Here is a 144,179-nt window from a genome sequence, read left to right as displayed (position 1 = left end):
AATAAAGGGATCAGCAAAGGTTAACAGGCAAATGGAAACAATAAGAAAGCAGTGAAATGTCAAGGCTTGATCTGCATTTTTAAAAGATGGCTCCAATTTCTGTGTGGAGAATGAATTGAGGGAGTGTTCCATAAACAAGCGAGAAACGGCCTCTATATACTGGCCCCTTGGTTATCTATTTCTTAACTGCAGGTTGTCTACTTGTATTTCTTCACCGTTAGCTCAAGAGCTCACAGACACCAAACTCAAATTTTTACATATGAATTGTTTGAAAAGAGCCCAAACAAGCAAATTTTTAGCTATTCAGAGCCTCCTTGCCTTGCATAGTCCACAAAACCACACCCAGCATCTCAAGTCCATTGCTAAGGCAAAGACTTGTGGTTACAAGACCTTTGGAGCACCCTGACCCAGAGACTCCCACTGTGCTGCCAAAGGACACCACCTGGACCACCAGAAATGCCCCCTCCCTGCCGACAGGCCCCTTGCCCTCACCCCTTCTGAGCAGCAACTCCCATGTTGTAGCCTCTGGACAGATTTTCACTGAGAGGGACTTCCTCAGCAGAGAACTGTCAAAGCATCACCCAATAAAACTTAGGTGTGCTACTGTGACCTCATTGTCATATCATTTTCCTTGATTAGGCCCCCACAGCCCCCAGTCCCCTATAGGAGGCAGTCTCCCAGATGACACATGACAAAGGCTAGACTAGAGAGGGTGGATATGGGATGTGGAGAAAGGTGGGTGGACTTGGAGCTCCAAAGCCAAGATCTAGGAAAGAATGGTAATGGCAACACCACTGATAATGGTAAGGAAGGAAAAGATGTCAGTAACCCTCAAAAAGCACAATGTCAGTAGGACCACAGATCACAGGTGAAAAATGGGGCTTCCATGGTAAATATGGACTTCTGCCCAGAGGGAGGGCTTGGCACATAGGAGAAATTCTGAACTCTTGAGTAAGCCAGTCTGTTTTCCCAACTTCTTTCATGTCAACTTCTGGTAAGAAATACATTTTGTGGGTGCTTCCCTGGATATCCAGTGGTTAAGAATCCACTTTCCATTGCAGGGGACATGGATTTGATCCCTGGTCAGGGAACTAAGATCCCACATTCCACCACCACAACAAAGACCCAGAAATGCCAAAAAAAATTTTTTTTTGGTTTAAAAGGGAAGGGATATGTTTACCTATGGCTGATTCATGTTGAGGTTTGAAAGAAAACAACAAAATTCTGTAAAGCAATTATCCTATAATTTAAAAAAGTAATTAAAAAAATACATTCTGTATCATGTTCCTATGTGATTGTCTGTCTGTGTGTCTGTGGCCACAGAAACACATATATAAAGATTCACTGAAACAATACTTACCTTCACTGTGCCAGGTACTTTTATTTTCTATTTACTCTTCTTTTTTTCAAATGCATGTCATGAGCCTTTAAATTGATTTCATGATCCATCAACAGAAAACAGACTTCAGTTTGAAAAGCACTGCATTTAGTGATGATTGTTTATTTTTCTCTTCCCTCACCTTCCTTGGATTTAGGATGAAGATTGGGGCGGGGGATGGGGGGGAGTAAAGTGCTTTCTCAGAAGTTTCCCCTCTTTTGTCCATGTTGCTGGTCAGCTCCAGTTTTTATCAAAAGCTGCACTTTGATTTGCTGGGGCCTCTGAATGCTGAATTAAAGGCATAGCTAGAACTTGCTGACTAGAATAGCCCTGGGCCAGAGGGAAAGAGAGGCCTGGATAGGTGTTTCCTCCTGGCAACCAGGAGTGTGCACAGCACCCTGGACACCTGCCCATAAGGGAAGCTGCCCTTGTAAAACTGAAAAACTGACTCCTCATTCCTGTGATTTCTTTCAGAATATACCTATACTTTCTAGGGAGTCTATTATAAGACTAATTGAAAAATTGCTAAGGAAGTTTGAGATACATTCATACATTCTTTGTATGTATGCAACAGCACATAAAAGGAAATTTATGTAAGAACTCTGTGAAAGTTCTTTAGTTAATAAAGATGAGAATCTCAATATTACATTAATTAATGGTACTGAGAACATAATAAACAAGAATCCATCCGATGTTCAAAAATTTCCCTTGATTTAGAAGGAAAACATTACATAGAAAAAGAATATCCTGTAAATAAACACAACATAACAAGTTGACCTGCCGCCTGACTCCTCTACAGCCTACAGTATTCACAAGAGTCATTTTTTTGAGCACAATGTATTTTATGAATAAAATTCTACACTTTTAAAATTGAGTTTTCTCTTTTTGAAGTACAGCTTCAAGCAACTACAAGTTTCCATCCTGCTAACCCCAGGCAGCAGTTGCTTTTAACTTCTATCTTTTATTTAAAAAACTTAATTGGAAGTTTTTGTAGCCAGAAGGAGCACTTCAAAGAAAGGGGAAAAAAATGCCAAAAATTAATACTTCATGTCAGAGGTTAGTAGAGAAAGAAACAAAGATTGCAGAAACGAGGGGTTAATGGTATATAAGAAAGCGGTGGAAGAAGAGAGGAAGGCAGGAGTGGATTGAAAAAAAGAAGGAAAAAGGGAAACTCAGAACACTGAAAACAAGATGAGGGATAACACTGTCTCTCCTCTGAGCAGGGTGACACAATAAGGCTTACAGCAGCATTTATAATTTCCTACACAGCTCACAGGCCCTGTGAGATTCCCAAAGTGCAGATTCCCAAACCTTCCCCCCGACACCACCACTCACTCAAGTCATTTACCCCCACCTACAGTTACACATCAAGGGACCACAGCTCTTCCTATGCCTTAAATTCTAAACATTCCTGTCACTGCAGATTCTAAGTCAATTCTGTCAAAATATTAAAACTACAAGCATTATTAACGCATATATATGGAATCTAGAAAAAATGGTACTGCTGAACCTATTTGCAAGGCAGAAGTAGAGACTCAGACAAAGAGAATAGACTTATAGGCACAGCCGGGGAAGGAGAGGGTGGGACAAATTGAGAGTAGCATTGAATTTTATGTGTGAAACACATCACTAGTGGGAAGTTGCTGTATAATACAGGGAGCTCAACCTGGTGCTCTGTGAGGTCAGTGAATCTCCTGTATCACTCACCAAGGAAGTTGATGAACAGGTCAAGGAGTTGAATATACAAGGCTACCCCTAAGACGGTCTTAGAGTTGCAATAAATACTAGCTCCTATTACTTCAATGAAGAAAATTTCCCATACTTGGACAGGTCCTCAAGATCAGAATAGCTATAACCAAAGACTGATCCCAGATAGGTTAAACTACTCTTCCATGTAAAAATCATAAGAGGCTGTTTTCCATGCTCTGTTTTATAAGACTTTGCCCAGCAGCCAATCTCAGAACTGTTCTCCCAACATGACCTTTTATCTCTGATAAAAGGGACTTTGGGGCAGAGGACTGGAGTTGGGGGGAGAAGGCCTGACAATGAACGTTAAGCTGGCTTGAGAGGCAAGGACACTAATCATACCTCTAGATATGAATCTCCCGCCTTCCTCAGAGCCTCTCAGAAGGCCCTGGCTTTGAGATAGGGCTGTACAATTCAATCTTCAGGGTGGCAAAAGATTGAATTTCAGTGCCCTAGACAGAACAATCCTTGCTACAGAAGCTGAGGCTAGGGGAACTCCCCAGCAGTCCAGTGGCTAGGACTCTGAACTTCCACTCCAAGAGGCACAGGTTCAGATACTGGTCAGGGAGCTAAGATCCTGCATGCTGCATGGCGAGGCCAAAAATAAATAAAGTTTTTTTAAAAAGAAGCTGAGGCTGACAACCAAAGGAAGCCCAGTTCACACACAGCACACAGACAGAAGGGCCAAAGTGGCCAGTGTGCCATTCCACAGCCCTCTGTACATGAAACTGCCCAGTTAACAGACCCAGTTGGACTGGGGACGGGCATGTGTCCCAGGGGCAGTTAACTTATAAGTGGACCAGGCCTCCTATGGTAGACCTGGAGGAAAAGGATAAGAAAAAGCTAGGCCAATCAGAGTCTGTTGCTGGGGGATGTGAATGGGGACATGAAAACAAAACATTTTCAGATGGGAGAAGATAAAAGATTATGACCAAGAGAGAGGCTGGAGAGGCCCTGATGGGCAGTGGGGCTAAAGAGTAAAAACACTTAATGCAGCAACTACACACACACACTGACATACTAGACAAAATGAAAGTGGGGAAATTTAAAACATATAATCAAATTTGACAGAAAATAAAGGGAAATTCCTACATTCCAGAAACAGAGGAAACCAGAATGAGGAGCATAAACTAAAGTTAAACAACCTTGAAGGCAAGAAACACTATGAGATTACACCATGCAGCAAAATAAAGTGCCATTTTAAAGTTGTACACACCTAATTATGTGGCTTACAAGACCTAAGACAAAAATTAAAGAATTACAAGGATCAACTGGTGAATCCACATTCATGTAGGAGATTTTTTTTTAATTTTATTTTATTTTTAAACTTTACATAATTGTATTAGTTTTGCCAAATATCAAAATGAATCCACCACAGGTATACATGTGTTCCCCATCCTGAACCCTCCTCCCTCCTCCCTCCCCATACCATCCCTCTGGGTCGTCCCAGTGCACTAGCCCCAAGCATCCAGTATCGTGCATCAAACCTGGACTGGCAACTCGTTTCTTACATGATATTTTACATGTTTCAATGTCATTCTCCCAAATCTTCCCACCCTCTCCCTCTCCCACAGAGTCCAAAAGACTGTTCTATACATCAGTGTCTCTTTTGCTGTCTCGTACACAGGGTTATTGTTACCATCTTTCTAAATTCCATATATATGCGTTAGTATACTGTATTGGTGTTTTTCTTTCTGGCTTACTTCACTCTGTATAATAGGCTCCAGTTTCATCCACCTCATTAGAACTGATTCAAATGTATTCTTTTTAATGGCTGAGTAATACTCCATTGTGTATATGTACCACTGCTTTCTTATCCATTCATCTGCTGATGGACATCTAGGTTGCTTCCATGTCCTGGCTATTATAAACAGTGCTGCGATGAACATTGGGGTACACGTGTCTCTTTCCCTTCTGGTTTCCTCAGTGTGTATGCCCAGCAGTGGGATTGCTGGATCATAAGGCAGTTCTATTTCCAGTTTTTTAAGGAATCTCCACACTGTTCTCCATAGTGGCTGTACTAGTTTGCATTCCCACCAACAGTGTAAGAGGGTTCCCTTTTCTCCACACCCTCTCCAGCATTTATTATTTGTAGACTTTTGGATCACAGCCATTCTGACTGGTGTGAAATGGTACCTCATAGTGGTTTTGATTTGCATTTCTCTGATAATGAGTGATGTTGAGCATCTTTTCATGTGTTTGTTAGCCATCTGTATGTCTTCTTTGGAGAAATGTCTATTTAGTTCTTTGGCCCATTTTTTGATTGGGTCATTTATTTTTCTGGAGTTGAGCTGTAGGAGTTGCTTGTATATTTCTGAGATTAGTTGTTTGTCAGTTGCTTCATTTGCTATTATTTTCTCCCATTCTGAAGGCTGTCTTTTCACCTTGCTAATAGTTTCCTTTGATGTGCAGAAGCTTTTAAGGTTAATTAGGCCCCATTTGTTTATTTTTGCTTTTATTTCCAATATTCTGGGAAGTGGGTCATAGAGGATCCTGCTGTGATGTATGTCAGAGAGTGTTTTGCCTATGTTCTCCTCTAGGAGTTTTATAGTTTCTGGTCTTACATTGAGATCTTTAATCCATTTTGAGTTTATTTTTGTGTATGGTGTTAGAAAGTGTTCTAGTTTCATTCTTTTACAAGTGGTTGACCAGATTTCCCAGCACCACTTGTTAAAGAGATTGTCTTTAATCCATTGTATATTCTTGCCTCCTTTGTCAAAGATAAAGTGTCCATATGTGCGTGGATTTATCTCTGGGCTTTCTATTTTGTTCCATTGATCTACATTTCTGTCTTTGTGCCATGTAGGAGATTTTAACATGCATCTCTCAGCAATTTATAATCAAGAGGACAAAAATTAATAAAGTTTAGGAAGAACATTTGAACAACAGCTTGAGCAAATGAACTAATAACTAAAGAATACTTATTCTTTTCATTCACATGCAATATTTATAAAAACTGACCATTCAAAGATATAAAGCAAATCATAATAAATATTAAACATTCCAAAGCATACCTGGCTTTATCTAATCAAATGTAATTAAGTTAGGAGTCAATAATAAAAAACAAAAAATTTTAAAACTGTAAATTTGCAAATGTAGAGATAGCAGAATAGTCAAGAGAAAAAAATCATAGACATTAGAATGTGCTTAGAATGAAAAAATAATCTTCTTACTTTAAATATAGCACGTCAAACCAATAGGATAATTCTACTTCCACTTAGGATGTAAAAATTAGATTTCCTTTCCATTAAGGTCACCAGAGAACACTGAGTAGACTTTACACTTCTCTTTAGGTACATCAGAGAGCTGAGTATGCAATGAAGCCTAATCAAGTAAAATCCAAAACAAATAAACATGGCTCCCTTCATCTTTGGTACAGCAGAGGGATGCAGAGGAGACTGCCACATATGGGTAAGAAATCCACTGATCTTTTAATGAATTTCCAGAAATTAAATAAAAGTTAGCATGATAGTTTAGAAACCCTAACAGCAAGCATGCACAGAGTCTGTATATCTGGCCAAATTTGCTTCTTGGGCATTTACTAAGTATATGTGAGACAGGACAGAAAAATTGCCAGACATACTCACTGAGGCACATGTGTGGGGCCTAATGGTCTGTGGAACAATTAAAGAATGTCTCAGTTCAGTTCAGTTCAGTTGCTCAGTCATGTCCAACTCTTTGCGACCCCATGAATCGCAGCACGCCAGGCCTCCCTGTCCATCACCATCTCCTAGAGTTCACTCAAACTCACATCCATCAACTCAGTGATGCCATCCAGCCATCTCATCCTCTGTTGTCCCCTTCTCCTCCTACCCCCAATCCCTCCCAGCATCAGAGTCTTTTCCAGTGAGTCAACTCTTCGCATGAGGTGGCCAAAGTACTGGAGTTTCAGCTTTAGCATCATTCCTTCCAAAGAACACCCAGGGCTGATCTTCTTTAGAATGGACTGGTTGGATCTCCTTACAGTCCAAGAATGTCTAGTATATATGTAACTGGAGTACCAGAGGTAGAGAGGAAAGGTCAAAATAAATATTTGAAGAAATAATGGTTGAAACTCCCAAATTTAGTAAAGGAGATAAATTCACATATTCAAAAAGTTCGAAAGTAGAGTAAATACAAAACAAAATAAAAAAATGCCCATACACATAATATGGTTAAACTGGTGAAACTACTAATAAAGAAAGAATCTTGAAAGCAGCTAGAGAAAAAGTGGAACAATAATTCAAATTACCACTCACTTCTCATCAGAAACTACAGAGCTCAGAAGACAGAGAGATAACACCTTTAAAGTGCTAAAAGAAAGAGGAAAAAACCCTGCCAACCCAGAATTTAATATCCAGAGAAAATGTCCTTAAAGAATAAAGCTGAAATAAAGATTCTTTAAGATAAAATGGGTTGACTCTAGAGCAAAATTTAAGCTATAACTATATAGCTTCTCAGAGAAGGCAATGGCACCCCATTCTAATACTCTTGCCTGGGAAATCCCATGGGAGGAGGAGCCTGGTAGGCTGCAGTCCATGGGGTCGCTGAGTCGGACACGACTGAGCGACTTCACTTTCACTTTTTCTCTTTCATGCATTGGAGAAGGAAATGGCAACCCACTCCAGTGTTCTTGCCTGGAGAATCCCAGGGGCAGGAGAGCCTGGTGGGCTGATGTCTATGGGGTCACACAGAGTTGGACATGACTGAAGTGACTTAGCAGTAGCAGCAGTATATAGCTTCTAGGAGAAATAGAATATTTGGGAAACTTGGTATAGGCAAAGGTTTCTTAAAAGGACACAGAAAACACTGAACATAAAATAACTGATAAACTGGATATCATTAAAATTAATAACTTCTGCTCTTCAAAAGTCATCATTAAAAGAAAGAAAAGGCAAGCCACAGATTAGAATAAAAAATTCACATACATAATACCTGACAAAGGACTCATATCCAAGAGATACACGAAACAACTACAAATCAATAATAAAAAGGCATGGACTTCCATGGTGGTCCAGTGGTTAAGAATATGCCTTGCAGTACAGGGGACACAGGTTCAACCGCTGGTCAGGAAAGATCTCACATGCCATGGAGCAACTAAACTCACACACCACAACTACTGAAGCCTGAGCTCTCTGGAGTCTATGTGCCACAGTGAAAGATCCTATATGACACAAGTAAGACCTGATGCAGCCAAATAAATAAATATTTTTAAAATAATAATAAAAAGGCAAAACCTAATTTAAAAAAAGATGGGCAAAAGAATTAAATAGTGTAGGGTCACAAGTTGGTCCCTGTACATGGAGGGCAAGGAGAAACAAGAAAAAGAGGTAGGCTGCTTCAGATTGGTAGGTGGCAGATTTAACAAGCAAGGGAACTTACATACAAGATTTGTCTTGAGCAGCCGCAAGATCAATAGAACTCCACACTCATTCATCATAAACTTAAAAGTTTATATGGAGGCCTTAACTGGGTTTTGTCATGTACTGACAAAATGGGTAAAACTCTAACAGCTGAGAAAAACAAAAAAGTGCACAAATAATATTAACAAAAAAGTAGAGATTCAAAAAATTCAAAGAGACTATTTTCTACAATTGAATACCAATATATCTGGAAATTACATGAAATAGATAACTTCACAGGGAAATATAATTTATCCAGAAAAAAAGTTTTTATAATAGTCCTATAACTATTGCAGAAATTTAATCAGTTATTAAAGTCAAGCCCATAAAGGAAAAAGAAAAAGAAAACATTGTCCAAAATAGTTTTGAAGGTAAATTCTACCAATCAAGGGATTAATTATTTCAACTTTATAAACCTCTTCAGTTAAAAAATTAAAAAAGAGGAACCACTACTTAACTCATTTTATGAAACTGTAATAATAAAAATGGATGCCAACACAAAAGAAGGCAATAAGAGAATGGAAAATTATATTCATAGGTCAACTTCATAAAAAACTAGCAAACCAAAGCCAGGAATACAGTTTTAAAAAAAGAAACCAACTAGTGGAATCAAAAACAATAATGGTACAGATGTACTTATTTGCAAAGCAGAAATAGAGTCACAGATGTAGAAAACAAATTTATGGTTACCAAGGAGGGAAGGCAGTTGGGGTGGGATGAACTGGGAGACTGGGATTGGCATTCCTTTGGGGTTTTTTTCCCCCTTCTTTTTTTTAAACTTTTTATTTTGTATTTCTGCTGCTGCTGCTGCTGCTGCTAAGTTGCCCCAGTCGTGTCCAACTCTGTGCGATCCCATAGACAGCAGCCCACCAGGCTCCCCCGTCCCTTGGACTCTCCAGGCAAGAATACTGGAGCAGGCTGCCATTTCCTTCTCCAATGTATGAAAGTGAAAAGTGAAAGTGAAGTCGCTCAGTTGTGTCCGACTCTTCGAGACCCCCATGGACTGCAGCCTACCAGGCTCTGCTGTCCATGGGATTTTCCAGGCAAGAGTACTGGAGTGGGGTGCCATTGCCTTTTAGGTAAAAATAACACACATTTTTCCTTTTCACCAAGAACTTTATTGAACAATGTATTCACCCTTTTGTTCCACTTCCTTCTGCCATTTTTCAGGCAACTTCATAATTTTTCCATTTTCCCAAAATTTTTTATCATTTTGAGCAAAGAACTGTTACAGGTGCTTTTTGCCATCCTCCAGGTAATGGAAATTTTTTCCATTAAGAGAATTTTGCAAAGACCAAAATATATGGAAATCCGAAGGAACAATTTCTGGTGAAAAAAAGCAGGTGAGTCAGAACTTCCCAGCCAAGCTATAACAATTGTTGCCTGCTCATCAAAGAAATATGCAGTCTTGTGATATCCTGATGGAAGATTGTGTTTTCTGTTGACTAACTCCAGACACTTTTTGTGGATTGCTGCTTTCAGTCGGTCTTATTGGGAGCAGTACTTGTTGGAATTAATTTGGTTTTCCAGAAGGCATAGAAGAAAAGTGAAAGTGTTCATTGCTCAGTCATGTCTGACTCTTTGCGACCCCACAGACTGTAGCCTACCAAGCTTCTTTGTCCAGGGGATTTTCCAGGCAAGAATACTGGAGTGGGCTGCCATTCTCTTCTCCAGGGGATCTTCCCAACCCAGGGATTGAACCCAGGTCTCCTGCATTGCAGGCAGATTCTTTACTATCTGAGCCACTGGGGAAGCATATACAGTAGGTCCTTATTAGTTATCTATTTCACCGTATAGCACAGGGAACTCTACTCAATTCTGTGTAATGATCTATATGGGAAAAGAACCTTAAAAAGTGTATATACATATATGTATAGTTGATTCACTTTGCTGTACACCTGAAACTAACACAACATTATAAATCAACTATACTCCAATAAAAATTCATTGAAAAAAAAAGAGAAAAAAAATGAAGTTAATAATTCCTGTGGGTTCTTTGTAGAAAACAGCATCTTCTGACACTTTTCCCTTTGTCTCACTTCTTAGTGGGTATATGTTGGGCTTCCCAGGTGGTGCTAGTGGTAAAGAAAATGCCTGCCAATGCAGGAGACATAAAAGATGTGGGTTAGATGCCTGGGTTGGGAGGATCACTAAAGAAGGGCATAGCAACACACTCCAGTATTCTTGCCTGGACAGTCCCATGGACAAGGGACCCTGGTGGGCTACACTGTCCATGGAGTCACAAAGAGTCAGACACAACTGAAGTGACTTAGCATGCACACAGTGGGTACATGCCAGTCCCAATCTCCCAGTTTATCCCCACCCACCCTCCCCCTTGGTAACATAAGTTTCTTTTCTACATCTGTGACTCTATTTCTGTTTTTTTAGATTTCACATACAAGCAATACCATTTGATATTTGTCTTTATCTGACTTACCTTACTCAGTATGATAATCTCTAGACCCATCCATGTCACTGCAAATGAATTCATTCTTTTTTATGGCTGAGTAATATGCCACTGTATCACATCTTCTTTATCATTCTTCTATTGATGGACATTTAGGTTGCTTCCATGTTCTGGCTATTGTAAATAGTGCTGCAATGAACACTTCAGTGCATGTATCTTTCAAATTATGGCTTTCTGTGGGTATATGCCCAGGAGTGGGATTGCTGGATCATATGGTAGCTCTACTTTTAGTTTTTTAAGGAACCTCCATACTGTTCTCTTTGGTGGCTGTACCAGTTGACATTCCCATCAATGGTATAGGAGGGCTCCCTTTTCTCCACATCCTCTCCAGCATTTATTGTTTATAGATTTTCTTTTTTGAGATGAAAACATTTATTTCAACTAAATAGTTTCATTAAAAAATTCTATAATGCCATTAAAAAAGAAATAAAATAGAAACATTTAACTACCTTTAAAGATCAAAAAAAAAAAAACCTCTAAAAATCAAATAAACACATATACATTTCAAATATTTCCACTGTTTTAACAAACCTCAAAATTATCCTTGTTGTCATTTCAGTCTCCTGAAATAAGAACCATGACTACCACATAATTACTGGACTAAACATTAACCATATTATTTCTAAATACAAACTATACCAAATATATTTGGTTAGTTTGCTGAGTATGTGGTTTTTAAGGGTTGATTCTATGAAATATCTGTTTCTCTCTGGTAAAGAGTCCAAAAACTAGCTATCAGAAGGGATATATATATATATATATATATATAAACATATGCAATCTGAGCATGGTTACGCCTTATTGAGAGGTCATGAAAGTACACTTAAAACCAGGACAGTAACTTTAGTAACTTGAACTCAATATGCCATAGCCACCACCATTAGGAAAAGCTAAGGACCTATCACTCAAATCAAGTACTGCAGGACCTAGGAAGTATTGTAGTTTGTTGATCTACTGATCTGAAAAATCTAGACAAAGTGCAATTAGTGGTCAGAAGTAAACTAACCTGGGCAGGCTCATGAAAGTGAACCTTCCTGATTCATCCTGAGAACATCCTGAGAAACACAATCAATGTAGGCAACGACTTCCTGTTTCTCACAAAGTCAGGGGAACCCATGCATCTGATTTAGCTAGGATTTCAAGGACAGCTAAACCAAAAGGCTTACAGCAGCAGAGGGTCAACTGTCATGAGAAATCCAGATAAAATCACCACTACATACTCAGGAATTTCAGTTAGCAGCATGGCCTTTTTAAAAATATCACCAAGCTGAGTCTAAAACTGCAACAGGTATATCACATCAGAGCCATGGACTCCAGAAGCTGATCAATGATCACTCACGTGTCCATCATTATCAAATCCCCATAGAATGGCAATTTTCTGAAAGCATTCCTTTTTCTTCCATCTCTTTTAGAAGATATAATGAAATAATGACCTTCATGTATTTTAACCATTATCTTTGGGGGTGGGGAGGAGGGGCTCTCCTACATAATGCCTCCTATTGTAATTTCAACTAAAGTGTATTTTTTGTTTTCCCTATTTTGCACTAGTTTAACCAGAGGTCTTTGGTGGGGAATAGTGGATCCTACTTATGTTAAAGAAAGTGGGAAGGCAAAATGGAGTCTTCAAGTAAACAGAATCCCTGATACAACTGGAAAGGAATATGTAGTTTGGGGACAGTTGTTTGTACATTTTTTTGATGATAGCCATTCTGACCGGTGTGAGATGATACCTCATTGTAGTTTTGATTTGTATTTCTCTAATAATCAGAAATATTGAGAATCTTTTCATGTGCCTCTTGGCTATCTTTATGTCTTCTTTGAAGAAACGTCTGTTTAGATGTGCCACCCGTTTTTTGATTAGGTTGTTTCTTGCTTTGATATTAAGCTGCATGAGCTGTTTGTATATTTTGGAGATTAATCCCTTGTTATTTGCTTCATTTGCAAATATTTTCTCCCATTCCTTGGGTTGTCTTTTTGTTTATTGTTTCCTTTGCTGTGCAAAAGCTTTTCTGTTTAATTAGGTCCAAATTAATAATTTGTTTATTTTTGTTTTCATTTTCATACTCTAGGAGGTAGATCAAAAAAGATACTGCTGCAATTTATGTCAGACAGTATTCTGCCTATGTTTTCCTCTAAGAGTTTTATGGTATCTGGCCTTACAATTAGGGAGAGATTATAAACTCTGAATAAAAATTGTAAAAAATGAAACCCAGGAAAAAGAGAAAACCCATGAAGGAGAAAAAAAATTATTATAATTAATGTCCTTAGAGAGAAAAAATATTTAACCCAGGAAACAAGACAAGGGACTCTAGAGAAAAGACACTGAAAAAAAAATAAGAAAAGTTTCTGGAAATCAACAATCCAAAGATTCAGTAGAAGAGATTTTTAAAAACATAAGCTAGAGAAAATTTTTCAGAAGAGAGAAGAGAGAGACAGACAAATAGGAAGACAGACACTGAGAATCAGCAAAAGGTTGAAAATCAATTCATGAGGTTTTGCATTCAAATAAGAAAAGTTCCAGACAACGAACTTAGAGAAAGCTGAAGAAGGAATTCATTAATCAGGAAACATAAATCTCTAAATTGAAAGGCCCCATCTGAGTACTCACCTCAATGAATAATTTAAAAACTCACACTGTCATATAATTTTAGACCTCCATGGATAAAGAGAAAATTATAATGAATTGCAGAGAGGCAAAAATAACATACAAAAGGATTAAGGATCAAAATGACTTCTTACCACAATACTGTAAAGTAGAAAAAGAAATGCCTTAAAAAAATTTTAATATGAAAATATTGACATGAAAGCAAAAAACTGTAACTATTTGAAGATCCTATGATTGTCTTACCTGAAAAAAACCCATACAAGTAACTGAAAAACTTACCAAAAGAACTAGTAAGATGTCTGGATACAACATCAACATAAAAAAATCAGTAGCTATTTTATACCTGCCAACTTCACAAACTCAATAGGTTTCAACCAAACTCATCTTTTAGATACAAAAAGAAGGCAGTATTCTAGATATTTCTATTTCTGTGAATTTTATCATTACTGTCTTAGTTAGACTTCCCTGGTAGCTCAGCAATAAAGAATCCACCTGCAATGCAGGAGACGTGGGTTTGATCTCTGGGTCAGGAAGATCCCTTGGAGGAGAAAACGGCAACCCAATCCAGTATTTTTGCCTGAAAAATCCCATGGTCAAGGGAGTGCAGCGAGCTACAGTCCATGGGGTTGCAAGAGTTGGACACAACTGAAGTGACTGAGCACACACACACATTTAGTTACTCAGTCCACACATCTTAAAGTTATCCTGTAATTTTCCTTCCACATTCAAACAGCCACCATATTTTATGAATTATTCCAATAATGCCTCTTTTTCTTTTTTAAATTTTGGCTGTACTGGGTCTTTGTTGTTGCATGTGGGCTTTTTCTAGTTGTGGTACACAGGCTCTATAGTTTCCCCACGGCGTGTGGGATCTTAGTTCCCTGACTAGGGATTGAACCCACATCCTCTGCATTGGCAGGTGGATTCTTAACCGCTGAACTATAAGGGAGAGTTTCCCAGGTGGCGTCAGTGGTACAGAATCCATCTGTCAATGCAAAAGACTCAAAAGACACATGTTCGATCCCTGGGTTGGGAAGATCCCCTGGAGTAAGAAATGGCAACCCACTCCAACATTCTTGCATTAAGAATTCCATGGACAGAGGAGCCTGGAGAGCTACAGTCCATGGAATCACAAAGAGTCGGACACAAGTGAGCAACTTTCACTTTCGCTTTTCACCAGCGAAGTATCCCAACAACACCTCTTGACTATATATATCCCTTCTGTTACCACCTAGTACAATGCTCACATATTGTCATTTACTTCAACAATACCAAATCCAACTCCCTTCTCCCTTGTCTTGCTCTGCAGTAGAGGCTAGGTATATACATATACTTGAATTCCCAACCTTGAAGCCAAAGTGACCACTTGACACAGGTCAGGCCAATATCCAGTACATAGAAATCCCTGGGATGACTGCTTGTTTTTCAACAGAAACTAAGGAAGCAAAGACAATGGATAACGTCTTTATAGAGGTGGGGGAAAAAATTGAAACATATTATTCATCTAGTAAAGAGATCCTTCAAAAACAGAACTGAAATAAAGGGAATTCCTCAGGCTAAAGGAAAATGTCTCAGATGGAAGCCAACACTGCAGGAAAGAATGAAAAGCACCAGACAGAATAAACATGGGATAAATATAAAGGCACATTTCTTATTTTAAAAACAATAAGGATAATGTTTTATATACTGTGTAATACAGGCAGAAGTAAAACATATGACAACAATAGCAAACGAAAAAAGGCCAGAAGGTATTACAAACTGAGGAAAGGTTCTTGTATTTTTTATAAAGTGATAAAAACACTAATTTAAAGAAACCGATAACTATAGTAAATAAGCATGCACACAGTAATTTCTAAAGTAACCATGAAAAGATTACTACAAGAATGTTTATCTCTAAAGACAACAGAGGAGCAAATAATTAAGAAATTGATTAATCCAAAGAAGACAAGAAAGGAGGAGTAAATCAGGTTTCTCAACTAGGGATTTGTGGGACCCTAGGTTTCTACAAGATATTACTTAGAAATTACAATTGAAGGGGAAAAGCAAACAGTGTTGGGTTGTTTTTAACGCTTCACACCATGCAATGCTGGGGCTTACAGGGATGAGCAGTGATGAAACAAGCCCATTAGCAACTTGGCTAGAGATCTTCAGCCCCTGCCTTCACCTTCCCACTCCATGGCAGTACACCATCATAAGACCATACTCATTTTACTAAGCCCAAGATCAGTTCTGATGTAAGAAAAAGGGAGAAGAGATGAGGTTCAGAGAAATAGAAGAGAGAGACAGATCATGTAGGGTCTTGTAGAGACTGGCTTTATTAAAAAAACAGGATATCACTGATGGGTTTTTAAATACAGGATTGATCTGACTTGGCTTCTAGTCAAGAAAGATGCTTCCCCACTGGCTCTAAGGAAAAGATTCCACCTGCAATGCAAGAGACACAGAAGACTCAGGTTCAATCCCTGGGTGGGGAAAAATCCATCGGAAAAAGAAATGGCAACTCACGCCAGTATTCTTGCCTGAAAAATCCCAGGGACAGAGGCGCACAAATCTTCCTCTTCTTTGAGAAAGAATACAACAGACTTTCCCAATGGCTCAGTGGTAAAGAAACGCCTGCCAATGCAAGAGACGTGGGTTTGATCCCTGATCCGAGAACTAAGATCCCACACACTGTGTGTGTTAGTCACTTAGTCGCGTCCAACTCTGTGACCCCATGGACTGTAGCCCTCCAGGCTCCTCTGTCCACGGGATTCTCTGGGCAAGAACACTGGAGTGGATTGCCATTTCCTTCTCCAGAGTATCTTCCTGACCCAGGGATCGAACCTGGATCTCTTGCACTGCAGGCAAATTCTTTACCATCTGAGCTATAGGAAAACCCACATGCTGAGGGGTCACTAACAAACTAAATAGAGGACCACAGTCCACACCAAGAGAAGCCTAGTCACAAATAGAGAAACCACCCCCTCCCCCCCCACACACACACACAGCAAAAAAGAACCCACAGGCCACAATGGAGACCCAGCACAGCTAAAAAATTTAAAATAAATTTAAAAAATTGTTTCAAAAGTGAGAATGAGAGAGAAGGTATATGAAGTTTCAGGAAAAGAGAGAAGTTGTCAGAGTCATCTAAAAGAAATCAAGTGCTTTCTTTCCTCAACTCTGTAGCCAGAGAAAGTGAGCTATTCTGAGGATCTGCTGCTCTCAGTACACTATCTAATGAAAAGGGTTCTTATGTGTTCTGTTAAACTTAACACAGACACGTAATCGTCACCTTAAGATAAAAGAAGGATGCACATCCTTTACATAAAGTAAGTTCAACATAGTTCTCACTCTCTCTGCTCTCAACTGCACAGTGTAGGAGGTACTTACAAATGATCCTTGTACACATCAAACCCATTACTTTAAGAAGCTAGTCTCTTTTAGGAAACTGAGCCTAATAACCTATGAATGAAAGCATGTTCCATGTTCCCTATAAAGTACATTAAACGCAGAACTATGATTTAATGCCAAGTACGTTTTAGGTATTATACCTTAAAATGCTTCATGTTCACTTTAAAAATTATGTAACAGCCTGCAGATTCAGGAGCAGTAATGCAGCTTTCACCATCACTCATGAAGGTTCATTTCCTCCACACCAGCCATAGCCCACCCGTGTATGAGGTATAAACAGCTTTCATAAATTGGATGTACTGAGTGGATTTTCTCCTCCCTGTTGGGGTTGGGGCTGTTGGGTTTAGGGAACCAAGGCATTCTAAAATCCAAGGAAGGGATGTGCCTGGTGGAACAGTAGAAAAGAATCTGCCTGCCTGTGCAGGAGACATGAATTTAATCCCTGGTCTGAGAAGATTCCACACGCTATGGACAACTAAGCCCACGTGCCACAACTACTGAGCCCACATGCTGCTACTACTGAAGTCCATGGGCCTAGAGCCTATGCCCCACAACAAGAGAAGTTACTGCAATGAGGAGCCTGCTCACTGTAACGAAGGGTAGCCCCTGCTTGCTGCAACTAGAGAAAGTCCGAGCAAAGCAATGAAGACCCAGCACAGCCAAAAATATACAAGTATATAAATAATCAAAGGCTTTGTTCCTAGTAATACTCCCTAAGGCCCACTTGACTTCACACTCCAGGATGTCAAGCTCTAGATGAGTGACGACACCATCTTGGTTATCTGTCTCATTAAGACCTTTTTTTGTATAGTTCTGTGTATTCTTGCCACCTTTTAAAAATCTCTTCTGCTTCTGTTAGGTCCTCGCCATTTCTGTCCGTTATTGTGCCCATCTTTGCATGAAATGGTCCCTTGATATCTCCAATTTTCTTGAAGAGATCTCTCGTCTTTCCTGTTCTGTTGTTTTCCTCTATTTGTTTGCATTGTTCATTTAAGAAGCCCTTCTTATCTCTCCCTGCTATTCTCTGGAACTCTGCATTCAGTTGGGTATATCTTTCCCTTTCTCTCTTACCCTTCACTTTTCTTCTTTCCTCAACTATTTGTAAAGCCTCCTCAGACAATCACTTTGCCTTCTTGCATTTCGTTTTCTTTGGGATGGTTTTGGTCACTGCCTTGTGTCCATATTCTTTAGGTACTCTGTCTACCAGATCTAATCCCTTTAATCTGTTCAATAGCTCCACTGTATAATCATAAAGGATTTGATTCAGGTCATACCTGAATGACTTAGTGGTTTTCCCTACTTTCTTCAATTTAAGCCTGAGTTTTGCAACAACAAACCCTCCTTCACCAAATATATATACACTAAGATTGTAAGTACATTCAGTAGACACTACACCAGACCAAAAGTCAAGAACCCAGAATTCTAAGGACCCTGACCCCCACTACACACACTCACACCCTAGAATCATGTTAAATATACTTGAAGGTGCTGTGGTTCAGCAACCAGAAGCAGCACCCTGAGCTTTCATCCCAGTTCTGCCATCAAGGAGCAGTGGGCTTGATAAATTACAGTGAGAATCCGGTCTGAACCAGGCTATGATATTAACTTCAGCTCAGTTTCTAATCAGCTCACTTAGGTCAGTCTCATGAACTTTTGAGGCCTAAGGATATTAATTTCCACTCTGCAGGGGTGCTAGGACACAACAGAGGCTCAGCGAATGTAATTATTATTATTCCTTCATCTGTCTAAGCCTGTTTCCTAATCTTTGCAAATGCAATGGGTAACTAGACCAGTTCCCCTTAGCCTGAAGGGCCACTGTGAGCATCCCATGGCATCACACAGAAGAAATATGAGCATCAAAGCAGAACAGGCTGAAGGAGAAATGAAATGGTAGGAGTAATATGATTATTTATTTGAAACAAAGAAAATGTTTCTATTTGGGAAAAGTATAGTCTCAAAAAAAAAAAAAAAAAAAGCCAGGACCAAAAATAAAGAAAAGAAGACTAACTGAAAAGTGGATATTTATGAGAGAAAGCCTAGAGAAGGTATGCCCTAGCACATGGTGAAAATGAAGGCATAAACTCATAAGTTAAGTTTATTTTTCTTAGAGTCTCCAAAGAATAATCTCTTAAGGTTGCTTATAGCCAAAAGTAGTGTTTCTCAAAGTATGGCCCCAAGGATCACCGTTTTTTTTTTTTTTTTTTTACCCTGAAGCTCTTTTTTGCTTTCTTTAATTTTACTTTTTAATATAAATTTATTTATGTTAATTGGAGGCTAATTACTTTACAATATTGTATTGGTTTTGCCATACATAACATGAATCCACCACGGGTGTACAGGTGTTTCCCATCCTGAACCCCCCTCCCACCTCTCTCCCCATACCATCCCTCTGGGTCATCCCAGTGCACCAGCCCCAAGCATCCAGTATCGTGCATCGAACCTGGACTGGCAATTCGTTTCTTATATGATATTATACATGTTTCAATGCCATTCTCCCAAAGCATCCCACCCTCGCCCTCTCCCACAGAGTCCAAAAGACTGTTCTATACATCTGTGTCTCTTTTGCTGTCTCGTACACAGGGTTATTGTTACCATCTTTCTAAATTCCATATATATGCGTTACTATACTGTATTGGTGTTTTTCTTTCTGGCTTACTTCATTCTGTATAATCGGCTCCAGTTTCATCCACCTCATTAGAACTGATTCAAATGTATTCTTTTTAATGGCTGAATAATACTCCATTGTGTATATGTACCATTGCTTTCTTATCCATTCATCTGCTGATGGACATCTAGGTTGCTTCCATGTCCTGGCTATTATAAACAGTGCTGCGATGAACATTGGGGTACACGTGTCTCTTTCCCTTCTGGTTTCCTCAGTGTGTATGCCCAGCAGTGAGATTGCTGGGTCATATGGCAGTTCTATTTCCAGTTTTTTAAGGAATCTCCACACTGTTCTCCATAGTGGCTGTACTAGTTTGCATTCCCACCAACAGTGTAAGAGGGTTCCCTTTTCTCTCCACCCTCTCCAGAATTTATTGCTTGTAGACTTTTGGATCACAGCCATTCTGACTGGCGTGAAATGGTACCTCATGATGGTTTTGATTTGCATTTCTCTGATAATGAGTGATGTTGAGCATCTTTTCATGTGTTTGTTAGCCATCTGTATGTCTTCTTTGGAGAAATGTCTATTTAGTTCTTTGGCCCATTTTTTGATTGGGTCATTTATTTTTCTGGAATTGAGCTGTAGGAGTTGCTTGTATATTTTTGAGATTAGTTGTTTGTCAGTTGCTTCATTTGCTATTATTTTCTCCCATTCTGAAGGCTGTCTTTTCACCTTGCTAATAGTTTCCTTTGTTGTGCAGAAGCTTTTAAGTTTAATTAGGTCCCATTTGTTTATTTTTGCTTTTATTTCCAATATTCTGGGAAGTGGGTCATAGAGGATCCTGCTGTGATTTATGTCGGAGAGTGTTTTGCCTATGTTCTCCTCTAGGAGTTTTATAGTTTCTGGTCTTACGTTTAGATCTTTAATCCACTTTGAGTTTATTTTTGTGTATGGTGTTAGAAAGTGTTCTAGTTTCATTCTTTTACAAGTGGTTGACCAGTTTTTCCAACACCACTTGTTAAAGAGATTGTCTTTTCTCCATTGTATATTCTTGTCTCCTTTGTCAAAGATAAGGTGTCCATAGGTGCGTGGGTTTATCTCTGGGCTTTCTATTTTGTTCCATTGATCTATATTTCTGTCTTTGTGCTAGGACCATACTGTCCTGATGACTGTGGCTTTGTAGTAGAGCCTGAAGTCAGGTAGGTTGATTCCTCCAGTTCCATTCTTCTTTCTCAAGAATGCTTTGGCTATTCATGGTTTTTTGTATTTCCATACAAATTGTGAAATTATTTGTTCTAGCTCTGTGAAGAATACTGTTGGTAGCTTGATAGGGATTGCATTGAATCTATAAATTGCTTTGGGTAGTATATTCATTTTCACTACATTGATTCTTCCAATCCATGAACATGGTATATTTCTCCATCTATTAGTGTTCTCTTTGATTTCTTTCACCAGTGTTTTATGGTTTTCTATACATAGGTCTTTAGTTTCTTTAGGTAGATATATTCCTAAGTATTTTATTCTTTTCATTGCTATGATGAATGGAATTGTTTCCTTAATTTCTCTATTTTCTCATTATTGGTGTATAGGAATGCAAAGGATTTCTTGTGTTGATTTTATATCCTGCAACTTTACTGTATTCATTGATTAGCTCTAGTAATTTTCTGGTGGAGTCTTTGGGGTTTTCTATGTAGAGGATCATGTCATCTGCAAACAGTGAGAGTTTTACTTCTTCTTTTCCAATTTGGATTCCTTTTATTTCTTTTTCTGCTCTGTTTGCTGTGGCCAAAACTTCCAGAACTATGTTGAATAGTAGTGGTGAAAGTGGGCATCCTTGTCTTATTCCTGACTTTAGGGGAAATGCTTTCAATTTTTCACCATTGAGGATGTTTGCTGTGGGTTTGTCATATATAGCTTTTATTATGTTGAGGTATGTTCCTTCTATTCCTGCTTTCTGGAGAGTTTTTATCATAAATGGATGTTGAATTTTGTCAAAGGCTTTCTCTGCATCTATTGAGATAATCATATGGCTTTTATTTTTCAATTTGTTAATGTGGTGTTTTACATTGATTGATTTGCGGATATTGAAGAATCCTTGCATCCCTGGGATAAAGCCCACTTAGTCATGGTGTATGATCTTTTTAATATGTTGTTGGATTCTGATTGCTAGAATTTTGTTAAGGATTTTTGCATCTATGTTCATCAGTGATATTGGCCTGTAGTTTTCTTTTTTTGTGGCATCTTTGTCAGGTTTTGGTATTAGGGTGATGGTGGCCTCATAGAATGAGTTTGGAAGTTTACCTTCCTCTGCAATTTTCTGGAGGAGTTTGAGTAGGATAGGTGTTAGCTCTTCTCTAAATTTTTGGTAGAATTCAGCTGTGAAGCCATCTGGACCCAGGCTTTTGTTTGCTGATATATATATTTTTAATTCAGTTATACACATATATATTTTAAAATATCTTTTCCACTATGTTTTATCACTATAAACACAGTTCCCTGTGCTGTACAGCAGGACCTTGTTGTTTATCCATCCTATATATAATAGTTTGCATTGGCACAATAAACTGTTGAAAATTCTGAAAGAGATGGGAATGCCAGACCACCTGACCTGCCTCTTGAGAAATGTGTATGCAGCTGAGGAAGCAACAGTTAGAACTGAACATAGAACAACAGACTGGTTCCAAATAGGAAAAGGAGTTCGTCAAGGCTGTATATTGTCACCCTGCTTATTTACCTTATATGCAGAGTACATCATGAAAAACGCTGAGCTGGAAGAAGCACAAGCTGGAATCAAGATTGCTGGGAGAAATATCAATAACCTCAGATATGCATATGACACCACCCTTATGGCAGAAAGTGAAGAGGAACTCAAAAGCCTCTTGATGAAGGTGAAAGAGGAGAGTGAAAAAGTTGGCTTAAAGCTCAACATTCAGAAAATGAAGATCATGGCATCTGGTCCCATCACTTCATGGGAAATAGATGAGGAAACAGTGGAAACAGTGTCAGACTTTATTTTGGGGGGCTCCAAAATCACTGCAGATGGTGATTTCAGCCATGAAATTAAAAGACGCTTACTCCTTGGAAGGAAAGTTATGCCCAACCTAGATAGCATATTCAAAAGCAGAGACATTACTTTGCCAACAAAGGTCCATCTAGTCAAGGCTATGGTTTTTCCAATGGTCATGTATGGATGTGAGAGTTGGACTGTGAAGAAGGCTGAGCGCCGAAGAATTGATGCTTTTGAACTGTGGTGTTAGAGAAGACTCTTGAGAGTCCCTTGGACTGCAAGGAGATCCAACCAGTCCATCCTAAAGGAGATCAGCCCTGGGATTTCTTTGGAAGGAATGATGCTAAAGCTGAAACTCCAGTACTTTGGCCACCTCATGCGAAGAGTTGACTCATTGGAAAAGACTCTGATGCTGGGAGGGATTGGGGGCAGGAGGAGAAGAGGACGACAGAGGATGAGATGGCTGAATGGCATCACTGACTTGATGGACGTGAGTCTGAGTGAACTCTGGGAGTTGGTGATGGACAGGGAGGCCTGGCGTGCTGCGATTCATGGGGTCGCAAAGAGTGGGACACGACTGAGCGACTGAACTGAACTGAACCCCAAACTACCCCACCATCCCTCTCCCTTGGTAACCACAAGTCTATTCTCTATGTCCGTGAGTCTGTTTCTGTTCATTCCTGTTTTATTTTAGGTTTCACATATAAGTGAGATCACATAGTATTGCTTCCTCTTTCTGTCTTACTTCACTCAGTATGATAATCTCTAGTTGCATCCATTTGCTGCCAATGGCATTATTTCATCCTTTTTATGGCTGAGTAGTGTTCTATTGCATATATTAATATGTACCACAGCTTCCTTATCCATCCATTTATTGATGTAATGTCCTGGTTTTGATCACTGTATAATGGCAAGGAAAACATTAACATTAGGGGAAGCTGAGGGAAAGCTATACAGAACCTCTTTGTACTGTTGTATTAATTTTCTACTGCTACATAACAAATAATCACACATTTAGCTGCTTAAAACAATACTCAGTTATTATTTCACAGTTCCATAGGTCAGAAGTCTGGCATTCATGGTTAGACTCTCTGCTGAGGGTCTCACCAGCTCAAAATCAAGGTATCCATAGAGACTGGTTTCTCATATGGGACACAGGATCCTCTTGCAAACTCACTCAGGCTGCTGACAGGATTCAATTCCTCCAAGTTACACGAAGAAGGTTGCACTTCCTAGGTGGTTGTCAGGTGGGGGCCATCCTTATCTCCTATAGGCTTCTTTCTAGTCCCTACCCTTGGCCCTCTGAATCTTATAGTTAGCAGAAGCGTGTTGAGTCCTCATGCTTTGAATCTCTCTGACCTCAGCCAGAAAAAATTTTCTTCTGTTAAAGGCTCATGTGATTAGATTGAACCCACCTGGATATTCCAGGCTAGTCTCCCTATTTTATTTGCAACCTTAACTACATCCGCAAAGTCTCCTTGCCATCCAACATAATATAGTCAGAGGCATCTGAGATTATGGCAGGGATATCTTTGGGGGACCATTTTCCTATCACAACTATATTTGCAACTTTTCTCAAAGACTAAAATTAGTTCAACATTTTAAATTTAAAAGAGTGATTCTCTCTTGGTGTTAATATTTTGGGGGATTTGGTTTTTTTTTTACTATTTTCTAGGTCCCCTGCATTGATTAATATTTTTGTAATCATAAAGTGCGATTTTTCTGTTGTCTTGTCTTAATATAGTGTTTTATATTCTCAAGATATACAAATATATTATATATATATTCTTCAATAATGCTGTGCAAGGGACTTCCCTAGAGTTCAAGTGGCCAAGACTCCATGCTCCCAATGCAGGGGACCTGTATTTGATCTCTGGTCAGGGAACTGGATCCCACATGCCGCTACTAAAGATTTCACTTGCCACAGTGAAGATCCCATGTGCCGCAACTAAGAAGACCTGACATGGTCAAATAAAATAAATACTAAATAATAATAATAATGCTGTGCAAAGTCAGCCTGCCTAAGAGAAGCATACTGATTTCTTCACCAACCAGATTGGTTCAAAACAGCAAACAGGAATGCTGGCCACCTGTAACCTCCCAAACCATCCCTTCTTTCTCATGCAAACACTGCTTGAAATTCACAGAATTCTAAAACTAACTTTTCCTGTCAAATCATTATGTTACAAGGTCTTACCCATCACAGGGATTCCCCTCCATATATTTTCTGAAAATAATTTGTCGTTTGAGAATTTGAAGGCAGTTGAATTGCTTTTAGTAATAAATCAAAATGTTTGAACAGGTTGTTTATAAACAGACCTAGAAATATCATTTTCACTGAGCATTGGATCAATTTAAATGCTGTTATTCACTGAATAATAACACCACCATGCTGTCTTTCTAAAATTCCAACACAGAATAATGAGACTAATTACTGGGTAAACTCAGCCCTGAGGAGGCCAAGGGGGCAGATATTCTTGGCAGCTGTCCAACTTGGAGTCTGGAGAAACAGCAGATGTTGTACAAAGGCTGATGATGATGCGAGGCTCAGCCAAGGGGATCAAAGGATGAGGGGCATCCTGGGAAGAGGATGAGGTGCTCATTTTTTCAAAAAAAGAAAGTGGACTGGTAGTCCAGTGGTTAGGAATCTGCCTGCCAATGCAGGGGACACAGGTTTCATCCCCAGTCCAGGAAGATCCCACATGCCACACAACAAAGCCTGTGCAATACAACTACTGTGCCTGTGCTCCAGAGCCCAGGAACCGCAACTACTGAGCCACAACTTCTGAAACCCACACACCCTAGAGCCAGCCTGTGCTCTGCAACAAGAGAAGCCACCACAATGAGAAGCCCATGCACTGCAACTAGAGAAAGACCATATGCAGTTATGAAGACCCAGCACAGCTAATATAAACTTAAATTTTTTTACAGTGGAGGAGGCATGGATTTAAAGTATTTACCAAATATAAATTTCAAACATTTTGATAATTCTTCAAGGTACTAACTTTTATACATTTGTTACCAAGTCCAAGCTCACTCTGCTCACCATGTAACAACCAATTAACCAAGAGACAAAATGTTGAGGCAAGGAATATGACTTTATTTAGAAAGCCAGCTGACAGAAAAGATGGCAGACTAATGTCTCAAAATAACCATCTTATCAGGGTTTGGATGTCCAGTTTATTTATAGAAGGGGAGAGGGGAGGTGAAGAAGTAAAGTAAAAAGGGCCATTAATCTTACAAATATCTTCTGGAATGATCAGATGAGATGTGTTAATTTCTTCCTTCCTGTAGGCATCCACAGGTGGACAGGGTCCTGAGCAAAGGTATTTTGGTTTAACATTCAGGCAGAGGCAGGGTCAGAGGCAGGCCATTACGTATAATTATAATAGCAAAAGCAAGGAAAAGCAAATGTTAAAAGTCAAAGAATCAGATCCAATGTAGAGTCAATATTGGCTCTTCAATGTAACACATTCAATAAATATTTACTGGGCATTGTTTCAGCACTGAAGATACAGTAGGAGAAAACTTGCAGCATAGTAGGTGAGATGGACATTAAACTAACAACCACTCAACTAATAACAAAATCATGACAAATGTTCCAAAGGAAAAGCTTAGAGTTCAACAAGAATGTTAGTCTGGAGGGCCAGAAAAAAGGATATTCTGAAGATGTGGGGTTTTCTTAATTAACTTTTTTATTTTGAGGTAATTATAGACTTACATGTAGTTACAAAAAATAATAGAGATTTCTTCCTTAAAGTTCAGTTTAGAAGGTTCTTTATATATTATAAATACTAGTTCTTTGTTGGATATATAGTTTGCAAATATTTTCTCCCCAGTCTGTAACTTGTTTTTTTATCCTATTCACATGGGCTTTAGAAGAGCAGATGTTTTTAATTCTGATGAGATCCAGTATATCAGTTTTTCCTGCTGTGGATCATGCTTTTGATATCAAGGCTAAGAACACTTTGTATAGTTCTAGATTATGAAGATTTTCCCCTTTGGTTTTTTTCATAAAAGATCTATAGTTCTTGTATCTTACATTTTGAGTTATAGGTCAAGATTAATTTTTTGTCTATGGCTGTCCAATTGTTCCAACACTGCTTGTTACAAAGCTATGCTTCCTCCATTGAACTGCCTTTGCACTTTGTCAATATTAAGCTGGGTATATCTGTGAGGTCTATTTCTGGGTTATCTATTCTGTTCCATCGACCTATGCATCATATCTTCTTTTGCACTGGGCCCCAGAAATTGTGCAGCTGACCTTGTTTAACTGAGCAATACCTCCAACTCACATTCCACACCACCCTCATCTGCCACTACTTCAGGGCACAGAGAAGTGGATAACACAGAAAAATATCCAGTCCTCACTCTGTGGCTCCTGAAGGAAAATAAATTTCCCAGGTATTATAGAAAGACTGCCAAGAAGTCACCCCACTGAAGCACCTCACTGAGCAGACAGGGAGGTTAACATACATGCAGAGCCACCCAAGCATGACCAGGTTCAAGGGAAAAAGCATGCACTATGCAAACACCTCCAAGAACTTAGCACACAAAACTAACCCTGAAGATAATTAACTCAAAAAACAGAGGAACACTTCCCTACAGTGACTTTTCATGATAACAAGTCAAAGAGAACATGAATTCAATAAAACTCAAGGACAAGATGGAAAATAACAAAATGGTATGAAAAGGAAGATTGCAGACTTAATGAAACTGAGGATCAAAACATTACAAAACAAATCAGCATGTTGGAAATGGCAAGAAACAGACTCTACCACAGCTGATGATTAAATTAAAGACAGATGAGGAAAAGGGGGTTACAGAAATGGCAGTGAACAAAGATTCAAAAGTCAAAAAAATTAAGCAACTGGAGGGAAATATTGCTATGGAGGTCAGGTGAAGATGATTCTGTATTACAATGATTGGTGTGCCTATAATGAAAAACCCAACAAGTAGAACAGAAATTTTAAAAGATGAAACACAAGATAATTTCCCTGAATTTTTGTTCAGTTGCTAAGTTGGGTCCGACTTTTTGTGACCCCGTGGACTGCAGCATGCCAGGCTTCCCTGTCCTTCACTATCTCCTGGAGTTTGCTCTTGTCCACTGAGTTGGTGATACCAACCAACCATCTCATCCTCTGTCTCACTCTTCTCCTCTGCCCTCAATCTTTCCCAGCATCAGGGTCTTTTCCAATGAGTCAGCTCTTTGCATCAGGTGGCCAAAGTATTGGCACTTCAGCTTCAGCATCAGACCTTCCAATGAATATTCAGGATGGATTTCCTTCAGGATTGACTGGTTTGATCTTGCTGTCCAAAGGACTCTCAAGAGTCTTCTCCAGCTCCACAATTTGAAAGCATCGATTCTTCAGTGCTCAGGCTCCTTTATGGTCCAACTATCAAATCCATACATGACTACTGGAAAAACCATAGTTTTGACTATATGAACCTTTGTCAGCAAAGTGATGTCTCTGCTATTTAACATGCTGTCTAGGCTTGTCATAGCTTTTCTTCCAAGGAGCAAGCATTTTTTAATTTCATGGCTCCAGTCACCATCTGCAGTGATTTTGGAGCCCAAGAAGAGAAAATCTGTCATTGTTTCCACTTTTCCCCCTTCTACTTGCCATGAAGTGATGGGACCAGATGCCATGATCTTAGTTTTTTGAATGTTGAGTTTTAAGCCATCTATTTCACTCTCCTTTCCCAGCCTCATCAAGAGGCTCTTTAGTTCCTCTTCACTTTCTGCCATTAGGGTGATATTATCTGTATATCTGAGGTTGTTGATATTTCTCCCAGCAATCTTGATTCCCTGAACTGGGGAGAGGGGGAAGTCTGGAAACTGAAAGGTCATATCACTGTCAATCTGAAAGTTGAGAATTATATTTTACTCAGAGGCTATTACTGAGGACTCTAGCCCAGGAATCAGCTTCTCAGACAGTGCCAAGAAACTGTCCTAAAGAGGTAAGAGAAGTATGTGTGTATAGGAGATTTTGCTAAAAAAAAGAAAAAAATCAAAAGAACCTCAAAAGATTACTGGTAAACACACAAAAAACAGACATCTCATGTTAATGATTTTAGTGCTTTTCTGCATTGGGGAAGATGTCTGGTTTCACCATCCTGAATTCCCCTCAGGACATACCATCAGGGTGGCTACAGCAGTTGACAGTAGGCAACACTCACTGTTTACTGGAATGGCAAGCAACAAATTTTGTCTACACTACATGACAAGAAATTGGATACAAAAAGCTCAATCTCCTATCAAAGCCACCAAACTTCCATCATAAGGATTTCTTCAGTACCAGGTAGCAGAATCTAGATGGCCTCAGCATTCAGATGAATGCTGAATGCCCCATGGCAGCATTCAAAGCCAGAAGATGGGGACTTCCCTGGTGGTCTAGTGGCTAAGGCTCCATGCTTCCAACACAGGGGTCCTAGGTTCGATTTCTGGTTCAGGATCTAGAGCCACAGCTAAGAGTCTATATGACACAACTAAAGATCCCACATGCTGCAACTAAGACCAGGTGCAGTCAAACAAATATATAAATATTTTGAAAATTAAAAAAAAAAAGATTGTGCCATTATAAAAAAGCTAGAAGACCACACGGAAATGTGTGCTGCAGCAAAGAATGTGTGACAGTTCTGTGTGTGTGCCATTATTACGTCCATTTAATGTTATTTCCAGGTGGTGGGATTTAGGATGGGTTTTTTTTTTTTAACGCATTATTTGAACTCTTTAGAATAAACAAATATCACTGTTATCAAACTAAAAGGGCTCTGGATCCCAGTTTTCATTGTGGTACTGTTAGGGGAAGCACACTGACTGAAACTGCCCACCCTGGCCAGGCACCATAGTAACCATTTGCATGAGCTGGTTTACAGCAGGAGGTCCTGGTAAGGAACACAGAACTAATAGGCCGCCACCAACCAGAAGATTTCAGGAAAGGTCAAAAGAAGACACCACATGTTCGATCACCTCCCAGAATCCTTCTCGCTGGCTTCCATCTTGGCTAAGCAATGCATGTGCCACCAGGAAGGACTCTGAGTAAGAATGATTGGCCAAAGAACCCAGAAACTAATCCCATCACCACAAAACCCAAGACTGCGAGCCACATGGGAGAGCAGTTCTCCTGGGTTCCCTTATCCTACTACTCTTCACCTGGGTACCCTTTCCAATAAAATACCCTTTCTTGCTTTGTCAGCATGTGTGTCCCCTTGGATAATTCATTTAAAAGTGTTAGACAGGAGCCCACTTTTGGGCCCTGGAAGGGCTCCCCCTTCTGGCAACAGTACAGGTGGTGGGGTAGAGCAAAGATTTCCCCACAGCACCAATTCTCAGGATACCAGCAAAATGGCCTACAAATCAACTCAATTCTGATGCTCTCTGCCTGGAGACAGCACCAGATCCACAAGTTAAGGGCTCAGTCGAGCAGCACTCTGTCTCCTTGCCTTACTTCAGATGCCAGTCACTAGCACAAGTTATCACCTGGTTTCTGACCAACCAGCTATAGACTAGAGTTCCAATGACCCCTGCCTTAGGTTGGATTAATGTCCTAGAGCAGCTCACAGAACTCAAAGAAATATTTTACTTACTAGATTACCAGTTTACTATAAAAAGATGTAACTCAGGAAGAGCCAGATGGAAGAGAAGCATCAGGCAAAATGGGGAGAAAGGAGCACAGAACTTATACTCGCTCCAGGAGTGCCTCTCTCTCCAAATCTCCACACGTCAGCCAACCTAGAAGCTCTCCGAACTCCATCCTCTTGGATTTTTACCAAAGTTTCATTACATAGGTATGATTGCTTAGATCAATCATCTTCAGCTACTGACTCATCCTCCAGCTTCTTTCCTCTTTTTCCAGCCATTCTCCTTTTCTCTCTTTTTTTTGGGGGGGGGGAGCGGCGGGGGGCGGGGGCTCTTTTCAGTTTATTGCATGAAAGAGTTACACTAGTTCAAGTTAAAAGCAGACCCCAAATGGTTACATTATACAAGCTGTGAGGTTTTTAAACTTGTGACAAGGGACAAAAAGGAAATTATACTCACTGCAAAAAAAAAAAAAAATCCTCATTTAAGCTTCAGTGAACCCAAAACATTTAAAACCCATGGACTTTCATCTGGTCATGCTAGCCAGTCTCTATGAAGAACTGGCATGTGTTCTTGTGCTGGTCACCCTGTAGCTGAATTACTCCTCCATATTCTGGCTGTTCAACTGCAGTACCAGTGCAGGCAAACTTCTTTCTTAAACACCTTTATTAGTTCCTCTTTATCATAATCATCAGCAATCCCTTGACAGTAGTGAGGGTCTTTCTGCCATTTCTCTGTTGAATTCTTATATAGATATAATCCTCAATGCTAGCAGGAAGGCAGAGCAGAGGGGGTTAGAGGGTGGGACTAAAAGTTCCAACCCTCTAATCACCAGATTGGTTCTCCTAGTAACCAACCTTCATTCTAGGGCTCTCCAAAAATCACTTAATTAATATAAGCAATACCTTTAAATTCTCACCACCTAGGACACTCCAAGGGTTTGGGGAGCTGTGAGCCAGGAACCACAGACACCATTTGATCATCTGAATGACAAAATATATATTTCTTATCAATCACAATATTGCACAAACTGATGGTGATTTTTCTTTAAAAAAAAAAAGATTTAAAGCAAATATGCAAAGATGTTAGCAGTGGTGTTGTTCTAAGTGGAAGGAATGGGAATGATTGCTTTCTTCTTTGCTGTGCATCTTTTAATTTCTAAAAATTAACAAGTAAACAAATAGGAGCAGAGACAAAAAAAACTTCCTGGTGAAAGAACTGCCATGAACCTAGTTAGAAGAAGAAGGAGATGGTATCATCCAGGAACTAAGAACAGGACAGTATGGAAAAGAAAGTCACATGTGGTGAGGCAGATGGGTGGGAAAACCACCAGCAGAGCTTGCAGGCCACACAGGAGACTTAGAAAGTCATACAAAAGCTTGCCCCTGATCAAAATTTAATCTATTCCAAAAACTTCACTTTCCACTCTCAGCCCACAACTAAAAATAATTTTTAAATACCGAAAATTGGACTTACCTGGTGGTACAGTGGATGGGAATCCACCTGCCAATGCAAGGGACATGGATTCGATGATTCCCCTGGTTGGGGAAGATTCCACATGCCTCAGGGTAACGAGGCTCACATCAAGAGAGCTCTAGGGCCCAGGAGCCACAACTACTGAGTCTACATGATGCAACTATTGAAGCCTGCGTGCCTAGAGCCTGTGCTCCATAACACAAGAAGCCACTATACTACTAAGAAGCCTGTGCACTTCAATGAAGAGCAGACCCTGCTCACTGCAACTGCAGAAAGCTCACTTGCAGCAACAAGGGCCAAGCACAACCAAAAAGTAAATAAATAAATTTTTTGAAGTTTTTTTAAAAATGAATAAATGCTGAAAAATTAACAGCGTTCAGAGTTGTCTGCACACCACCATGGCCAAAACAGTGAACTTCACAGACAACATTGTCCTTCAGTCAGCTACAGTACCTTTCCATCCTATTAATAAAAAAAACTCTCCTTGTGTTCTAGGATAGTTTTAGTAAAAAGGTCATACAGTTCAGTTCAGTTCAGTTGCTCAGTCGTGTCCCACTCTTTGTGACCCCATGAATCACAGCATGCCAGGCCTCCCTCCCAACTCCCGGAGTTCACTGAGACTCACGTCCATCGAGTCAGTGATGCCATTCAGCCATCTCATCCTCTGTCGTCCCCTCTCCTCCTGCCCCCAATCCCTCCCAGCATCAGAGTCTTTTCTAGTGAGTCAACTCTTCGCATGAGGTGGTCAAAGTACTGGAGTTTCAGCTTTAGCATCATTCCTTCCAAAGAAATCCCAGGGCTGATCTCCTTCAGAATGGACTGGTTGGATATCCTTGCAGTCCAAGGGACTCTCAAGAGTCTTCTCCAACACCACAGTTCAAAAGCATCAATTCTTCGGTGTTCAGCTTTCTTCACAGTCCAACTCTCACATCCATACATGACCACAGGAAAAACCATAGCCTTGACTAGACGGACCTTTGTTGGCAAAGTAATGTCTCTGCTTTTGAATATGCTATCTAGGTTGGTCATCACTTTCCTTCCAAGGAGTAAGCATCTTTTAATTTCATGGCTGCAGTCACCATCTGCACCTGACCTGCCTCTTGAGAAATTTGTATGCAGCTGAGGAAGCAACAGTTAGAGCTGGACATGGAACAACAAACTGGTTCCAAATAGGAAAAGGAGTACATCAAGGCTGTATATTGTCACCCTGCTTATTTAACTTATATGCAGAGTACATCATGAGAAATGCTGTGCTGGAAGAAGCACAAGCTGGAATCAAGATTGCCGGGAGAAATATCAATAACCTCAGATATGCAGATGACACCACCCTTATGGCAGAAAGTGAAGAGGAACTCAAAAGCCTCTTGATGAAGGTGAAAGAGGAGAGTGAAACAGTTCACTTAAAACTCAACATTCAGAAAATGAAGATCATGGCATCTGTCCCATCACTTCATGGGAAATAGATGGGAAACAGTGGAAACAGTGTCAGACTTTATTTTTGGGGGCTCCAAAATCACTGCAGGTGGTGACTGCAGCCATGAGAAAAGGTCATACAAAAGGTATTAAATATGTCTCATAATTAAAATAGTACTAAATCAACTCCAACAAGCTGCAAATGAAAAATCAGCTTGGTCCTTATATATAAAACTCTGTTTAGTATTTCAAAGTTTCTCCAGCAACTTCATCATCTCAAATGTCAGCAAAGATAATAGTCCTTTGGACTGCAAGGAGATCAAACCAGTCAATCCTAAAGGAAATCAACCCTGAATATTCACTGAAAGGACTGATGCTGAAGCTGAAGCTCCAATACTTTGGCCACCTGATACAAAGAGCTGAGTCATAAGAAAAGACCCTGATGCTGGGAAAGATTGAAGGCAGGAGAGAGGACAAGATGGTTGGATGGGATCACCAACTCAAGGGACATGAGTTTGAACAAGCTCTGGGAGATGGTGAAGGACAGGGTAGCCTGGCCTGCTGCAGTCCATGGGGTCACAAAGAGTCAAACACAACTGAGCAACTGAACAACAACAATCAAACATATAAAACTAGATGGCAGCACTTGCCTGCCTTTTTAGGACACAAATGGCAGTCACATTGCTGTCATCTTTTAACATCAAAAATAATTAGGAATCAAGACAGAAATTCTATGAATTGTTACAGTTTAATTATGTTTATAAATTCCAAACAGCCTAAACATCTGTACATATTTTTCTTACTACTTAGTTTGCCTAAAACAAGTTGAGATCATGACCTCTTAACAGCTATACTTGTTTAGTATATGAGAGAAGAAAAAGATCCACAATGTAAAAAGGATTTTTATTAAAACCAGTATGGTTCCCACAAGGATCCAGGGCAGGATGCAGACAGTAAATAAAGAGTTGGTGGCTACTCTGTTCCTACTGTGGCAGTCCCCCTAGCCTTGACCTCTGTTTTCCTGCAGCCAGGCAGGCAGCCACCTTCTCAGGAGCACATACCCTGCACTCTCCTGAGAACACCAGTGGTCTAGAAGCCCAGGTCTCTGTTTCAAAGTTCCACCAAAGGATTGGTCAACAACCATCATTTCTGCATGAAATTCACACAGTCAACAGAGAAATGAAATAACATCGTACTTCTATAGCTCTTTTTAGTTAACACACATTTCCTTTCAGGGAATTCCCTAACAATCCAGTGGTTAATGGGGCTTCCTCAGTGGCCCAGCAGTAAAGAATCCACCTACAATGCAGGAGATGTGGGTTCAGGCCTTGGGTTGAGAAGATCCTCTGGAGGACAGCATGGCAACCCACTCCAATATTCTTGCCTGGAGAATCCCATGGTCAGAGGAGCCAGGCAGGCTACAGTCCGTGGGGTGGCAAAGAGTCGGACATGACTGAAATGACTTAGCACTCATGCTTGCCAGTAGTTAGGACTGAGCTCTCACTGCTGAGGACCTGGGTTTGATCCCTGGTTGAAGAACTAAGATCCAACAAGAAGCAGAACAAAAAAAAAAAAAGAATCCTTTCATATGCATCAGCTTATTTAATTTTCACAATATTGTAAGGCAATTATCAATATCTTCATGCTACATATGAGGCACTAAAGTTCATAGATACTGAGCATATTACCTGAAGTCACGCTGGCAGAGCTGAATAGAGTCCAAGTCTTCTTGGCTCTAAATTCAGGTGGCTCTTCCCTTCACAACATTTGACAAAAGCTGTTGATCACCCTATCCCTAAAGTAGACCCATAGCCACTCCCTATTCCACCCCACCCAGTTACTATTCAATCACCCTAGTTTTTGCTTCTATAACCAAGAAGGACCCTGTGAGGTCTTCCTGGGACAGACTCCTCCCCTATATCCTCTGCTATAGCATCTTTCTGAAGTACCTAGATCATAGTATCTGACGCACACTGACTGGGTTGTTTTACAGATACTAAGACCATCATCAATTGGAAGAAATTAACTACTTGATGATTATGAACCTCCAGACATACTGGCACCTAAGGATTGATAATGTTAACCCCTGTGACCCCATTTTGTTTCCTCACCATCAACCAATCAGAGAACTGTACACGAGCTGATCCTACACCCTGGGACCACTCCCCATTTACCTGGCCTTTACAAATGCTTTGCTAAAACCCTTTGGGCAGCTTGGGGTTTAAAGCACAAGCCACCCATTCTCCTTGTATGAGAGCCTTTACAGTAAATGCTGCACTTTCCTTCATCACAACCCAGTGTCATTTAATTGGCTTCACTGTGCACAGGCAAGCAGACCCCAGTTTGATTCAGTAACATTTCCAAAAGTTTTTTATATATTGTTTGTCTCTTTCTTCCTCCCTCATTTTGAACACATCCTCTAGAACATGTGTTCCAACAAAGTGGGGACTTTGTCTGTCTTCTTCACTGCTGAACCACCACCACCTACAGCAGTGTCTGAACATAGCAGGTGGCAATAAAAATGAAATAAATAAATGAATAATGAAGTATTTCTGGGGCAAAAGACTTATCCAACAATCTTAAAATATGCAGCATGCCTAGGACTTACAGTCATGTGGGGTGTTATAAAGTAATACACTTTTGAGACTCCTGGCTGGATTAAGAATCCACCCAATGTGACTGTCTTCCAATAAGACTGGTCTTCCAGAATACATGGCATCCTCTATTCTATGCATCATCACACCACGTCTGGCTCCAGGAATATTTAGTTCTCATTTCTTATGAAAATCTAGTTTTGTAGGATATCCTTCATGTTTTATGGCATATAGATTTACTTATCTTTATTTCTACTATTAACACATACACATAATCTTTTTTTGGGTCTATTACTTGCATATCATTAGCTTGATATAATTACACAGAAAAAGTAAATTGATTTTTTAAAAATAGTAACTAGATAGCAGGGATATGGTTTAAGGAATTCACAAATTGGTTGGAGTAAAAAAGAAAAAATGAAGAGGTAAGCAAAGAGGAAAAAGATATAAATAACATTAATATAAAATATCATGATAGAGTGGCATAAGATTAGTTGCCATATTAAATATGAACAAATTACTTGCTATGGAAATTCACAGGAAGGATACCTGAAGCTGAACTTCAAAGAAAAAACTTCAAGAAAGACAGGGAATGAGTTTTAATTAGCCCTTGAAGAACAAGTAGGATTTATAAAAGTATAAAGACTGAAAACATCATGAAAGCTCAAGGAAGCTTGTTTTGCTAAAGAAGAGAATATGGTTTAGAAGGTAATCAGGAAAAAAGCTCACAAAAGAATGAGACGAATTCAAGTAAATACCATTAATGCCAGGATGAGAAGTCTGAAATGTATAGGCAATGAGAGCCACTTAACGGTTTAATGCAGGGCTTTCCCATGATCAATGTGGTATTTTAGGAAAATTACTCTGACATGGAATGAGACAGAAGGATGAGAGGAAGCTGTCACTAATCTACTTGGCCTCTCTGTAGGGAGCTTTCCTTTTTATTCACTCAAGCTTTGAGAACAGTTATCCCAAAAAAAAAAAACAAAACAGTTTCTGGATGAACATTTCCAGGATGTTCACTGCTGCAAATACCTTATTTAATTGGAAGAGATCACAAACAACCACATCACAGTCTGACACCTTCAAGCTCTGCTGCTGTTGCTGTATAGTTGCAAAGTCATGTCCGACTCTTTGTGACCCCATGGATTGTAGCCCGCCAGGCTCCTCTGTTCATGGAATTTTCTAGGCAAGAATACTGCAGTGGGTTGCCATTTCCAACTCCAACCTTCAAGCTCTACTTCATGATAAAGCTAAAGAAGACAAGTCACAGGGCCCTCCCTGGTGGCCCAGTGGCTAAGTCTCTGTGCTCCCACGGCAGGGGGCCCGGGTTGGATCCTGGTTGGGGAACCAAGATCTGGGGCAACTAAGCCTGAACACAGCACCTACTGAGCCTACGTGCTGCAACTACTGAAGCCCATGCCCCCTAGAGGCTGTGCTCCACAACAAGAGAAGCCACCACAATGAGAAGGCCATGCCCCACAACAAAGAGTGGCCCCCATTCACCACAACTAGAGAAAGCCTGTGATCAGCAATGAGGACCCAGTGCAGCCATATAGAAATAAATTTTTTTTAATATATTAAAAAAAAAAGGAATGTGAAGTGACTTAGCCAAGGTAACACAGAATGTAAGTAGTGGGTGCAAGAGTCACCTAGCCTCTTCATTGTACTACACAGCCTACCTTACCTTCACATGGCATTCAGGCCCTGAACAGTATAGCTCCAAACTGCCTCTCCAATCTAGCAAAATGTTTACATCTTTTGTCTTGTATATATACAGTCAGCCTTCTATGTCCATGGGTTCCAAATCCACAGATTCAATCAATTACAGACTGAAAACATTCAAGAACAAATAAAAAATTCCAGAATGTTCCAAGAAGCAAAACGTGAACCTGCTGCATGTTAGCACTAGTTACACAGTATTTACATTGTATTTACAACTATTTACATAATATTTGGGCCTTCCCTGGTGGCTCAGGGGTAAAGAACCCACCTGCCAAGCAGGAGACACAGGTTCAATCCCTGGGTCAGGAAGATCCCCTGGAGAAGGGAATGGCAACTCACTCCAGTATTCTTACCTGGAGAATCCCATGGCCAGAGGAGTCTAGCGGGCTACAGTCCATTGGGTCACAAAGACTCAGACACGACTTAGTGACTAAACACCACACCACATAGTATATATACTATACTAGGTATTTTAAGTAATCTAGAGATGATTTAAAGTACACAGGAGGATGAATATAGGTTATATGCAAATATTACATCATTTTATATAAGGGACTTCAGTAGCATAGATTTGAGTATCAGTAGGGGGTCCTGGACGGAGAAGGCAATGGCACTCCACTCCAGTACTCTTGCCTGGAAAATCCCATGGATGGAGGAGCCTGGTAGGCTGCAGTCCATGGGGTCGCTAAGAGTCGGATATGACTGAGTGACTTCACTTTCACTTTTCACTTTCATGCATTGGAGAAGGAAATGGCAACCCACTCCAGTGTTCTTGCCTGGAGAATCCCAGGGACGGGGGAGCCAGAGTTGGACACGACTGAAGTGACTTAGCAGCAGCAGGGGGTCCTGGAACCAATCCCCCATGAATACTGGGGGATGATTATAAACCAAAGTGGTTTCATTAACTCAATAATTTCAATAATAAAACAATCATAGAAAATCTGTTGATTTCTATGTTATCAGTAGTTGCTTAACCTGAATATACATATATTCTATGACTGAAAAGTAAAAGGAAAACCCCGTTTAAAATGAAGCTGGGGGACATCTCTGGTGGTCCAGTGGTTACGACTCTACACTGCCAATACAGGGAGAGCGGGTTTAATCCCTGGTGGGGAAACTAGGATCCTGTATGCCATGCAGAACAGCCAAAAGATAAATAAATAAATAAAAAGAAAGCAGAAGTCATGAAGGGGGAAGATCTCCCGCACTGTCCCTCATTACTGTTTGCAGATCCCAAACAGGAAGAGATGTAACTTGGATCTCCAACAGGAAGATTATTAATCTCCTTACTCCAAAAAAGAAAGAGTTCTCCTTGTCCAGCAACAGCCTCAGGCTGAAAAACTATTCAGCCAAAAGAAACCATCATCACCCTGAACACTCTCTTTCCTCCAATGGACTTTCTTTCAAAACAGCCACCTCCAACTTCCTTATTCTCTAGAAAGTAACTTTCCTCTCCTTTTGCCAGACTTGCCTATGGTTTTGCCACAGCTTGTGCATCCTGGATTGCAATTCCTCTACTATTCCCAAATATCAATAAGCCCATTTTGCTCGTAAAACACTGGCTGTTTTATTCTAAAGATCAACACAGCCTAGAAATTCTACTCCTAGTAAATGCCAACAGGAACATGTACAAAATTTCATCAAAAGACAAGTTCAATAGTCACAGCAGCACAACTTACAGAAGCCAAAAACCAAAAAAAAAAAAAAGGTGATAACCCAAATGTCTATGTATAACAGAAAATAAAATATATATACACAGAAAATAAAAAATTGCAATGAGAATAAAACAAACTACAACAACACACACACATGTGAATCTTACTAACACAATGCTGAGTGAAGAAGCTGGGCACAAAAAAGTACAGACTCTATGATTCCATTTACATGAAGCTCAAACACTACATAATAGAAATTAGGGAGAGGGGTTTACCTGGTGGTCCAGTGGTTAAGAATCTGCCTTGCAATGCAGGGGACACCAGTTCAATCTCTAGGACGGGAGGATACCACATATCACAGAGCAACTAAACCCGTGCACCACACTACTAAGCCTGCACTCTAGAGCCCTCTAGCCACAACTACCGGGCCCATTCACCACATCTACTGAAGCCTGTGTGCCTAGAGCCCACACTCCACAACAAGAGAAGCCTCTGCAACAAGAGAAGACACGGCAACAAGAAGCCCATGCACTGCAACTAGAGAAAACCCTTCAAACAACAACAAAGACCCAGCTGCTGCTGCTGCTGCTGCTAAGTCGCTTCAGTTGTGTCCGACTCTGTTCGACCCCATAAACGGCAGCCCACCAGGCTCCCCTGTCCCTGGGATTCTCCAGGCAAGAACACTGGAGTGGGTTGCCATTTCCTTCTCTAATGCGTGAAAGTGAAAAGTGAAAGTGAAGTCACTCAGTCGTGTCCGACTCTTAGCAACCCCATGGACTGCAGCCTACCAAGCTCCTCTGTCCATGAGATTTTCTAGGCAAGAGTACTGGGGTGGCTTGCCATTGTCTTCTCTGAAAGACCCAGCACAGCCCAACAAACAAATTTTTTAAAAGAAGTATTTTTTTTAAAAGGAAGTTAGGGGAACTTCCCTGGTTGTTCAGTGGCCAAGACTCTGAGCTCCCAATGCAGGTGGCCCAGGTTTGATCTGTGGTCAGGGAACTAGAGATCCTGATGTATGCTGCATGTATGCTGCAACTAAGAGTTTGCATGCCACAACTGAAGATCCCATATGCCACAACCGAGATGGAAGACCTCGAATGCTGCAACTAAGACCTAGTGAAGCCAGATAAATAAGTAATTTAAAAAAAAAGACATTAGGATAAGGGTTCTCAGCCCCCAGGTTGGGGGGAGCAGATATGACTGGAAAGAGTTGGTGCCTTAACACAAATCAAAGCAGTGGCACTAAACTGTTAGTCACTGTATTCTTCACAGCCATGCCCTCAAGTTGAGAAAGGGAGAAAAAGCCCGCTTCAATAAACAATGTTCTTGATGAACAGTAAATATTATTAACTTTATTAAATCTTGCTTTTCAACATACATCGTTTTACTACTTTAATATAATGTGTAATATGTGATGAAATGGGAAGTATGCATGAGGCACTTCTGTCCCATACTTAAGTTCAATGGTTGTCATGAGGAAAAGCACTTGTGTGAAAATTTGAGTTGTAAACTGATACAGCCATTCTTTTGATAGAATGTCATTTTTACTTAAAACAATGATTGACAAGCTGAGGCTATTCAGTCTTGAGTATCTGGCACACATTTCCTCTAAAATGAACTATTGTAAGTGAGCCTATTACTTCAAGGAAAACAACTTAGTATTTGCTGGCAATTAAAAAAATTCAAGCTTTCAACAAAAATTATTTTGGAAAACTTATACCTGACACAAAGAGCTTGACAATTTCACACTACTCAAGACTCTTCTTGGGGGCTTCCCTGATGGTCCCGTGGTTAAGAATCCACCTTCCAATCCAGGGGACACGGGTTCCATCTCTGGTAGGTGAACTAAGATCCCACATGCCATGGGGCAAACAAGCTGGCGCAAGCAACTACTGAGCCCACATGAGGCAACAAAGACCAGACATAGCCAAACAAATATTAAAAAAAAAAAAAAAAGACTCTTCACTGATAGGTTAGTGGTAGAAGTAATCATCATGAGGCTTTTTTGTTTTGTTTTTGTATAATGAAATATGCCAACATTTGGAAAATTTGCAGAATTCAATGAGCAGAGATCTGGAATAGGTAAACCCTTAAAAACAGGAAAAATGATGGTGCAGGAATGGAGAGTGACTGCTAATGTGTATGCAGTTTTATTTTGAGGTATTGGAAATATTAAATTGTAGTGATGGTTTTACAACTCTGTAAATATACTAAAAAATCACGGCACTTTATACTTTTAATGGGTGAATTGCATGGTACATGAAATACATCTCCAAGAGCTGTAAATCAAAAATTATACCACTGTAATAAAATCACAATATCTGAAGTTTATTTAAAAGAAAAAACCAGACTGTCACCCCACAGGCCATGGTTTGCTGATCCCTGTTTAACCATTATCTTTGAATTTCTCATTCTAGAACAACTTTTGGTGATCAGTATTTCAAAATCTACTTTTAATTTACTGTTTTTCCTTATTCTTCCACTATGCCCTTCTGTTATCTGTACATCAAAACAATTTTCTTTAAAGTTAGAGTTGCCTATATTAGTAAAATGAGCCTCCTTCCAACCAATACCTCACAACCAAAACACACACACACACACACCAATAACAATAAAAGATATCAGATGTGGCCATAGTTATCTAAGATCTGACTGGGGGTGAAAGACCAGTTTCCAAGTTCACTCATGTGGCTGTTGATACAAAGCCTCAATTTCTCAACTCAAGGATATCTTAATCAGTCACTTGCATTTCATCATGACTCCTTAGCTGACTTCCTCCAAAGCAAGCAAGCAAGAGCAAGGAAGACACTCTGTGCCTCTTATGACCTCGTTTCTGAAATGTATATTACCTCCACTTTATTCTATTTGTGAGAAGTAAGTAGCCAAGTCTTGCCCACATTCAAAAAGAGAGGAATTAGGCTCCATCTCTTGAAGAGAGGAGTATGAAATAATTTGTGGACATATCTTAAAACCACCATAGACTCCTTGTGTGTGAGTCACACAGTCATGTTCGACTCTGCAACCCCGTGGACATGACCTGGTGCCGCTCTTTGCAACCCCTGTAGCCCACTAGGCTCCTCTGTCCAAGGAATTCTCCAGGCAAGAATACTGACGTGGTTTGCCATTTCCTCCTCCAGAGGATCTGCCCAACCCCAGGATCCAACCCACTCCCTTATGTCTCCTGCATTGGCAGGCAGATTCTTTACCACTGGGCCACCTGAACTTTTTTTGCTAACTTGATGGTATGTAAAATAACAACTTCCTAAACCATGTGTTTTTAATTCAAGTATGAATGGAACACATCAGGTTACCCTGGATAACTTTTGTTTCATGAAGCAAATTAGCATCCAGAATTCAGGCATTTTATTCTTTCTCTTTTTTAAAGCAATTTAAGTAAACGTCTAACACAGTCTGACAGGGAATTAACCTGGAGGCAATACTGAGTAGTCAGGAACAGCATAATCTCTGAGGCCAGTCTGTGGAGATTTCGATCTTGCAGTCAAGATCTGTCACACTAACTGTGTGAAATCTGTGGGCGGCAACTTTGCTTCTCTGTACCTCAGTTTCCTCATGCACTGTCATACTATATCAGCATGGGAAGGAACAACTATATTTAAGCCTAAAACTCCCCACCTAGGAAGAAACAAACCACCCAAATGCTTCGTCTCTTTTTCAAAAGCGCTCTTGAAGCCGGCGCGAGGACGAGGAGAGCGTCTCCTGGATAGCTGGTCCCACTTGCCGCCGGACTCGGGCTCGGTCCTAAGTGAGTTCACCGAACTGGGGAATATCATCCCACTTAACACCGGCAACATCCTGCCTTCCCTTCAGCAACTCAGCTGGTGCGAATAACCCCGCGCTCCCGCAATCGCCCCGCCGCTCTCACCTGAGGGGGTACGGTAGCTCATAGACCCGCAGCCACGCCTCCGACCACCGCCCAGGTCGAGAGGCGGGGCGAGGGTCCAAGCCACGCCCACCCAGCCTCGGGGCCGGACCTCACTGGGCCCCCACCACCACCTATCTCACTGCGCCTGCGCCCCAAGGCGCGGGGCAGGCTGGGAGGTGTCAGGGGCTTATTGCATGGTGCGTAGGTTGGTTACCTGTTCCGCTGCTCAGGTGTTCGCCGCGGCCACTGGGTATCGCTTTTGCCACGGGTACTATTCCAGCCGTCTTTACCTCCCAGGCTTACCAGCCCCTAACCCAGAAAGTTCCTGCCGCGACCCACCCAGTGATCCCAGCAACCAGCCAGGGTCTAACGCTACTGACACCTCCTCCCCACCTGTGTACCTGGCACTACGCTAATTCCATGCATTATGTCATTTAAATACCCTCTGCAACTGACACTGAAACAAGTTAAAGAACTTGCTTAAAGTCAGAGATCCAAGATGTACTAGAACTTCAAATAGATTGCAGACTGCCTACTACCCTTCCACTTTTAGTGGTGGAACAACAGAATGTATGGCCAAGGGTCATATGCATTACACAAGTTTTCACTGTCTCTCAAGCGTCGCAAGGGCGGTATTATCTCTACAGCTGAGGATTCTTAAGTGACTGGCCCAGGAACACCAGCCCAATTTTGGTCACATAATTTGGGTCACACGTGGCCTCTGTGTTTCTCTATAGTTTTTTCAAACGACTTTATTGAGGTGATATACTTAAAATCTGCACATAGTTGAAGTGTACAATTTTATTTTTACATGTGTATGTATACACCCCTGAGACCATAATCAAAGTCAAGAGAGTAAGCATACACATCATCCCGCAAAATTTCCTTCTGCTCATTTGTAATCTCTATTGCCAGTCACAACCTACTATACTTACTCCTCAGAGAACTGCTTTTGGTCACTGTAGATCAGTTTACATTTTATAGAATTGACCATAAATGGAATTATATGCTACGAGCTTTGGGAGAGGTTGGGGATGAGTCATGCTTAATTATTTTGAGGTTAGTCAATGTTGTTGAGTATATCAACAGTTCATTCCTTTTTACTTCTGAGTAGTAGTGCATTATGGGCTTCCCTGGTGGCTCAGATAGTAAAGAATCTGCCTGCAATGCAGGAGGCCAGATTTGACCCCTGGGTTGGAAAGATCTTCTGGAGAAGGGAATAGCTAGCCATTCCAGTATTATTGCTTGGAGAATTCCATGGACAGAGGAGCCTGGCAGGCTGAACAGTCCATGAGGTCACAAAGAGTCGGACATGACTAAGCAACTTTCACCTTTTTTCACTTATGCTATATTAATTTTAATATACAGTGAAAGATATGAGTTGAAGTTAATTTTTTCAAATACAGAAATCCAGTTGTTTCAATTATTTGTTGAAAGATTATACTTTCTCCATTGAATTGTCTTTGCCACTTGATTAAGAAGCAACTGATCAAATCAATGTGGGTTTAGTTATGGAATCTATTCCATTCATTGATCTACTTTTCTGTCTTGAAGTTGATTACCATGTGTGTTCTTAGTGACTCAGTCGTGTTAGACTCTTTGCTACTCCATGGACTGTAGATGGCCAGGCTCCTCTGTCCATGGGGATTCTCCAGGCAAGAATACTGGAGTGGGTTGCCATGCTCTCCTCCAGGGGATCATCCCAACTCAGGGATCAAACCCAGGTTTCCCTTGTTACAAGTGGATTCTTTGCCCTCTGAGCCACCAGGGAAACTCAAGAATACCGGAGTGGGTAGCCTATCCCTTCTCCAGGGGAACTTCACAATCCAGGAATCGAACCGGGGTCTCCTGCATTGCAGGCGGATTCTTCACCAGCTGAGCTACCAGGGAAGCCTTTGGTTACCATAACTTTATAATAAACCTTGAAATAAGGTCATTTACATCTTCCAACTTTGTTTTTTGGTCTCAAAGTTGTCTTGGCTATTCTATATCCTTTGCATTTCTAAAGGAATGTTAGAATCAATTTATCAATTTCAACAACAAAAAAAGAGCCTGGTGGGGTTTTGATTAGTCTTTCAGTAAAGACTTTTAGTCTTTCTACAGATTAATCTGTAGATTAATCTATGGCACATTGATGCCTTAAAAATAATGAGTCTTCTAGTCTATAAATATGGTATATATCTCCATTTAAGTATTTAAGTATTCTATAATACGTAAGTATTCTATAATTTCTCTCACAATTGTTTTGTAGTTTTCAGTGTACACACCTTGCAAGTCTTTTGTCAGATTTATGCCTATTTCATACTTTGTATGCTAGTATAAACAGTATTGTTTCTACATTTTTAAAAGAATTTTTCATTTATTTATTTTTGGCTGCACCAGGTCTTCATTGGTTGCACTGGATCTTCACTGGTGTATGAGGGCTTTCTCTAGTTGTGTAAAGCATAGGCTATGCTTCATTACAGGGCACTAGCTTCTCATTGCAGTGGCTTCTCTTGCCATGGAGCATGGGCTCTAGGGCTCATGGGCTTTAGTGGTTGCTGCATGTGGAATCAGTAATTGCAGCTCCTGGGCTCTAGAGTGTGGGCTCAATTGCCCCGCGGTACGTTGGATCTTCCCAGACCAGGGATTAAACCTGTGTCCTGTGCATTGACAGGAATTCTTAACCACTGGACCACTAGGGAAGCCCTGTTTCTACATTTTTAATAATTTATTGCTAATAAATAGAAATATAACTGATTTATATATATATATATCTTATATCCTGAAAACTTGCTAAACTCAATAGTTTGAGTAGCTTTTTATAAATTCTATAGAATTTTCTATAGATACAATCATAGTATCAGTTATCAGTAAATAAAGATAAATTTCTTCTTTTTTTAAATCTGGATGACTTTGCTTTTTCTTACCTATTGCACTAGCTACAACCTCCAGTATAGTTCAGTGAGAAATGGATTGTCTTTTCAATAAGTGAAGCTGAGTCAATTGGATATTCATCTAAGAAAACATGAAACTTGACCCCTACCTCACATAACACACAAAAATTAATTTGAGAAGTATTATAGAGCTAAGTGTGAAAGGTAAGACAATAATACTATTAAAGAAAACATAAGAGACTATGTTAAGGGCTAAGAGCAGGCAAAAATTTATTAAATGGGACACAAAAAAAGATTAATAAATTAATTCCATTTAATGTATGAATTAAGTTTAATTTACATATTAATTACTAAAACTTCTGTTCATCAAAAGATGTCATGAAGGGGACTTCTCTGGTGGTCCAGTGGCTAAGACTCTGTACTCCCAACGCAGGGGCCTGGACTCGATCCCTGGTCAGGGAACTGGATCCCACATGCTGTAACTAACAGTTTGCATGTCTCAATTAAAGATCCCACATAATGCAACTAAAGATCCTATATGCCACAATTAAAACCTGCCTCAGATAAATTAAACTTTCTTTTTAAAAAAAGGTACACAATGTTTATTAAAAAAAAAAAAATTGCCATGAAGAAAGTGGAAAAGTTAGTGACAGGCCAGGAAAAGATATTTGCAAAACATGTATCTGACAGAGGACTCCTGTAAATTGATTTAAAAAAAAAAAAAAAATCTGAATCAACTTTAAGAGAGCAGAGAGACAGAAGACTTGCACTGATATTCACAAAAGAAGATATCCAAATGGCCAATAAGCAGATGAAAAAGCATTCAACATCAATAGTCATGCAAGAACATGCAAATTAAAGCCACAATTGGGATACCACTACAAACCAACATACTCACCTCCACCATGCTGCACCCACTTTGGAGAACTAGCAGTATCTACAAAAGCTAAACATACAGGTTCATCCTGTGACCCAGCAGTTCCATCTCTGGGTATAGCCAACATAAATGAATGCTTCTGTCCACCAAAAGACATGTACAAGAATGTTCATAGCAGTTTTATTTATAATGACCAAAATCTGGAAACCACTCAAATGTCCATCACCAGTAGGATGGATAACTGGCTATATTGTATTATATTCATGTGGTGGAATGCTACTGTATGGAATGGAATACTACAATGGTGAAAAAGAAGAAATCCCTGCTATGTGCAAGCATGGGAATGAATATCACAAATATGTGCTGCGTGCTGAATCGTTTTGGTTGGGTCCAACTCTGTGCGACCCTATGGACCATAGCCTAGCAGGCTCCTCTGTCCATGAGATTCTCCAGGCAAGAATACTGGAATGGTTGCCATGCCGTTCTCCAGGGGATCTTCCCAACTCAGGGATCGAACCCTCGTCTCTTATATCTCCTACGTTGGCAAGCCGGCCCATTACCACTAGCGCCACGTGGAAAGCTTCACAAATACAACATTGACCAAAATATGCTGAGTACAAAAGATTATACCCATGTGAAGCTCATAAACAGGCAAAACTAACCCACCAAAAAGTTACTTTTGTTGGAGGAAGTGATAGTGACTGGAAGAGAGTACAGACAAACCTACTGGGGTACCAGAAATGCTCTATATCTTGGTCTGAGTAGTGTCTAAGCTGCTACATATACACATGTAAAACTCACTATTCTCTACATGTAAAATGTATGCATTTTATGTATGCAAGTTATATCAACATAAAGGAAAACTAAAGTGTCTGTTTCTGAACATAATTATTCAATTCTTCTGATATGTATGCCTATTTCTGGGCCCAAACTGCTCTTTTGATCACTATAACTTTCTAGTAAGTTTGATATCTACAAAATAAGTTTAATTCTTTTCTTTTTTTAATATAAATTTATTTATTTTAATTGGAGGTTAATTACTTTACAATATTGTATTGGTTTTGCCATACATCAACATGAATCCACCACGGGTATACACATGTTCCCCATCCTGAACCCCCCTCCCACCTCCCTCCCCATACCATCCCTCTGGGTCATCCCAGTGCAAATGTATGTTTTCAAGTGAATTTTAGGATCAATTTTTCTAATTCTTTAGAAATTTTCTATTGTGATTTTAATTGGGATTGTATTATATAGTTAATTTGTAAAACAATTACATTTCTACAATACTGTGTGTGTGTGCATTCATTCATGTCCAACTCTTTGAGACCCTGTGGACTGTGACCCACCAGGCTCCTCTGTCCATGGGCAAGAATACTGGAGTGTGTTGCCATGCCATCCACCAGGGCATCTTCCTGACCCAGGGATCGAACCCATGTCTCTTACATCTCTTGCACTGGCAGGTGGATTCTTTACCACTAGTGCCACCTGGGAAGCCCTTCTACAACATTGACTCCATTCAATTAACATGGTTCATTATTGAAAAGTCATGGAATTTTCAACCAACTTTTAAGGCATTGTTATGTAGGACTTGAACATTTTTTTGGTATATTATGTATATGATGTAATTACATAATTATGATTTCTATTGTATTATAAAGAAATATTTATCTCATTATATTCTCTAATCACTGTTGCTATATTAAAAAGCTCTTTACTTTTTCAAAAATATCTGGCCACCTTATTGAACTCCTTCATTCATTTTAGTAGTTTTTCATTTGATTATTTTTATTTCTAGGTCATGTGTAAAATGTTAAAACTTTTTCTCCTTTATATGAGCATCTAACTTTTGGTTAATTTTCTAACAATATTTTCCTGGAAGTAGATGAAGATGGTAAGTGCCCACTAGGTAACATTGTTTATAATAACAATGTCGCCCATGGTTTGCAACTTTTACCTGGACTGGGAGTCACCATTAGTTACTTAGTTCAGTTGCTCAGTCTGTCGGACTCTTTGCGACCCCATGGACTGCAGCACACCAGGCTTCCCTGTCTATAACCAACTCATAACTCAAACTCAGGTCTATGGAGTCAGTGATGCCATCCAACCATCTCATCCTCTGTTGTCCCCTTCTCCTCCTGCATTCAATCTTTCCCAGCATCAGGGTCTTTTCCAATGAGTCAGTTCTTCGCATCAGGTGGTCAAGATATTGGAGTTTCAGCTTCAGCATCAGTGCTTCCAATGAAATCCCAGGACTGATCTCCCTTCGGTTGGATCTCCTTGCAGTCCAAGGGACTCTCAAGAGTCTTCTCCAACACCACAGTTCAAAAGCATCAATTCTTCAGTGCTCAGCTTTATTTATAGTCCAATTCTCACATTCATACATGACTACTTGAAAAAAAAGCTTTGACTAAACAGACCTTGGTTGGCAAAGTAATGTCTGCTTTTTAATATGGTGTCTAGGAAACAGTGTCAGACTTTATTTTGGGGGGGGCTCCAAAATCACTGCAGATGGTGACTGCAGCCATGAAATTAAAAGACGCTTACTCCTTGGAAGGAAAGTTATGACCAACCTAGATAGCATATTAAAAAGCAGGGACATTACTTTGCCAACAAAGGTCTGTCTAGTCAAGGCTATGGTTTTTCCAGTGGTCATGTATGGATGTGGGAGTTGGACTGTGAAGAAAGCTGAGCGCCGAAGAATTGATGCTTTTGAACTGTGGTGTTGGAGAAGACTCTTGAGAGTCCCTTGGACTGCAAGGAGATCCAATCAGTCCATCCTAAAGGAGATCAGTCCTGGGTGTTCTTTGGAAGGAATGATGCTGAAGCTGAAACTCCAATACTGTGGCCACCTCATGTGAAGAGATGACTCATTGGAAAAGACCCTGATGCTGGGAGGGATTGGGGGCAGGAGAAGGGGACGACAGAGGATGAGATGGCTGGATGGCATCACTGACTTGATGGGCATGAGTTTGAGTAAACTCTGGGAGTTGGTGATGGACAAGGAAGCCTGGTGTCCTGTGATTCATGGGATCGCAAAGAGTCGGACACGATGGAGCAACTGAACTGAACTGAACTGAACTAGGTTGGTCATAACTTTTCTTCCAAGGAGCAAGCATCTTTTCATTTCATGGCTGCAGTCACCATCTGCAGTGATTTTGGAGCCCAGAAAAATAAAGTCTGTCACTGTTTCTGTTGTTTCCCCATCTATTTACCACGAAGTGATGGGATCAGATACCATGATCTTAGTTTTCTGAACGTTGAGTTTTAACCCAACTTTTTCACTCTCTTCTTTCACTTTCATCAAGAGGCTCTTTAGTTCTTTGCTTTCTGCCATAAGGGTGTTGTCATCTGCATATTGAGGTTATTGATACTTCTCCCAGCAATCTTGATTCCAGCTTGTGCTTCTTCCAGCCCAGTATTTCTCATGATGTATTCTGCATAGAAGTTAAATAAGCAGGGTGACAATATACAGCCTTAATGTACTCCTTTCCCAATTTGGAACCAGTCTGTTGTTTCATATCCAGTTCTAACTGTTGCTTCTTGACCTGCATACAGATTTCTCAGGAGGCAGGTCAGGTGCACTGGGATTCCCATCTCTTTCAGAATTTTCCACAGTTTGTTGTGATCCACACAGTCAAAGGCTTTGGTGTAGTCATTAAAGCAGAAGTGTATGTTTTTCTAAAACTCTCTTGCTTTTTCTATGATCCAGCAGATGTTGGCAATTTGATCTGTGGTTCCTCTGCCTTTTCTAAAACCAGCTTGAACATCTGGAAGTTCACGGTTCACATACTGTTGAAGCCTGGCTTGGAGAATTTTGAGTATTACTTTACTAGCGTGTGAGATGAGTGCAATTGTGCAGTAGTTTGAGCATTCTTTGGCCTTGCCTTTCTTTGGGATTGGAATGAAAACGGACCTTTTCCAGTCCTGTGGCCACTGCTGAGTTTTCCAAATTTGCTGGCATATTGAGTGCAGCCCTTTCACAGCATCATCTTTTAGGATTTGGAATAGCTCAACTGGAATTCCAGCACCTCCCCTAGCCTTGTTCGTAGTGATGCTTCCTAAGGCCCACTTGACTTCACATTCCAGGATGTCTGGCTCTAGGTGTGTGATCACACCACTGTGGTTATCTGGGTCATGAAGACCTTTTTTGTACTTCTATGTATTCTTGCCACCTCTTCTTAATATCTTTTGCTTCTGTTAGGTCCATACCATTTCTGTCCTTTATCGAGCTCATCTTTGCATGACATGTTCCATTGGTATCTCTAATTTTCTTGAAGAGCTCTCTAGTCTTTCCCATTCTATTATTTTCCTCCATTTCTTTGCATTGATCGCTGAGGACGGCTTTCTTATCTCTCCTTGCTATTCTTTGGAACTCTGCATTCAAATGGATATACCTTTCCTTTTCTCCTTTGCTTTTAGCTTCTCTTCTTTTCACAGCTATTTGTAAGCCCTCGTCAGACAACCATTGTGCCTTTTTGCATTTCTTTTTCTTGGGATGGTCTTGATCCCTGCCTCCTGTACAATGTCATGAACCTCCATCCATAGTTCTTCAGGCACTCTGTCAGATTTAATCCTTTGAATCTATTTGTCACTTCCACTGTATAATTGTTAGGGATTTGATTTAGGTCATACCTGAATGGTCTAGTGGTTTTCCCTACTTTCTTCAGTTTAAGTGTGAGTTTGGCAATAAGGAGTTCATGATCTGAGCATGACTGAGCAACTGAACTGAACTGAACTGATCTGAGCCATAGTCAGCACCCAGTCTTGTTTTGCTGACCATATAGAGCTTCTCCATCTTTGGAGTCACCGTAGTTCATTTTTAACCTGCAAGTCCCTTGAAGGGACGCTTGGCCATCTGCTGAGTGAATTGCTGCAAATATTCCCACTGGTAGGAATATCTGACACTGCTTGGTTGCCTGTGTGGTTCCTGTCCTATGTCCTGAATGTTGTTGCTGTTGTTTAGTTGCTCAGTTGTGTCTGACTCTTTTGTGACCCCATGGAGTGTAGCCCACCAGGCTTTTCTGTCCATGAAATTTCCCCAGCAAGAATACTGGGGTGGTTTGCCATTTCCTTCTCCAAGGGATCTTCCCGACCCAGGGATCAAATTGGTGTCTCCTGCATTACATAGGCCTGTCCTATATCATGTGTGGCCTGCAACAGTCTTGTGAGTCTGAAGATATTTAGTCAAATCTAAGAAGGAGCCTCACGGGCATTGCAGAGTGGCAGCAGCAGTAGGCTAGACTTTTAGACCCTCCATTCAATTTTACCAATGGACTGTGAGATAAGGGAATGAGGAAGAAACTGCTGACAAGGTACTAAATGTGCGAGAGAAGCCATCTACCCATTCTCTGATGTTGAAAACTCTGCTGTATATAAGAGGGGATAAATCATCCCCTTGTGGGAAGCAGATTTGGGTTGAAGTAAAACCAACTTCACACTGAGAGAAGAAATTTCTCACTGTTCACTGTGGGACCCACTGCAGCTGGGCCACAGAAACTTATTAACAAACTTTGGTTGGTTAGATGTTGGACAGGGGTGACAAAGACAAAAGAATGAATCATGAGACACCATGCCTGTGATGGGACTGCCACCTGATAAAGCAGGCATGACTGCCAGGTAGACTGATTCCATGCAAACTTGAATCTACAGAGAGATGTTTGTGAGTGCCCAAGAGAGCAGAAGGCAAAAGCAGACAGCAGGCTGTGTGATGACCATCAGGTCCAAGCAGAGCTACAGCAGTATAATAGCATATGGGGTCACCAATAAAAGATTAAAGAAAATGGTAAGGGATAGCCGTATAATTCTGATAAAAGCTGTGGATTGAGAATGCTTGAGGCCACTTAAGGCTACACAAGAGCCTGACCAATGTCCTCTGCTGCCATCTAGTGAAGACTTGGTGGGAATGCAAACACTTTCTAAAGTGAGAAGAGGTTGTTAAAGCAATACTTCGTTATTTTAAAGGCCTGCACTGTACACTTTCAGACTGGATAAAACCTTTGATATACAAATGGTATATAGGGAGAACAGATTATTTTTCTTAAAAAGTTAAATAAATTTCACTGTAGTATGTTCTGTCTGCTAAAAACTAATCATGTAATATTGTTAGCTGTAAAATACCTAGAAATCCCAAAATAAGGTATTGTAGGCACTATAAATACAGATGATCAGATCATTCTAGATTCATAGGATATGGCGGGAACATCCTTACTGTAATACAAATCCTGGTGATGGCAAAATATTCAAACTTGTCCTTTATGTTAAAAGTGATAATCACAGTCTTGGGAAAGAAGAATGGAACTGGAGGAATCAACCTGCCTGACTTCAGGCTCTACTACAAAATTGTAGTCATCAAGATAGTATGGTACTGGCACAAAGACAGAAATATAGAACAATGGAACAAAATAGAAAGCCCAGAGATAAATCCATGCACCTATCGACACCTTATCTTTGACAAATGAGGCAAGAATATACAATGGAGAAAAGACAATCTCTTTAACAAGTGGTGCTGGGAAAACTGGTCAACCACTTGTAAAAGAATGAAACTAGAACACTTTCTAACACCGTACACAAAAATAAACTCAAAATGGATTACAGGTCCAAAGGTAAAACCAGAAATTATAAAACTCCTAGAGGAAAACATGGGCAAAATACTCTCTGACATAAATCACAGCAGGATCCTCTATGACTCACCTCCCAGAGTAATGGAAATAAAAGCAAAAATAAACCAGTGGGACCTAATTAAACTTAAAAGCTTTTTCACAACGAAGGAAACTATAAGCAAGGTGAAAAGACAGCCTACAGAATAGGAGAAAATAATAGCAAACGAAGCAACTGACAAACAACTAATCTCAAAAATATACAAGCAACTCATGCAGCTCAATACCAGAAAAATAAATGACCCAATCAAAAAATGGGCCAAAGAACCAAACAGACATTTCTCCAAAGAAGACATACAGATGGCTAACAAACACATGAAAAGATGCTCAACATCACTCATTATCAGAGAAATGCAAATCAACACCACCACGAGGTACCATTTCACACCAGTCAGAATGGCTGCTATCCAAAAGTCTACAGACAATAAGTGCTGGAGAGGGTGGAGAGAAAAGGGAACCCTCTTACACTCTTGGTGGGAATGCAAACTAGTGCAGCCACTGTGGAGAGCAGTGTGGAGATTCCTTAAAAAAAACTGGAAACAGAACAGCCATACAACCCAGCAATCCCACTGCTGGGCATACACACCAAGGAAACCAGAATTGAAAGAGACACATGTACCCCAATGTTCACTGAAGCACTGTTTACAATAGCTAAGACATGGAAGCAATCTAGATGTCCATCGGCAGAGGAATGGATAAGAAAGCTGTGGTACATATACACAATGGAGTATTACTCAGCTATTAAAAAGAGTGCATTTGGATCAATTCTAATGAGGTAGATGAAACTGGAGCCTATCATACAAAGTGAAGTAAGTCAGAATGAAAAACACCAATAGAGTATGTTAACACATAAATATGGAATTTAGAAAGATGGTAGCAATGATCCTATATGTGAGACAGCAAAAGAGACACAGATGTAAAGAACAGACTTTTGGACTCTGTGGGAGTTGGTGAGGTTGGGATGATTTGAGAAAATAGCATTGAAACATGTATATTAGCATATGTGAAATAGATCACCGGTCCAGGTTTGATGCATGAGACAAGGTGTTCAGGGCCAACGCACTGAGATGACCCTGAGGGATGGGTTGAGGAGGGAGGTGGGAGGGGGGTTCAGGATGGTGGACACATGTACACCCGTGGCTGATTTGTGTCGATGTGGTGGCTAAAGCCACTACAATATTGTAAAGTAATTAGCTTCCAATTAAAACAAATAAATTAATTTTTTTTAAAGTTCTAATCAAAGCCATGACAAAGATTTAAAAAAAAAAAAAAAAAAAAACACTTCTGCATGATAACCTAACCTTAGGTTTATTTCCCTGAACGTATGTCAAGTGTGTTGCTAGGCTATATGTTGTTACTGTTGTTCAGTTGCTGAGTTGTGTCTGACTCTGCAACCCCATGGACTTCAGTCTAGCCCATCAGGTTCCTCTGCCCACAAGGTTTTCCAGGCAAGGATATGGAGTGGATCCCCATTTCCTTCTCAAGGGGATCTTCCCGACCCAGGGATCAAACTTGTGTCTCCTGCATTGCAGGTGGATTCTTTACTACTGAGTCACCAGGAAAGAAAGGCTACATTGCTTACAGTAAAAATGATCATTGGTAGAGACTTCCCTAGTGGTCCAGTGGTTAAGAATCCACCTGCCAATGCAGGGGACACGGGTTCAATCCCTGATCTGGGAGAATTCCACATGCTGCAGAGCAACTAAGCCCAAAAGCCTCAAATACTGAGCCCAAATTCTGAAGCCGTCTTGCCTAGAACCCGTGCTCTGCAACAAGTGAAGCCACCTCAACAAGAAGTCCATGTACCACAACAGAGTGGCCCCCAGTCGCCACAACTAGAGAAAGGCTGCACGCAGCAACGAAGCCCCAGTGCAGTCAAAAATAAAAATTAAATAGTTTTTTTAAAAGCTAATCTTAAAATGATCATTGGTGGGACTTCCCCTGATGGTCCAATGGTAAGACTCCACACTTCCAATGTAAGGGGTGTGGGTTCAATCCCTGGTTGGGCAACTAAGATCCCACATGCTGCACAGTATAGCCCCCCAAAATTTTAATTTTTAAAAAATGTTTCATCATTGGTAAACTGGACTGACAGATCTGCAACTACCTAACGGGGAAGCCATTTTGGGGGCTTTGTGAGTGCTGGACTCTTATACCTAGGCATATCCCTTGCAGAAACCCTGGAAACTGTGCCTGTGGAGTTATGAGATTGTCTCTTGTGAGGCAGAGAGTGAAGTGAGGTAAAGTCACTCAGTCGTGTCTGACCCTTTGCGACCCCATGGACTGTAGCCTGCCAGGCTCCTCTGTCTGTGGAATTTTCCAGGCAAAGATACTGGAGTGGGTTTCCATGAGGCATGAGACATTTAAACCAAAGCAGCTCTCATTGAGGTCCAATGTGCATCTAGCATCTTTGTACCTACCCAGAGAACTGTGGCAAAGAATGTCTGAAGCTCCCCCAACCTATCTCCCTCTAAACAGACTGAGTGTGGCTTGCAGTCATCTTGTGAGTCTAAATAAGCCTGAAAGTGAAACTGTTAGTTGCTCAGTGGTGTCTGACTCTGCAACCCTATGGACTGTAGCCCACCAGGCTCCTCTGTCCAAGGAATTCTCCAGATAAGAAGAGTAGAGTGGGTAACCCTTCTCCAGGGGATCTTTCTGAGCCAAGGATTGAACTCCTAAATAAGCCTAAGAGGCCCAGTGGGCCTTGCATAGGTACTTAAGTCAGCTGCCCAAAATGTCTTTTTTTTTCCCTTTTGTTTTCTGTAACTATATTCATTTCCTTTTTATTTGTTATTTGTTATAATTTGTTGAATTACAGTCAGCATAATGCTGAGGGGAGGGAGAGGAGTACAGTGGTGACAAGGGGAGAAGGGATGCCATGTCCCTATGGCTTACTGTTTCCCTTTTTATTATGAAAAGCATATTTTCTATATTTGAACATATAGAAAAGTTGCAAAAAGAATATAAAGAACTCCTAGAAAGATTCACAGAAAATTGATTAATTGTTAGCATTTGGCCACCCTGCTTTATGTTTTTTCTCTCTCTACATATATATATATATATATATATATATATATATATATACACATACTTATTATCATTATTTTTATTTGAGAGTAAGTTACAGCCATCATACCCCTTTATTCTTAAATATTTTATTGTGTACTTCCTAAAAGCAAAACATCTATGTAGATTTCCCCAGTTGTCCAGTGGTTAAGACTTCACCTTCCAATGTAGGGGGTGCTGTTCTGATCCCTGACCTGGGAACTAAGATCCCACTCAAAACATAAAATAGAAACAATATTGTAACAAATTCAATAATGACTTTTAAAATGGTCCACATTAAAAAAAAATCTATGTACATAATTGCTGTACAATTTTCAAACTGGGAATTAATATCAACACAATGCTATTACCTAATTAACAGACCCATGAAAATTTCCATAGATCCCAGTGGCTCAGGACTCCAGAATTCCATGCCCAAAGAGCCTCAAGCCTATTTCTTCTTCTTCTTCTTTTAATATTTATTTACTTATTTGGCACATAAGATCTTTAGCTGTGACATGTTCCCTGACGAGGGATCAAACCTGGGTCCTCTGCACTGGGAGCACAAAGTCTTAGCCAGTGGACCACCAGGGGAGTCCCACCTCAAGCCTGTTTCTAAATAGGCCTCCACAGGCCTCTCTTCCTAAGTCCACCATCCTGAAGCATGACACATTGTCACTTACAGGATGTTTTTCCTTAGGCTTGAGTATGACTTGGCTGTTTGGAGGAATATGGACAGATTCGACCACACAGATGGGGCCTTCACACTGTTGGAAAGAGCTGAGAGTGGGAAGAGAAGAGGGACTGGGCCATGGTTGGGGGTGGTTCTCCCCCTTCACCATGTTCTTCTGACATGGAACTCCAAGGAGTCAGAGAAGTCTATATTTGACCTGGTCTTCCCAGTCAGTTTGAAGGTACAGTTTATCTGTTGCTGTTTTCAGTTTCTAGGTCGTGTCTGACTCTGCAGTCAGACATGGACTGCGGCACGCCAGGCTTCCCTGTCCTTCCCCATCTCCCAGAGTTTGCTCAGATTCATATCCACTGAGTTGGTGATGTTATCCAGTTTATCTAGAAAAATAAAGTAACATTTTGTTTAACCTCTTATTGCTTGAATTGTAACTATTAAACATTTCGACATATGATACATGACCCATTTGTAATTTGACCTTGCTCCACCATGGAATACCCTGTGTAAAAGAACAAACACTTCTCAGAACGGTCTTAGGGTGAACTGGTCCCCACAAGTGTTCACCTGAGAAGGTAATCTGCAAGCTGACTCCTGTCTCCACATTGCCCCTGGGAGAATCAGGAATGTCAGTGGCAATGTCGCCCAGCCTCCCTTGCCTGCAACCACTCAGTTTGGTGACAAGCCCCAGGCTTAGTGCTCAGCATTTTCAACAACAGTGCAGAATCCAAACTGGCCAATTCCTCGTTCTTTCCACTCTCTACCTCTGGAATATCTTTTCTTTCTAGTTTATCTAATTTCTTTGAACAGCTTGATATTTGACAAAAAAAAAAAAAAATCCCCTATGATGGACTTAAGACCTCTAGACGTTTCTTTCTTTCTTTTTTTTTTTTTTTGACCACACCACGCAGCATATGGGATCTTAGTTCCCCCACCAGAGATCAAACCTTCACCTCATGCAGTGAAAGTTCAGAGTCTTAACCAGTGGACTGCCAGGGAAGACTCTTTGGAAGTTAGTCTTCCTCTTATTTATTTAACACACTACTACCACCACCATAGCTACTGTTACTGAAAGGTACGGATGGGGGATCTGGATGCTCGCCCCTCAAAAGTCAAAAAGCAGGCCGGGTTGGTGGAAAGGAAAGTTTGTTTTATTTCAGATGCTGGCAACTGGGGGTGGGGGGTGGGGGGTGGACATCTGTCCAAAGGCCTATTCCCCCCACTGACAAGCAGGGGATAAGAGCTTTTATAGACAGAGTGGGGATTGGGGTCACATGCAGAAACAGCACAGTCATCTCTGACAGTCATCTTCAATTGGTCATCAGTGGTCTGACTAGCATCATGTTGCTTGTTTTAGGTACAGTTAATCTTCAGTTCGGGTGTGCATTTGTTCCCATTTCTTTTCAGTCAGTTCTCAGAACTGTGGCAGCTCAAGTCCAGGTACAGTCTGGTTATCATGTAGTTAACTCCTCCACCTGGTGTTTTGGTACCTACAAGACAGCTCACAGGATACGGCTCAGAATATTATCTATAGCCCTTGAAATAGAACTGAACGGCCTTGACTGTTCTTAGTGACTACGTTATTATTATTTAGTCTCCTTAGACTGTTTTGCTTTGTTTCAGCATTTTTCACTTCTCTGATTAAATTTATCCTTCGATTGACGTTTTCCACAGGCAAAGGGAAGGCAGAGAACATGATGGGGGGCAAGGACCATACAGTCCTGCTCTGTTTCAATACCGCATCCACACTGCCACAACTGCCCCTGGTCAGCGCATGGTCCTAAGGCTCATTTTCTCTTCCCAGAACACTCTAAATCCAAAAGATATTGCAGGGGGTGCATCTTACCAACACTAACGTACACTTATGTCCAAGACACTTTGGAATTCCAACTAAGTAAATAACACCAATATGGTGCCCAGATCTTAGAAGTGAGGTGTATCTGGAAAAATGAGCAATTTTAAAAAATATTACCCAGTGAAGTACCTCTAACTTTTAATGTTGTTTAGAGGTAAGTCTGTATATGTCACTTTCGATAATGTAATACTTTCGGTAAGACAGCCAAAAACATCCAAATTTAATTACTGCCACATGATTTACACAATTACTAATAATATGAGTGAGTGATAGTTGCTCAGTCATGCCTGACTCTTTGCAACCCCATGGACTGTAGCCTGCCAGGCTCCTCTGTCCATGGAATTCTCCAGGCAAGATTACTGGAGTGGGTTGCCATTTCCTTCTCAAATTTATAGGAACATATAATTTATTGTTATGTAATTTACTATTTTTTTTCATTATTTTGCTCAGTTTTTTACTTTTGTTCTAAAATTACTTTCTATAAATGTCATATAAACTCTAGGGAGTTCCCTGGCAGTCCAATAGTTAGGACTTGGTGCTTTCACTGATGTGGGCCCAGGTTCAGTCCCTGGTTGGGGAACTAAGACCCCACAGACTGCTGCGGTATGGCCAATGTGTGTGTGTGTGTGTGTGTGTGTGTGTCAATGTGTTATATATATTCATGCATGCTCAGTTGCTCAGTCATGTCCGACTCTTTGTGACTCCATAGGCTCTAGCCTGCCAGGCTCCTTCTGTCCATGGAATTTTCCCAGAAAGAGTATTGGGGTGAGTTGCCATTTCCTCCTCCAGGGAATCTTCCCTACCCAGGGATCGAACCCCCATCTCCTGCAGCTCCTGCATTGTCAAGTGGATTCTTCACACTGAGCCATCTGGGAAGCCAGGTTATATCTACATAAATGCTAAAAGTTGTTCCATTGTAATTTGTTTCTTTTTATGATGCTTTGAATCTCCAGAAAAAGGAAATTTTTATGTAAGTGTTTTGCAACAATGCATTGATTAGTTACTCCATCATTTTTATTTGCCAATAGTTATTCCTGTTACTTACCACAATTTACTTATTTATATCTTCAATAACCCTGGTCAACTATCAGAACACAAAATCAGTTAAGATACACAATAGAGCAAAAACAGGAATTTTTCCCACAAGGAAGTAAAGCAGAACCAGTTCCTAAGTAGGCCACTTTCTCTTCTAGCTGGGTGCTGTAATAGAAAGAACTGAGGTTTGGACTGAAAATACATGAGTACAAGTCTTGACTCCACCATCGTCCACCTGAGGTCAAAACCTTCTCTGGCCCTTGGTTTTCCCAGTGTAAAGAGAGGAGTGTGTTAATACTGATTCCCTGCTCTACCACACATGAAGTCATATGAAGATCGACTGATAAAATGTTTTGTTAACAGTATATTAATGTGCTATTTGTGATCATCCCACTGAATGTAAAGTCTGTTCATTGGATCATGATCCCTCATGCCGCAGTGGTGTGGCAGCCTGCAGGAAAGGTCCTCTTTACTGAAATTGTACATTGAGAATAATTACCTCCTTAAATTTTGCACCCTACCTTGATGCCTACCTTGTCTCTCACCAGCCCTGGCCCTGATTCCTTGGGGGGAGACCCAAAGCCTGCAGCTGTAGGAATAAGCCAGTGTAATTGTTTCCTGGTCTAGTGTGCTCTGGTACTGAAGTTCCATCCTAGAGGGACTGACCCTCTACATTTCCCTGCATTCCTCTGCATTGGGCTCACAGTGTGGGCCTCGAAGTCATTGAATTTTAACTTCATGTCCCATCTTGTCTTAAGCCTTTGCTCTCTGCAAACTTTACATCTGCACATACATTTCAGGGGGGAAACAAGTGTAAGAGTACCTATGAACCTCTGCTGTAGATTCTCTTTGGAACTTTGAACCTGTGGGTTCATGTATCCCACCAAATTTGGGGGATTCTGGACCACTGGTCTTTGATATATTTTTCCTTCATTTTTGGAACTCCAACTACACATATATTAGACAACTTGATATTATTTCACAAGTCACTGAGATTCTGTTCATCTTTTTCAACCATTTTCTCCCTATACTTCATTTGAATAATTTCCACAAACCTGTCTTCAATTTGACTCTCCTGTGTTCTGCAGCTCCATTCTGCGTTAGGTCTATACCATGGATACATTTGATAATCCTTAATCCTGGGCTTACTTGCAAGACATGGCCATGCCCTTTTGGATTTCAACAGAAAGCTTTATTTATTTTGGATTTTAATAGAAAGTTATACTTATTTATGGTTTTTCCAGTAGTCGTGTAAAGATATGAGAGTTGGACCATAAAGAAGGCAGAGCGCCAAAGAATAGATGCTTTCGAACTGTGGTGCTGGAGAAGACTCTTGAGAGACCCTTGGACAGCAAGGACGTCAAACCAGTCAATCCTAAAGGAAATCAACTCTGGTGTTCATTGGAAGGACTGAGGCTGAAGCTGAATCTCCGACACTTTGGCCACCTGATATGAAGACCTGACTCATTGGAACAGACCCTGATGCTGGGGAAGATTGAAAGCCGGAGAAGAGGGCAACAGAGGATGAGATGGTTGGATGGCATCACTGACTCAATGGACATGAGTTTGAGCAAACTCCAGGAGATAGTGAAGGACAGGGAAGCCTGTCATGTTGCAGTCCATGGGGTCACAGAGTCGGACATGACTGAATGAATGAACAACAACAAGAAAACTTTCCAAGTTCCACAAGCCTATCTTAGTTGCAAGAACCGAACTTCAAAATTAGTACAGAAATTTCTGCCTAAAATTCTGTTAATAGCTAAAACTTTCAGCTGGGTTCCCTGAAGTCTCACCCTCTTTGTATTCCTGTTAGAAGTCAACCAGAGCTTTGAGGGGAATTTATATGCAGATTTTGTAGTTACTCTCCATGACTCACTCCCTTCTGAGATGTCCTCCATCAGTTTTCAATTTTAGGGCAGTTTTGACAATCCTAAAATCTCAGTCTTCAGCTAGTAAGACCACCACTTTAAAAAATAATTTTTTAGCTGATTTATACTGTTGTGTTAGTTTCAGGTGTGAAAGTGATTCAGTTATTCTGTTCTAGATTCTTGTTTAGACTCTTTTCCATTATAGATACTATAAGATATTGAGTTCCCTTGGTATCTCTAATTTTCTTGAAGAAATCTCTAGTCTTTCCCATTCTGTTATTTTCCTCTATTTCTTCGCATTGATCGCTGAGGAAGGCTTTCTTATCTCTCCTTGCTATTCTTTGGAACTCAGCATTCAGATGCTTATATCTTTCCTTTGTTCCTTTGCTTTTCGCTTCTCTTCTTTTCACAGCTATTTGTAAGGCCTCCCCAGACAGCCATTTTGCTTTTTTGTATTTCTTTTCCATGGGGATGGTCTTGATCCCTGTCTCCTGCACATGGTTTGCTAAAGGACAGAAATGGTATGGACCTAACAGAAGCAGAAGATATTAAGAAGAGGTGGCAAGAATACACAGAAGAACTGTACAAAAAAGATCTTCGTGACGAAAATAATCACAATGGTGTGATCACTCACCTAGAGCCAGACATCCTGGAATGTGAAGTCAAGTGGGCCTTAGAAAGCATCACTATGAACAAAGCTAGTGGAGGTGATGGAATTCCAGTTGAACTATTTCAAATCCTGAAAGATGATGCTGTGAAAGTGCTACACTCAATATGCCAGCAAATTTGGAAAACTCAGCAGTGGCCACAGGACTGGAAAAGGTCCGTTTTCATTCCAATCCCAAAGAAAGGCAATGCCAAAGAATGCTCAAACTACTGCACAATTGCACTCATCTCACACGCTAGTAAAGTAATGCTCAAAATTCTCCAAGCCAGGCTTCAGCAATATGTGAACCGTGAACTTCCAGATGTTCAAGCTGTTTTTAGAAAAGGCAGAGGAACCAGAGATCAAATTGTCAACATCCGCTGGATCATGGAAAAAGCAAGAGAGTTCCAGAAAAAAACATCTATTTCTGCTTTATTGACTATGCCAAAGCTTTGACTGTGTGGATCACAACAAACTGTGGAAAATTCTGAAAGAGATGGGAATACCAGACCACCTGACTTGCCTCTTGAGAAACCTACATGCAGGTCAGGAAGCAACAGTTAGAACTGGACATGGAACAACAGACTGATTCCAAATAGGAAAAGGAGTACGTCAAGGCTGCCTATTGTCACCCTGCTTATTTAACTTATATGCAGAGTACATCATGAGAAACGCTGGACTGGAAGAAGCACAAGATTGCTGGGAGAAATATCAATAACCTCAGATATGCAGATGACACCACCCTTATGGCAGAAAGTGAAGAGGAACTAAAAAGCCTCTTGATGAAAGTGAAGGAGGAGAGTGAAAAAGTTGGCTTAAAGTTCAATATTCAGAAAACGAAGATCATGGCATCTGGTCCCACCACTTCATGGGAAATAGATGGGGAAACAGTGGAAACAGTGTCAGACTTTATTTTTCTGGGCTCCAAAATCACTGCAGATGGTGATTGCAGCCATGAAATTAAAAGACACTTACTCCCTGGAAGGAAAGTTATGACCAACCTAGATAGCATAGACATTCAAAAGCAGAGACATTACTTTGCCAACAAAGGTCTGTCTAGTCACGGCTATGGTTTTTCCAGTGGTCATGTATGGATGTGAGAGTTGGACTGTGAAGAAAGCTGAGTGCCGAAGAATTGATGTTTTTGAACTGTGGTGTTGGAGAAGACTCTTGAGAGTCCCTAGGACTGCAAGGAGATCCAACCAGTCCATCCTAAAGGAGATCAGTCCTGGGTGTTCATTGGAAGGACTGATGCTAAAGCTGAAACTCCAGTACTTTGGCCACCTCATGCGAAGAGTTGACTCACTGGAAAAGACCCTGATGCTAGGAGGGATTGGGGACAGGAGGAGATGGGGACGACAGAGGATCAGATGGCTGGATGGCATCACCGACTTGATGGACATGAGTTTGAGTGAACTCCGGGAGTTGGTGATGGACAGGGAGGCCTGGCGTGCTGCGATTCATGGGGTAGCAAAGAGTCAGACACAACTGAGCGACTGAATTGAACTGAACTGAAGATATTGAGTAAATTTTTTTTTGTTTTTTTTTTTTATTCTTTTTCATTATAGGTCATTACAAGATATTGAGTATAGTTCCCTGTCACTTTCTAATTGAGCTCTATTCTACCATGTGTCTTGTGTTGTTGAAAAATAGAAGTGCCCTTAATGGAAAAGCCTGATAAATTGGAAGCAACCAAGTTTCTTTCCCTTCTTACAAGACTCATATTCCCTTTAATTCCTGACATCTTTAGATTGCTCACCAGTGCCTTCAAGCAATAGCATTCAAAAGAGCTTTTTGGTCTAGGGTTAATAACTGTTACCAAGAGATAAGTCTGTTCAATACAAGATACTATCATTTCCAAACTAAAACCTCACTGTCCATAGCATTTTAAAGGAGTTATTCTTCCTTAGACAATTGTAGTAAAATCATATACAGTGAAGATAAATCTTTCTAGTTTTTACTGTGTAAAATATACATAACTGAGAAATTTACCATTTTCACCATTTTTAAGTGGTATTAAATATACTCATATTGTTGTATAGCCATCACCATCATCCACCTCCAGCACTTTTTCATCATCCCAAACTGAAATTTCATATCCTTGAAACAAAATTCCCCACTACCCTGTCTGCCTAGGGCTTCCCCAGTGGCTCAGCAGCAAAGAACCTGTCTGAAATACAGGTGACGCAGGTTAATCCCTGAGTTGGGAAGATTCCCCTGGAGAAGGAAATGGCACCCCATGCCAGTATTCTTGCCTGAGAAATCCCATGGACAGAGGAGCCTGGTGGGCTACAGTCCATGAGGTCACAAAAGAGTATAACATGATTTAGCAGCTAAACAACAACCCCAAAAACCACCCCTGCCTGCCCCCAGCTCCTAGTAACCACCATTCTACTTTCTGTCTCCATGAATTTGACTGTTTTGGTACTGTTGCCTGGAAAATCCCATGGGTGGAGAAGCCTGGTAGGCTGCAGTCTATGGGGTTGCTAAGAGTCAGACACGACTGAGGGACTTCACTTTCACTTTTCACTTTCATGCATTGGAGAAGGAAATGGCAACCCACTCCAGTGTTCTTGCCTGGAAAATCCCAGGGACGGAGAAACCTGGTGGGCTGCAGTCCATGGGGTCACACAGAGTTGGACACGACTGAAGAGACTTAGCAGCAGCAGCACAGTACTTCATGTAAATGGTATCATACAGTATTTGTCCTTTTGTTAGAACACTTCCTTTTCAAAATGAGTGAACTCCTGGTTAAAGATAGCTGGGATCTTTTGTTTGTTTTTACCATTGACTGATTGACTGACTTGACCACACCAAATCTTAGTTACAGCACAGGGCATCTTTGATTTTCATTGTGGCAGGTGGGATCTTTAGTTACAGCATGTGGGATCTAGTTGCTTGACCAAGGATTGAATCCCGGCCCCCTGTGTTAGGGGTTTGGAGTCACAGCCACTGGACCACCAGGGAAGTCCCTAAAGATGATTGTTTAACCCACACTTTTATCCCCATGCCCTCCCCATACCCCACTAAATTAATAGTAAAGAGGTAAAAGGTGCAACAAGAGATGGGAAATGACCATTCACAGTGAGCCGGGAATCCACCAAGAGATAAGAACTTTCAACAGATTGCGGTCAGGAAGCCTCCTAGTGATGATCAGGGGGCCTTTTGGCAATAGTTACAAAAGGGCTCAGTCAGCTTCAGAGGTGACCAGGTTTCTGGGCCTTTCTGTGGCCTTGGTTCAAGGTCTCGCACCTGTGGCCTTGGGGAAGGACTCAACAGAACCTACTGTATAGCCCAAGGAACTCTGCTCAATGTTATGTGGGAGCCTGGATGGGAGAGGAGTTTGGGGGAGAATGGATACTTGTGTGTGTGTGGCTGAGTCCCTTCACTGCCCACCTGAAACTATCACAACATTGCTATGTGGAATCTAAAACAATAAAATAAAAAACTGGTGAATAAAACCAAAAAGAAGCAGACTCACAGATAAAGAGAACAAACTAGTGGTTACCAGTGGGGGAGGGGGAGGGGCAACATAAGGGTGAGGGCGAAGGTGGCAGAGACCACTGGCTGTAAGACAGGCTCAAGGATGTATCGTGCAACATGGGGCACATAGCCAGTATTCTGTAATAACTGTAAGTGGAAAACTAACCTTTAAAACTTTTTTTCATTGTTTAAAAATTTTTAACTAAATAAAAGAGTGGCTTCCCACCTGATCACCATCAGTGAAGTTCTTCTATCAGTGAGTCCACTACAAACACAAAGGCCCAATCACAAGGATGATTCATGATCTCATTCTTACATATGCTCCAGTGGCCACCAGACTTCAGTGAAAGCCTCCAACATGAAAGACTCACTCTAAAATAAGCATACAAAATCACGGCCAAGAAGCAATGTTAGTCCCTCAGTTGTGTCTGACTCTTTGGGACCCTGTGGACTGTAGCCCACCAGCCTTCTCTGTCCATGGAATTCTCTAGGCAAGAATGCTGGAATGGGTAGCTATTTCCTTCTCCAGGGGATCTTCCTGACCCAGGGATTGAACCCAGGCCTCCTATATTGCAGGCAGATTCTTTACCATTTAAGCCAGCAGGAAGCCCATGGGAAGTCCCCAAGAAGCAAGGGGAACTGTTAATACAGCAAAGAATATACAGTCAAAAATAGGCACCACCAGGACATATCAGGCCTACCTTACAATGCATATAGCCTTGGACTTATGTCCTTCATGAAGGAAATACAAGCAATTCGGGAAAATAATTTTCAAATATCTCTAAGTATTTATTCTGTGAGATAAATCTTCATTTATTATAGCTGGAAATTAATGGTGAATGTCTACAATGGATGAATGAGGAACAGATGCTATAAGCATATTATTTAGAGATGCAGATAACCACCAGGATAAGCAGCTAAAAAGAATTAGAAGTGGTGGCCTCCATAGGTCCATGGCTGGGGAGAGGTAGGCTAGGAATAATTGCTGTGCTTCATAAGTCCTTCTGCATGATATGATGGTTTAACCTTATGCATGTACTAGTGGCATTTTGATTTTTTTGAATTTTTTTCAAAGAAAATGACTGAAAGATTTTTTCTCATGTAGTATTGTTTCGTTCTAGAATTTTCCAATTAAGCTTTTGGCTAAACACATACATATGATAATGATAATTATTCAGGAAACTGGGAGATTTGTAAAAACATTGTGCGCCATTAGAGTAATCAAGCTCGGCTCTAACACATCTTGGCTTTTCAGGATAATTAGACCACACTGGAGGCCCAGATGGGGTGAATGAGAAAGCCATGGGTGTCTGCCATAGAGAACCACTCAACTGGCAATTGAAATTTGCATGTTAACTTAGTACACAACAAGAAATGAATAAAAATGCTTGGATTTGGGGCAAAATATTTTATGTTAAAAACCAAACTTAGAACATAGGTGCAGTAATGGATGTCCCACACAACTCATTTAAGCCTTCATGTATGAAAACAATCTTCAAACTACAAGTAGTTCCTTCTATATCTTCTGGGTTTTTTTTTTAAAGGTCACCTCCCACTGTGAGTATCTTTGTTGTAAATTCACAAAATATGAAAAAAAAAAAATGAGAAACTATGGGCTGTAGCCCGCCAGGCTCTTCTGTCCATGGAATTCTCCGGGCAAGAATACTGGAGTAGCCATTCCCTTCTCCAGGGTATCTTCCCAACCCAGGGATTGATCCCAGGTCTCCTGCACTGCAGGCAAATTCTCTACTGTCTGAGCCACCAAGGAAGCCCTGCTGAGGGGCAGGGGGGAGTAAAAAAAAAAACAACTATTAATTCATCTGACAGATATTTTGCATGTCAGCTCTATGCAAGGCCCTGAGTTGGTGCTAGAATGCAATGGTGGAAAAGCACATATAGCCCCTGTGGATGGCATCACCGACACAATAGACATGGATTTGGGTGGACTCTGGGAGTTGGTGGTGGATAGGGAGGCCTGGCATGCTGCGGTTCATGAGGTTGCAAAGAGTCGGACACGACTGAGTGACTGAACTGAACTGAACTAGGCACAACTTACAGACTAGGGCAGACTGTGCATATGGAAACAAGCAATTTCACCACCATGTGATTAGCACAAAGGCCTTAGTACAGTTTGGATAGGATCACCTGAGAGGAGCAACTGTTTCAGATGCTGCTTTCAGGACATCAGTGAGGGAGCTCCTGAACTGACATGGTACCTAGGCTGAGAGCTGCAGTGGGAAGGCTCAGGGAGAGAATCTGATAGAAGTTTAACCTTGCCTGTGTAATAGAGGACAAAGTCTGAGAAGTGGAGAGAACGGGGACAGTAAGATGGGAGAGCTAAGCAGGAGCCAACTTCTACAGGGTTTTGTAAACAACATACCCTGGCTTACTCTAAGAATAAGTAAGATTGAGGGGAAAGGCTTGCAGGTCAGTTCTGGCATCATCAGATTTGCATTTTAGAAACATTTTCCTCAGATAAACTCATTATAGATTAATTTTCATTATTTTGGAAAGATAAGACTTTCCAATCAGACCCACTTCTTACCCATTTCTATTGCTTGTTGTTAAGATCAAGGGACAAACATTTGAATAATGCTAAGAACATGTAATTAACTATAGAGTACTAAATTTTTTAAGACTTTATTGGAGTATTGCTGCTTTACAATGTTGTGTTAGTTTCTACTGCACAGCATAGTAAACAAGCTATCAGATCAGATCAGTCGCTCAGTCGTGTCCGACTCTTTGCGACCCCATGAATCACAGCACGCCAGGCCTCCCTGTCCATCACCAACTCCCGGAGTTCACTCAGACTCACGTCCATCGAGTCAGTGATGCCATCCAGCCATCTCATCCTCTGTCGTCCCCTTCTCCTCCTACCCCCAATCCCTCCCAGCATCAGGGTCTTTTCCAATGAGTCAACCCTTCCCATGAGGTGGCCAAAGTACTGGAGTTTCAGCTTTAGCATCATTCCTTCCAAAGAAATCCCAGGGCTGATCTCCTTCAGAAAGGACTGGTTGGATCTCCTTGCAGACCAAGGGACTCTCAAGAGTCTTCTCCAACACCACAATTCAAAAGCATCAATTCTTCAGCGCTCAGCCTTCTTCACAGTCCAACTCTCACATCCATACATGACCACAGGAAAAACCATAGCCTTGACTAGACAGACCTTTGTTGGCAAAGTAATGTCTCTGCTTTTGAATATGCTATCTAGGTTGGTCATAACTTTCCTTCCAAGGAGTAAGCGTCTTTTAATTTCATGGCTGCAGCCACCATCTATGGTGATTTTGGAGCCCAGAAAAATAAAGTCTGACACTGTTTCCACTGTTTCCCCATCTATTTCCCATGAAGTGGTGGGACCGGATGCCATGATCTTCGTTTTCTGAATGTTGAACTTTAAGCCAACTTTTTCACTCTCCATTTTCACTTTCATCAAGAGGCTTTTTAGTTCCTCTTCACTTTCTGCCATAAGGGTGGTGTCATCTGCATATCTGAGGTTATTGATATTTCTCCCAGCAATCTTGTGCTTCTTCCAGTCCAGCGTTTCTCATGATGTACTCTGCATATAAGTTAAATAAACAGGGTGACAATATGCAGCCTTGACGTACTCCTTTTCCTATTTGGAACCAGTCTGTTGTTCCATGTCCAGTTCTAACTGTTGCTTCCTGACCTACATACAGATTTCTCAAGAGGCAGATCAGGTGGTCTGGTATTCCCATCTCTTTCAGAATTTTCCACAGTTTGTTGTGAGCCACACAGTCAAAGGCTTTGGCATAGTCAATAAAGCAGAAATGGATGTTTTTTTCTGGAACTCTCTTGCTTTTTCCATGATCCAGCGGATGTTGGCAATTTGATCTCTGGTTCCTCTGCCTTTTCTAAAACCGGCTTGAACATCAGGAAATTCACGGTTCACATATTGCTGAAGCCTGGCTTGGAGAATTTTGAGCATTACTTTACTAGCGTGTGAGATGAGTGCAATTGTGCAGTAGTTTGAGCATTCTTTGGCATTGCCTTTCTTTGGGATTGGAATGAAAACGGACCTTTTCCAGTCCTGTGGCCACTGCTGAGTTTTCCAAATTTGCTGGCTTATTGAGTGTAGCACTTTCACAGCATCATCTTTCAGGATTTGGAATAGCTCAAATGGAATTCCATCACCTCCACTAGCTTTGTTCGTAGTGATGCTTTCTAAGGCCCACTTGACTTCACATTCCAGGATGTCTGGCTGTAGGTCAGTGATCACACCATTGTGATTATTTTCGTCACGAAGATCTTTTTTGTACAGTTCTTCTGTGTATTCTTGCCACCTCTTCTTAATATCTTCTGCTTCTGTTAGGTCCATACCATTTCTGTCCTTTATCGAGCCCATCTTTGCATGAAATGTTCCTTTGGTATCTCTGATTTTCTTGAAGAGATCCCTAGTCTTTCCCATTCTGTTGTTTTCCTCTATTTCTTTGCATTGATCGCTGAAGAAGGCTTTCTTATCTCTTCTTGCTATTCTTTGGAACTCTGCATTCAGATGTTTATATCTTTCCTTTTCTCCTTTGCTTTTCACTTCTCTTCTTTTCACAGCTATTTGTAAGGCCTCCCCAGACAGCCATTTTGTTTTTTTTGCATTTCTTTTCCACGGGGATGGTCTTGATCCCTGTCTCCTGTACAATGTCACGAACCGCATTCCATAGCTCATCAGGCACTCTATCTATCAGATCTAGGCCCTTAAATCTATTTCTCACTTCCACTGTATAATCATAAGGGATTTGATTTAGGTCATACCTGAATGGTCTAGTGGTTTTCCCTACTTTCTTCAATTTCAGTCTGAATTTGGCAATAAGGAGTTCATGGTCTGAGCCACAGTCAGCTCCTGGTCTTGTTTTTGCTGACTGTATAGAGCTTCTCCATCTTTGGCTGCAAAGAATATAATCAATCTGATTTTGGTGTTGACCATCAGGTGATGTCCATGTATAGAGTCTTCTCTGTCGTCCCCTTCTCCTCTTGCCCTCAATCCCTCCCAGCATCAGAGTCTTTTCCAATGAGTCAACTCTTCCCATGAGGTGGCCAAAGTACTGGAGTTTCAGCTTTAGCATCATTCCTTCCAAAGAAATCCCAGGGCTGATCTCCTTCAGAAAGGACTGGTTGGATCTCCTTGCAGACCAAGGGACTCTCAAGAGTCTTCTCCAACACCACAGTTCAAAAGCATCGATTCTTTGGCGCTCAGCCTTCTTCACAGTCCAACTCTCACATCCATACATGACCACAGGAAAAACCATAGCCTTGACTAGACGGACCTTTGTTGGCAAAGTAATGTCTCTGCTTTTGAATATGCTATCTAGGTTGGTCATAACTTTCCTTCCAAGGAATAAGCATCTTTTAATTTCATGGCTGCAGTCACCATCTGCAGTGATTTTAGAGCCCAGAAAAATAAAGTCTGACACTGTTTCCACTGTTTCCCCATCTATTTGCCATGAAGTGATGGGACCGGATGCCATGATCTTCGTTTTCTGAATGTTGAGCTTTAAACCAACTTTTTCACTCTCCACTTTTACTTTCATCAAGAGGCTTTTTAGTTCCTCTTCACTTTCTGCCATAAGGGTGGTGTCATCTGCATATCTGAGGTTATTGATATTTCTCCCGGCAATCTTGATTCCACCTTGTATTTCTTCCAGTCCAGCGTTTCTCATGATGTACTCTGCATATAAGTTAAATAAACAGGGTGACAATATACAGCCTTGACGAACTCCTTTTCCTATTTGGAACCAGTCTGTTGTTCCATGTCCAGTTCTAATTGTTGCTTCCTGACCTGCATACAAATTTCTCAAGAGGCAGATCAGGTGGTCTGGTATTCCCATCTCTTTCAGAATTTTCCACAGTTTATTGTGATCCACACAGTCAAAGGCTTTGGCATAGTCAATAAAGCAGAAATGGATGTTTTTTTCTGGAACTCTCTTGCTTTTTCCATGATCCAGCGGATGTTGGCAATTTGATCTCTGGTTCCTCTGCCTTTTCTAAAACCGGCTTGAACATCAGGAAATTCACGGTTCACATATTGCTGAAGCCTGGCTTGGAGAATTTTGAGCATTACTTTACTAGCGTGTGAGATGAGTGCAATTGTGCAGTAGTTTGAGCATTCTTTGGCATTGCCTTTCTTTGGGATTGGAATGAAAACGGACCTTTTCCAGTCCTGTGGCCACTGCTGAGTTTTCCAAATTTGCTGGCATATTGAGTGTAGCACTTTCACAGCATCATCTTTCAGGATTTGGAATAGCTCAACTGGAATTCCATCACCTCCACTAGCTTTGTTCGTAGTGATGCTTTCTAAGACCCACTTGACTTCAAATTCCAGGATGTCTGGCTGTAGGTCAGTGATCACACCATCGTGATTATCTGGGACATGAAGATCTTTTTTGTACAGTTCTTCCGTGTATTCTTGCCATCTCTTCTTAATATCTTCTGCTTCTGTTAGGTCCATACCATTTCTGTCCTTTATCGAGCTCATCTTTGCATGAAATGTTCCTTTGGTATCTCTGAATTTCTTGAAGAGATCCCTAGTCTTTCCCATTCTGTTGTTTTCCTCTATTTCTTTGCATTGATCGCTGAAGAAGGCTTTCTTATCTCTTCTTGCTATTCTTTGGAACTCTGCATTCAGATGTTTATATCTTTCCTTTTCTCCTAGTATCAGGTAAATCACCTGAAAGTATTTCATAGTGATTGTTTTCATAGACATTTCAAAAGGGTTGCTTCATCAGGAGAGAGTAACAATCCAAACTGCATTCACTAAATAACAAAGCTGATAGATATAACAGAAAAATAGATAAATATATACCCATAGAGGTTTTTAACATACCTTTCTCAGTAATTGATAGAACAAGCAGACCAAAAAAATCAAAATATTTGAAGAACATTCTCAACCAATTTACAATTTATAAAATACTACACTCAGTAACTGCAGAATACGCATTCTTTTTAAGTGCCTATAGAACATTCATTAAGAAGTTGAGCTGTGAAACAAGTATCAATAAATTCAAAGGACTGCATGCAGAACACAATCTCTGACCATGATGGAAATAAATGAAAAATTATTAACAAAAGACAACTAGAATATTCTCCAATGTCTGGAAATTATCCCACACACTTGGAAATAATTTATGGGCCAAAGAAGAAATGATAAAGGGAAATTAGAAAACATTTCTAACTGAACTAATAAAAACAATACATATCAATCATGAGGGATACAGCCAAGGTAGTTGTTAGAAGGAAACTTACAGGTTTAAATGCTTATGCTAGAAAAGAAGAATTCTTTAACACCCATAATTTAAGCTTCTACCCTAAGAAGCTGAGAAAATAACAGCAAATTAAAACCAAAATAACTAGAAGAAAAGATATAATGAAGATAACAGAAGTCAATAAAATGGAAAACAATAGATAAAGTTAACAAAACCCAATCTAGTTCTTTGTAAAAGATTAACAAAACTGATAAACCCCTAGCAAGACTGATAGAGGGAAAAAAGAAAGAGGACTCAAATTATAGGGGAAACATCACTACAGAGCCTACAAACGTTAAAAGTTTGTTAACAGGATATAATAAGTTAATGCCAATACATTCCACAACTTAGATCACATTTCTTTTTAAAAAAACAGAGAAATTGATAGAAGAAATACAAAATCTCAGAAGTTCTAATGTATGAATATAAAGTGTTACAGAAGAGAAACTTATTAAATGGGGATCAAATTCACTAACACTTGCTAAAGTAAGATGTGATCATAGAAAAAGACTTTAGGGAATTGTTGCAGCATGCTTGTGCTCAGGCATTTCAATCGCATGTGACTCTTTGAGACCCCATATTCTGTCCATGGAATTAGTCAGGCAAGAATACTGGAGTAGGTTGCCATGCCCTCCTCCAGGGAATCTTCCCCACCCAGGGATTGAGCCTATGTCTCCTGAGTCTCCTGCAATGCAGGTGGATTCTTTACTGCTGAACCACCAGGGCAGCCCAGGGAACTGTTGACTTTACCTAATTTTTACTTGCTTCAAGAAAGGATTTGTGGAGATTGGGAATGACATATTTACAGATCTATGTATAAAATAGATAACTAATGAGAACCAAATGTACAAGCTGGGTTTAGAAAAAGCAGAGGAACCAGAGATCAAATTGCTGACATCCGTTGGATCACAGAGAAAGCAAGGGAATTCCAGAAAAACATCTACTTCTCTTCACTGATTATGCCAAAGCCTTTGACTGTGTGGATCACAACAAACTGTGGAGAATTCTTAAACAGATGGGAATACCAGACCACCTGACCTGCCTCCTGAGAAATCTGAACACAGGTCAAGAAGCAACAGTTAGAACCTTACGTGGAACAACTGACTAGCTCAAAATTTTGAAAGGAGTACAACAAGGCTGTATATTGTCATCCTGCTGGTTTGACTTATATGCAGAGTATATCACACGAAATGCCAGGCTGAATAAACCCCAAGCTGGAATCAAGATTGCCAGGAGAAGTATCAACAGTCTCAGATATGTAGATGATACCACTTTAAAGGCAGAAAGTGAAGAGGAACTAAAAAAGAGCTTCTTGATGAGGATGAATGAGGAAAGAAAAAATGCTGGCTTAAAACTCAACATCCAAAAAACTAAGACCAGGGTACCTGGTGCCATCATTTCATGGCAAATAGAAAGGGAAAAGTAGAAGCAGTGACAGATTTTATTTTCTTGGGCTCCAAAATCACTGTGGGGTGGCGACTGTGGCCATGAAATTAAAAGACGCTTGCTCCTTGGAAGGAAAGCTATGACAAACCTAGACAGTGTATTAAAAAGCAGAGGCATCATTTTGCCGACAAAGATTCATATAGTCAAAGCTACGGTTTCTCCAGTAGTCATGTATGTATGTAAGAGTTGGACCATAAAGAAGGCTGAGCACCAAAGATGTGATGATGCTTTTGAACTGTGGTGCTGGAAATGACTCTGGACAGTTGCTTTGATGGCAAGATCAAACCAGTCAATCCTAAAGGAAATCAACCCTGATTATTCATTGGAAGGACTGATACTGAAACTGAAGCTCAAATACTTTGGCCACCTGATGCAAAGAGCTGACTCATTAGAAAAGACCCTGATGCTGGGAAACATTGAAGGCAAAAGGAGGTGAGGGCAGCAGAGGATGAGATGGTTAGATAGCATCACCAACTCCGTGGACATGAATTTGAGCAAACTTCAGGAGATAGTGAAGAACAGGGAAGCCTGGCATGCTACAGTCCATGGGGTTGCAAAGAGTTGGACCTGACTTGGTGACTGAACAACAACGTATGAGAACCTACAGTATAGCACAGGGAACTCTACTCAATGCTTTGCTGTTGCTGCTGCTGCTGCTAAGTCGCTTCAGTCGTGTCAGACTCTGTGCGACCCCATAGATGGCAGCCCACCAGGCTCCCCTGTCCCTGGGATTCTCCAGGCAAGAACACTGGAGTGGGTTGCCATTTCCTACTCCAATGCATGAAAATGAAAAGTGAAAGTGAAGTCGCTCAGTCGTGTCCCCCTCTTCGTGACCCCATGGACTGCAGCCTACCAGGCTCCCCTGTCCATGGAATTTTCCAGGCAAGAGTACTGGAGTGGGTTGCCATTGCCTTCTCCCAACTCAGTGCTCTGTGATGGCTTAAATAGGAAGAAAATCCAAAAAAGAGGGGATATACATATACATATAGCTGATTCACTTTGCTGTACAGCAGAAACTAACATAACATTGTAAAACAACTGTAATCCAACAAAAATTTTAAAAGGAAAGAAAGAAAGGATTTGCAAGGCTGCTGCAAGGAGTGTGTTTAGTGGACAGCTTTCAATCCAAGTCCATGCTCATAAGTCCCTGCTTTTCCTGGGTAACCAAGGCCAGTGACAGGGTACAGCAGGCCTAAGGCCTAACAGTTTCTGCCTGATATGGGGCTATTCTAAAAAGTAATCTTTGCTCCAGGCCCCCTGTTAAGTTGACTTGAGACTTGGTCAGATCTGCAAATTCTGCTTGCTCCATCCTGCTTCCACTCCCTTTCACCTTTCACAGGCATTACCTCCAATAAACCTCTTTCGCTCCTGTCTCAATATCTATTTCTGAGAAGGACGAACTGACACATATTCTGAGTTTAGAATTCCTAAGATGCGGCTCCTCCAAAGTATGTAAAATGACTGACCCAGGCATTTGTCTTTCTTTTTGCATCATTCAGGAAATGCATTTGACTGCTAGTTAAGAGAGACTTAAAATAACTCTGACACAAGTAAGATAGTTGACAGGCCAAGTTGGTAAGGTGGCTCCACAGTGTCATGAAAGTCCCAGCCTTCTAGGCATTCCTCCCAGTCAAGTGAATGAAACAATCTTGGACCGGCTAGACCAGGCAAGTGGCCACTCAATGATCCTAGATGATGCTACATGAAACAGAATTACTTAGTCATGCCTCTTCCAAAAAATTGTGAAACAGAACAAAAGGTAATTGTTTGAAATTACTGAATTTTAGAATGGTTTGTTATATAGCAATAGATAGCCAGAGCACATCTCCTAACTGCTGCTGCTGCTGCTGCTGCTGTCGCTTCAGTCATGTCCGACTCTCTGCAACCCCAGACACGGCAGCCCACCAGGCTCTGCCATCTTTGGGATTCTCCAGGCAAGAACACTGGAGTGGGTTGCCGTTTCCTTCTCCAATGCATGAAAGTGAAAAGTGAAAGTGAAGTCGCTCAGTTGTGTCCAACTCTTTGCAACCCCATGGACTGCAGCCTACCAGGCTCCTCTGTCCATGGGATTTTCCAGGCAAGAGTACTGGAGTGGGGTGCTATTGCTTTCTCCGAATTGCATAACTAATAGAGGGGAAAAAAGTACCATAAAATCTTATATGTAATACCTTGATACAGTAGCATTTGGAAATTATTACTCTCTTGCTTTAACATGCTGCCTGGTTTTTTTCTTTTAAAGAAGTCTTCATACTCATGTAAGTTTGTATCTAGCTTTTTATCTTAAATATTCTCTTATGTGTAACCGATTCACTTTACTGTATACCTGAAACTAGCAGGTTAGTTTTGCAAATCAACTATATGGAATTTTTTATGTGTATATATATATATATATATATTCTCTTATACACCTGTGCCCATTTGCCATGTAACTTTAAAGAGTCATAAAATGAGGAGACATACTTTTTATTATGATACAATTCACATACCATAAAATTCACTTTTTCAAGTGTATAAGTTAGAATTTTCATAATGTAGTGTAACTACCACCACTAATAATTCCAGACATTTTCATCACCCCAAAGAAAAACTATTAGCAGTCACTCCCCTTTCCTAGACCCCAGCCATAACCCCTAGCCCCTGGCAACCACTAATTCATTAATCTATTTTATGTCTCTATGGGTTTTCCTACTCTGAACATTTCATATTAATGGAATCATATGATATGTGTCTGTTGTGTCTGATTTCTTTCACTTAGCATAACAGTTTTAAGGTTCACCCATGTTGTAGCATGTACCAGTACTTCATTCCTTTCTATGGCTCTAATATCCTATTGAATGGGTATATGTATTTTGTCTACCAATTTATTAGTTAATAGACATTTAGGTTGTTTCCACTCTATTGTAAATAACACTGCTATAAACATCCACATATAAGTTTTTTGTGGGATACGTATTTTCAGTTATCATGGTTATAGACCCAGGATTGGAACAGTGGCATCATATGGTAACTATGTTCAACTTTTCAAGGAACTGTCAAACTTTGCTGAACAGGATGCACTACTTAACATTCCCACCAGCACTGTATGAGGGGTCCAATTTTTCCACAACCTTACTAACATTTGTTCTTGTCCACCTTTATAATTACTAGCCATCCTAGAAGGTATGAATTGGCATCTCACTGTGGCTTTGATTTGCATTTCCCTAAAGATCAATGATGTTAAACATCTTTTTCTGTCCCTTTTTTTGGCCATTTGTATATCTTCTTTGGAGAAATGTCTATACAAATCCTTTACACATTTTTTAACATTTACTTTTTATTGACATATAGTTGATTTACAATGTTGTGCTAATTTCAGCTGTATAACGAAGTGATACATACATATATATACATTCTTTTTTAATATTGTGTTCCATGATAGTTTACAAATTTTAATCCGGAAATTTGTTTTTCAATTGAATGTGTTATAATTTCTTTTAGTTGTAAGAGTTGTTTACATATTCTTTATATATCCTGAATCTCTTATCAGATCTATGATTTGCAAATAGTCTCTCCCATTCTGTGAACTGTCTCTTCACTTTCTTGATGTCCTTTGAAGCACAAAAATTAATTTTTATGAAATCTAATATACCTATTTTTCTTTGATTGTTTGAGCTTTTTGTGGCATAGCCAAGAAATCACTGCCTAATCCAGGTCAAGAAGATTTACCCCAATGTTTTCTTCTATGACAGTCGTCTTCAACCTTTTTGGCACCATGGGTCAGTTTCTGGAAGACAACTTTTCATAGACTAGGGTTGGGGAAGAGATGGTTTGGGGATGGTTCAAGTGCATTACATTTATTGTGCTCTTATTTCCAATCTAATGATGCCACTGATCTGACAGGATGTACCCGTCCACAACCCAGAGGTTGGGGACCCCTTTTCTAAGAATTTTATAGTTTTAGCTCTTACGTTAAGGTCTTTGATTTATTCTAATTTTTATCTATACTGTGAAAGTGATTTTGAATCTTGTCAAATGGAGATGGAATAAAGAGCCTTTCATATCAAACAGGAGACAAAGGAATGGTTAGAGGTGGGAGAGTGACATGTATGTTCTGAGAAGCAATGAATTCAGCATGGCCAGAGCCTAAGGCATGCAGAGAATATGTTGGGAGTTGCAACGAATAACCGTGGGCACACCAAAAGCCAGTGAGGTGCAGGAACCTTGTTTCTCCCATATTCTCCATTACCCAATCCCCAGCGTCACGAAGCAAACACAAATATAAGTTAAAAAAAAAACAGTGTGCCAGCTAGAAACGTAACTTTGGACAAGCCTCCCATGTTTTTCATCTCTTCTTCCAACCTGACTGCCTCTCTAATGTAGAAATTCTAGACTTTCTATTGTTGGAAACATTCAATGGAGAGGTTTTTTTTTTTTGTTTGTTTGTTTGTTTTTTCTGTAGGCCAGCAGACATAATTGATGGCTCTTAAGCAGGGGAGCAACATGGGACTTGGGTTTTCAGAAACAATGGTAGTGAAAGGTGCCACTTTCTCAGTCTTTTTCTAGTACCTAAGTTAGAGATTCACATGCATAATACACTATGGGCTATCACACTGATCAGCTGTACTTATGCATAGTTCCTGGTGCCCTAGGGTGCAGGAAGCCATGAACTGCAAACATAAAATAGAATCAGCAAGATTGGTGATTGACTGGGTACAGCCAGATAAGGATTCTGATTTCAAGACTGGACACCTGAGTGAGTCCTGGGGCCAGTGATAAGGACAGAGAGCATGGATAAAGGGCAGGTTTATTTGGGGGAATGGAGTAGATGTATATATTTTTGAACATGTTGAGTTGGAAGTGCCTGAGGGACACCCAAGCAACTGTATCTAGTAAGTAGGTACTAGTGTGACCCTGATGGCACCCCACTCCAGTACTCTTGCTTGGAAAATCCCATGGATGGAGGAGCCTGGTAGGCTGCAGTCCATGGGGTTGCGAAGAGTCAGACACGACTGAGCGACTTCACTGTCACTTTTCACTCTCATGCACTGGAGAAGGAAATGGCAACCCACTCCAGTGTTCTTGCCTGGAGAATCCCAGGGATGGGGGAGCCTGGTGGGCTGCTGTCTGTGGGGTCGCACGGAGTCGGACATGACTGAGGTGACTTAGCAGCAGCAGTGTGACCCTGGAAGTCAAGAGATCTGGAATGAAGATGTAAATTTGGGAATTAGTTAATATATGAAAAAGGATGAGATCACTCAGGAAGCACGGAAGATAATCTAGGTCCCAGGCCTGGAAGCGCGAGGAAGTAAGAGTTCAGCTCCTTGGCAGGAATCTTGTACTGAAACAGGTATTTCAGTCTTCCTTTGAAGCTACTGTGAACCAGACCCAACACAGCTGTTAGTCTTCTGTACTGCTTCCCTCTCTGTTTCTTGCCAGGCTTCTCATCATTTGTTCACTCAGCTCACCAGACATCCTACCTACGCTCTGCCTTCAGCTTCATCCAACTTACTGAAAAGCTGCTCTGTTCCAGGCTCTGTTCTAGGTTCTGATCATATAGTAGTAACCAGAGTAACATCCCTATCTCAAAATGTTTAGATTCTAGAGAAGGGGCTAGAGAGACCCAATTAAACATACTAGAGAGAGATGGGACTTCCCTGGTGGCTCAGCAGTAAAGAACCCACCTGCAGTGCAGGAGACATGGGTTCAATCCCTGGGTCAGAAAGATCCTCTGAAGAAGAAAATGGCAACTGACTCCATTATTCTTGCCTGGGAAATTTCATGGACAGAGGAGCCTGGTGAGCTATAGTTCACAGGGACACAAAAGATCGGACACACTGAGCGACTAAACAATTAGAGAAAGATAAACTCTATGAATAAAAAGAAAGCAGAGCAAGGGTATGTAGAGTGATTCAGGTGGTATCATTATAAACAGGACAATAAAGAGTCATCTGCAGAAGCAACATTTGAGTAGAGATCTGAATGAAGTAGGCAAGTTTGAGGTGAAAAGGGGATGGCTAGAACAGAATGGTGAAGCAAGGAAACAAGGGACTAAATCATATATGTCTCTATAGGGCAAAGTAAGGAGTCTAGCTAGCTCTCATTCTGTGTGATATGAGTTCACTGGGGAGAGGAGTATTGAGTAGAGGCGGGATACAATCTAACTTCGATCTTAGCAAGATCCCTTTGGCTGCTGTGTTGAGAAAGCAGAGGTAGAAGGGTCTTCTAGGAGGATGTTTCAATAATTCTGGGTGGTTTGTTGTAGGGCAGGGGTGGAGATGGTGAGAAATGATCAGATTCAGGATACAGTCTATACTTGAAAAGGACAGAATTTTGTAGTCAGAACAGATAAAGGCCTGAGTGAGAAGTCCCACTATTATAAGGATGAACTGTTGAGTGCCAAGATTAGGTTTAGAGCGGAAATCTTCAGACACACAAACTTGCCAATTAGGAATTCAACTAAAGATGCTGAAAAGGCTGTGGATGTCCCCTGACACATAAGTAAACAAACGATTTGGCAGCTATTAAGCCATCAGCCACTGCAGTCAGCCCCAACTGTGAACCCTGAGGGGATTCAGGATGGAGAAAAGGTTTACTAACGTTAGATAGTTAAGGAAAAGATTTCAATGAGCCCAGACTCTAACTTCTTCCCATACACAGAAAAGTGTTGAATTCATTAACTTGAGATGTATGGTTTTTCTTTAAGAGTAATGTTTTGATGTTAAACTACCTGCGTTTGTTGTTTTTGCTATTTTTCAAAAACTCCTATATATCCTGGCTTCTCCCTTACTTCTTCCGAGCAGTCCCTCAGAGCTGAGAGGCTATCTCCAGATTTAAGTCCTCACCAAACCTCCCCGGAAGAAAGCACAATTCTCACGCTTAGGTTGAGCTTTTTTTTTTTTTTTAAAGCTAACAATGCTATGGCTTAAATGAATCCAGAGTTCACAGAACTGAACAAAACTGCAGACAGTAGGGTTTGGTCTGTGTGCAATGGCACTGAAAGCAATGAGAACCATTTGAAAGCTCTGGACAGAATCCCACGTCTAGAAGCAGCGAAGGGGAGTAGAAGGGAGACTCGCCGGGTGACAGATGCTGTAATGATGGCTCCTTGAGGGGCGCAGTTGCTTCCAGAGGAAAATGACCAGGTCTCAGAGGTGCTCACCAAGAGCTTCGAGGCACGTTGGAACTTTCTAGCTAGAAGGATCCGCTTTTGCAATGAAACCGGACTCAGGACAGGTTACAAAGGGTCTGGAAATGGTGTGGGCCACAGCGGAGATCAAGAGGACCGCGAGCGGCGCCACGCCAGCCCACAGTGTCCTTACATTCCGAGGCCCTGGCCTCTCCCTGGATCTCCTCTCAGGCCTCGGGGAACGACAGCGACAGACCAGGCCAAGCGGCACTGCTAGGATTGCCGAGGGAGCGAAGGAGCCCTGAGCCACCGGCCGCCAGGCGAATCTCGCGAGACCTCGGCCTCCCCGTCCAGCATGCCCCGCGCCGCCGCCGCTGCAGCCGCCGCCGCCGCCGCGCCGCGGCTTGAGGGCGGGAGGCTGGGGGAGGGTAGCGGAGCCGGCGCTGCCGCCATGTTGGGTCTGAGGCGGCTGCTGTAGGCGCCGACGGAGCAAGTGGGCGAGCAGAACGGCCACAGCGGCGTGGGATCTGCCTCTCTGCGAGCGGCCGGGAGCGGCGGCGGCGGCGGCGCCATGAGCGGGGGCACCCCTTACATCGGCAGCAAGATCAGCCTTATCTCCAAGGCGGAGATCCGCTACGAGGGCATCCTCTACACTATCGACACCGAGAACTCTACCGTAGCTCTCGCCAAAGGTATGCCGGGGCGGGCCTCGGGGTGGGAAGCCGGGCCGAGCGTTCGGGGCTGCGCCGAGCTCTCGGCTCGCGACCTCCTCGCTCCCTCCCCGCTCCACCGTCCTCCTTGGGGTGCCGCTCCCCTCCCTCCGTCCGGGCCCCGGCGTCGCGGGCCGGGCCGGGCCGAGCCGCGGCCTCCCCGGGGCTCTCAGGGTTCCGCCTTCGATCCGGTGACTAAGGACCCCGGCCGGGCCGGGCGGGGCAGCCCTGAAGTCCGAGAACGGGCCGAAGAACACGGAGATACGCGTCTTCCAACTCCGAAATTCGGTGGTTCTGTCTTAACCACCAAACAAAGCCTGAGTATTCAAAGAATTTTTCCGCCCAGCCTGAGTTTAAAGCGCTGATTTGCTGATTTTCCAGCACCCATTTTCTCGCGTTTTTAATTTCAATTCGTTGCATATTCCTCAGGTGAACTTTAAGTAATGTGCCCAAAGTTTGGGTTTCTCCTGCGACGCAGACGGCCTCGAAATGCCATTGGTACCTGGAGCAGATCACATCCCACTTGTCTCCTGTGTGGTATTTACCTGTTAAACCGGAATCCTTCACCAAACCTGTTGTGCAACTATCTCTTTCAAATGTTTGCTGCTCTCCTTTCGGCCTTGTTTTTGGAAATCCGGTGGGAATAAGGGTGCCAGCTTTTTCCGGGTCCCTTGTTCCCAGGGCAGATCTAAGTGGTCAGTGGGCGCTGACCGACCCCGGTGGAGGCACTCTGGGTCCGAGAGTTCTGGGGTCGGGGAGGAAGGTGTCCACCCCAAAGTACGTACCATCGCCCAGTCTTGTGGGTTTTGTTTCCGTTCACAAGTCTGGGTTTTTGTTCCGCCAGGAAACCAGGAAGAAAATAAACTTTAGCTCCTGATCTTAAACCTCACAAGTTTTGGGAACATATAGGAGAGGGAAGCAAGATAACTAAGGTCATTTTCGCAGCACATCTGGGAGAGTTATAGAAAGAATAGCATGGTAAGGAGAGAAGTCCGGCGATAGGAAGAAAATTTTCTAAATCTATTTTTAAGAAAAAGATTAGTCTTTGACCGATAGGAGAGTCATTTCGCGGTATCACGCAAGTATTTAAAGATACTTTTTGGATTACCTGGTACATCCTTTTTAAAACTCTCTTGTTGGGACACATTTTCTATCTAGGTAGGGAGTCTTTAAATTATTTTCTCTTAATTTTCTTTTCTTTTCTTTCCTCTCCCACCCGTCCCTCCACCCACCCGCATGCATATTTAGCTGTATAATTTTTATGGTTTTGTGGAATTGTGAAAAGGGCCCTCTAAAGTTTTTGATGAGAGCCACATATAAGCTGAAAATAGTATTTCTCATTAAAGTGATTTAATAGTTTTTTTTTTTTTTTTTAAAGCATTGTTTGGCCCAATCTGACTTTTAAGATTTCTTGCCAGGTTAGTGACTTATCAGTGAGTTGACTGTGGTACCTTTACTTCTTACAAAGAAAATAACCTAAGCATTTTTAAGATTTCTAATGTATTCGTCTTTTTAAAAACAAAAACCTATAAATACATTCTTTTGTGCAAGAACCTAAAAACATCTATATAGCAATGAAAAGGTTTTTTTAATCATTGATTTAATTTATGTCTGTTCTCATGGCTTTGATATGTAATCCCACGTACGTAATATATTCTTTTTTTCTAAAGAAATTTGAGTTGTTGATATAACAGAGGCTTGGGAATTGTGTTTGCAAAAATTGGAGTTACCAAATGTGGATATTATTCTACTTGGCAGTTTCTAATCTAAAACTGCTTTGTAACTGTGCAGTCAACAACCAGGCACTTATTTCAGATTTCAGAATTAGAAGTGGGATGTTTGGTGTTAAGATTTTAGAATTTATGTGATTTGCTGAGTAATCTGATATCTGAAATTCCACCTTTTTCAAAATTTGGATGAAGAGTGGCAGTCTACCCAACGAAACCAAAAGTATATTCATGGATTTTAGACTACAGTGTGTCTAGAATACAGTATGTATTTGGATTTAGAGATCCTTGCTAACTCTTTTTAAACTATGAATTGAGTTATCTCTAACATTCTTAGAATTCTATTTAGGACGTTAATCCTTTTCCCCTTTAGAGAGAGGTGTTTTTTTTTTCCCCTCAGTGTGAAATATAACCACACATGTTGTAAAGATATGTGGATAAAAATGAAATATTTTTAAACAAAGGTTCTTGTAACTACCACCCAGGGAAAGACTGGCTTTGCCAACGTCCCACAAGCCTCCCACTCCTGCATCTTCCCATCAACAACTGCTGCCTTCTTAAGCTAGATATAAATGTTATTCTGACATTGATCGTTTTATCACTTAAGTTACATCTCTGAATGATAAGAGTTTTGTCCCTGTTTGAACTTTATATAAATGGAATCATGTTGCATATATTTATTTTGACTTTTGTTGTGACAAAGGATTCCGTCATGCATGTAACTTGTTTATTTCTCCAGTTGCTTTGGATATTCTGAAGCTATTCAACTTGTTTACGGTTTTGGGCAATTATGAACAGTAACTTTGTGTTTGAGTTTACTGATACATGTTTATGTAAATTTCTTTATGCTCTGTACTTTGAATTGCTCTGTACTTTGAATTGCAGGATCCTGGGGAGTATGTCTTTATTAGATCATGAAAAACTGCTTTCCAAAGTAGTTGTTTACTAATTTTTATTTCAGTTATTAGTAAAGTATATGAGAGTTATAGTTGTTCCACATCTCTCACCAACAGTAATACTTGTAACTGCCACTTTCATCAGGTGTTTTAGTTCTGTCCAGTCTGGTGGGTATGTATTTGTATGTGGTTTTAACCTTCATGATTACTAGTGAGGTAAACACCTTTTCATATCTTGGTCATTTGGATTTCATCTTCCATGAAGTGCCTTAGAAATTTTTTGCCCATTTTCCTGTTGAAATGCGTGCTGCTGTTGTTGTTTTTCTTGAGTTCAGTATCAGAATATGAATCCTTTGCTGGATATATCTGTTGCAAGTATCTTTTCTCATTTAATGGTTTCTTTTGATGTATAGAAGTTCTTCCTTCTATTGTAAATATGTTACCACTCTTTTCCATTGTGACTAATGTTTCTTGTCCTTTTTTTTTTTTTTCTTTCAAAGGAGCTTTTCCCTACCCAAGGATCATGGACTTACTTTGATTATCTTATCAAAACTTTTCTGTTTTGCCTTTTCACATTTAGGCCTATGATGCCCCTGTAATTGATTTTGTGTATGTTGTGAGGTATTTAAATCTTTACATTTAGTAAGGAAGTCACTTGGCTTATATGGTCCAGATTATAATTTGGTTTCTTTACTTGGATATTACTTACAATTTAAATCCATCTGCAATTATAAAATACTCTTGATATTTTGGGCTAGCTCTGTTTGATGTAGTATATAATTAGGATGACCATATGGCCTGTTTTGCCCTGGTGGAAAGTCCTTGTTTGTGCCTGTTATTTTGGCGAAATTGTTAAAACATCCTTTTTCTCTCTTGAAAATCTTGCAGTTTGGATAATAAATTGTATGGTCCCACTGTATGTAGTCAAAAGCCCAATGCCAGAGATACTGTCAAATAGGTGTTATCTTTTATTTTCTGCTAGAGATTTCACAGACTAGCTTTAGTTCTATAAAAGTGAAATTGAGGTAAGTTTGATGAACTTTGATACATTGAAATCTTCTAAATCAATGTCAGGAAGTTTTAAGGGCAAGTAAGGAAGAATTTAATGTCAGTATAAGTATGTTAATAGATAATCTGGATTGTTGTTTGTTTCTTGAGGTCTTTATCATGGGTCTGAGTTTTTTTTCTTCTAGTACTGATCATGACCTACATGTAATCATCTTTGTTTATTTGCATGTATTTATTGTCTAAGCCCCTGGGATGAACAGATATTTATTAAATGAATGAATAAATGAAAATTATTTAGCATTTTAGTTTATTAATCTTATAGAAGTCTCTTGGGGATATCTCTAAGTGTTTGCAGTTGTATCACTTTAAAATTAAAATATATAAAGTATGTTCCCTCCACCAACAGTAAGAAATTTTGGAGAATGGGAATATAAGAGAATAAAATTTTTTTTTTTTGGCTGTGCTGGGTCTTTCTGTGCACAGGCTTTCTCTAGTTGCTGTGAACAGTACTGCATGGGCTTCTCATTGCAGTAGCTTCTCTTGTTTCAGACAACAGGCTCTAGGTGCATGGGCTTCAGTAGGTGCAGCTCACAGGCTCCAGAGCACAGGCTCAGTAGTTGTGGCATATGGGCTTGGTTGCTCTGTGACATGTAGAATCTTCCCAAACCAGGCAGATTCTTATCCACTGTACCACCAGAGAAGTCCAGGATAAAATCTTAAGACATGCATGATATAAATGACATTGTTGGGCATACAGAGTTTTTCACCTTATGGCTCAAGCTTAATTATAATTTTCATTTAAAATTTAAAGAATAATCAATTCAGAATGTTTGAGGGAGCTGCAAAGTGATGATGTGCATCAGTAGTTTGTAGGATACTTCCAATTGTATATGTACTTGTATTTGTGAATATGACACCCAAACACATAATAGATCCTGGATACCAAGAGATTCCCCACAGAATGGAAACTTTGTAAAGGCAAGGGTTCTGTCTCATTCATTGCTCTGTCCTCAGCAGCTGGAATAGTGCCAGGCACAGAGCAGACCCTTGGTAATATTTGAATAAATGAAAGGAAACATAGCTTTTGAAGGTTTCTCATTGTGGGAATCTCAAAGTTGGAGGAAACTTACATATCCTATAAGCATTATATATGTGGATTTTAAAAGTATTTAAGTAAAATAGACTCATTTCAGTTCAGTCACTCATTCGTGACTCTGCGACCCCATGGACTGCAGTATGCCAGTTACCTGTCCATCACCAGCTCCTGGTGCTTGCTCAGACTAATGTCCATTAAGTTGGTGATGCCATCCAACTGTCTCATCCTCTGTCGTCCCCTTCTCCTGCCTTCAATCTTTCCCAGAGTAAGGGTCTTTTCTAGTGAGTCAGTTCTTTGCATCAGGTGGCCAAAATAGACTAAATAGACAAAAGTGAGTAAAATTCTTATCTAACATGCATTTAGTTAACTGTACCTGGTTAATAAACCCTTAAAATGAAAATCATGTTGCCATTGAATTAGGAAAAGAGACTTTGTGAGGAAGAATGATTATATAAGCCAGCTGCTTTTAAAACAAACAGTTTGTTCTTAAAGAATCAAGTGATTGGTGGAGGAATATAAAAGTGGGTAAGTTGGTGGGTAAGTGGGTAATGGATTATATTGCCCATTGGCGTAGCTTACTCACCTCTTGATTGTTAATTATCCACATAGTCATAAACTCCAGAGAGAGTGGGAGAGCTTGTGTTGGATGAAATGCCTGTGAAGTGCTTTATTGATTTCTTGCCTTCTGTCTGATTTGGGGATCTGAATCTAGCAATTCACAAAATCACTACTTAGGAACAGCAAAGGTCTAGTGAAACTTAATGCTGCAGTTTCTTTTGGTTGCCCTATTTAGTGAGATTGCCAGAACTTGGAGCCTTGGAAACAGTTTGTTGTTGTTGCATAGTCCTCAGAAGTTCTTGGTAATTCTGAGAGTCTCAGGTCAGGTGCCAGAAACTAACTGTACATTTTCCAGTAGAGTAAGAAAAGCCATGGCTTTCTTTTTCTTTCTTTCTTTCTTTTTTTTATATTTATTTCTTTTGTTTGGTTGCACCAGGATCTTCAGTCTTCTTTGCAGTCTGTGGGGTCTTTAGTTGTGGCATGTGGGATCTAGTTCCCTAACCAGGAGTCAAACCCAGGCCCCCTGTCTTGGGCGCTCAGGGAAACCAGTGGACCATCAGGAATGTCCCAAGACATGACTATCTGAATTGGAAGTAAAGAAAACAATATAAAGCCTGAGGAAAATAGTAGTAGAAGAAGAGAAATAGTAAGAGTAAAGGGATCTTACCTGTGTGACACATAGCAAGAGTTTTGTATTTAACTCAGTGCCAAAGTAGTAATAGCAGTAACTGTAGATGGTTTAGCTTGAATTTATTACTCCATGATAGAAGGTGCTCTCTATAGGAGCAATTTACCTTTTATTTTCTCTGTGATACTTTAAAGTAGTACTTCAGTTAGCTATTTTAAAAACTGGATATCAATGAAGTAAAATTGATCAAGTGTGAGGTAGTCTGTGAAGTATTTTACTCACAAAGATTTATTCTAGTGTTGTGGAGTGTTTGTTTTTGGAAGCAAATGTGACCTAAAAGGCCAGTTGGAAAACTTAGTAGTGTCCTTGGACAAGTAATTTAATCTCAGCTTTAACTTCATATTTTAAGTAAGGATAGTAACGTGCATCTTTCAGAGTCATTCTCAGAATTAAATGAGATAATACCAGAAGTATTATAATAACTAGTTTGTTACAGTGCTTACTAGAGTAGCTTTCTCATTGTTATTTCCAACCACTATCTCCATCTTTGTCTAGGTAACCCATTTCCCGGAGAAGGCAATGGCAACCCACTCCAGTACTCTTGCCTGGAAAATCCCATGGACGGAGGAGCCTGGTGGGCTGCAGTCCATGGGGTCGCTAGGAGTTGGACACGCCTGAGCGACTTCACTTTCACTTTTCACTTTCATGCATTGGAGAAGGAAATGGCAACCCACTCCTGTGTTCTTGCCTGGGGAATCCCAGGGACGGGGGAGCCTCGTGGGCTGCCGTCTGGGGTCGCACAGAGTTGGACACGACTGAAGCGACTTAGCAGCAGCAGCAGTAGCAGCAGCAACCTATCTCCATCAGTCATTCAGATCTACTGTAGCCTACAGTCTGTTGATCTTACTACCTTTCATTGACCCACACTCTCCTTATAACTTTACCCCCTGTTTTAATTCCATGAGGAGTTGTTACAGTCAGAACAGAGCTTATACTGTCAACCCTCTTCCCCCTCCCACTTTCTGTACAAACCTCACAGCCCTAATTATATCAGCACAGACATGCTGGCCCGTTTCACTGTACATTTATGTTCACTAAGCCCAGAAGTCATGGTTACTTCCCATATATTGTATGTCTTTAGTCCATTCATTCAGGTTTTGTACATGACCATTCCATTCCTTGTTTTCCTCAGACTTCTATCATCTCTTCCCCCATCTTCACTTTCAGCCTGTGAACCTTGCTTCTTCTTTATTTGAGAAGAGAATAGCAAACAAGAGAATTTTGCTCAACTCATCCCACATGTGCCCAGTAACCTGCATCTGTCCCAAACCTCTCCTTTTCTTTGTTTAGATAAACTGTTCTCTCCTAAGGTCACCCATGCATTTGTGCAGTAGGTTTCATCCCCTCTTCATGATTCAAGGACATTGCTCCAACAGCCTCTCCTGCATATTTAGTTTCTCCTTCTCTACCAGACCTTTCCTGTCTACTCACAGATACGCTGTTATTTCACCCATCTTAAAAACAGCAGCAGCAACAACAACAAAAACACTGCTATTCTTAACGCAGTTACTCTTTTCTATCTACTGCCCCCTCTCTCTCTTTCCCTTTACACCAAAACTCCTTGAAGAAGTTGTCTATATCGAGGTTGCCAGAGATTTCCATGTTGCCAAATTCAGTGGCTGGTCCTTATCCTCAGTCTACTTGACTGATCAGCAATATACTGCTCAGTCAATCTCGTCTGCTTGCCAAATTCAGTGGCTGGTCCTTATCCTCAGTCTACTTGACTGATCAGCAATATACTGCTCAGTCAATCTCGTCTGCTTCTAACGGTTTTTCACTTGATGTGATCCTAGTTTTCTCTTAGACCTCACTGTCTCCTTTGTGATTCTTCAACTCCTAACCCTCCCATTGTTGGAGGGTGCCAGGGCTTAGTTCACATCTTCACTCTCTTATTCTCTTTCTCTTTTTTCTTTTGTGTTGTTTACAGATTATTTCCTTGTTTTATCATGTGCACTCTTCTCTTGATTTCATTCTGAATTTCATGACTTCAGATGCTGTCTGTAGATTATTGTCTCCATCCTGCACCCCTCCTGCAGACTCCTAATTTGTGTATCCATCGGCTTCCTTAATATTTCCACCTGGAAGGATGTCTGCTAGGCACCTCCCATTCAATATGTCCCAAACCTGTTTCTTCATCTAGTCCTTTCCTTCTAATTGAACGACAATTTATTGTTTTAGTTGGTTAAGATAAAAAGATCTTTGAGTTATCCTTAAATTTCTCTCACGTACTGTGATTCTGATCTTGTCAACTAATTCCAAGATACATGCAGAATTTTACTTCTTACCACCTCTGCTACTTTACTACTTTGCATTATCTCTGTCCAGTCTATTCAGAGACATTCAGGGGTTCCTGTTTCTTGTTTACCATGTTGACTTCTTAGTTGGTTCTTTTCCCCTCAGTTTTGCATAAGTGCATCTTTGTCATTAAAAAAAAAGGTGGGATGTGTGGGTGGCAAATTTTCTTAGTGAATCTATGTTGTTCTTGATTGCTTGATGACTGGCTATATTATTATGAATTCAGATTGTTTTTTCATATGGACATTTTAAATTATTGGATTATTGTATTCTAACATTCTGGTGTTGCTGATACCAATTTGATTCTCACTTTTCTCTCTGGAAGTTCTTGGAGTTTCGAAATGTTGCCACACTGGAGTGTGTTTTTCCTGAGTGGTTTCACTGGGCCTTGTAAATCTGAAGACTCAAGTTTCTTTAACCTAGTAAATATGCTGTCTTTGTCCAACTCTCAGATTAGTTTCTCTTTCACTCCTGTGTTTTTTGTTTTATTTTTTAACTCCTATTGGATAAAGTTATTTTTAATTAATTAATTTGCTTTTAAAAATATTTTTATATCTCTGTTGGTTATATCTTTGGGAGAGTAAAATACAAAACCAACCATAAGGAAGAATACCCAACAAAGCAGCTTAGAGGGTTGAGGCTAAATTTAGACTGCAAATTGGACATGCTTTTCCTTTTTCTTCCTGTTTATAAGTCTTAACTCAAACTACATGAGAAGGCATTTTTTTAAAACACACAAACCCATAAAAGAGAAAGTAGAATTGGAAAGGGGACAACAGCAACAAAATTTTGAAGGGTGAAAAAAAAGTTTTTGTCTTTTGAGTTTAAATGTCTTAGCAGAATTTAGCTGTAGACTAAGGAGGCAGTGGGTAAAGCCAAGAAGTGAACGCAAACTCCTAAAAGTCTCAGGAATTGGCATCATCATATGCAGTGAAAACAAGGACTATAGTAATTGGGTGAAGATAGAGGTCAGAACTGGAAGATTAACTTGAAATTTGTTTCAACAGTGGTCAGATTTCCAAAGCCTCTTTTGCATTTCCCACATCTGGATGAATAGCTACTTTTCTTCGATCCTGGTACTCTGGTGAGGTTAAACTAGAGATTCTGGAGAAACCTCAGCACATTTAGGAGCAGAGGTACCTACCACACCAAAGACATCATGGAGCACAGGGAGCATAAGGGAAGCTTGCACATGCCTGGGGCTTATTACATCCATTCAGGAGAATTGCTGAGTACCTTTTACGACTACATGTTAAACACTGTGCTATATGCTAGGAAACCAAAGAGCCAGAGACAGGGTTCTTGAGGACCCAGCAGCTAAGGTAGGGCCTGACAGATAGTCACAGTTAGCCACAGGAAGAGGATGTCTAGGAAAAAGTCTCCAGTCCTAGGTCATGGGGAGTTTTGCAGTCTGTTGGGAAAGTGAACCAAAGTCACAAAGGAAAGAGAACCAACAGCTCTGGAAGGTCCCAGTGAAAATGTGTCAAATAACAGACTCCAGCCCCTCCCTCCCCTTTTATTTTTCTTCCCCTGCTACATTTATCTTAGTTTATTCAGTTTGTCATTTGAATAGCACAATAACAAGTCTGAGTTTTCTTGGTGGGTTGTAAAGTGAAAGTGAAAGTCGCTCAGGCGTGTCCAACTCTCTGTGACCCCATGGACTCTGCAGTCCATGGAATTCTCCAGGCCAGAATACTGGAGTGAGTAGCTGTTCCCTCCTCCAGGGAATCTTCCCAACCCAGGGATCAAACCCATGTCTCCTACATAGCAGGTGGATTCTTTACCAACTGAGCTATCAGGTGGATTGTAAGGATCCCTGGAAAGTTTTTAGCCAATGAAGTGATTTGTCAGAGTCCAGCTGTAGGATGTTTATGCTGACAGCATTGTGCAAAAATTGTGAGTGAGGGACAATTTGAGCTGACAGTATTGAATGACAGTACCTATAATGATTCCTATCCACCAAAATTAGGAAAGGAACAAGAGGGAATCACATTTATCCTTCTAGATGCTACTTGAGCATCCTCACCCCTTCAAAGCCTTCCCCAGTTACCCTAGTCAGAAACTATATTGCATCTTCTGTGTTTGCAGTTTATCTTCTGTTTTCTTTTTGTGCTTAGCAAACTTTTCTTATTTTTCACTGTAGACTATTTTTCAACATCTTTCCCTCCTTATGTCCTTTGTGCTTAACAAATTAACTGTTGATAATATGAAGGATTATTATTTCTGAAGTCTCCTTCGTCAGAAAATGTGTGGTTGAACTTGACGTTTTATAGGAAAGGACACTATGATAAATGAAGATGGTATGTATTGACATTTTATTCTCTCAGATTAGTATTAATAAGTAATAATAAGTATTAACAATAAGTATTTACTTTTGCTGTCCTATGCTTTACAGAACTGTTTCAGGATCTCTCCTGTTGCCATTTCAAAAAAGTCCTATTTTTGTGTTTTGCATTACCGCTGCTGCTGTTTTGTATCACCATCTAAATTATCAAAGTGCCTTTTGGTTTTATAATTCTTTCTTCTTGGCACTCTTTCTAAATTCTTAGGCTAGTCATTATTTTCTGGTACTCAATCTGAAATGCTAATGGTTGAACAAAAAAAGGTATGTCTTGAGTAAATCTGCACATATTAATAATCCACTGGGAGGAAGCAAGTGAAGTTGCAGGGTCTCAAATCTATAATCATGGAAGGTGACATTGGACTGAAAGAAATGTAGAAGTCTTTCTTCCCCCAAAACTATGAGGAAGAGGGGAGAAAATGAGTGAAGATATGAAATGTATTAATGAAAAGGACAAGATTATTTGGAGTCATTTTAGTCAAAGAGGAGTTTACTTTCACTTTTAGAATTAAGTGATAAAGGAGTTGGTTTTAAGAATATGTTTGAAAAGGTAAGAGGAAAGTTATCTGGGCCATGAAGTCTGTTATCTTAGAGTCACCAGTGACTGGCATGTGACCCATGCCAGGAGATTGAGAATACTGCAGAGAGGTCAGTAGTAAAGTCACTGTTGGGGAGGACAGGTCTGAAGTACGTACAAGAAAGGATTACAGAGGCTGGAGACAGATGGTTTTATTTAGCGCAGTATTAGACCCTAACAGAAAGTAGTGTGGATACGGGTGAAGAATGGACCAAAGCAGAGAGTACAAGGTGTGCCAAAAGTGGAGGTTTGCAGTTACAAGCTGTGACGTGATTTCAAAGAGCAGCCCTGTGAAATCTTATATTTTAAATCCCCCCCCCCAAAAATAAATAAATAAATAAATAAATCTCCCCACCCAAGTTAAAAAAAAAAAAACCCGGAGCCCACTTACCACTATCCTGCTCTCAGGGTCTGTGGGTACTGTGTTGTAGAAGAGATAGTTTGATAAATGAAGATCTTTTAATATTTAATTAAACCTTGTGTTAAACCCTTATATAACAGCTTATTCCAAATATGTAGTGTCTCAAATAGTTTCAGCAAGAGTTTGTATAGCATACTGGATATGCACTAAGAACTGTACTTAAAGATAAATGTAAGGAAAATAGAAATACCAAGTGGAGCTTTTTGTTTGTTTGTTTTTAAATTTATTTATTTTACCTTAGCTGTTGTGATGGGTCTTTGTTGTTACACATGGACTTTCTCTAGTTGCGATGAGCAGAGGCTATTCTCTTGTGGAGCATGGACTCTGAGCATATGGGCTTAGTTGCTCCATGGCATGTGGCATCTTCCCGGATCAGGGATTGAACTGGTGTCCCTTGCAATGTAAGGCAGATTCATAACCACCGGACCACCAGGGAAGCCCCCAAATGTAGCTTTTCAGCACTTCCCCCCAACCCCATTTGATACTTATATGCTGGGGTTTTTTTTTTAATCCATGTGCTATGCTTTCTGTTTTCCCATCCTGTTGATGTCCAGCTGTTATTTCTTTTTGCTGTAAATAGTCATTTTCCCATTTTATTCTAAGTAGGTTTATTGTGTGGTTTAATTCAGTTCCTTTGGTATTAAACAGTGCTTAGTAATTTTGGAAATAGCTTACTTAATAGCTTTTTCCACTCTGAAATTTATTCAAGAAATATTCAGATGTCAGCACTATTTAAGGCACTGTGTTAGCTACTTGTGTTAATTGCAAGGATACAAATCTTTGTCCTGAAGATCTTTCAATTTTAAAAGAGGTCACTATATACAGTGGTAGAATGCTGTATGATTTTTAAAGGAAGAATATGTTACCAACACCTGGGAATTACTGGTGGAGTTGTGTGATGGCTAGTGTTAGGTCACTTTGCCTGGGCCACTGTGAGCTTAGTTGTGCAGGCATTCTGACTTTTTGCGACCCCATGGACTGTAGCCCGCCAGGCTCCTCTGTCCATGAGGATTCTCCAGGCAAGAATACTAGAGTGGGTTGCCATGCCCTCCTCCAGGGAATCTTCCCAACCCAGGGATCGAACCCAGGTCTCCTGCATTGTGGATGGATTCTTTACCCTCTGACCCATAAGGGAAGCCCACTCGTAGCCAGGCCACAGTGCCCAGATATTTAGTCATATATTCTGGATGTTTCTGAAGGTTTTTTTTTTTTTTTAACCAGATTAATATTTAAATTATTGTACTTTAAGTAAAGCATCTTTGCTCCCCCATGATGTGGGATGTGGGTGGGCCTCATCCAGTCAGGTTGAAGGTCCTAATAGAACAAAGACTGAGCTCCTCTGAGCCAGGAGGAAAGAATTCTACCAGCAAACCACCTTTGGACTCAAACTGCAACTCTTCTCCAGGTCTCCAGCCTGCTGGCCTAATCTGCACATTTTGGATTTTCATGGGAGCCAATTTCTTAAATCTCTCTGTGTCTATATATGTGCATTCTGTTGGTTCTGTTTCTCTGCAGAACTATGATGAATATAAGTAGTATCTAAGCTGAAATTTAGGATAGGTCACGTGTGGAGAGGCACTTTGGTGGAGGACAGAAAACTTGGTCTGTATATGGAGAATGATGAGCTTGGTTTGAACTCACATTCAGATAAGTGATTGGGACCAGGTCTTGTAATTGATACTTGAGAGGAGTTTTACTTTTAAGACTACTTCATAAATGTTATTATGGATTTCCACTTGAACTTAGTTTCCCAACTTACTTTTGGACATTTCTTGAATAATCAGCCTTTTATTTATTGCTCTCACATTTTAGTATTCAGGAGACTTGTTTTTCTTATTTATCAATCAGTATCAGAGCCTAATTTATAATTTTTAGTTTGTGTCCAAAACTTAAGGCTTTTGGGAAATATTAGTGTTATTTTGATGGTGCCAACTACATTTAACTATGGGTATATTTATCATATTTAAACTTAACAAAGCTTTGGTATTTTATAATGGAGATACTGTATTGGGAATTTGGTCACTACAGCTCTTTCCTCTTGTTGTGTACTTTGACTATATGTGTGGGTATTAAGGGTCTTCCCCTGGTGGCCAAGAGGTAAAGAACCTGCCTACTAATGCAGGAGAAGTGAGTTCTAACTTTGCGTCGGGAAGATCCCCTGGAAAAGGAAAATGGCATCCCATTCTAGAATTCTTGCCTAGGAAATCCCGTGGACAGAGGAGCCTGGCCGGCTGCAGTCCATGGGGACACAGTTCAGCGACTGAGTATGCACATACGTGGGTAATTAATACACTGTGAACCAAGTTTAACATTAGTGTATGTTTGAGTTTGCCATGATCTAAAGATAGAGTGGCTCAGATGGTAAAGAGTCTGCCTACAACACGGGAGACCTGGGTTCGATCCCTGGGTCAGGAAGATCCCCTGGAGAAGGAAATGGCTACCTATTCCTGGAAAACCCACGGATGGAGGAGCCTGGTAGGCTACAGTCCGTGGGGTCGCAAAGACACGACTGAGCAAATTCACTTCAGCTTCAGAGATAGAGATATTTTAGATAAATGATTTTGCCAGAACTTTGACCTTATTTCTTTTTTTATTAAAAAATAGTATCATGGGATGCATTTCTATTAATAAATCTTTGCTATTTGTAGCCAGAAGTAGGGAATTGATTATATTCTTTTAAGACTAATGCAGGAAAAAATACTTTCCCTACTTCCCACTCATTTGAAAGGTAGCCTAAAATGTGGACTTTTCTATTTTGGGAAATAAGAAAAACTAGAATACTTACTAAAGCAATGTAACAATGTGAAGTTAAGAGTATAGAGGACAACTACTCCTAGTTTCAGCATTCTATTCCAACTATTTACTGTCATTTTGTGTTTTCTCTTACTGCTATATTTGTAGGGGGGTGTGTGTGTGTGTTTCGTTTTTGTTTTTTGCCTCACCTCAAGGCATGTGGGACCTTAGTTCCTGGGAGACCTGGAATGGAACCTATACCCCTGCAGTGGAAGTGCAGGACTGCCAGGGAAGTCACTATGTGTGTTATTGAAGTAAAATTCAAATAACATAAAATTAACCATCATAAAATGTATGATTTAATCCAGTCACAGTGTTGTGTAGCCATCAGTTCAGTTTAGTCACTCAGTTGTCCAACTCTTTGAGACCCAATGGACTGCAGCACACCAGGCCTCCCTGTCCATTGCCAACTCCCAGGGTTTGCTCAAATTCATGTCTATTGAGTTAGTGATGCAATCCAACCATCTCATCCTCTGTCGTCCCCTTCTCTTCCTGCCTTCAATCTTTCCCAGCATCAGGGTCTTTTCCAGAAGACAAGTCAGCTCTTCTCATCAGGTGGCCAAAGTATTGGAGCTTCAACATCAGTTCTTCCAAAGAATATTCAGGGCCGATTTCCTTTAGGATTGAATAGTTTGATCTCCTTGCTGTCCAGGGGACTCTCAGGAGTCTTCTCCAACCCCATAGTTCAAAAGCATCAATTCTTCGGTGTTCAGCTTTCTTTGTGGTCCAACTCTCACATCCATACATGACTACTGGAGAAATAATACCTTTGACTAGATGGACCTTTGTTGGCAAAGTAATGTCTCTGCTTTTTAGTATGCTGACTAGGTTGGTCATAGCTTTTCTTCCCAGGAGCAAGCATCTTTTAATTGCATGGCTGCAGTCACCATCTGCGGTGATTTTGGAGCCCGAGAAAATAAAGTCTGTCACTGTTTCCCCATCTATTTGCCATGAAGTGATGGGACCGGATTCCATGATCTTCATTTTTTGAATGTTGAGTTTTAAGCTAGCTTTTTCACTTTCCTCTTTTACTTTCATTAAGAGGCTCTTTAGTTCCTCTTCACTTTCTGCTGTAAGGGTGGTGTAATCTGTGTATCTGAGGTTATTGATATTTTTCCCTACAGTCTTGATTCCAGCTTGTGCTTCATCCAGTCCAGCGTTTCTCATGATGTACTCTGCATATAAGTTAAATAAACAAGGTAACAGTATACAACCTTAACATACTCCTTTCCTAATTTGGAACTGGTCCATTGTTTCATGTCCAGTTCTAACTGTTGCTTCTTGACCTGCATACGGATTTCTCAGGAGGCAGGTCAGGTGGTCTGGTATTCCCATCTCTTTCAGAATTTTCCACAGTTTGTTGTGATCCACACAGTCAAAGGCTTTGGCATAGTCAATAAAGCAGAAGTAGATATTTTTCTGGAATTCTCTTGCTTTTTCTATGATCAACGGATGTTGGCCTTTTTCTCTGCCTTTTCTAAATCCATCTTGGACATCTGAAAGTTCATGGTTCACATACTGTTGAAGACTTGCTTGGAGAATTTTGAGCATTACTTTGCTAACGTGGGAGATGAGTGCAATTATACTGTAGTTTGAGCACTCTTTGACATTGCCTTTCTTTGGGATTGGAATGAAAACTGACCTTTTCCAGTCCTGTGGCCACTGCTGAGTTTTCCAAATTTGCTGGCATATTGAGTGCAGCACTTTCACAACATCATCTTTTAGGATTTGAAATAGCTCAGTTGGAATTCCATCACTCCCACTAGTTTTGTTCATAGGAATGCTTCCTAAGACCCACTTAATTTCACATTCCAGGATGTCTGGCTCTAGGTGAGTGATCACTCCATCTTGGTTATCTGGGTCATGAAGATCTTTTTTTGTATAGTTCTTCTGTGTTCTGCCCACAGTTTGAAGGACACTTACTTTAATTTCTCATTTCCCTTTCCCCAGCCCCTGGTGGCCACTAATGTGCTTTCAATTTCAGTGGATTTTCTGACTCCAGATAAATGGAATCGTAATATGAGATCTTTGGTGATGGACTTCTTTTACTTAGTGTGTTTTTAAGATTCATCATATTGTATTGTATTTCAGAATTTAATTCCTTTTTATGGCTAAATAGTCTTCCATTATACCAGATACATTGGGGGCTTCCCTGGTTGCTCAGATAGTATAGAATGTGCCTGCAATGCAGGAGAGCTGGGTTCAACCCCTGGATCAGGTAGGTCCCCTGGAGAAGGAAATGGCACCCACTCCAGTATTCTTGCCTGGAGAACTCCATAGACAGAGGAGCCTGGTGGTCTACAGTCCATGGGGTCACAAAGTGTTGGACACGACTGAGTGACTAACACACTTTGTGTATTCTTGCCACTTCTTCTTAATATCTCTGTTCCTGTTAGATCCATACCATTTCTGTCCTTTATTGTGCCCATCTTTGCATTAAATGTTGCCTTGTTATCTCTTATTTTCTTGAAGAGATCTCTAGTGTTTTCCTCTATTTCTTTGCACTGATTGCTGAGGAAGCCTTTCTTATCTCTCCTTGCTGTTCTTTTGAAATCTGTATTCAGATGGTTATATCTTTCCTTTTCTCCTTTGCCTTTCGCTTCTCTTTTCTAAGCTATTTGTAAGGCCTCTTCAGACAACCATTTTGCTTTTTTGCATTTCTTCTTTGTGGGGATGGTTTTGGTCACCGCCTCCTGTTGCTGCTGCTACTGCTAAGTCGCTTCAGTCGTGTCCAACTCTGTGCGACCCCATAGACTGCAGCCCACCAGGCTTCCCCGTCCCTGGGATTCTCCAGGCAAGAACACTGGAGTGGGTTGCCATTTCCTTCTCCAATGCATGAAAGTGAAAAGTGAAAGTGAAGTCGCTCAGTCGTGTCTGACTTGTAGCGACCCCATGGACTGCAGCCTACCAGGCTCCTCCATCGATGGATTTTCCAGGCAAGAGTACTGGAGTGGGTTGCCATTGCCTTCTCCCACTGTGTGACAAACCTCCATCCATAATTCCTGGGTGATGCTCTGATATCACTCAGGAAATTCCAAGAGATTTAGGAGCTCTGTGTCAGAAACCAGGGTCAAAGACCAAACATTAGAACATAAGATGCCCTTAGTACATTTATCTTTTAAGAAAAAACAGAAATTTTGGAGCTCTGGTCAGAAGCTAGAGATGAGAACCTATTTATATGGGCTTCCTTGGTGGCTCAGATGGTAAAGCGCCTGTCTGCAATGTGGGAGACCCGGGTTTGATCCCTGGGTTGGGAAGATCCCCTGGAGAAAGAAATGGCAGCCCACTCCAGTAGTCTTGCCTGGAAAACCCCATGGACAGAGGAGCCTGGTAGGCTACAGTCCATGGAGTCACTAAGAGTGGGACACGACTGAGTGACTTCACTTTCACTTTCACTCTGGTGGCTTAGATGGTTAAAAATCTGCCTGCAGTGCAGAAGACCCAGCTTCAGTCCCTGGCTTGGGAAGGTCCCCTGGAGAAGAGAATGGCTACCCACTCCACTATTCTTGCCTGGAGAATTCCATGGATAGAGGTTTGATCTCCTTGCAGTCCAAGGGACTTTCAGGAGTCTACTCCATGATAGCCAGCATCATCATGTTCAGTGGTGAAAGAGAAAACATTCCCCTAGGAACAGAAACAGGACAAGGTTGTCCACTTCCACCACTGTTACACAGCAATGTATTAGAAGGCCTAGCCAGCACAGTTAGTCAGAGGGACTATACTGTCATGAAGTATAGTCCCTTTGATGTACTGTTTGATTCAGTCTGCCAGTATTTTGTTGAGGATTTTTGTGTCTGTATTCTTAAGAGATTTTCATGTAGTTTTCTTACGGAAACTTTGTCTAACCTTGGTATCAAGATAATGCTGGCCTCATAGAATGTGTCAGGAAATATTCCTTTTTCTTCTGTTTTTTGGAGGAGTTTGAATAGGATTGATGTTAATTCTTAAAATGTTCAGTAAAATTCACCAGTGAAATTTGGTATCACCAGTGAAGTATGGTCCTGGTTCTTTGGAGGGTTTTGACTACCAGCCCAGTCTCTTGTTGGACTTGTTAAAGATCTGTTGAGATTTTCTGTTTCTTCTTGAGTCAGTTTTGGTTATTTGTATATTTCTGGAAATTTTTCTTTTTTGTCTAGATTATCTATTTTGTTGGCATACAATTGTTCATAGTATTCTCCTATAAGTTTTTAGTCTGTGTAAGATTGGTAGTAATGTTCTTGCTTTCATTTGACTTTAGTTATTTACATTTCCCCATCTTTTTCCTTAGTCTAGACTAGAATCCCAGGGACGGGGGAGCCTGGTGGGCTGCCGTCTATGGGGTCACACAGAATCGGACACGACTGAAGCAACTTAGCAGCAGCAGACTAGCTAAAGTTTTGTCTATTTTGTTGATCTTTTCAAAGAACCAACTTTTGGTTTTAATGATTCTGTGTCTCTGTTTGCTGTGTTGTTTATCTTGGGTTGAATTCAGTATTATTATTTCCTTCTGTCTGCTGGATTTGGGCTTAGTTTGCTCTTTTTCTGATTTCTTTCTTCTTTTTGTTCTCCTTTCTTTGAGTGCACTGGGTTTTAGTTGCAACACTCGGTTTCTTCCATCTTTAGTTGCAGCATGCAAACTCTTAGTTGTGGCCTGTAGGTTCTAGTTCCCTGACCAGGGATCAAACCTGGGCCCCCTGCATTGAGGGCACAGAGTCTTAGCCACTGGACCACAGGCAAATTCCTCTAGTTTCTTAATAGATGATTTGAGATTTTTAAAATATAGCATTTATAATTATAAATTTCTTTCTTGAGTATGGCATTCTTTATATCCCCTAATATTGGCAGGTGGTGTTTTCTTTTTCATTTGTCTTCAAGTTTTTTCTTTATTTTTTAATTGAAGGTTGATTGCTTTACAGAATTTTGTTGTTTTTTGTCAAACCTCAACATGAATCAGCCATACAAATTTTTTCTTAGTTTCCCTAATGGTATCTTTTTTGTCTTATTGGTTCTTTATGAGTCAGTTGTTTAATTTCCAAATACTTGTGATTTTCTAATTTCTCTTCTATTACTACTTTCTAGCCTTATTTCCATTTTAGTCAGAGAGGATACTTGATAAAATTCGATCCTTTTCATTTATTGAGAGTTGGTTTGGCCTAAAATTTGGTCTGTTGTGAAGAATGTTCTATGTGCAATGTAAAGTAATGTGCATTCTGCTGTTGTTGAGGGGGAGAAAAGATATTCTAAATCTTTTAAATGCCTTCTCCAGTGTTACTGAGGAAGTCAGTTTTGCCCTGCCCTTGAGGGTTAAAAAAATGGTCAGCCTCTCTGGCTGGCTTCTCAGTGAATTTTTAGGTAGATCATAGCATACAACCCTAAATTTTTGGAGGACAATATCCCTGTTCCCCACATGGCACCAGCAAGCTAGCCAGGAACATGGGCGACTGTCCCCATAGCTGCCTTTTACAGAGATGGGAGATGATGAATGGTAATAGCTAGCCACTCTGCAAAATGCCAGAATTCACCAAAAGTTAGCGACCTCTTTCTTCATTAGATGCTCACTTGGATTTTACAGGCATCTGGTTAGACTCCATAATTCCAAAATGGTTTGTTCAGATTGTTTGCCAGCCCAGTAGTTATTTGGGTAGAGGGACCATTCCTGGATCTTCTTACTCCACCATCTTGCATGATGCCCCTCACGCCTATGTATTTATTTTAAATAGTTGTAATCTTTTGAAATTAATAGTTTTATAATCTGCCTCATGAATAGCATGTTTAATGTTGTTGTATGTTTACCTAACTTTTTGATGTTACAAATAATATAGCAGTCTATTTTGGGAAAAAAAATGTGGACAGAGTTGTAGATTCTGAGTAAGAAATTACATTTAATAAATCATGTTATATTTTGACCTTAAGTACCTTTTCACCATCACTTGCCCAATAACTTCCAAACTGACCTTGTGCTTCCTTTTTCATTTTATCTTCCAAGTCACAGAAGGAAAAATACTGGAGAATGGTGGTTGCTAGGGGTAGGGGAAAAAGATGCATTGTGGTTCAATGGGCAAAAAGTTTTTAAGCAAGGTGATAAAGTTGTAGAGCTCTGCTGTAATTTTGTTTGTAATTAACAATACTGTGATGTACATTTAAAATTTTGTTAAGAGGGTAGATCTCATGTGGTGTATTCTTACCACAGTGAATCTGATGGGCTAGAGTCCATGGGGTTGCAAAAGAGTTGGACATGACTTAGCAACTAAACAACAATGCGATTAAGAAAAATCGGGAATTCTCTGGTAGTCCAGTGGTTAGGACCTGGCGCTTTCAATGCTGAGGCCTGGGTCCAATCACTGCTTAGAGAACTAAGATGCTGCAAGCCCGGTGATGCGACCAAAAAGAAAAAGAATTGAATTAATAGATAACATTAACAAAATTGCTGGTGAAGTATACCTAACAATGGAGTTGTCTGCCAGTTTGAAAGGGAAAAAAAGTAAGGTAGCACGATGGAAGAAAGTATAACAGAGAGCTGAGTCTGCTACTTGGAGGCAAGGAAAGAGTGCCTCAGGATCAGGAAGAACCACACAGAAAGGACTGGTTACTGAGCCAGGAGGAAACTTGGGGTGAGTGGGAATCATATACTGTTCCTATGTGGTTTTCTATGTTTAGCCACTGCTCCCTAAAATACAATAAATAAAACAAAATAAAATAGCACGTTATAATAAATTAGGAATGAAACAATGTGATTTCTGACTGTACTGACGTAATTCCCTTATTAGCCAGTTGCACATGAGCTAATTCATGTATTAAAATTATTTGTAGCAGAATACTACTGGTAATTTTCTACTTTTTCTGTTCTTGTCCTGCTTTCTCTTTCTGCTCTTAGCATCCAGGTTTCAGCCTTCACTACCTCTCATTTGTTCTGTTATCTTCCAGACATGTATACCCTTCTGATTGCTGTTCTAATTAAGTTATTCTTTATAATACTACAAGAACTGTCTTGAAAACATTAAATCTGATCAGATAGTCTCTATCATTAGAACCTGTTTCTCAAACTCTTAGTGTGTGCAAATCATTCTTCATGGTGTCTGTTGCCATAATTTTTTGCTTTGACTCTCCTGCTGTATGATAGAGATTGTCTTCATACCGTATTTTGGAAAGTATGCTTTTAATTTTCAGCTCTATTGTGGGTTATCTTTAGGAGTGCAGATAACAAATTTTTAAGCCAATGTATGTGAATTTATCAACTTCCCCCAATCTTTTATTAGGTAACTCCTTACTGTAAAAGTTGAGAGTATTCATTTATGAATTTCCTTTCATGTTTCCTTTGCTTCTTATTTTCATCTCCCAATTTTTGTGAGAATAGAGTGTGAAATAGATACCATCTTAACAGCCCATGGACGAAGAAGCCTGGTCGGCTACAGTCCATCAGGGTGGCAAAGAGTCAGACAGGACTGAGCAACATCACTTAACTTTTCTAACACTTTGTAACTTTGTAATGTTTTTCAGAACTATTAAATTTACATTCTATCCTAGCACCTTCAGTGGTAAAGAATCCGCCTGCCAATGCAGGAGTCATGGGTTCTATCCCTGAGTGGGGAATGGAGTAGGAAATGGCAACCACTCCGATATTCTTTCTTGGAAAATTATATGGACAAAGGAACCTGGCAGGCATGGGGTCGCAAAGCGTTGGACATGACCGAGTGACTGAACGTGCATGCACACTAGCACCTTGGTAAATTGTCACATACATTAATATGTTTAAATGATTTTATTGTCCATCTCTTTATTTTTTAATGCCATTGTCTCTGTGAGTTCTTTATTTTGATGTAGCAAAGGATAAGTCTGTATGGCTTATAGTGCACTAAAGTTCTTTTTTTTTTTTTTTTCTGGAAATACAGTGAAACCTTCTCATCATATTTAGGTCCTTATGTCAGGAAATTTGTTATCTTTAGTTGCATTTTGTCTTACTTGTTCTGTTGTCTTTCTCATAGACTGTTCTTGTTAGGTTTATTCTGCAGCTATATTTGTCTTACCTCTTTTTTCTTTCTTTAACTCTATGTGTTTTCAGTATGTGAGTTTTATTTTTCTTAAGAATATAAAGCAGTTCTTTCTGAAATTTTCTTGTTTCATCTTTCTTTTGGATATATGGATATCATTTGAATGGTTTTGTTAAGCCTTGGATAGCCTAATAGAGCTTCTCTTTGGTTTTATAGATGGAAGACCTTTAACCCCACCCCACCTGCCCACAGCTTCAGGATGAGCTGATTTGTTACCTTGGAGGTCTGGGACTTTATAAAACTTTGTATGGTGGTAATAGTGCTGGTGCTGAGTTTAGGAGTGAGATTGATCCGCTTGTAATTTTCCTAGCTTTCTTTTTGGTTAAAGGACAAAACGTAAAACCATGTCTGTTACTTCTGCCCTGATACAGTATTGTTTGGCCACCAGAGAGGGAGGGGAGCTTCAGCTCTGACATTCTACATCTTTTCCTTTATCACATCTGTGTCCCCATCCATCAAGTTGGAGTATGCCTGGGAAAATTTCTCAGCATGCTATATATGGATACTGGATTTGGCCTTCCAGAGTGGACTAACTCAAAAAATATCTGCATGATACTTTTTAATAAAGTTTTATGGCATAGGTTTGAGGTATTTTCTTGGTTTAGGGGTATTTTAACTTTTTAATTTTCTTTAGTTATAGGGCAGAATAGTCATTTGCAAACCTACAGATGCCATCATCTTTTCCTGAAAGTCTCATGAGTACCTCAAAAAATTTTTAGGATTAAAAAAAGGCATTTAAGCTGAAATATGTATCTTCAGTCTAGCTATGGATAAGTTCTGCAGAGAAATATAAAACTTTGCACAGTGTTAAGGGATTTGCTTCCTCTAGGATACTCTTTAAATGAATAATATCTGATATGGCAAACTTTCTTATTTGGAGCTTCTGTGGGGATGTCAACATTTTCAGAAGTCTCCTCAGATAGTGAACCTGAAACTGTAGTATTGATAAGAAACTTTTGAGGAATTGATTTAAAATATAGATATAGATTTCTGTATCCTCTTCACAGAAAATCTGAGTCAGTGGATTCCAGAATCTTTTTTTTTAGCTAGTTTACCCTGCAACAGCTGGTCACAGTTCAACTTTGAATAATGCCACCCTGAGTGTTAGAATAGTCAGATTTAATTACGAGGTAGATATTTTAGGTAACTAGGGCATTTCAGGCTGTCCCATGGAGCCGAGTAGCTGACAGAGGCTTTACTTGGTTTCTAGAGGACGTACTACTAACCAAGGAAGATATTCTTTTCATTGTCTTGTCTTAAACCTGAAGCTCAGTTTCCCAGACTTTGGGATTTTTGTAGATTGGGAAAATCTTCACTCAGTGAAGATTCACTATACACACACACACACACACACACACACACACACACAACACACAAGTTGCTAGTTTTTTTATTTTGCTGAATGGGGACATTAAAAATAAATCAACAATGAAAGGGCTTTTTTTAGCACCTCTTACCACAACCACCAAAGATATAAGTAAGTGACAATGTAGAAAGAACACAATACTTTCTAATACAATATTCATAATACTGATAGTCTTTTAAATTGAATACATGTAACTCTATGCAAAACCCACTTTCTTTTCCACTTTTAAAAAGAATTTACTTTAGCAACAAATTAATGAATACTTTCTCATGGAAGGCGTTTAAGGACTGCTCCTTAGTACTGGAAACAGTGCACTGTAAGAGGCGCTACCTGAATACAGTGAGTAGACACCTATCTCATATCCTCTGTTTTCTTACCAGTTCGCTCCTTTGGTACAGAAGACAGACCAACAGATCGTCCAATACCACCTCGAGATGAAGTCTTTGAATACATAATATTCCGTGGGAGTGATATTAAAGACCTTACTGTTTGTGAGCCGCCAAAACCACAATGTTCTTTGCCTCAGGACCCAGCTATTGTTCAGGTAACATTGTAAATCTGTCTTGGAGTACAAATAAATTTCATACACATAACTAGCCTTGGATTTTACCTCCTTGTTTTAGTCTTTTAAATTTTCTCTATTGAACATTCATGTAGCTTATTACCATTTTCTAGTTACCTAGATACCCAGAATACCTGGGTAATGTTCTCATCCAGGTTTCTCTCTTTAGATGATAAATCGGAACTAAATAGAGTAAGAAATAGCTGAGGGATTTTTCTTTTTTTTTCTTTTTCTTGGGCTGGGCCACACAGCATGTGGAATCTTAGTTCCCATGTGGAAGCCTGGAATCTTTACCGCTGGATCACCAGAGAAACCCAGGAATTAATTTTTATCATAAGAATTCTCTGATTGCAGCAACAAAGTAGCTAATGTTTATTGAGTTCTGAGTTTATGAGAAGCACTGTTAAAAGCACTGCACATATAATAAAGCAAACCTCACAACACTCTCTGAGCTTGGTACTATAGTTATTCTCTTTTTTATAAGTGAGGAAATTGAATTAGAGTCATAATTTGAACAGACCCAGGCATTCTGGCTCCAGAATCCAGGATCCATTCCACTATATTATTCACATATATTCTATTATTATATATTATATTATTCATACGTGGTTCATTTTACAAACCAGGGTGATAGTGGCTACTCTTAGGTATGTTACTAGGTTTAATGAGAAAAATGCTGAATCACGTTATATGGTTGTATAGTGTACATGGAGTGTTATCTAGTCAGCACAAACACAAAAGGATTTTAACATATACAGATATATTATTTGATTCTGTAATAAAGTATTAAAAAGAAGATCCTAAGGCTTCTCATTAAGAGAAATTTCAAAATTTGTGTATTTTATTAAAAACAGAAACATGTGATGTCTAATAGATTGCAAATTATGAGTTAAAGAGGATGTTCATTATAGTACCCGTTTATATGTTAATTGGAAATACATAGAAACTCTGGATTTCTACTATAGCAGCAGCACAGGAGACAGGTTAACATAAGAGTATTTTTAGTTGTGTGCATAACTGATTGAAAGCTTTGTTGCCCCCATGTGACTTTCCTTCTGAATCCATTTTCTTTCCAACTTTTTTTCTATCAGAAGCCTTTGGTAATTTGCACTAAATTATGCTTGTTGGCTTTTTTAACTTACTCTTTTATGCTGAGAGTGATAAAAATCTTAGTTTTTCACAAAACTGATTGTTAAAAACACACAAAATGTATATGCATTATCTTGCAGAGAATGTACTTTCCAGCTTTTAAAAGGAAATACCTAATGAACGCTCCTAAAGAAAATATTAAGTGCTGTGTAAAATTAAAATGGGAGGGGGGGAGAGAAAAAGTACCTTTTAACATTTATTTACTGTTTTTTCTGAATACAAGATAAGCTTTTTATTAAGAAATGGCTGGGACTTCCATGATGGTCCAGTGGCTGAGACTTCACACTCCCAGGTCAGGGGGCTTGAGTTCGATCCCTGGTCAGGGATCTAGATCCTACAAACTGCAATGAAGATCCTACATGCCACAACTGAAGATCCCTGAGAAAATGCAAACTTCTTTAATGCAGGGAGAAAAGGCATGTTCTCATGTAAATAGTTGCCTGCACTGAACAAGGAATCTTCTCCAGGCGCTGTTCCAACTCAGGGATCAAGTCTGGGTCTCCTGCGTTGCAGGCCGGTTCTTTACTGTCTGAGCCACCAGGGAAGCCCCAGCATAATAATAACTATATTTAAAGTATAAATAGTAAATGATTTTGTATGGGATAGTCTCTTTCCTGTAAATGTAATAGTATACCTCTAACGATTGAAAAGAAGAGTAAAATCAAAAGTGAAATATCTTACAAGACTGAAACTTAGTACTGTTGATATAACCAAATTTGATTTTTCTCATATTCTTTCTTTAAACAAAGTTCATTTACTTACTCAGGTAACTTTTCTTTGGTTCTTTCCTAAATCTGCTCTAAAATGAAACCTAAAAGAGGAGTTCATTGTAGAAAAAAGTATTTATAAATCACATTAAGTATAATTGACAAATAAAATCAAATATTGTAGTCAGATTATTCAACTGTTATAACATTAAGTGCATGTTGCAAGTTGTTATAATTGCTTCTGTGTCTAGTAATTGTAATTTAATAGTTTTCTTTACACTGTAAATATGCAAATTTATTTCCATTATGCACATATTGTTTAGAGCCTGATAAATTAACCCATAATCTTTTCTTCAGTCTTCACTAGGTTCATCTACTTCTTCATTCCAGTCAGTGGGCTCCTATGGACCTTTTGGCAGGATGCCAACGTACAGTCAGTTCAGTCCAAGTTCATTAGTTGGACAGCAGTTTGGGGCTGTTGGTGTTGGTATGTTGTGCTTTTTTCCTTTCTTTCTTTTTTGTAATTTTCCTGTCTTTATCATAAAGATGTATAAAACCTTCCACAAGTTTTCAGACATTGTTTGATCTTCCTTTTATAACCTGTTATTTTGAAGACTTTGGTCCTTAATGATTAGTGGTTCTATAAAGGCCATCTCTTAGAATAGTAACTTTTAAAAATCTAGGTATATCCAATTACCAAATTTTATTGAATATTATTTTAAATTTACACAAGATATAGCCATTTATTTTTAAAAAAAAATTTTTTTTTAGCCATTTAAAATAAACATTTTTTTCCAATAGGATGGGTTTTCAAAAAGGGAAATGGAGATAATCCTGTTGTTAAGGAATAGTAAACAACACTACGGGCTTCCCTGGTGTCTTAGTCATAAAAGAGTCTGCCTGCAATGCAGGAGACATGGGTTCAATCCCTGGACTGGGAAGATCCCCTGGAGAAGGGAATGGCTATCCACTCCAGTATTCTTGCCTAGAGGAATTTCATGGACAGAAGAGCCTGGCGTGCTACAGTCCTTTGCATAGGGTTGAACAGAACTGAGCAACTAATATACACAACACTATAGAAAATATAGACAGGCTAGGCTAGTAACAGTCCTACTTGTGACTAGAAGACAAAGGCTCTCATGTACAACTAGATATAATGAGATGAACTTTTTTGTGTTTTTGTAGCTGTGCATTTTACCTTTTAAGTATACCTTTATTGATTTCATTGAAATAATCACTTATCAGTTTATTTCACTGAATCACAAATCCAGTTTTCAAGTTTATCTTGAAACTCATTAGTATATTAGTAGATTTTATTAATTAAGTAAACTTCTACACTGATATTTTACACTCTTAAAAGAAGAAATACAACTCTTAGAAAACGTGACTTAGGGTTTATAATTGGTAGTGGTATTGGTGGTGTTCATTTTGAAACTACTTTTTGTATGTATAATAGGATAAGGCATATGAATAATATATTGATGTTGATAAATGGTATTTTTACCTTGGAGAAGGGAGATACACATATTGAATGGGGAAAGGTAAAGAACAGTGTTGTGGTAGTGAATGTGAATTGGAGGTATAGGTGTGAACTCATTTTTTTAAAACTGAGTTTTAAAAAACTTTTTTTTTTTAAAAAGTTTTAAAAATGATTATTTCCTGATTCTGTTCATAGAAAAGGCCTAGAAGCAATGATACCCAGTAGCAAAGGACATGTGTAGACCCAGTTCTTGCTTTCTAAATACTTTTCCCCACTAAACGGAATCTAGGCCCCTTTTAAAAAGAAGAAAAAGGAAACTCTTTTTTTAGTAAAATAGCACTAGCTAAGAAATACAAGGAATGGTGGACATAGAAAATCACCATTGTTAATCTCTAGTGAAATAATTAGCAGGGATTAGCAGTGGATGCTAAAATCATTGGGTGAATGAGGTTGAAACAGGATATTAAAATAATCTTAAAGTATCATCACACAGTTTACTTGTTAATTACAAAGGGAGAAGATGTACCTTTATAATGGAGAAATCTGATGGTCAGTCACCATCTTAATTAATTTGTCAAGTTTGGTATTGCCATAATTATTGATTATATGTCTTCTGGTGTGATGATACATGGGAGAGGTGTAAACACCTTTACTTCTGGGCATTCTTGCTAAAACTGCAGACTCTAACCTTGAAGAAACTGACATACATTTTCAGAAGGTCAGGTTTTTCAAAGGATTCAGTGTTGTGAAGAAGAGAGGGAGCAGGGCTGTTTTAGACTTGGGAAGACTGAAGAAACATAGCATCCAAATGTAATATATGGTCAGATCCCAAGTTTCAGGAAAAGCTGATAATAAAGAATGTTTTAGGGACTAGTGAGGAACTTTGAGTGAGGACTAAATGTAGGATGATGTTCCTTTTCTTAGATGGTAATGGTATTGTGGTTAACCATATAGGAGAATATGTTTTAGGGAGATGACTTTAGTACTGAAGGGTGAAGAGTCAGATTGATTATGGCATATGTAGGTGAAAAGAGAAGTCTGTATATCGCAATATGAAAAAATGAAAAAAATGGGATAGGCGTGGTGAGAAGGTAGTAGTTGGTGAGCTAGGTGAGGAATATATTGATATTCAGTGTACTCCCTTTTTTTGACACAAGTTTGACATTTTTCAAGTTTATATATTTTTGTTGGGGGTGGTAGTTCTTTCATCTCTAATCAGAATTTAAATATTTAATTACTTCTTGGATAGGTGGAATAACTTTGGTCCATGTACCTCCTAATCCTACTCAAGGAAAGATCAATGTTAACTTATCCATGTTAAATCAAGGTATACCCTATGTTATTAGAATCCTATTCTGAGGATTCAAAATAAGGGACAGTTGCAAATTATTTTATCCTTTTGAGATTCCTTTCACTAAGTTGAATAGTTAGCTAACGTCTGTATTGTTGTACTTGCCTTCTACATTACTGTGAAGTTGCATGACAGTATTTATAAAAGTATTTGAAACAGGGTCTAACACAAAATGTCTGCATAGTAAATGCTGCTTTTGCTATTCCTCACATCCTGCTCCTCTGATCAGAGTATTTTGTGGTGGTGAAATACATTAATATATTCCTTATAAATACTTTTATCTAATTGTTCTTTGAATGTCAAAACATAGGTTTTACTTGTGTTTTCCATATGAGTAGACTAGCTTTTGCAGTAGCAAATTATTTTTGATTGTTTGATTTCCATACTGGTAGAATAATTTGTGGAGTGGCTAATTAAAGAACTATATATAGTATTTAGAAATAGTTAAATGAGGAGGAGGAAAACTGTAGCATTGATTAAGGTGGCAGATGTTCTTTAGAAACAGAATTAACTCAGATACAGTTTCTGTTGATACAAATTAAGCCAGATTTTAATCTAAGCCTCTTGTTTTCATTTTCTGTGCCTAGTATTCTGATGTAAAGAGAACGTTTAAATAAATTGGGATTACTCTACTGCTGTTTGGGGGAATTTTTTCCATTTTAATTTTCATATATTATCATCTTTTTATAGTTTTATTTGCAGTTTATATCATGAAGGATTAGTATCTGTAATATCTAAAGAGCTTCTGAAAATAAAGATCTACAACCCAACAGAAAAATAGATAAAGATTAGGAACTAACTTTGCCTTTTTCAGAAAAAAATACAGATGGCCCTTAAACATGGAAAGATGCTTAAATCTTGCTTATGGTGAGATAATTAAATCAGCACCACAACACCATTTCTCATTATCAATTTGACAGAAACCCAGAAGTTTGAATATATTCTGTTTTGTCATGATTATGAGGAAACAGATACTCTCATACTTTGAAAGAAATGATGCAGTGCGTAGAATTACAACGTTATTTTTTTAAGCTGACACTCAGATTGTTCTTATGTGCAAAGATTAGGTCACTACTGCCTTTAATTCATAGGCCTTTAGGAAAAATTAATTATCTCAATAAACTGAAGCAGCAAACAGCCATGGTGTGCTTTCTCTCATACTACTCTTGTGCGCAAGAGGAGGTATATTGCCTGAACAGTCAGGCAAATGAATACATTTTAGCTGCTTAAATAATCAAATCATACTGGACAGTGATTCTCTTAGGTCTCTAGTGTTTTGTACAGATTAATTTTTAATCACTGAGTTTAATGAACACTTAACTTGCTTATGAACTTTATAAAGTTAGTATAAACCAGGAGAGTGTTTCCTGCATTAAGAATGACAGACTAAGGATTATTAAAGATCTACTTTGGAATTCCCTGGCAGTCCAGTAGTTAGGACTTTGTGTTTCCACTGCAGGGGACCCATGGTTGGGGTAAACTAAGATCCCACATGACATGTGATGTGGCCAAAAATAAATAAAAGACCTACTTCAGTAATGTGTAAAGGAATTGAACATTCCGGTTAAAAGGCAGAGATCATCAAACTGAATTTTTAAAAAAAGACCCTGTTAGGTTCTAATGAGGCAGATGAAACTGGAGCCTATTATACAGAGCAAAGTAAGTCAGAAAGAAAAACACCAATAGAGTATATTAATGCATATATATGGAATTTAGAAAGATAGTAACGATGACCCTGTATGCAAGACAGCGAAAGAGACACAGATGTAAAGAACAGAGTTTTGGACTCTGGGAGAAGGCAAGGGTGGGATGATTTGAGAGAATAGGATTGAAATATGTATATTATCATATGTGAAATAGATCGCCAGTCAGGTTCAATGCATGAAACAGGGTGCTCAGGGCTAGTGCACTGGGATGACCCTGAGGGATGGGATGGGGAGGGAGGGTCAGGATAGGGAATACATGTACACCCATAGCTGATTCATGTGAATGTATGGCAAAAACCACCACAATATTGTAAAGTAATTAGCCTCCAATTAAAATAAATTTTTTAAAAAGACCCTGTTATATGATAAGAAAAGTATGTTAGAAAAATTAACGTCAGACAGAACTGCTTAAAGATCAGAAGTACTGCCAAAGATACAGAAGGATTCTTTATAACAGTACAGTGGGCAGTTCATCAGAAAGCTGTAACAATCCTAAATGTGTATGTGACTTTTATAAAATAATACACCAACACCAACAATTGCAGAATATAGATTCTTTTCATGGAGAAGGCAATGGCAACCCACTCTAGTATTCTTGCCTAGATAATCCCATGGACAGAGGAGCCTGGTGGGCTGCCGTCCATGGAGTCACACAGAGTTGGACGTGACTGAAGCGACTTAGCATGCATGCATGCGTTAGAGAAGGAAATGGCAACCCACTCCAGTATTCTTGCCTGGAGAATCCCAGGGACAGAGGAGCCTGGTGGGCTGCTGTCTATGGGATCGCAGATTTGGACATGACTGAAGTGACTTAGCAGCAGCAGCAGATTCTTTTTAAGTAAGTGTGGATCAATCATTGGGATAGGTCAAATCTTGGTCTATAAAAGAAGTTACATTAAATTCAGAAAGCTTGAAATCACGGTATTTTCTCAAACCACAAAGAAGTTAAGTTTGGAGTTAATAATAAAGATAACTTGAAAAAATAGACAAGTAATTAGAAGTTGAACAAACATAAAATCATTAATGAATTAAAGAAGAAATCACAGGAGAAATTAGAAGATATTTTAAAATATAATGATCATAAACCACAACATATCAAAATTTTTGAGTGGAGCTTAAGCATTGCTTAGCTCATACCTTAAACACATATATAAGAAAACAAAAATATTTTAAAATCAGTGCTCTAAGCTACCAGTTTATTGAGAAGGGTAAAACAAAAAAAGGAAAGAAAATTAGCCCAAAAGTACTAGAAAGAAGAAAAAAGTTAAAACAGGAAATAGAAACTAATAAAAAAAAAGTATGTATATATATAATATCAATAAAGCCAGAAATTGGCTTTTAAAGAAATTTCATAAAATTAATAATCTTCTAACAAAACTAAACAAGGGGGAGAAACTCAAATACTGATATCAAGAATGAAAGAGTAGACATCACTGTAGATCCTAAAAGGATAATGTGAAGATACTGTGAACAACTTTATGTCAACAAACTTGTCATTTTAGATGAAATTACCAAATTTCTTGAAACTACAGGTTTCCTAAACCAATACAAGAGAAAGTATAATCTCACTAGCACTCTGTTAAAGAAGTTGAAACTGTAATTTAAAATAAAGAAAATTCTAGACTGTTTGCTTTACTGGTAAATTCTACCATTTAGGGAAGAAATAATTTTACCAATCTTTCAAACTCTTTGAGAGAGTAAAGGAGAAGAACACTTCCTAACCAGGTAATGAAGGCAAGATAAGATACCAAAATGTAAGTGAAATTACAAGAAAATAAAATTACAGCTAATTTCCATGAACATACATATAAAAATCCTCAACGTAGTCTTATCAGTGGAAGTCAGCAATTCATAAGAAGGTTAGTACATAATGACAAAGTTTATCTCAGGAATGCAAAGATGTTATAACATTTGAAAATCATTGGTAATTTACCACATTAACAAAATGAAGCAGAAAAGCTGCAGTCCCAAAAGATATAGAGGAAGTGTTCAATAAAATTTGATACTCATTTATCAACAACTAAGGAATAGGAGGGAATTTCCTCATTTGATCAGTGAAATGAAAAGCTTGCATACATAATAGTGGGATAATGAAAAGCTTGCATACATAATGTGGGATAATGAAGGCTGTTCCCTTAAGGTAAGGAATAAAGTGAAAGCAGAATTGTATCTTATTTCATGTAGTGTTCTTCTAGAGGTCCTAGTCAGTCCAACAAGGCAAGAAAAAATAAAAGATTCAGAGATTGGAAAGGCAGAACTAAAAATGTCATTATCAGAAGGTGACATGATTCTGTGTATAGAAAATGCAAAGAAATATTAAAACCACTAGAATGAATAAGTGAATTTAACATGGTAAGGGACACATGGTAAGCACACAAAAATCAACCCGATTTTTATATTCGAAATAGGCAGGTTGACAAACTATGGCCTGTGGACCAAATCTTGCCAGCCTCCGGTTTTATTAGAATACAGCCATACCCATTTATTTGCATGTTGTGGCTACTTTTACACTACAGGTGCAGAGTTGTATAGTTGTAATAGATCATGTGGCCTGAAAAGCCTAGAATATTTTATTTACCATTTGACAAATTATAAAATTTGCTGATCTAGAACAGATTATTGGTAAATGAAATACAAAATCCAATGCAGCTTATAATAGCATCAGTAACATCAGATACCCAGGAATGAATATAAAAAAAGATATTTAAAAGCCTCTGTACTAGTGGTTCTCAGTAGAGGGAAGTTTGTTTCATCCCCCTCCCTCAGGGGACATGTGATAATGTTGGATGACATTTTTGTCTGTCACAACTTGGGTGCTACTACTATCCAGTGGACAGAGGCCAGGGTTGCTGCTTAACATCCTATCATGCATGGGACAGCCCTCAAAACAAAGGATTGTCTGGCGCACCGTGTCAGTAGTGCTGATGCTTGGAAAACTGCTGTTCAATGAAAATGACAAAACGTTGCTGAGAGAGATTACAAATCTACATAAATCCATGCTTAGGGGTTAAAAGATTCAGTATTTTTATGGTGACACTTTTCCTCCAAATTACAAATTTACAGGTTGAACCTAATCTTAGTAAAAATCCCATCACACTTTAAAAAATAGAAATTAACACATTGATCCTAATATTTGTATGAAAATACAAACTATAATAACCAATATACTCTGGAAGAAAGAGGAAGTTTGAAGTATATGCTGTTTCAAGATTCAAGACAGGGAATGATCAGTACAACAATGGACAAACACAGGTAGAGAATAGAGGGTTTAGAAATAGACCTATTTAAGTGCTGACTTAAGACAAAGATGCCAGTGCAGTTCAGTGGAAAGGAGGAAATCTTTCCAACAGATAATGTTGCAGCAGCTGGGTATCTATTTGGAAAAAATTAACATTGATCCCTCCCTAACCCTATGCATAAAAGGTAATTTGAGATAAATCAGTAGCAGAATTGGCATGAAGGAGGTGGGTGTTGTATGACCAAGAACTCAGAAAAGAGATGGAGAATATAGAAGAGTTTTCTAACCAGAGGGCAAGGAGTAGGAGGTTGAGTCAGGTGAGAAAACAGAGCAGGGTGGAGGTTGCCTACGCATCATCAGAGTAGTCTATATCTTGGTCATTACCTAGAAATGCTAGGGATGAGGGACTCAGCATTCTACAGAACTATTGAGAACACTAGTCTCAACATTTCTGGGCGTGTTGTGGGAGATTATGTTAGGCCTCTCCTTAGCTGACTGAGGCCACAGCCTGAATGGATTACAACTCTTAAGGAATCCCATTCATTCTGTGATAAGTTCTGCTGCCCCATTAATTAGGGGGAAGTCAGAGGCAAGGCTTAAAGAATATGTGAAGGTAAGTAATGGTTGAAGGAACTAGAGTTGCTTAGCTTGAAAATAAGATGTGAGGGACATGTCCATAATGTTCAAGTAATTTAAAAGCAGGTAATTAAACTTCTGTTGTGGAGTAGACATGAAAATAATGAGGGGAGGGGTAGGCAGATTGGCGGGGGGCGGAGGCGATTGCTTATAAACTAAAGCAGATAGAGGTGGGTAAGGAAGACTGTTGAAAACCTATGTAGATTAAATATTAAGAGATCACAGCATGTGGAAAGTGATTGATTCATAAATTCTGAAGAAATGTAGAGAAGATTGACATAACCTAATATAGCAAAGAATTGAGTCCTTTTGAGGGATTTTTTTCTTCTTCATATTATCTGAGCTTTTTGTGGTTGCTTTAGGCAGAACATAGCCCCACAATACTGTCCTGAGGAGAAGCATTAAAATGGACTGGAGTACATTGTCCATTGGAAATGCTGGAAAAGCTCTTTGTAGACCTGTCTGCTGATTTGGCTATTTATACAGATATTTGGTTTTAAAATAATTGAACCTTCATGTTAGTGTTGAATATACCATTTCTGCTACTTCTCTATCTGATGTGCATTCTGCTGTCCTACCTGTATAACTGCTCAGGACAGTATTGCATATGTTACAAAAATCGTTTCCAAAGAAGCTGGAGTACATATGGGCTTGCTTTTATATGTATATACTGCCAAAATTTTCTCAAAATTATTTTTTGATTCAGTTTCATTAATTTCTAGTATTACTAACTTGCTCAGGTGTTATGGGGAAGGACAGTTATCATCACTAACATGGTATATTACTTTATATAATAGAAAGGTTAAAAAAAAATTTTTTTTATTTTCATTAAAATTTTTTTTTTTAAAGCCGGAAGCTCCTTGACATCCTTTGGAACAGAAGCATCAAGCAGCAGTGCCCTCTCCCAAAGTAGTGCGGTTGGTTCTGCCTTTACACAGGATTCAAGAGCTCTAAAAACACAGCTATCTCAAGGTAAGCTGTTTTTTCCTTCAAAAATTTCCATTCTAAATTTCTGTGGTGGTTTTTGTCTTTCTTTGAATGGAAGAGCTTTTGCAGATTGTGAATCACGTATATAATTTCTATTTAGCTCTTTTTAAATTGTCATCCAAATAAGTACATTATTGAATGACTTCCACTGTTTAGACTTTTCACAATTCTTAGATCATAAAATGAAAACGGTGAACACTGTTTGAATTTTTTTTTTTTTCCTAACAAAGCGATTATATTACTTGTATATGGTGGTTGAGTCACTAAGTCATGTCTGACTCTTGTGATCCCATGGACTGAAACCCACCAGGCTTCTCCATCCATGGCATTTTCCAGGCAAGAATACTGGAGTGAATTGCCATTTCCTTCTCTGTGGGATCTTCCTGACCCAGGGATCTAACCCGAGTCTCCTGCATAGCAGGCAGATTCTTTACTGGCTGAGCAACCAGGGAAGCCATATATAATATGTACTTGTATACAATACTTAAAATATTATACTCAGACTCACTACTGAGGATGAATTCTCTGAATTTGAAATAGTAGCTGAGGAAACAAGCTGTTCCTTATGCTGTTGCATCTTTCCTAGCATCCTCATAATCTAGAGCAGTGGCTCTCAGTGTGGCCGCCACCTAGAACCAAATCTAATCTGGAATGCTTTAAAATGTAGATCCTGAGAACTGATACATAAGAATCCTGGGAGCTTGGAGATCTGCATTTTAATAAACTTCTTAAAGGATCCTGTTTCATTTGTTTTTAATTTTGTTTTTCTACCAGCCAGTCTCATAACCTTCAGTGATTCTAAGATTCCTTGTCTTTATCTGCTGCTAAAGTAGATGATACTGGCCCATAGCTTTATATGGATATTTACTTTCAAATAAAACAATGTAAAGTCATTTCAGAAATATGCTGTAATCAGGACAATATTTTCAAAAACTCTTCAGGGTAAAATCAAGCCAGTGCTAAACATAATCCTGTGTATCTCACTTTAGATATTTTGAAATAGTTGTAGTTACTCTTATTCATATTAACTTAACTTAATTTTTAATTTGTTAACATTCTGAAGATTTCTTATAAGTATTAATAAATTAGAAATAGACTAAGTGTACTGTATAGCACAGGGAACTATATTTAATATCCTGTGGTAAACCATAATAGAAAAAAAGCATGAAAAAAGAATGTGCGTGTGTGTATGTATATAACGGAATCATTTTGCTTTACAGTAGAAATTACACAACTTTGTGAGTACTTCAATAAAATACATCTTTAAAGAAAGAATTACACTCAGCATAGGAAGAAAATAAAAATACTTGATTTCACTGCCCAGAAATAACATATTTATTTGCAGATTTTAACATAAGATTTCCTTCTGAGAGAAAATACTTACTCTTTTTAAGCATTAATTTTCTGTACTATAAAATAGGACTTACTGATAAACTAACAGACTTATTGTAAGGGTTAATTTTTTTAAAATGTGTGTAGTGCCCTCCGCATAGTACCTGACAGGGAACATGCTCAGTAGATGTTAGCGGTCTTAATTAATAACTAGCATTAACCTTAATATTGAAGCACCAGAAAGATTCTTGTTAAAATCATAATAACTCTGGATCTCATTGCTGCTCAGCATTGTTCTGGAATTTTTAGCTATGTCAGGAAAAAGAAAGAAATATGAATACTAGAATTAGTATTATTTGTCGATGGTAACATTGTTCTTGGAATTGAGAATTCACTGAAAAACCTAAAACTAATAAGGGACTTCAATTAGAGGTAAAATGTAGAGAATAAGTACAAAAATCAATAGATGTCCTAAAACCTAACCCACTGATTATTAATGGGGATAAAAGAAAATGTTCACAATAATGAGAAATAGAAATTATATAGAAAATATATAATAAATATGACCAGCCTCTGATGAAAGAAAGTATAATAGAGGGACATAAAAGAAGTTACCTATAATCAGAAAAGCATATTTTATCTCTAAATACAAAGATTTAGTTTTAGGAAGACTTTACTTCTCATAATAACTTTACTGTACTTTGTAAGAGAACCTAATAAAATACATACACAGACTGTCTTAAAAGCATGCAGATACGACAGAGGATGAGATGGCTGGATGGCATCACTGACTCGATGGACTTGAGTCTGAGTGAACTCCAGGAGTTGGTGATGGACAGGGAGGCCTGGAGTGCTGCGATTCATGGGGTCGCAAAGAGTTGGAGACGACTGAGCGACTGATCTGATCTGATACCTAGACATGTTTTAAAAATAAAAGTAATGAGATAGGGCTTACCTCTTAATAAAGTATACATAAAATAAACAATGCAGGAATAAATTTAGAGATGAATGGAGCAAAAGTCAGAAATACATCCAAGTATAAATACGTAATTAATATATGATAAGGATGCTGTTTTTAAATTAGTGGAGAAAGACTTGTTGTCCAGTAAATGATGTTAACAGATAACTGTCTGATCATTTGGGAAGTTAACTCCAGAATTCTTCCCTCATACTTCAGACTAAGTTTTAAATAAATTAAAATGTTTTTTAAAAAAAAATTTACAAGAAACAGAGAGGAGGCCTGGGGTTCTGCATTTTAATTTCACCAACTAAATTTCTGAAATTTATCAAATTTTAACGCCTAGAATTTTCTTGCAACTGGGAAGATAAGAATGAAGGTAACTTGAGGGAGTGTGTTTATAATAAGAGCTTTTGAGTTTTATGTTTGCATGTATGCTAAGTTGCTTCAGTTGTATCTGACTCTGTGACCCTATGGACTGTATATAGCCTACCAGGCTCCTCTGTCTATGGGATTCTCCAGATAAGAATACTAGAGTAGATTGCCATGCCCTTCTCTAGGGGATCTTCCCAACCTAGGGATTGAACCCCATGTCTCTTAAATCTCCTGCATTGGCAGGCGGGTTCTTTATCACTAGTACCACCTGAGAAGCCCCTATATAAATAAGATCATTTAATGGACTATCATAAAATTACCTATAAACAGGGACTTCCCTGGTGGTCCAGTGGTTAAGCATCCATATAACATTGCAGGGCACACAGGTTCAATCCCTGGTCAGGAAACTAGGATCCTACATGCTGTGGAGCAGCTAAGCCCTTGAGCTACAAGAGTCTGTGCCACAAGGTCCCACATGACATGTTGAAGATCCTGCATGCCTCAGCTAAGACCTGATGTGACTAAATAAACAGAGATTAAAGATAGAATTACCTAAATAACAAGCTTTTCAAAAAACATAACACTTGTTCAGTAAATAAATCACCTTTATTTTAACAAATAAATACTTCTGTAAGGTGATAAATAATTACAGAAATTTTTCTCTTAGGTCCAAACTTACATAAACTTGCACCATGATTTCCCATTATAATTAATGGGAAAATTACAGTGTTTCTGTTGTTGGCAGACTGAACTGTGACATTAATGTAATGCTAGAAATAGTGACACACATTGTTGTTGCATACTTTAGATAACCATGAACCAGGGGAGGATACTGATAAATAATCCCTGAAGCTCCTGGTGCACAACAACCAGTGTGCTATCAGCACTCAGCCAGGTCACCAGTTTGGAGCCTGTGCATAATAGCACAGGTAGATAGGAACATTTGCAGCATATTTGGGATTTTTTTTTCTTTTACATAAAAGTGAGCATTATTTTTTAAAGCAAAACCTATTTTGCTACAATATCATGGGATGTGAGAGCACGTTGAGCAGAGATTTACAGCAAACATAGGGGACAAAAGCATGATGGGAGCACCCAGTGTTACACTCTTCTGTTCATACTGTGACCAGGCTCTGACTTCATAAAAGGAAAAATGGAATTTGTAAGTACCAAACCATATTAAGCAAAAACTTGCCTAGAGATCATTCAAATAGCAAAGATTGAGTATAGTTATTATGTAATTATCTGAAGGTTTTATTTGTTGCTGGTCTTTTAGTATTAATTACCCAAGCCCCTAAGGTATTGAAGAACTTCATTGTACTTTCTAATTCTTTACTTCCTTTATAATACTTACAGATATAAGTGTATCACTTTAGATATATCTTCAGAAAACACTAAAAAAGTTAAAGCCTCTGAAAATAATGACTAAAGTGTCAGTATAATCTTGTGATTGTGGTTGTTGGGGAAAGCCTACATCTGATCTGCCTAAATGCTCTTTGATAATATTCATTTGATAATATTCATTCATACTTAGAAATACAGATTCAGTTTTCACAGTTTTTTGTTTGTTTGGGTGGGATTTATTTTTACTTTTTTTTCTTCTTCTTTTTTTTTTTTTTACAGTAGTTAAGTGAACAGCCCACTAAAGATAATTTTAAGTTCTGGTCTAATAAATAGATGGATTCAAATTATTCAAAGGATTTGAATTGGTGGAAATAAAGCTCTAGATGTATTTTTAGGGTCTAGATTATTTTGAAACCCCCAAAGGTTAGGGTAGTTTCTTATCTTTTGGTTACGTTTTAGGTCGTTCAAGCCCTCAGTTAGACCCTTTGAGAAAAAGCCCAACCATGGAACAAGCAGTACAGACCGCCTCGGCTCACTTACCTGCTCCAGCACCTGTTGGGAGAAGGAGCCCTGTATCAACCAGGCCTTTACCATCTACCAGCCAAAAACCAATAGAGAATCAAGAGCACAGGCGAGGTAGAACTTTAGCTGTTTACTATTTCTTGATTGACCGGTCAGCATCTTCCATTCAACTTATTTTCATTAAAAAGATTTACTTTATGTGAAATGATCCTAGAAGGTGTAAACTGAACTTGAGAGAATGTTCGTTCAGTCTTTCAAATTCTACTCAAAGTAGTGATGGTGGTGGGGTTATATGGATTTTTGGGTTTGTTTGTTTTTCCATTTCTGACTTTCCAGAAGTTTTTGATTATGTGTCCCAAGTTGACTGTCACTTTCTGTATATTCTATAGCTGAAGTACATAAAGTCTCAAGACCAGAAAATGAGCAACTCAGAAATGATAGCAAGAGACAAATAGGTAAGTTGTTACATGGATCTGAAAGTCTAATCCTCTGCTTTTCAATTAAACATTTGAAATGTATGATGTGTAATTACTATTTTTAAAAAAGAACAGCAAGGTTTGGTAGCTATACAGGAGTAGCACAGGAGAGTTTGATTGTGTTACCTCGATTATGGTGCTGGTGCTGTGGATCTGTGTATGTAGCAAGAGGTCATAAAACTGTATGTAAAGACATACCAAAAAATGAGTACATGCAAAACTATTGAGATCTGACTATGAGATCTTAGTGTAGTTAATTATATTGTGCCAGTGTCCTCGTTTTTCCCAGTTTTTGATAATGTACAATAGATAATCAAGATGTTACTGTTGGAGGGGAAGCTGGGTGATGGGCACTCTGTACTACTTTTTCCATTTTTTAATCTAATTATTTAAAAAGATTTTTTTTAAATCATCATTACGTGGAATAAAACCTACTTGTTGGTAAGCAATTGTCTTTTAATATATTCTTAAATATCTGCTAGTGAGATTTGTATACTTTTATTTTTATATTTTATATTGTTTAATGGCTTTCTCTTTTGTACTGTCTTTTGTATTTTTTTATGTTTTTGTATCAGTTTCATGTTAGCATTATAAAATTGCTTTCTTTGTTTTTTATGCTTTTAAAAATGGAATCGGGAATTCACTGGTGGTCCATGGGTCAGGACTTGGTGCTTTCATTGCCATGGCCTGGATTCAGTCCCTCTTCTGGGGACTAAAATCCTACAAGCCACATGGCGCAGCCAAAAAGAAAAGAAAAAAGAATGGAATCATTGGAAACTATGTTCAATATCCTGTGATAAACCATAATGGAAAAGAATATGAAAAAGACTATAATATATATATGTATATGAATCACTAGCAGAAATGAACATAGCATTGTAAATCAAGTATACTTCAATAAAATAAATTTTTAAAAAAATAATGAAATTATCTGTACCTTAAAAATTTGAGTTTTCTCATTAAAATTAAGTCCTTTTTTTTTTTTTGAATTATTCAAGAAGTTTAACTTTCTTTCATAATTATCGACTTAATACTTGTAAACTTGATCTTTTTGGTAATCTGTAACATACCCCAAATCCATCTATTTTTTATTTTCATATTCATTAGCAGAGAATAAATTATGATTTAAAACTCTTCCAAGTTAAAAAAGAAAGGCAGTGTGTGATCAACTTAATTACATAATAATTGGGAGATGATCTTTAAGTTTAGCAAGCTAGAAAACACTGTATTTCTTCTGTACATTTTCATATGTGTTTTTATTTATGCTGTGTGCCATAGAATTAACAGAGGTTGGGGTTTGGTTTTACTGTTTCACTTTTTTTTTTTTTTAATTTGCAAAAATGAAAGAACTCCTCTCTTCTCAAGATAAAATAATTGCTATGCTTCCATCATTCAAAAATCATGTAAAGTAGTGTTCACTTTGGCAACACATACACTAATATTGGAACAATTAGCATGGCTTCTGCACAAGGATAACATGCAAATTCATGAAGATTTCATATTTTAATATAAAAGGAATGTGTGTGTCTATCTGAATCACTTTGCTATATACCAGAAACTAATACAACATTGTGAATCAAGTATACTTCAGTTACTAAAATAAATAGGGAATTCCCTGGCAGTCCAATGGTTAGGACTCTGCACTCTGACTGCCAGAGACCCAAGTTCAATCCCTGTTCAGGGAACTGGTCCCACAAGCCATGTAGCACAGCCAAATAAGCAAGCAAATAAATAAATCATGTCAAACAATAAATAAAAGTATCTTTAGCTACCTTTCAAAATTTAAAACATATCACGCTGTACTTGCTGGCTCGTAGCCAAGACATTTTCAGTAGTAAAGCTGAATATTTAAACATCCTGCCTGTCCAGATTTAAGTGTCTGGCTATACTGCTATGGGTTTTTGTGGTTTGTTTTCTCAAACTTGGACAATTGCAAAGTTTTATTTAGAGACTAGTGAGCACAGATGGTGACTGCAGCCATGAAATTAAAAGATGCTTACTCCTTGGAAGAAAAGTTATGACCAACCTAGATAGCATATTGAAAAGCAGAGACATTACTTTGCCAACAAAGGTCCGTCTAGTCAAGGCTATGGTTTTTCCTGTGGTCATGTATGGATGTGAGAGTTGGACTGCGAAGAAAGCTGAGTGCCGAAGAATTGATGCTTTTGAACTGTGATGTTGGAGAAGACTCTTGAGAGTCCCTTGGACTGCAAGGAGATCCAACCAGTCCATTCTGAAGGAGATCAGCCCTGGGATTTCTTCGGAAGGAATGATGCTAAGGCTGAAACTCCAGTACTTTGGCCACCTCATGGGAAGAGTTGACTCATTGGAAAAGACTCTGATGCTGGGAGGGATTGGGGGCAGGAGGAGAAGGGGACGACAGAGGATGAGATGGCTGGATGGCATCACTGATTCGATGGACATGAGTCTGAGTGAACTCCGGGAGTTGGTGATGGACAGGCCTGGTGTGCTGCGATTCATGGGGTCGCAAAGAGTCGGACACAACTAAGCGACTGAACTGAACTGAGCACAGAGATGTCTATTGCTGTGTAGTCATTATGTGTTAAACATTTCACATAATTATAATCATTGAATTCATCCTGCTTTGTGCTCTATATTTTTCTGTTGAAAGTGAAAAAAGTGAAAGTCACTCAGCCATGTCCAACTCTATGTGACCCCGTGGACTATAGCCCACCAGACTCCTCTGTCCTTGGTATTTTCCAGGCAAGAATACTGAAATGGGTAGTCGTTCCCTTCTCCAGGGGATCTTCCCAACCCAGGGATCAAACCCAGGTTTTCTACACTGCAGGCAGAGTCTTTACCTTCTAAGCCACCAGGGGAGCCCATATTTTTCTGTTAACTCATCAAATACTATTCCATGTTTCTCTTATAATTTTTTTTTAACTGTTCCTCTTATTTAGATTCTCAAGTTTTCACTGTAATTTATGCTACTTTGGTATTGCTTTACCATGCCTCATAAATCTTGTTATTGTATTAAATTGTAGAGAAAGGATAGATACAGGAAGACTTGACTAATATGGATCTATTTAGAGAGAGACAGTGAAGGTGAAGCAGGAAGTGGCTGGAGGGATTGAGATCTGGTGTTTCTTGTCTTTTGAGTTCTCTTGCAGTTTGTGCTAATGTGCTCATTTATTTTTCTCCCTGTAAATCTTGGTTTCTATTATCCTTTCCATAAAAGGCTTCATAAGTTTTGAGAACCCAGTATACATTTGACACTTAATAGGTATTAGGGATATAAGCAGAACAAAGTAATGTAGTGCAGAAATCTCCCAAATTGTTTGATTGTATACTGTATCAGCCCTAACTTAATTGGTGGAGAATCTACCTGTAATGTGGGAGACCCAGGTTTAATCACTGGGTTGGGAAGATCCCCTCAAGAAGTAAATGGCAACCCACTCCAGTATTCTTGCCTGGAGAACCCCATGGACAGAGGAGCCTAGCGGACTATAGTTTATGGGGTCGCAAGAGCCGGACACGACTTAGCAACTAAACCACTACTACCATACTGTATCTGCAGCATGTTTGAGTACAGACCCCATAGGAATAAATTTCATTAAGGACATTTATAAATTTCATATTTATAAATTTTATGTGCACTCTTCTCAGTCTAGGGAGGCTTCCCTGGCAGCTCAGCTGGTAAAGAATCCTCCAGCAGTGAAGGAGACCCCAGTTCAATTCCTGGGTCGGGAAAATCCACTGGAAAAGGGATAGGCTTCCCAGTCCAGCATTCTTGGGCTTCCCAGGTAGCTCAGCTGGTAAAGAATTTGCCTGCAGTGTGGGAGACCTGTGTTCGATCCTTGGGTTGGGAAGATCCCCTGGAGAAGGGAACAACTACCCACTCCATTATTCTGGCCTGGAGAATTCCATGATGGTATAGTCCACAGAGTTGGCTGTGACTGAGTGACTTTCACTTTCTTTCACTTTCTTCTCAGTCTACTATGTATTAAATATTTGTGAAACTTCATCTCTTTTTTATAGTAAAAAAATACAAATATAGTCAGGTATATAGAGACATAAGCATTTCTGTTGTTGACCATAACGACCATAATAATAGCTTCTGCTTTAAACCAGCTTATTCTTTATTAATATAGTTCCAGGTGCTCCTTCAGCTCCAAGGAGAGGGCGTGGGGGTCATCGAGGTGGCAGAGGAAGATTTGGTATTCGACGAGATGGTCCAATGAAATTTGAGAAAGATTTTGACTTTGAAAGTGCAAATGCACAATTTAACAAGGAGGAAATTGACAGAGAGTTTCATAATAAACTTAAATTGAAAGGTGAGTTTTTATTTTTCTCCTCAGAGAGTACTCTTTTCTGACCATGTGAATTATGGACATTTAGGCCAAATCTTGACTTACATGGTATGTACTTTTTTTTTTCCATTAGAAGATAAACTTGAGAAACAGGAGAAGCCTGTCAATGGTGAAGATAAAGGAGACTCAGGAGTTGATACTCAAAACAGTGAAGGAAATGCAGATGAAGAAGATCCACTTGGACCTAATTGCTATTATGACAAAACTAAATCCTTCTTTGATAATATTTCTTGTGATGATAATAGGTACAGTCTTTTAAGCTGCTCTTATGCAATTAGGAGGTTGAAGTGTGAAGTGATTCCTGATAAATTCACAAAGTGTCATGAATATTTAAAAGTCCCTAAGGACTTCCCTGATGGTCCAGTGGTTAAGGATCCATGCTTCCCAGTGGGCACAGATTTGATCCCTGGTTGGAGAACTAAGATCCCACTTGCTGTGTGGTGCAACCCCCCCAAAAAATCTAATGACTACAATTTTTTAATGTTTTGATAAAAGAAAATAACTTATACTAAAATTTTAAATGATACTACTTTTGGAAAAGAAGAAATAATCATATATTTTTGTTTGAGGATGCATTCACATTCGAAAATTAGTAATTAAAATAGAAGCATTCATCTAACATCTAAACACCTTTTACTCTACCCCTCTACAGTGTAGTTCAGTTGAAGTTTGCTGATGTAGTAAAACTCTGCTCTATTGCAGTAAATATGAATCCAGAAAACTGGTTGATTAGAGGACTCAGCATAACAAAGTTGCAGAGTTTCTGCTGCCTGGCTCAGGCCGTCCTTCTGCTGCATTTTGGTGCCACCCAGTGGTGGTTGTCTGCTTCAGTTTAAACATGGATGGCGATGGTGCTGAATCTGATTGGGCTGTAGGCCAGCAGCAGTGATTCAGAAACTTTAGGCATCAGGTCCAGAGGTTGGACCAGGAGCCTAGTAGGATCTTGGGAATCAACCCTTTATCTCCTCCCATCCTGAGGCAGGGTTTCCTTTCCCTTTCTTCCTTTGAGGCTGATTGGAGGGTAGAGTCAACTGCCAGTCCATTTATTGAGGCTATTCAGTTTCTTTGTATCATCAGCTGCATTTGCAATAAACAATACCAGTCATACTTTCACATGAAGTGTAACAGAATATAATAGGAACATATTGCCATGGACAGCTTGTGATGACTTAGATTAGGTACTTTTTTGGGGTTTTTTGTTGTTTTTTATGATTTTTTTGATGCTTAGAAATTATTTAGCCTCAATTTGGAAATTAAGTGCTACATAGTCTTGCTGGCAAATGTTCTTTAAAAGTTGATACACTACAAAAAAAAAACAACTTGATATACTAAAGATTATTTGTCCTCATAATAGAGAACGGAGACCAACCTGGGCTGAAGAGAGAAGATTAAATGCAGAAACATTTGGAATCCCGCTTCGTCCAAACCGTGGCCGTGGAGGGTACAGAGGCAGAGGGGGTCTTGGTTTCCGTGGTGGCCGAGGGCGTGGCAGTGGCCGAGGCGGTGCCTTCACCACTCCTCGAGGATTTCGTGGTGGATTCAGAGGAGGTCGTGGGGGCAGGGAGTTTGCAGATTTTGAGTATAGGGTAAGTGTTATTACATGCTTTGGGGTTGGCTTGCAGTTGGATGAAACTCAAAATGTTTTAAATTTTTATCTATTGGGAGTGAGTATTTCTAGGACATCTGTGTAACTTCCATTTGACTTTTCAGTGGAGGATATACTTGATTATGATATTTATATAATTTTAAGGAGAAGTAACTTCTTGGCTAATGGATCTAATTTTTTAAACTATTTTCTTTTCAATTGGAGGAAGTGAGAGAAATATATTTTTATCTTCTGTTACAGAACCATTGTTTCAGATTTCATGGACTGGTAAAATTTCTTCCAAAAAACTATTAGAGACTGACTTAATTTCTTTTTCTTAAAAAGTTTTGTTGTTGAAGGCACAGGGGATCGCTAAAAGATATTACACAATACAAAAAAAGACCATATTATATCACTTTTATTTCGTGTTACAAAGTATGCTTTAATACCAAAAGAATCTAGGAAGAACATATTCCAGAATGGAAGGCAAACCTGTGCATTTAATATAGCTAACGTAGTATTTTGTGTGTACAAATGAGGAAATGGGTAAAGAGATATTAAATAACTTGCCCAAGGTTAGCTAATAAGTGATGATGCTGGATCTTGAACCTAGTACATTTGTTCCTCAGTCCATGATCTTAATTAGTTTTGTGGAAAACTCAACTACATTTTCCCTGGTTTTTTATTTTACCATGGTCTTAAAAATATCATATTGGTATATGGAAACTGCTGCTTGCAATTTCTAATTTACAATGTTAGTTTCTGGTGTATAGCAAAGTCATTCAGTTACATACACACACACACACACACACACATACACAGTCTTTTTCATATTCTTTTCCATTATGGTTTATTATAGGATATTGAATGTAGTTTTCTGTGCTATACAGTAGGACCTTGTATAAAAAAATATATGTATAATGTATTTAAAGGAGTCTTTAAGTCAATGTTACTATCCTAGTTATTGACTTTAGGGATAGTGGAGAGGAAAGTATATAATGAAAGAAAGGATGAAAATCCCATCATAAAGAAGCCTATTAGGAATTACAGAAAGCAGCTAGAAACTTAAAGACCCACTATCAGGAATTTCACTCTTCTATATTTAAAACTGGTCATTGTTGAGCTCCCTCTTGAAGGATCATTAATTGTGGCTTTTGGATCTGTTCTGTTATTTTTAATGCCTTTGATACTGTGTCATCACAGCCAAGACTGCTGAAAATTAGCCTCAGATCATTAGGTCAGGACATCCAGCCATGGTAGACGCAGCCTGATGTATCTGCAGGACTTTTGACTTCCAAAATAGCCATTCCAACTTGGAGACTGTCTTAGGAACCATGGAATGCTTCTTACTTGCCACTATTACTCCTCTTGAGGTTGCCAGTGAGCTTTTGTTTACCGAATTCAATAGCTTTTTCACAAATATTTGCCCTTCATAACTCTGCAATATTTGACACTGATAACTACCACCCAACCTGGAATCTTCTTCTTGGGTATTTTTTTTTCCCATAAATACTTTTGATATTTTTCTCATTATAAAAATTAAGTATGTTCCTCACCACAGCCTATAAGGTACTTCATGATCTGCTTGCTTCTCCAGGTCAGAAGTCTAGTACTTTCTCTATATCTTGTTGCTGGTGGGACTGCAAGCTGTTTCTGTCATCCATTCCACCACAGATATACAGACCTTGTTCTTGTTTAATGCCAAGCTTATTCCTGTCTCACCTTTTTACCCATTCCTTCTGCCTGCAGTGTTCAGTTTGCTCTGTCGAGCTCACGTTTGTACTCTTGTGTAGGCTTGATCTCTCTGTCTTCCTCCCTCTCTCCTCTCCTGCAGAGATTTCCCCCTCCCCTCTCTGAGCTGATCTATTCATAGCTTCTAATCAGTTTTTCAACTTGGACCTTGACCTACATATTTCTCTATTTACTTGCATTGTGTCCTGTGATCAGCTTAAACTTAACCTTCCTCAGAATGACCTCATCATCTTCTCACTTTCCCATCATATCAGTTTGGTGTTCTTTTGGTCACCCTGGTGGTGGAGTATCCATGTCCACGTCATCGCATTCATTCCTTTGAGATATTCCTGCCAATTACCATAGTAACCCACTGATGGCTCTTCAGACCTTCAGTCTGTCTTTACCTCACTTGAAGCGTATCAGCTACCTGTTGAAGAACCTATGGCAGCTCCTTGTTGAAGACCACATTGAGTCAGCTTGGTTTGAGAAAAGTGAAAGTGAAGTCGCTCAGTTGTGTCCAACTCTGCGACCCAGTGGACTGTAGCCCACCATGTTCCTCTGTCCAAGGGATTTTCCAGGCAAGAGTACTGGAGTGGGTTGCCATTTCCTTCTCCAGAGGATCTTCCCGACCCAGGGATCGAACCCAGGTATCTCGCATTGTAAGCAAAGTGCTTTACCGTCTGAGCCACCAGGGAGGTCCATGGTTTGAGAAAAAATACATTTAAATCAGACCGTGATCCTGATGAGAATTTTTGTAATCTTTGCCAGTATGGCATCGATTTAAGTTGTTAAACCTATCAGGCCCTGGGTTTTGACATTTGTGGGTAGAGAGTTGAACAGATTTATTTCAGATACACTTTTTAAAGACCATTGAAGTCTCAAGAGTTGGGAAACATCTGAAAGATGTGACCTCCTGGCCAACCCAAACGCCTCTTCTGTTGGTACCCCTGTAGGGACTGGGAACTTACTACTGTTTCTAAGAGCATCCATTCCACCACAAGGGTGCTCTTAATTATTAGAATTTCACAGACACATGGAATTTGAATGAAAATCTTTTTCCCTCTATCGTCAACCTATTAGTTTAACTCTTCACACAGAATATATACTCTTCTTCATGATGATTTTTCATATATTTGAAAAAAAAATAGCTGTCATGTTATCTTTAAGACTGGACCATTACTTCCCTTTATCTGAACAGTAACAACACACTGTGTGCATGGTATATCCGTTTACTAATGCCAGCCTTCTTTTTAAGGTCGAGTCTCACTGTTCAGCTCTCTTGAGCTTTTAGTTAAAACTTCTGTCATATATATTGCAGAATTAGAATGCATTTAGGGGGTGTCTGCATCAGTCTTTTTTTTTTTGGCTCTGCTGGGTCTTGGTTGCTGCACATGGGCCTTCTCCAGTTGTGGCAAGCAGGGGGCTGCTCCCTAGTTGTGGTGCTGTGATGTGCAGGTTTCTCATTGCCGTGGTTTCTCTTGTTGCAGAACCCAGACTATAGAGCACACGGACTTCAGTAGCTGCAGCTCACAGGCTTAGCTGTCCCACAGCATGTGGGGTCTTCCCAGACAGGGACTGGACCCTTGTCCTCTGCATTGGCAGACATATTCTTAACCACTGGACCACCAGGGAAGTCCTGCATTTGTCTTTATCCATACTGGGATATCCCTGACGGATAGTTCAACCTCTGCTTGGGTATTTCAAGGAGTGAAACCTGAGTGGACCTTAGGCTGATGATTAGAAGGTTCTAACATGACATTGCACTGCTTGCTGTTTTTACCCTACGAGAGTCCCACTTGCTATATCCAGCCCCATTTCTTATTACCCTTTAAACTGTCTAATTCAAATAGGTTAACTCTTGATCATCTCTTAAACGGTTGCTTGATTACAACTAAACTTCATTCATTGACCAAATATATTGAATTTCTAGGATATGCCAAGCTCTGTGCTAGACATTGGTGGTAACAAAACACTTGGAGCCTTGATATTAGATTCCCCTGGAAAGACAGACAGAGCTAAAAGTCAGGGGTTTCCTTTCGGTCTTGCCCAAGGTTTGCTGTGTCCTTAAAAGCTTCTCTTCCTTCCACCTCTGATTTCTTTCTTTTCTGACCTCCCATGGCATCTGCTTCCGTCACCACACATTTTACATATACCCGTATTCCCTGTTTCAGGTGTTTTGTTTTGTTCTGCATCACCAACTAGATGGAACCTCTTGGCATTAGTGAATATGTATTTTACTTTTCTTTCCACCAGAATGCCTATGCCAGCGTGGAGCCATAGTGAGCTTGAAGTAAGTACTTAGCCTGATTAGCGTGATTCCTTGATTAGGAATAAGTTACATCAGCCTTCAGTGAGGCTGAAGGTCCATCAATGTGGGTACCCATTGATTGTTTATTCCAAAGTTAAATGATCCTTCTTCTGTCTACCACTAGATCCTAGACCTTCTCAGCAGCGTATTCGTTCCAAATCATACCGTCTGGCACCTTTAAAAGTGGAAATAGTGAGAGACCAGTATTACATAAAGGAGATTTATCTTCAAAGGATTAAACATGTTCTGAAACGTCTAGTATTTCTCAGAGATGAAGTGCAATGACATTTGCAGCAGCCTTCATGTAATGGGTTAGCTTTTTTCTTTATGCTTCACTGACATAAACAATATAAGTAGGTCTGGTTGTTTAATGCAAACGTGGGTAAAGATGGAATCATAGGTTTTTTGTTTTTTAAGGATTCCTCAGAAATACCAGTCAAACTAGAACCTCTCTCCCACCCTCCTCCCAGTAAATAGTTAGGAAGCCAGGAACCCAGAGGAGTTAACTTCCTTGATCTAGATACAAGCTAATCAAGCCAAAATTCACTCCTTGACTTCTGAGTTTTCCTTAAGGATAATGTTAGAAACATAAACTTATGGTGAGTTTGGTCCTGTAGTGCTTTTTCTTTTCTTTATTTTTTGGGAGTGGAAGATGAGGCTGGGCATAATAAGAGAGTAGCCCACTATTATTTTATATGCTGCTGCTAGGGAGGTTGAGCCACCATGGTGGGTGAGATAGGTTGCCTTCCACTTGAGTCTTATGTTCTTCACAGAGGGTCCAGAGGCAAGTATCTGAAATGACTCAGCATAGTACTTTCTCTCTCCCTTGCCCCTTTTATTTTCTCCTTTCCTTCCTGCTACCTCTCTGTCTCCCCCTCCTTCTGCGTCCTCCCTCCCTCTTTTCTTCTCTTTCTTGCTTTCTTTTTTTTTTTTTCACCTTTCAGAAAACCACAGCATTTCAACCCTAAAAGGTCTGGATTGATCATACAGCTTTCTGAAAGGTAAAAAAAAAATTAAAAATAGGGGCATGTGAAATTTGGCCTTGGTGGGGACAACAGGACCGTCTTCAGCAGCTTGCTTTCTGCATCAACTAATCCCATGCTGTTTGTATTCTAACTTAATAACATTGTACAAATGGTTTTTGTATATGCAGATAAAGTTTTTCATAAAGTGTGTGTTTCTAACAGGGTAAGAATCGGCAGTAAAAATCAGGCACGTGCTAGCAGCTATTCCTGAGGAAAAGAGAAGCCCTTCCCTTGGCTCTGTGTACAGGCCTTTGGTTTAGAATTAATCTCACTGGAAAACTAGAGGCTCCTTGAGAATTTTATTGCTTTCTTCTCCCTGGTTAGTTTTTAAAAAAAATTCACAAACATATTTAAAATAATAATAATTAAGATTTATTTAATCATATTTAATATGTCATATTTATTTCATATTTTCATAAAAGTTGTCCTTTTAAAATGTATTTTTCAAATCATTGGCTTTCTCCCGGCATGAAACTTCGAAGAGAAATGTTATTTTGCCACCTGATATTTTATTGCTTAGTAAAGATATCAGAGACTTAGGGATTTTATTAATCTTCTTCCAGTATATGTTGTCAGTTGTATTTGATGAGTTTGACTACTATGTTCAAGGCTTAATTATTTTTTGAAATTATTAGGACAGCACCAAAGGTAGTAGGGCATACCTCTGTTTTAACCGGGGAGCCTTCTTGCTTGGACAGCACCACTGCTTTAACCTCTATTAACTGGAAAATACAGTTAGCAGTAATGAGCTACTGCGGAGTGTGTAAGGTGTCAAAAGTGTTTCCTGGAAATCAGTGAAACAAATTTATATGTGAAAGTTAAGAGGAGGGTGAATTTAAAGGTAATGAAAAATATACTTAAGCAAATTAGAGAGAAATACTTATTAATAAACCCCAGTAGTTTGAAACATGAGCTAATTTTTTTTTTTTTCCTTTTTAGAAGGACAACAAAGTTGCTGCATAGTCTACAAACAAGTCTTTGGAAATAGATGGATTTCTAGTTCTTCGTGGTCCTGAGAATTGGTTTCAGTCTTTGAGAAGAATGAAGACGTGAATTTGCTGTATATTTGTCACCAGCACTGGGTTTTTGTTTGTTTGTTTTTCTGCTTAATTTCAGAGATACAATGCAGTTACTTTTGGGGGTGGGGGGAAGGCTCATCTTAAAAAATGAGCATTAATTATATTTGGAATAGCAGAAGGTTAAGTAATTTCTTATGTATAGTTAAACTAAAGCAGTACTCCAGTGAAACTTACAGGTATTTTTTTCATCACTGAAAGGATCTTCTTTATCACTAAATTGTATTTGGCGATTCCTGCAAGTTACCTGCAGATAGGGCCGTGATACTGTGTTTTGAGCCACAGAAGGGTGTGTGTGTGTGTGTGTGTGTGTGTGTGTGTCTCTGTCTGTCTGTATCTTTTCTTTGCTTTTTTCTTTTTTTTCTTTCTTTCTTTTTTGGAGATCCTGTAATATCCCTTTTGAGGTAGCTTATTTCGTCAATTAATTAGGGTGCTGGATGGTAGAGAATTTTGTCAGTCAACTATGTACACACAGTAAATACTGTTTCTTAGGCAAAGGTAACTTTTTATATAGTTGTAAAATTCCATTATATTCCATTGCCAAAGAAACGTTAAGAACTTTGTATAGCTGTATAAAAAGCAACTAATTTTTTAAAGAATAAACATTTTAAAGTCAGCAAACATACTGTGTCCTTGCAGAAGTTGATGTGCTGAGGAGCAGAACTGTGGGTGGGTCTTTTTTTCATAGCTTTTCAGGCTTAAGATTGTTGGTTTGATTTTTTTTTTTTAATGTTTGGAACATAAATGAAGATTTGATACATTCATTATCTAAAAAGGATAAATTACTCATGCTTGTTGTAAGAAGTTTATTTTGTAGCAAATGGCATATCACAGGATTTATCCAAATAATAGATATTTTCAGTATACAAATGTAAATAATCATAGATAAGAATGTATTAGCTGTATTTTCAAATAAGTATCCCCCCTTTTTTAAGACAATAAAACTAGGTGTCAATTAACCTGTTCTTCCTGATATGCCTGGAATTTTGTTGTGATACCTTGACTCATTCCATTATATTTCAAGAGGATTCAGAGTGTTAGAAATTATTTTAGCAACCTACGAGATACCATAGCACTGGTCCTTCGGCCTGTGACCCACAGATGTGACTCAGTATAGAGTTCATTGCTAATGATAAATTATTAGTAAATCTTTTTTCTATTTTAAGCTATAGTTGCGGGCAGGGGTGGGGGGGAATCTGGCCACTTTTGTGTTTTATGAAGGCCATGGAATAAAGGGATCCAAAGATTTAAATATTTTTATCAATTTTGATTTTTGTTAACTTTCTCCTTAAAATAATCAGTAGTGGTAAAGATACAAAAAACTGCACTGTAGGAGAATTGAAATATTTAAAGGTGGTTGATATTTTTAATTTTAATTTTATATCTTTTGTAAGGCTCTACAAGAAAATGTTTTGTGATTCAGTTTCAGTATCGAGGTCCAGCTCTCGGCAGCCATAGTTTAGATGATATCATTTAATACTGTTTGCTTGCATGTTAACAACAAAGTCTTTTGGAGGACCCACCAATCATGATATTGAACACATTTCCGAGACATTCGGAACATCAAAGCAAGTGCTATGACAATACCTGTGTAGACTGTCGGAGATATCCTGGGCTACTTTGAAGAAAAAAGAAAAACTGTAAATACCAATTCTACATGCTCTGAAAATATGAATTCATGCATTTTGCCAAGCCCTCTGGGTCATTGACTAGGGCGTTTGGTACCCCAGTAATAACTGGCAGCATGGCATACCTGCAGTGCACCTTACAATATTAAAGCAGATTTTTATTCTGAGACAGAATAAAATTATTCAATAAAAAATGTTCGTCAAAGTTCTTTCTCTTTAAACACTAATATGATCCTTACAATAGAAAGAAATACAGTATAAGGCATCTTTAACATGTAAGGGTTTATATTCCTTAAAATTAGCAAAATTAATTTCTATTTTCCTAGGATTTATATATTGTCGTAGGTGTTTAGGTAAAGCTAGAAGCCTTCTCTCCCCCTCTTAGCATGCAGCCAGCTCCTTAGTTACAATCCATGACATGAGGAGATTAAGCCAGCCAGATACAGGCCAAACTGGCAACCTCAGGCTAGAATGCATGCTCTACAGGCAGGCAGGTGCAAAAGAGGGAAAAGGGGAGGGCTGATTCCTCCGAACTTGTCTTTGGAGAGACCATTTCTCCCTCCAAAAGCACAACTGGATGTGAGGGCTAGCAAGAGAGGTCAGGAATGTTCATTCAGCTCACTGGCTCTTAATCAGGGGTGACCTGACATTGGGGAGCATTTAGAAATGTGAAAGCAGATGTTCTGGTTATCACAATGAATGATTTGAGACACCACTGACATTGAAAGAGTAAGGGCCAGGATGGTGAATGTCCTGTGCTCTGCTGGACGGTGCCCCTTTATCAGTTATCCAGTCCAGAGTGCAGCAGTGTCCCTTGTATCTAGAGAAATACTAAAGTCCCTCTGCATGGAAGGGCAATGAGTGGGGAATCCCCCTGTCCCCAGATTTAAAAAAAAAACTTCACTAAAGAATCTATATGGTATGTGAAAGGAGAAGAACCTTACTTCCAGGAATACTGTTGGCATGTTGGAAACTGATTATCACATAGGAGTTACCAATTCATCCTCTTCTCCATCAGTTGTTCATAAATCGCCTACCAGAAACAGCTGAGGAGCATTTTTTTAAAGTACAGATTCCCATGCCCCACACTTGGCGTGTCTGATTGTAAAGTTCTGCTGTGAAAACTGGCAACCTTAAATCCCACGGTGCTTCTGATGAGCCAGGTTTAGAAAGCCAATTTTAAAACATCGCAGCTGGCTCATCTAATCTAGCCCCCTCTGTGTTAGGGGTCTTGGTGAGGTTTCCACATAGAACTATTTTTTTTAATCATTTCTCTATCGTTCCAGATTCAGTATATCTAAATTGTGGCTCCATCATGAAGAGTGGGAAAGAACTAAGCGGTAGAGGGGGTGTGTGTCTGCAGGGCAGAATCTAGAGGGAAACTGAAAGATGGAGACTTGTTTCCTCCAGTGTTCAGCTGCTTTGAGTACTGAGGCTCAGTTCCCAGCATGTAGGAAATGAGTGTGTGGTGGTGTTTCTGTGTGTCAGTTTTACGTGGCTTTCGTCCCTGTCTCCATGGGTTGTCCACCTGAAAGAAAAGCTGTTCTTTGCGTACAACCCTGCGGTTGTAGCTCACATCTATCTAATTGTGTCTGGATTCAGTGTTGCAGCATCTCCCTGCCCTGTTAGTTCAGAGACTGTAAGCTGGTTTAAACCGTGACAGTGGGGAGAGTGTCACAGTATAATGAAGGTGAGTGAACTTTTAGAGGGGCTCAAATGTCACCAATTTGCTTAATTTACCTGTTTTGACTGATTTTAGAAGATGACAGGTATTAGTACAATGGGAATCCAACTTAGGGAAGTAGCACCATTAATCTCTGAATCTGGATGTGCTAACGGGGCTTTGCACAGAGCAGGCTGCCCTAGCTTCTCCCAGGATAGACACTGGGACAACTTCTTGGCCTAGGAGCTAGTCAGGCAAGGGACCCAAAGGAGAGTGTACCTCTGAGCGGCAGTCTCAGAGACCAGCAGCCACCAGTCGGTCAGCTCCTGTGTACACTGGGAAGCTACAGTTGGAGGACCCAGGCCCTGCTCTTGGGGCTTCCCAGCCTCCTGAGGAGGAGTGATGCAGAGGTTTATATCCTGTTTTTCAGGGCCAGGGTTGGTAAAAGCAAGTTTGTGGTTTTTGAGACAAAAATTCATAAATCTGACCCCAAGAGCACGTAGTGAGACTTTGAATCTAATGTGGTTTCTGTTCTCCATGATGGTGCTGAGCTATGAGCCAGTGATATGGGTGTTTTTTAAATTCCAGCTTGGTTCATATTTAACAGACTTGGCTGACTGATGAAAGCGTTTTCAGGTTTAGCTCATAAACATATCAAAATCAACCTGAACACACTGGTGTCCATATTGTGGTTTGTAAAGAAAGAAGCCCTGTGAGGCCAAAGCACATTTCAGTTCAGTAATAAGGCTTTCTTAGAGTGACTCATAGTCTAGGCGCACAGCAACAACTGAGAGCGGCCAGCAAGGAGCTCATGACCCAGAAAGTCTTGTGTTCGCCTCCAGACTTGAAGAGCAGTTTGGGAGTGGAAGGGCAGAGAGGAGAGAATTCCAGCTTGAGGAGGTGGGAGAAGCCTGGGTCCAGGCGAGATTGAAATGAATTCCAATGAATGATTTACAGTCGTTGCAGGACAGAGGACAGGAACATGTTTACTGGATGTCTGGAGTGTGCTTCTGTAATCCTGGTTCTCATTTAATCCTGATAATCCTCCGGAGCTAGCCCTACACAGGATTGTTGATGAGAATGCAAATCCCTGCATTGCAGTCCAGGATTTTGCTTGTGTTGAAATTGTTTTGTAAATTTTTTTTTAATGGGTTAGTTGGGTGGCAGTTATCCCTTACTCCATTCCCCAGTGTTTAAGTTAATAGCATTTCTTTGTCCCCAAATGGAGCTTTGCAGATTGCGGTCTACAAAGGAAGGAGGTGTAGTTTCATTTTTGTAAAAGTAATACATTGTAAAAAGGATATGAGCCATATGGAAGATGGTTTATAAAAAGATAAGAAAGAAAATGTACAGTTCCACCATTGAGTGCTGACCATTGATAACACTATTTGGCTGTATATTCCAGGCGGCATTGTTCTGCACAGGCGTGTGCTTTTCGGCAAAAATAGATTGATAGTATTCATACTATTGTGAAACTTGTTTTTTTTTGACGTAGTGTATTGAGTAGCACTGCTTTGTTTTAAAGTATGGTATGTACACAGGCAAGTACACGTATCATAATTACCTATGTAAACACTACCCAGAAGCCCATTACAACTCCTTCCAGTAGCTCCCACCCCCTCAAGGGTAACCACTAACCTAAATTTTAACAATGTAGATTGCTTTTGCTTGTGCCTGTTACTTATAAAAATGGAATTATACCGTGTATACTCTTTTGTTCTTAGCTCAACATTGTGTTTGTGAGATTCATCCATTTTGTGGTGTTTGGCTGTCACTCTGCACTTTCGTTGCAATGTAATATTCCATTGTGTTACGAAACAGTGGTTTTATCCATTCTACTGTTGATAGCATATTTGGGTCATTTCTAGCTTTTGGCTGTTAAAATAATGCTGGCACTGTTTTTTTCCTCCTCAAGAGAAGCTGAAGTTGGAGTGGGGGAGAGGAACCCTGACTTACACCACTTAAGGACTTGGACTGCTGTGAAGGATAGTAGTGCCCAGCTATGGTGCCACTCCACAAGTGCACTCCTGCAAGGAATTTGTAACTTAAGAATAAAGTACTAGAAACCCTGGTGTGCTGTAGATGTAGACATAGGTGTGTCCATTAGAGCAGATGCAGGGTTACTCCTCCTCTGCGGGCCTAGCCTTTGTTCCCCAAGGACACTGCTGTACCCACCACCCTTCCCAGTGGCAGCACCAGAGTATTCCTTGCCCTGCAAACCACGTTCAGGACGTGGGCTCCGTGTCCTTCCTCCCTCCCTTCCTGGTAAAACCCCTACTTACTCTGTTGAGGCTTATGTGATCTTCTCACTCTCCTGGTTACCTGATAACTACCATCTTAAAAAAAAATTATTCCTGTCTTCCTCTACACTTGCATCCTTCCAAGTGAATTCATCTGTGTGGTTTACCCATCTATGTTGGGAGTCCCCAGGATCATCATACTCAAGGACTGTCATTCTTAGGGCAAAATTAAAGAAAAGGCAAAATTAAAAAGGTGCAACGCAAAATTAAGGAAAAGGTATGTGGGCAGAGTCTGGAGCAAACCAGGCTCAGACTTTCAGAGGGTGTCACAAAGGATGTATCAATACTTGATTCCCCAAGCAACAAATTGTTCCAACCTGTATGGAATGTTTTTTTTTATCAAGGAACCCCCCTCAGCAACTGAGGGCCCAGGGTTTTGATTGGGGCCTTGTCATGCAATCACCTTCCGTGTGGCACATACTAAAATCCAAGACTCGAAAGCATAAGTAAACCACATTGATTGTGCAAACAGTTAGGCATCTTGAGCCACTCTTATCCGTGTTGGGAACGATGGAAACCCTCCTCAAATCCTAGTTTCCAGGTGTCAGCCAGGGCCGAACTTATAAGCCGTCTTTATAAAGGACAGTAGTCAGCCTTGCTGTGTTAACTCTTGTGGAGCCACCCCACACCCTAGTTCCTATTCCTTATCCCGAGACCTTTTCTTCTCATCTCCTCCCATCCAAACCTGTACACACACCTGGATCTTGTCCATCAGTTTCAACTGTGTCATCTCTAATCATGGGTTTACACACCTCACACTTGGCTCTTCCAACTGACTTGCTCAAGAATTAATAATTACACACAGAGTGACCTAACCACTCCTTTGCTCAGTAACTGCTTTCAGCTTGGTTGGTGCAGACCTCCAGGTCAGGAGTCTTCCTACCTCGGTTGGATTCATTAGCTTCCATCTTTTGCTTTCCTGTTTCCCATTTTCAACTAGCCTAGACTCCTTGAACCATCATTCTCTTACAAACCTTAAACTCCTGTGCTCTTCTGAACTTTCTGTGTTCTTGCCTAGAGAAACTTAAAGCCCAAAAACAGCCACCCGCCCACGTGGTCAATATTCACTGAGAGGGTTGTGTCCCGTGGAAGAGAATCACCGGTGAATGTGTTAGTACCACTATAAACCTGACTGCTCTCTCCTGGGCCCTCAACACTGCCAGTAAAACATGGTGCTGCTGCTGCTAAGTCGCTTCAGTCATGTCCGACTCTATGTGACTCCATAGACGGCAGCCCACCAGGCTCCCCCATCCCTGGGATTCTCCAGGCAAGAACACTGGAGTGGATTGCCATTTCCTTCTCCAATGCATGAAAGTAAAAAGTGAAAGTGAAGTCGCGCACTCGTGTCCGACTCACGACCCCATGGACTGCAGCCTACCAGGCTCTTCCGTCCATGGGATTTTCTAGGCAAAAGTACTGGAGTGGGGTGCCATTGCCTTCTCCAGTAAAACATACTACTACTCTGCAATTACCTCTCTAGTCAGCAAATGGTCCTGTTAAATGCATTTCAAAAAACTAGAAGGCACTGGATGGAAACTGCCTCAGGCACTTAAACCATACTCTACGCTAAGCTCGTGTGCACCGAGCCTTATCCTGGTTGTCCTCTAAAAACAGAAAAGATCACGGATCAAAAAACTGCTTGTGTTCTGTCTCCCTAACTCCCACCATTCCCATTCCCAGACTTAACATTATTGAGTTACCTCTCTGCCTGTATTCAACTTCCTGAAGGATCCTTCCCATTCACATTTAATTATGCCAGCATATTCTATGGCATAAGTAAGTGAAGTCATTCAGTTGTGTCCGACTCTTTGTGACCCCATGGACGGAGGCCTACCAGGCTCCTCTGTCCATGGGATTTTCCAGGCAATAGTACTGGAGTGGATTGCCATTTCCTTCTCTAGGGGATCTTCCCGACCCAGGGATCGGACCCAGGGATCAAACCCCGGTCTCCCACATTGTAGATAGACACTTTACCGTCTGAGCCAACAGGGAAGTCCTATTCTATGGCATATTCATATGTTAATATTCATATATTTATATATACAGGCATAATGGAGATATTGTGGGTTCAGAGCCACACCCCAGTAAAGCAAATATTACAATAAAGTGAGACAAATATTTTTTCTTTCCTAGTATATATAAAGTTAGATTTACACTGTACTTTTGTCTATTAAATGTGTAGTGATAGCATTGTGCCTAAAAAACAATGTACATCACCTTTATTTTTAAAATAGTACTGTTGGAAAAATGGCCCTGATAGATTTTCTAGGTGCAGGGTTGCCACAGAACTTTCAATTTGTAGAAAAGGCAGTATCTGCAAAACAATAAACAAAGTATACATATAGTAACTATGTAGCATTTATTATGTTACAAGCTTCTTTGTTAAGAAAATTATCCTTGAATCCTACATCCTACCAGTTCCTACTTAGAGCTCTTAACTGTCTGACGCCTCATCTCCCTTTCACTTCTTAACCCGCCTTGTTCCACTCCGGTGCACCACTAAAACAGTTCTTGGTAAGGTCACTAATGATCCCCAGTGAGCCTTTCGAAGTTTTCCTTTCTTATTTGCTTTGCAGAACCATTCCATACCGTCCACCTCTTCCTTCTGAAAATACTCTTGTCTTCCTGGCTGCCATACTCACCTGGTTTTCTTTCCACCCCTCTAGCTGCTGCTCTTAAGTCTGCCTAATTCTGATTCTACAGTCACCCTATTTTGAAATAATAGTGTTCCTCAGGGTTCGACTTTAGCTTTTTTTCTATTCTCCCTGCCGCTCCCTGTCCTCCCCCCAACACACACACACACACACACACACACACTACCACAAATTATTTAGTGGAGTTTCCCACATTTGGGGAAATCACAGGGGTAGCACATCCAGAAAAGCCTCACCCTGGGAAAACCACCTTTGTGATCCTGCTAGCTAAGGTCACTTGTTTTTTGGTTGGGGGGGGGGGGAGTAGGTGGGGGGGTGGGTGGGAAGGGAGGGGGTGCTTATCTATATGGAGTTATTCTCATATTCACTTATCTAGCACTGATCTTTTCTAAGTCTGGATCTGACCCTTTTTTTTTTTTTTTTTTGGTTGGCTGCTCCACTTGCAGAATCTTAGTTCCCCAACCAGGCTCACCACAGTAAAAGTACTGAGTCCTAACCACTGGACCACCAGGGACATCCCTGAGTCTCACTTCCTGATTTTGTCATTAAAGGTCTTATAGTAGCCTCTCGAATGTAACGTTCCCAAAACTAAAGTGATGGATTTTTTTCCTTTTTGGCTGGCCACTCAGCTTTTGGGGTAGTAGTTCCCTGAGCCTTCAGCATTGACAGCACTGAGTCTTGACCACCGGACCACCAGGGAATTCCCATTCCCTCTGCTTTTCTTCCAGTGTTCTTGGTCTAGTATGTAGCAACACCATCTACTAACCCAAGTGTTCTGCAAATGTGAAAGTCACCTTTGACGCTCCATT

The 144,179-nt window shown here is 39.8% G+C and overlaps 1 protein-coding gene and 2 pseudogenes across 6 annotated transcripts; 2 read left to right on the top strand and 1 right to left on the bottom strand.

Annotated features, from left to right (window-relative positions):
- The first annotated feature begins 82,102 nt into the window (after nt 1–82,102).
- LSM14A (LSM14A, mRNA processing body assembly factor) lies at nt 82,103–140,121 on the top strand. Of its 6 annotated transcripts, XR_003506530.1 has the most exons (12): nt 82,149–82,432; nt 106,624–106,787; nt 109,019–109,148; nt 117,922–118,044; nt 122,528–122,704; nt 122,980–123,045; nt 127,179–127,361; nt 127,471–127,642; nt 128,752–128,983; nt 132,970–133,006; nt 133,969–134,025; nt 134,989–140,121. XR_003506530.1 is itself a non-coding variant. In XM_027515974.1 (11 exons), the coding sequence occupies exons 1-10, from the start codon at nt 82,312–82,314 to the stop codon at nt 133,990–133,992; spliced, it is 1,392 nt and encodes a 463-aa protein (XP_027371775.1). In that variant the 5' UTR covers nt 82,149–82,311; the 3' UTR covers nt 133,993–134,025; nt 134,989–140,121. The 6 variants fall into 6 exon arrangements, 5 of the variants coding, with proteins under 5 accessions (XP_027371774.1, XP_027371776.1, XP_027371775.1 ...); XM_027515974.1 differs by lacking the exon at nt 132,970–133,006; XM_027515972.1 differs by lacking the exon at nt 133,969–134,025.
- On the top strand, nt 124,478–124,573 carry LOC113876906 (annotated as a pseudogene).
- A 3,383-nt stretch (nt 140,122–143,504) lies between the features above and the next one.
- Nucleotides 143,505–143,650, bottom strand: LOC113876878 (annotated as a pseudogene).
- Nucleotides 143,651–144,179: the final 529 nt, after the last annotated feature.

This window comes from Bos indicus x Bos taurus, chromosome 18 (assembly GCF_003369695.1).
Source record: "Bos indicus x Bos taurus breed Angus x Brahman F1 hybrid chromosome 18, Bos_hybrid_MaternalHap_v2.0, whole genome shotgun sequence".
Classification (NCBI taxonomy): domain Eukaryota; kingdom Metazoa; phylum Chordata; class Mammalia; order Artiodactyla; family Bovidae; genus Bos; species Bos indicus x Bos taurus.
The sequence above is the reverse complement of the archived record's forward strand: the minus strand, read 5'-3'. Positions and strand labels throughout refer to the sequence as shown.

Excerpts from the sequence above, each read along its gene's own strand:
- LSM14A (XM_027515972.1), top strand. The coding sequence starts at position 82,312 with ATGAGCGGGGGCACCCCTTACATCGGCAGCAAGATCAGCCTTATCTCC. Across the intron at positions 127,643-128,751 it reads ATTTCTTGTGATGATAATAG|AGAACGGAGACCAACCTGGG; the intron begins GTACAGTCTTTT and ends TCCTCATAATAG. Across the intron at positions 128,984-132,969 it reads TTGCAGATTTTGAGTATAGG|AATGCCTATGCCAGCGTGGA; the intron begins GTAAGTGTTATT and ends TCTTTCCACCAG.